The sequence below is a fragment of the Oncorhynchus mykiss genome, chromosome Y (genome assembly GCF_013265735.2).
Source record: "Oncorhynchus mykiss isolate Arlee chromosome Y, USDA_OmykA_1.1, whole genome shotgun sequence".
NCBI lineage: Eukaryota > Metazoa > Chordata > Actinopteri > Salmoniformes > Salmonidae > Oncorhynchus > Oncorhynchus mykiss.
In genome coordinates, this window is record NC_048593.1 from 18,955,339 (window position 1) to 19,099,517 (window position 144,179).

At 43.9% G+C, this 144,179-nt stretch overlaps 2 protein-coding genes and 1 pseudogene across 8 annotated transcripts; 2 read left to right on the forward strand and 1 right to left on the reverse strand.

Annotated features, from left to right (window-relative positions):
- Positions 1-6,750: 6,750 nt before the first annotated feature.
- On the forward strand, positions 6,751-110,582 carry LOC110509751 (ankyrin-1). Of its 7 annotated transcripts, XM_036967316.1 has the most exons (43): positions 6,751-7,106; positions 65,269-65,370; positions 67,366-67,464; positions 74,624-74,722; positions 77,611-77,709; positions 78,127-78,312; positions 78,693-78,791; positions 78,946-79,044; positions 79,387-79,485; positions 79,818-80,015; positions 80,286-80,384; positions 80,566-80,664; positions 80,962-81,060; positions 81,667-81,864; positions 82,092-82,193; positions 82,483-82,584; positions 82,750-82,947; positions 83,435-83,533; positions 83,834-83,932; positions 84,440-84,538; positions 84,726-84,818; positions 84,973-85,045; positions 85,235-85,255; positions 86,393-86,516; positions 86,655-86,718; positions 86,820-86,932; positions 87,361-87,585; positions 87,827-87,981; positions 88,173-88,384; positions 89,250-89,454; positions 90,419-90,515; positions 90,800-91,028; positions 91,181-91,309; positions 92,531-92,650; positions 97,805-97,889; positions 99,193-99,267; positions 101,043-101,174; positions 101,290-101,445; positions 104,845-105,496; positions 105,728-105,884; positions 106,245-106,331; positions 106,490-106,581; positions 107,005-110,582. In XM_036967316.1, exons 1-42 carry the CDS (start codon positions 6,981-6,983, stop codon positions 106,556-106,558), a joined length of 5,673 nt encoding a protein of 1,890 aa, XP_036823211.1. In that variant the 5' UTR covers positions 6,751-6,980; the 3' UTR covers positions 106,559-106,581; positions 107,005-110,582. The 7 variants fall into 7 exon arrangements, 1 of the variants encoding a protein (XP_036823211.1); XR_005040348.1 differs by having other exon boundaries at positions 105,728-106,331; XR_005040353.1 differs by having other exon boundaries at positions 105,424-105,496; positions 105,728-106,331.
- Positions 110,583-110,798: 216 nt separating this feature from the next.
- Positions 110,799-112,619, forward strand: LOC118945267 (annotated as a pseudogene).
- Positions 112,620-113,077: 458 nt separating this feature from the next.
- Positions 113,078-115,011, reverse strand: LOC110509752 (nodal homolog 2-A-like). Its single transcript, XM_021590836.2, has 2 exons — positions 114,094-115,011; positions 113,078-113,953 (listed from the first exon to the last, which is right to left on the reverse strand). The coding sequence occupies exons 1-2, from the start codon at positions 114,919-114,921 to the stop codon at positions 113,801-113,803; spliced, it is 981 nt and encodes a 326-aa protein (XP_021446511.2). The 5' UTR covers positions 114,922-115,011; the 3' UTR covers positions 113,078-113,800.
- Between the last annotated feature and the right edge of the window lie 29,168 nt (positions 115,012-144,179).

The following is a 144,179-nucleotide window of genomic DNA, read 5'->3' on the forward strand; positions in this document are numbered from 1 at the left end:
TTTCACTCAGTCAGACCTACTATAGTTTTTGTCACGGAGATCTGTAAACATGTTCTTTGTCTGCAGTCTGCGCTAATGAAGTAGCTTGAAAATTCAGTAGTCTTATTGTCTTCGATTAAAATGCATCATGTCATCATCAAAAACAATTGATATAGCATTCACCAACATTTCAGTAGGTGGCAGTATTATACATAACGTATTTTAGAAAACCAGGTACAGTATTTGCAAATATATTATATATTCACATAGTGGTATTGACATGTTTAACACATGGGGGGAAACAACATTAATTGTAACCTGTCCAATCAGTAACAATGGAATATTGTCTACATAGGTCTATGTGCTTTGTTTGTAAATTCCCATTTATGCCATTTAGTAGACACTTTTAATTTATACAATCCAGTCCCCCCCAGTGGGATTCAAACCCACAGCCCTTGACATTGCAAATGCAATGCTCCACAGACTGAGCCCACAGGACTTGGCATTTGAAATAAACATGGAATAATGCCCATATATTCCTGGGGCGATCGAAACCATATTGAAGGATGGACTATTTTTTGTGTGTTTAATGCCTCCAGTTGAAGAGGGACCATTACCATCAGTCAAAACAAAGCTGTCAATCACACCAAAGCAATTTCCCTTCCCTATTCAGTGCCAGTAGTGGCAGGTGGAGTTGGTACTGTTTTGATTGACACATGAAGAAGTGATACGCATACACTCCCTTACGTATTGATTTGGACAGTGAAGCTACATTTTTTTTATTTGGCTCTATACTCCAGCATTTTGGATCTGACAGCCAAAATCAGGTGACAGTATGAGGCGACAGTATATAATGTCACCTTTTATTTGAGGGTTTTTTCATACATATGTGTTTTACTGTTTAGAAATTAAAGCACTTTATGTATCTAGTCCCCCAATTTCAAGTCAAATCAAATTGAATTGGCCACATACACGTGGTTAGCAGATGTTAATGCAAGTGTAGCAAAATGCTTGTGCTTCTAGTTCCGACCGTGCAGTAAAATCACACAAGTGTAAATGAATGAATAAGAATATGTACATATAAATATATGGATGAGCGATGGCCGTGTGGCATAGGCAAGATGCAGTAGATGGTACAGAGTACAGTATATACATATGAGATGAGTAATGTAGGGTATGTAAACATTATATAAAGTGGCATTGTTTAAAGTGACTAGTGATACATTTATTATATCCACATTTGAATTATTAAAGAGGCTAGAAATTTGAGTCAGTATGTTGGCAGCAGCCACTCAATGTTAGTGATGGCTGTTTAACAGTCTGATGGCCTTGAGATAGAAGCTGTTTTTCAATCTCTCGGTACTAGCTTTGATGCACCTGTACTGACCTCACCTTCTGGATGATAGCGGGGTGAACAGGTAGTGGTTCGGGTGGTTGTTGTCCTTGATGATCTTTTTGGCCTTCCTGTGACATCGGGTGGAGTAGGTGTCCTGCAGGGCAGGTAGTTTGCCCCCGGGGATGCGTTGTGCAGACCTCACTACCCTGTGGAGAGCCTTGCGGTTGTGGGCGGAGCATTTGCCGTACCAGGCGGTGGGTGATACAGCCCGACAGGATGCTCTCGATTGTGCATCTGTAAAGGTTTGTGAGTTTTTTCGGTGACGAGCCAAATTGGCGCTGTTGCGCCTTCTTCACCATCTGTGTGGGTGGACCTTTTTAGTTTGTCCGTGATGTGTTTGAAGGTGTCATGAGTATTTGAACAAATTCACTTGTGTATTTAAGTATTTTTCTTTGTCACATGTGCCGAATACAACAGATGTAGGCCGTGAAATGTTTACTTACAAGCCCTTTACCAACAACATAATTCCTAGCATGCAATGACTACATAAATCTTGTGCCTCTAAAAAAACTGTTTGCAGTTTGTTTTGGTTGTGTTTCAGATGATGTTTTTCCCAATAGAAATGAATGGTAAATAATGTATTGTCATTATGGAGTCACTTTTATTGCAAGTAAGAATAGAACATGCTGAATCCTAGCGCCTCTGAACACTACATTAATGTGGATGCTCCTATGTGTCACGCCCTGGTCTTAGTATTCTGTGTTTTCTTTATTATTTTGGTTAGGCCAGGGTGTGACATGGGTTTATTATGTGGTGTGTTTTGTCTTGGGGTTTTTCGTAGGTTTTGGGATTGTGGCTTAGTGGGGTTTTCTAGCATAGTCTATGGCTGTCTGGAGTGGTTCTCAATCAGGCAGGTGTTTATCGTTGTCTCTGATTGGGAACCATATTTAGGCAGCCATATTCTTTGAGTGTTTCGTGGGTGATTGTTCCTGTCTCTGTGTTTGTTTTGCACCAGTATAGGCTGTTAGGTTTTCGTGTTACGTTTCTTGTTTTTGTATTGTTCGTTTTTTCATCATTATTAAACATGTATGAAAATTACCACGCTGCATTTTGGTCCGACTCTCCTTCACCGCAAGAAAACCCTAACAGACAAACAAAGATCATACCCTGTTAAGGGAATTTTTATCAATGATGACTAATTATGTATACATTGCAATCAGGACTGACTAATCAGAATACTATAATGTTACTGTATATGTACTAATCCAAATACTATTATGTTACTGTATATGTATGAGTTTTCTTTCTTGATCCCAGTACTGAATATAATGTGTGTGAATGTGGTCAAGAGTTAGAACAATGACTGTCTGTTCCTTGTTAGAAATGAATGAACGATATCTTCAGACTGGCTAGAATGCTTATTTACACGAGAAGACCTTGGCTCGTAAATTATATTAAATTGGTAGGGAGACGGATGTGGGAAGGCTTGAGATACAGCCTTTGTACTGGAACGGAGATGGCACGGGTTGGTGCTGAAACTAATGACGTCATTTTCAGTTTATAACCTGTGGTAAACTGTATCGTATTCAGTACTCTCGTGAATAAACTCTGCTGATTGACTTTAAGACAGGGCTCTGTCCATTATCATAGAATAAGGGTCTTACAAATCCTTATAAATTGACAGAGTGTTTAATTTTAATTGGGTTTTAAAACATACCCCCAATGTTACACACTGTTAAAGTTACAGAGGGGAATGATATTGCATTTGGAAAGTATTCAGACCCCTTGACTTTTTCCATATTTTGTTACGTTACAGCCCATTTCTAAAATTGATTAAATCGTTTTTTCCCCCTTATCAATCTACACACAATACTCCATAATGGCAAAGCAAAAACAGTTTTTTTTTAAATTTTGGCAAATGTATTCAAACTAAAAATCTTAAATATCAATTTACCTAAGTATTCAGACCCTTTACTCAGTACTTTGTTGAAGCACCTTTGCCAGTGATTACAGCCTCGGGTCTTCTTGGGTATGATGCTAAAAGCTAGGCACACCTGTATTTGGGGAGTTTCTACCATGCTTCTCTGCAGATCCTCTCAAGCTCTGTCCGATTGGATGGGGAGCGTCGCTGCACAGCTATTCTCAGGTCTCTCCAGCGATGTTTGATCGGGTTCAAGTCCGGGCTCTGGCTGGGCCACTGAAGGACATTCAGAGACCTGTCCCGATGCCACTAATGGTTTATCTTGGCTGTGTGCTTAGGGTAATTGTCCTGTTGGAAGGTGAACCTTCGCCCAAGTCTGAGGTCCTGAGCGCTCTGGAGCAGGTTTTCATCAATGATCTCTCTGTACTTTCTTCTGTTCATCTTTGCCTCGATCCTGACTAGTCCCCCAGTCCCTGCCGCTGAAGAACATCCCCACAGCAATATGCTACCAATATGCTACCACCACCGTGCCAGGTTTCCTCCAGACGTGATGCTTGGAATTCAGGCCAAAGAGTTCAATCTGGGTTTAATCAGATCAAATAATATTTTTTTCTCATGGTCTGAGAGTCTTTAGGTGCCTTTCGGGCAGACTCTAAGCGAACTGTCATGTGCCTTTTACTGAGGAGTGGCTTCCGTCTGGCCAGTCAGCAATAAAGGTCTGATTGGTGGAGTGCTGCAGAGATGGTTGTCCTTCTGGAAGGTTCTCCCATCTCCACAGAGCATCTCTGGAGTTCTGTCAGAGTGACCATCGGGTTCTTGGTCACCTCCCTGATGCCCTTCTCCCCCGATTGCTCAGTTTGACTGGGCGGCCAGCTCTAGGAAGAGTCTTTGGTTGTTCCAAACTTCTTACTTTTAAGAATGATGGCCACTGTGTTTTTAGGGACCTTCAAAGCTGCATAACTTTTTCGGAAGCCTTCCCCAGATTTGTGCCTTGAAACAATCCTGTCTCGGAGCTCTATGGACTATTCCTTCGACTTCATGACTTGGTTTTTGATCTGACATGCATTGTCAACTGTGGGACTTTATATAGACAGGTATGTGCCTTTCCAAATCACGTCCAATCAATTTAATTTACCACAGGTGGACTCCAATCAAGTTGTAGAAACATCTCAAGGATGGTCAATGGAAACAGGATGTACCTGAGCTCAATTTCGAGTCTCATAGCAAAGGGTCTGAATACTTATGTAAATTAGGTATCTCTTTTTTTATTTTTAACACATTTGCTAAATTTTCTAACCTGTTTTTGCTTTGTCATTATGGGGTATTGTGTGGAGAGTGATGAGGAAAAATATGTATTTAATATGTTTTAGAATAAGGCTGTAATGTAACAAAATGTAGAAAAAGTCAAGGGGTCTGAATGCTTTCCGGATGCACTGTCTTGGCTCATGGCAACCGTAAATAAATATGACTGATGCGTTTCTAGTCACGTGGCTGCTGTCTTAAGGCTACATACCTTGCACTACAAAATCACATTTCTGTAGGAATGGTAGAGAGACACACCTATCATTATGTCAGTGTAATTCCTTCCTCTATGTCTCTGACATTGAGAAGGATCCCACTTATATGGCTGAGATGAAGTGACTAAAATAGAATTTAATGGAGCGACTAGAATACTCCTGTCATATCCATTTTTGCCCTTCCTCTCTTTTCCCTCGATGCTTGTGTGTGGATCTTATATGTTTTGGAGTGATTCAGCATTTGTTCTACAGTGAAAAGGAGCGGGAGAAGACAGGGAGGCATGATAGGAGGTAGATCTAACAGGATATCTCCTTTGTCATTTGCGGAGGGAATGAGAGAATGAGAGACAGAAAGATACACTACATGAACATCTCATTCCAAAATCATGCCCACTAAAATGGAGTTGGTCCGCCCTTTGCTGCTGTAACAGCCTCCACTATTCTATGATGGCTTTCCATTAGATGTTGGAAGATTGCTGAGGGGACTTGCTTCCATTTAGCCACAAGAGCATTAGTGAGGTTGGGCACTGATGTTGGGCGATTGGGCCTGGCTCGAAGTCGGTGTTCCAATACATCCCGAAGGTGTTCAATAGAGTTGAAGTCAGGGCTCTGTGCCATTTCTGTAAAGCCCGGGGGTATTGTCATGGTGAAACAGGAAAGGAACTTCCCTAAACTGCTGCCACAAATTTGAAAGCACAGAATCATCTTGAATGTCATTGTATGCTGTAGTGCTAAGGGGCCTAGCTAGAACCATGAAAAGCAGCCCCAGACCATTCATCCTCCTCCACCAAACATTACGGTTGGCACTATGCATTGGGACAGGTAGTGTTCTCCTTTCATCCGCCAAACCCAGATTTGTCTGTCAGACTGCCAGATGGTGAAGCGTGATTCATCACTCCAGAGAACGTGTTTCCACTGCTCCAGAATCCAATGATGGCGAGCTTTCCACCACTCCAGCCGACGGTTGGCATTGCGCACGATGATCTTAGGCTTGTGTGCGGCTGCTCGGCCATGGAAACCCATTTCATGAAGCTACAGTTCTTGTGCTGACGTTGCAACCGAGGTCAGGCGATTTTTACGCACTACTAGCTTCAGCAGTCGGCGATCCCGTTCAGTGAGCTTGTGTGGCCTACCACTTCACGGCTGAACCGTAGTTGCTCCTAGACATTTCCACTTCACAATAACAACACTTGCAGTTGACCGGAGCAGCTCTAGCAGGGCAGAAATTTTATGAACTGACTTGTTGGAAAGGTGACATCCTGTGACGGTGCCACGTTGAAAGTCACTGAGCTCTTCAGTAAGGCCATTCTACGGCCAATGTTTTCTATTGAGATTTCATGGCTGTGTGCTCGATGTTATACACCCGTCAGCAACGGGTGTGGCTGAAGAAGCCAAATCCACTAATTTGAAGGGGTGTCCACATACCTTTGGCCGTGTAGTGTAGAAGGGAGAGACACCTATTGCAGTGAGCAGGTGTGGTTGGTTGCTTGTTTCTTTTTCTCTCTGTCTCTCTCTCTCTCGCTCTTTCTCACTCTCCTCCTTTCTCATGCTCTGTTGCTTTTAGATCTACTGGGAAAGATGGAGGGAATCATGCATGTTTTTGATGCATTTCAGTCTTGTCTGTTGCTGACTGTAAAAAAATTATAGAGCCAGATGATTTATCTATGGTGAATACAGCCTCATCTCACTGCTTGTGTACTAGTTAATGTCAATAAATCACTGAGAGAAATGCAGAGAAAAGATTGTCATCATATTGAATACTCCAAGATATATATATATACATATAGAATAGCCTAAAGAGCAATACAAATCTGTACATACAGTATATGTAGAATTACTCAATGTCTGCTCTATAGCAGACATGCTGTCCTTTGCCTTTGAGGGAATTGTGGAATCGTGGAAGTGGCAAAAAGAAGCAAGATGTGACAAAGAATAATTTGAAGGAATCTGCAGCTTGTGCGGGGGGAGGGGAGGCAGCTCAGTGCAACACAGCCTGACTGGATGAGTAGCAACAGCAGCAGCAGCAATAGCACTAGCAGCATCTCCTTTGTGGCTTTCTGGGGGGCTCGGTCACTAGAGCACCGCGCTCCCGCTCACAGACACACAGGCGCTCCCAGCGCCACCGTCACACACACGTAGTGGCAGTGGCAGTCGTCGTCAGAGCCGGGGCAGGGACAGGGACTGCTACCTTGACGACTGGAGCTACGGCGACAGCAGCTGCGGCACCATGGCGCAAGCCGCCAAGCAGCTCCGTAAGAACAAGGACCTAGCGGAGCTCGCCGCTCAGGAGCTGAAGGATAAGGAGGAGGAGAAGAACAAGAAGAGGAATCGATCGAGGGACCGCAGACGCAAGGTATGGCTGTTTGAGGATGGTGTCGATTTCTCTCCGTCCCTGTTTCTGTTGTCTCTGTCTCTCTATATCATTTTCTCATTCTCTGGACCTGTCTCCTTCCCTCCTTTGTGCAGGAATGGGTTTGGGATGCTTAACGCATGTACAATTACACACACAGTCACAGGCACAGCCGCCGCGTGTTAACCAGTTATGCACAGATGCTCATACACAGGTTGTGTTCGTTCAGTCAGACAATTAGCTGTGGGGGATGGAGGGTGGTATTGCTGGTCGTGTAGATGAGTGTGGGGGTGGTTGGGGGTCTGGTCTAAAAGGAGCCACTGATTAACCTGCCCTGCCCGCTTCTCCTGGGGAGAGTGTTATGCTCTTTACTCTGGTCTTTTCCCCATTTCTCTTAATAAGAGGAGGGAGTCACAGAGTGGCGGGGGCAGTTTGGGGAGGCAGGCAGTCAGGCATCCTCTCCTCCATCTCCCTCCACCCCTCCCTTCTCCTAATCTCCTGTCTGTGTCGTTAAGTGTCCGGCTGCTGCTGGCTGGGTTTAATCGGCTGCCCTTTCAGGCTCTATTGTTTTCCCTTCCTGTGGACCTGCTGTAGTACGTGCCACACATCTCTGAGAGGCTGGCTTTTGCAGTCACTCTACTAGATGAGTGTGGGAGACAGTGTTCATCAATCATCTGCTGCAAGGGAGTTAGTGATCTCTGCTCTCCTTCCCCTATGGGCTAAACTCAATATTCCTGCTATAGAGAACAGCCTGTTTTAATGTTAGCCTCTCAGCTCTACCTGTGGGATTGAGGGTTAAAGGAATGTTCTCCAGTAGGGTGCAGTGCAGCTGCCTGTATCTCTTGAGTGTTCTGTGCTGTAGGCTACAGTGGTATTTCCACCTGCTCCTTGCATTTCCATGGCTCATTCGGTTCATTTCCTTGGGTAATGAAGGTGACATGACACCTCCCTGTCGATGGCTTGTGTCTATCATAAGACAACGTGTGGGTCCATGTGTAGAGTGGTGGTGGTGGTGGGGGGGGGGGGGGGGGGGGGGGGGGGGATCTTGGTGCAGTCAGAGGACGGTGAGAGAATGAGACGGAACAGAGAGAGAGAAATGGAGGAAGGGAGAGATGGCATAAGGAGAGGAGAGAGCCCCGTAGCTCCATGTGACTGTTGTTATCACCGTGGCAAACAGGCTCAGTAATGTCAGGGGTGGCCATGGCGTCTCACGGGAAGGATATCCTGTTCACAACATCTGTCATATGCCAGCTTTTTATCTCTGACCTCCGTATCAACACCATCGGAATGAGAGACAGAGAGAGAGGGAGAGAGTGTGAGACAGAGAATGAGGATGCATCTGCAATACCAATTAACAGCAACTGTTGGCTGCTCTCATTTCAATGCCACACACACATTTGAAAACATCATGTTGCTTGCTGTATGCCAAGGTTGGCATTGGAATAAGGTTGAGACAGCGGCGTAATGAATGAATGATTGTCCTTCCATATTGTGATGAACTCCCCTGTCAGTAGTTGGTATGTGTAAAGAAAAGGTATCTGCGCTACAATATCTTCATGCATATCTTTCTAATCACAATTTAGTGCTTTATAAATGTGAGTGAGGGTTTGAGCTTGGCTCAGAATAGTGGTGAAGATATGATCAAGTACTGTTTCATCGATGATAATGGGCCAGATGCATTTCCATAAGTTGCGTCAAGCAACTGCTTTTCTGCTCCAGCGCTTCTTAGACATATTACACTGTCTCTTCTCTCCCATTCCGTTGGACTGAGGCTTTCCATGCCATTGTGTGAAGCCTGCTATCAAGAGGGAGAGAGGGCCATAATGTTCCTTAAATGTTTATTGGTTTCATTGGATATAAATCATGCCCAGCTGCCCAGCGTGTCCTTACTCCCCTCGTGTCCTAAGAAAAAGGTCACGTACTACACTATATTTGGTTTTATTTTTAAAAACTAGCATCAATCCTGTAACATACGCCTACTATATTTGTAATGATCTTTGATATGATTTTATACTGTCCATAAACATGAATGAATTTGATATATCCTATAAAATTGCATGATACAGAAAAATGATAATCTATGTTTTTATACTAGGGATGCTGTGTGTGTGTGTGTGTGTGTGTGTGTGTGTGTGTGTGTGTCCGTACATGAAATTATATGGCTTCAGGGTATCTCGTTCCTCTTTTGTGTAACCTCCTAGTTGCAGACCTCTAATGATAAAACCATTACAATGTGAGCTCAGAGGCATTCACTTTCTCTAGTATTGCCTTGAGGATGAGCTCTTCTGTCATAGGTGGAGGCACGAATACAAATGACCAAATGAATGATTCAGTGGTCAGGGATGTGCATATATGTCTTAGACTTGTGAGTGGGATTCCAAACATCATTTTTAGAAGCCTCGCTGAAACTGCTATGAACTGCTTGCATTCGACTGTGCTATATCTGCGTGTACCAATTAGCCTTTGGGCTGTAGCATGGGGCGCTGATAAAAGAAGTGTATCACTCACTACAGAGCTGGTAGTTGTAATCCACAAGGCTCACTTACTAATAACCACGCATTGGGCTATTTAACCTAGACCGGTTGGTACTGCAGAGGCTGTGTGTAAAAACGCTGCCCTAGATTCGGTCTTCCTGCTGAGATGAGGTATTGAAAGAGTGGCAACGTATGTACGTGAGTATGTTTACTTGCGCCTACGTATGTGTGGGGCGCAAACAGAAGTGTCCCAGATTCCGAGGGACCTGTATGTGCATGTGTTTGCTTGCGTGCGTGTTGTGCGCTCGCGCATGCGTGTCCGTGCGTCTCAGAGGAGCAGGCAGGAGGAGGCGAGGTCGGGCTGACGTGTAAGCACTCTCATCCCAGCCACCATTCTCTAAGCCATGAGTTTCACTGCACCAGAGCCATGCTGGAGGAACGTTCTGGAACAGGAACATGTACAGTCTGCTGTCGTTATGGCAGGTACCTGCTGTGTGAAGCAGATGCCACTAGAGGCAGCAGTCAGAGAGAGAGAGAGAGCTAGGGCTGAAATGAGAGTTCAGAGGGTTGTATGAAATATTACAACAAGAGGTTATTCTCAGTGCAGGCTTCTGATAGTAATATAACTAGTCTCATGACTCGTTTAGTACCAGCCAATGCATTGCCGAAAATTAAATTACGATCTTAAGTACCAGTTTGTTAAAAGGCATCTGGGCCTTAACATGGCCTAACATGTCACTGAACACAGACCATTGTTCTCAATGTGGCGTAAGGACCTATTCCATCTCATCTATCATACCTTTACCTGCAACCCTCATGGTAGAGGAAGATGATGTTTACTGGGATCTGGGGCCAAATCTATCAAACACAACAGATCTTGTTCTGCTGACAGAGGGCTAGGCTAATTTCCAGCTGCAGTCAGAATTATTTTTGCTCTAATTGTTGTTGTGAAGAGTGACATTTAAAGATATGAAAAAACATAGCTGACAAAAAAAAAAGATTCTAGATTGCACTACTGTTTTTGGGCCAATGTATGTGTATCGATGTGCATGGGTCTGTGTGACTGTGTGTTGTTGTGTACTGTATGTCCGTACTGCATGTGCGTGAGTTTGTACTTGCACACAAACAGTAGCTGGCCCAGAATCCCTGATGTCAGGCCTTGGATGTGGTTCCCCATGGCAACTGACGGTGGTGTTGTTTGCGATACCAGAATTTTGACTTCGATACCTACCGGATTTAATCGATGATCTGTAGATCGTCAGGCTGGATATATGCCTTCCCAAAACCAATTTTGTTGGGGGGGGGGGGGGTGTGTTACAGGCTGCCCAATCAGAAAGAATTCTATGAAGGTCTCGAAATTGTGTTGTCAAACTGTAATGATTCCTTGGTGAAGGAAATAATTTTCAATACTGATTTCTGCAAACCCACGTGCTCTGACGCCAAATGATTAAAGATCCCTCCTGGGTATGTGAAACAGTGCAAAATACGGTTGACTTAATATTGGTGTCTGATAAATCTATAATATCGCAAAGTGTAGTGATAGTCTCAGCGATCATTTTATTACATTTTGCACAAGGAGGGTTGTTAAATATATATTTAACCTTCAAAAAACTGTTAGAATCAGAGGACAAAAAAATACTTTGTAGAAATATTTAGGGAGCAAGTGGTTCAAATTGACTGGTCACCTGTGTTCAACAGTGTAGGGGTAGACAGTGCCTGGGAAGCCTTTCAATGTATATTCCATGATGTGGTGAATGTGATGGCTCCCATTAGAAGGGTCAGAGTAAAGCAGAGATCTAGCCCTTGGTTTAATCATGAGATTCTAGAATCTTCAGTATTAAAAACAAGGAATAAGGCCTTTAAGAAATGTTAAGAACTCTCAAGCGCAGCCTGATTTTCTCCTATATAAACGTCACAGAAATGAAGCACAGAGCAGGATGGATGAAGCTAAGAGTGGTTAATTTGCTGATAAAATCACTGAGAACAAAAATGACCCTAAAAAGCTTTGGAAATCATTTAAGGAAATAGGCTGGTTTTTGGAACAAAACTACTTCCATGAATTTGTTATGGTTACCTTTAGACTAGTCCCGTGACACTTGTGGGGATTGTAGAGCAAAACGGAGAACACCATCATGTCCGCGAGATTCTCCCCTTTCCATAGCAATCGACAATTTCGTGGGAAGACCGATTTTCTGCATATGTCATAGTCTGACAAACACCGCTATAGCTCGGTCAGCTTCCACCGCAAATGCGGAAGGCCGACATAGGCGGATGAGGTGGATTGGGACACAGCCCATATCTTTATCTTAAACTGACAGATTTTGATGGGGATTTTTTATTATGTTACTTAGATTGACACACGGTCAATAGACTCCAAGGATTATTAAGAAAGTAATGACATCATTCACAAGGCAGAACTTGGCTGTGTAATCGGACTTTGTGTGGCTATGGAATCTTGTTTAAACCAGACGGGAGGCGAGGAAGACAAAGAAGTGAATGAGTTTTTGGTGACGAGGGAGATGAAGTGAATTAAGAACATTTTTGGTGTCAGTCAAATCAAATCAAATTGATTTATATAGCTCTTCGTACATCAGCTGATATCTCAAAGTGCTGTACAGAAACCCAGCCTAAAACCCCAAACAGCAAGCAATGCAGGTGCAGAAGCACGGTGGCTAGGAAAAACTCCCTAGAAAGGCCAAATTCTAGGAAGAAACCTAGAGGAACCAGGCTATGAGGGGTGGCCAGTCCTCTTCTGGCTGTGCCGGGTGGAGATTATAACAGAACATGGCCAAGATGTTCAAATGTTCATAAATGACCAGCATGGTCAAATAATAATAATCACAGTAGTTGTTGCAGCAAGTCAGCACTTCAGGAGTAAATGTCAGTTGGCTTTTCATAGCCGATCATTAAGAGTATCTCTACCACTCCTGCTGTCTCTAGAGAGTTGAAAACAGCAGGTCTGGGACAGGTAGCACGTCCGGTGAACAGGTCAGGATTCCATAGCCGCAGGCAGAGCAGTTGTAACTGGAGCAGCAGCACGGCCAGGTGGACTGGGGACAGCAAGGAGTCATCAGGCCAGGTAGTCCTGAGGCATGGTCCTAGGGCTCAGGTCCTCCGAGAGAGAGAAAGAAAGAGAGAATTAGAGAGAGCATACTTAAATTCACACAGGACACCGGATAAGACGGGAGAAGTACTCCAGATATAACAAACTGACCCTAGCCCCCCGACACATAAACTACTGCAGCATAAATACTGGAGGTTGAGACAGGAGGGGTCAGGAGACACTGTGGCCCCATCCGATGATACCCCCGGACAGGGCCAAACAGGAAGGACATAACTCCACCCACTTTGCCAAAGCACAGCCCCCACACCATTAGAGGGATATCTTCAACCACCAACTTACCATCCTGAGACAAGGCCGAGTATAGCCCACAAAGATCTCCGCCACAGCACAACCCAAGGGGGGGCGCCAACCCAGACAAGAAGATCACATCAGTGATCCAACCCACTCAAGTGACGCACCCCTCCTAGGGACGGCATGAAAGAGCACCAGTAAGCCAGTGACTCAGCCCCTTTTTAATAGGGTTAGAGGCAGAGAATCCCAGTGGAAAGAGGGGAACCGGCCAGGCAGAGACAGCAAGGGCGGTTCGTTGCTCCAGAGCATTTACGTTCACCTTCACACTCCTGGGCCAGACTACACGCAATCATATGACCCACTGAAGAGATGAGTCTTCAGTAAAGACTTAAAGGTTGAGACAGAGTTTGCATCTCTCACGTGGGTAGGCAGACCATTCCATAAAAATTGAGCTCTGTATGAGAAAGCCCTGCCTCCAGCTGTTTGCTTAGAAATTCTAGGGACAATTAGGAGGCCTGCGTCTTGTGTACGTGTAGGTATGTACGTTAGGACCAAATCAGAGACATAGGTAGGAGCAAGCCCATGTAATGCTTTGTAGGTTAGCAGTAAAACCTTGAAATCACCCCTTGCCTTGACAGGAAGCCAGCGTAGGAAGGCTAGCACTGGAGTAATATAGTCAGGATTCTAGCAGCCGTATTTAGCACTAACTGAAGTTTATTTAGTGCTTTATCCGGGTAGCCGGAAAGTAGAGCATTGCAGTAGTCTAACCTAGAAGTAACAAAAGCATGGATGAATTTTTCTGCATCATTTTTGGACAGAAAGTTTCAGATTTTTTGCAATGTTACGTAGAAAAAGCTGTCCTTGAAATGGTCTTGATATGTTCGTCAAAAGAGAGATCTGGGCCCAGAGTAACATTGAGGTCCTACACAGTTTTATTTGAGACAACTGTACAACCCTTAAGATTAATTGTCAGATTCAACAGAAGATCTCTTTGTTTCTTGGGACCTAGAACAAGCATATCTGTTTTGTCCGAGTTTAAAAGTAGAACGTGCAACCATCCACTTCCTTATGTCTGAAACACAGGCTTCTAGCGAGGGCAATTTGGGGTCTTCACCATGTTTCATTGAAATGTACAGCTGTGTGTCATCCGCATAGCAGTGAAAGTTAACATTATGTTTTCGAATGACATCCCCAAGAGGTAAAATATATAGTGATGACAATAGTGGTCCTAAAACGGAACCTTGAGGAACACCGAAAATTACAGTTGATTTGTCAGAGGACGAACAATTCACAGAGACAAACTGATATCTTTCTGACAGCTAAGATCTAAACCAGGCAAGAACTTGTCCGTGTAGAACAATTTGGGTTTCCAATCTCTCCAAAAGAATGTGGTGATCGATGGTATCAAAATTAGCACTAAGAGTCATCTAGGAAGACGAGGACAGATGCAGAGCCTCGGTCTGATGCCATTAAAAGGTCATTTACCACCTTCACAAGTGCAGTCTCAGTGCTATGATGGGGTCTAAAACCAGACTGAAGCATTTCGTATACATTGTTTGTCTTCAGGGCGGCAGTGAGTTGCTGCGCAACAGCCTTTTCTAAATTTTTTGAGAGGAATGGAAGATTCGATATAGGCCAATAGTTTTTTATATTTTCTGGGTCAAGGTTTGGCTTTTTCAAGAGAGGCTTTATTACTGCCACTTTTAGTGAGTTTAGTACACATCCGGTGGATAGAGAGCCGTTTATTATGTTCAACATAGGAGGGCCAAGCACAGGAAGCAGCTCTTTCAGTAGTTTAGTTGGAATAGGGTCCAGTATGCAGCTTGACGGTTTAGAGGCCATGATTATTTTCATCATTGTGTCAAGAGATAAGTGTTTTAGTACTATGAGTGTCTCTCTTGATCCTTGGTCCTGGCAGAGTTGTGCAGACTCAGGAAAACTGAGCTTTGAAGGAATAAGACGATTTAAAAAGGAGTCCGTAATTTGCTTTCTAATAAATTTGATATTTTCCTTAAAGTAGTTCATGACTTTATTATTGCTGAAGTGTAAGCCATCCTCACTTGGGGAATGCTGCTTTTTAGTTAGCTTTGCGACAGTATCAAAAATACATTTTGGATTGTTGTTATTTTCCTCAATTAAGTTGGAAAAATAGGATGATCGAGCAGCAGTGAGGGCTCTTCGATACTGCACGGTACTGTCTTTCCAAGCTAGTCGGAGGACTTCCAGTTTGGTGTGGCGCCATTTCCGTTCCAATTTTCTGGAAGCTTGCTTCAGAGCTCGGGTATTTTCCGTATACCAGGGTATTGCGCAAGGTTAAATTGAGTTCCTCAGTTAGGTGGTTAACTGAGTTTTGTCCTCTGACGTCCTTGGGTAGGCAGAGGGAGTCTGGAAGGGCATCAAGGAATCTTTGTGTTGTCTGTGAATTTATAGCACGACTTTTGATGCTCCTTGGATGGGGTCTGAGCAGATTATTTGTTGCAATTGCAAACATAATAAAATGGTGGTCCGATAGTCCAGGATTATGAGGAAAAACATTAAGATCCACAACATTTATTCCATGGGACAAAACTAGGTCCAGAGTATGACTGTGACAGTGAGTAGGTCCAGAGACATGTTGGACAAAACCCACTGAGTCGAGGATGTCTCTGGAAGCCTTTTGGAGTGGGTCTGTGGACTTTTCCATGCGAATATTAAAGTCACCAAAAATTAGAACATTATCTGCTATGACTACAAGGTCCGATAGGAATTCAGGGAATTCAATGAGGAACACTGTATATGGCACAGGAGGCCTGTAAACAGTAGCTATAAAAAGTGATTGAGTAGGCTGCATAGATTTCATGACTAGAAGCTCAAAAGACGAAAACGTCTTTTTTTTTTTGTAAATTGAAATTTGCTCTCGTAAATGTTAGCAACACCTCCTCCGCCTTTGTGGGATGCACGGGGGAGATGGTCTTTTTGAAATCAGAATATTTTTATTTAAGCTTAGCATATTATCACAAACAAAGTGCTAAGGTAATGAATTTGAAATTTGCTTCAGTTGTAAGCTGTATGCCGGTAGCTTCCAGTTTGAATTCCAGCAATTCAAACTGGATGCTACCAGCATCATCTTGCATTGTAACAGTGTTCTAGCCTGTATTGACATTGTTTTTCATTTCAATATTTCTACATGCCGTTTTGCATTATTCAAGTGTGTTAACTTCTGTGCAGCATGAGTGGGGAGCTAACAATGCAGCCCAGACAGCTGTACCAATGATTGAGTAAGTGGAGCATGCAATTTGCTCTTTCCACTATAAAGGGGCTGCGCTGATAGACAGACTTCATCTTCTCAATCTCATGAGACACATTTGACAGAAGTATCGAACGTAAAAAAAAAAAATGTTTATCGAAAAATCACCAAAGTTTCAGTTTTGGGTATTCCGTGCAACTGTGTTATTGACTTGTTTATTGTTTACTCCATGTGTAATTCTGTGTTGTTGTCTGTGTCACACTGCTATGCTTTATCTTATCAGGTCGCAGTTGTAAATGAGAACTTGTTCTCAACTAGCCTACCTGGTTAAATGAAGGTGAAATAAAATAAAAATAAAATAAAAAACACTAACTGAAGGTGTGAAGGGCAGATAGAAACAGAGGATTGATCTGCCAAGTCTTGCTGGGCAGGTTGTAGCGCTACTGAATTATTTTGAACTTAACAACATTATTTGGGGTATTAAAAGTGCTATAGAGAAAATTTTACAGAACAAGGCTGTGTCAGGAACAAACTGTTGACAGAAATGCACCTAGTCCCAAGCTCACGATGTGTATAAATTAATCGAATGGAATATAAACTACTGGTCTGGTAGCAGATCAATTAGCAAGTTAGCTAAATTCTCTGTTGTGTTCGTTGTCATGGTAAATATTATGTACGGCTTGACAACGTGTAAAAATGATTGGCTAAAGCACATACAGATCTGCAAACAGATCTGCTAATAAACTATTGCATGTCAAATTAACGGATAGTACAATGTTAATTTTTACAAAATACATTTACATTTGATGCACCGTAAAGTCAGTATTTTTGGTGTTTTCCTGCCACATACGGTAGAAGTGGGTGGGCTAAAGGATGACATCTTTTACATCTCCTTAGGTATACAGTTACCATAACACTTCAACTGGAGAGCCATGATTATGAGGTCTTAGAGGGTCCTCTTTACCTTCAGGAAGTGCCAAGAGCTTAACTGGCTGGATTAGTAATAAAGTAAAGGAGGGGGGGCCCTTTATGAAAGAGCACTTTTAAGAAGCTGAAAACTGAAGCTGTACTTCTGATCACGGCACTGTGACTCAGCTGAAAAAGTAGGTTGTCTTGATTGTGCTATATCTGTGCTGTCCTCTGAAAGGCATACTCAACATACTGTATGTGGCGTAGGTAAGAATTCATGTGATCCCGAAATATACTGATTTACACAAGTTACTGTGGAGAGGGAGACGTAGAGAGGGAGAAAGGGGGATGGTGGGGGGAGTGGTGTGGAGGGCAGATGAGAGGTGAGAAGGGTGGATGCCCAGCCTAGGGACCTCTTCCACATGTTTTCATCTTCAGCTGGACTCACAGCTGTCGCAACCCCAGGGTTCTCACTGCATAGAGTGTGCGTGTGTGTGTGTGAATCTCAAAACATGTCTGTCTACATGATGTGTGTCTGTTTGTAGTGACATAACATTGTGTTTTTGCGCGTATTGTCTGGAATGGTTCCTATGTGTCTGGGACCAGTCCTGTTTTGGATAGACGTCATGTCTCTGACTTGTCTCAGTGCAGGGTAATTGGATGAAGTGACGAAAGGAGATCCACTGCAGCTCCTAAATAAAGACCAAAGCACTCTGTATTGGCTCATCAAAAATCAATAGCTTCATTAGAACTTCAGGAACTTTGTCTGAGCAAATGTTATACCTCAGCCCAAAGTGTGGCCCGCTGCCAGCAGACACACTGCCAACCCGAGGCCCAGATGTAAGGGGGTGAGGCTGGGGAAGGGGGGCTGGTGTCCTCCACAGCATCTGTTTGTCTCTAAGGTTTCCTCTCCCCACTCACCTCCACCTCACTGTAGTATTTTAGGGACTATTGGCTTCTCTGTGGCCATCTCTCCAGCCCACTGGTCTGAAAGGGACTGGATGGAGTGAGAGCACTGGGATGGGAAATATGTACCTGTAGGACGGACGGAGAGGAGAATACCAGGGACGTGGGCCCTAGCTCTTGTGTTTTCCATGTGTGAAATCAGGGAGCCAATCTGCCAATGTCACTCAGATAAATATTTTCCTGTCGGATAACCCACCAATCAAACAGCTCTTCTATCAGCCCGCCCGTTAATCAGAACATCGCCTCTCTAGAGGAACAAGCCAATCAGAGCCACTCTAGTGCAGGGGAGGAGTAATGGCAGTAAATTTTATCTGCACATTCTATTTTGACCTTGGGTCAAGAGGCAGGCATCTGAAGTGACTTATGTGCTCTCACCCGCCTGACATATCGGGGTGGGGAGGGGGTGATGAAGACACATGATGACATAACATGTGACACATCAAGACACAAATGCTACGCACCAACCATGCAGAGATTGGGTGCAGACAGTTTGCACAAAAACACACAGCGGCTACAACTGGTGACAGCGGCTACAACTGGTGACAGCGGCTCCATAGTCTTTTAATTGACTTTAATTTCTTCTAACATACTGCTACTACAAGATAAATGAGCTCCTCACAGATTGGGGTTGTTTTCATCTGATCACACACAGTGTTTGTCTCAATTACCATTCCCCCAGTCTGCTGCAGGAGCTGGCCATTAGACCTAAGGCTGGAAATGTACCAGGGACCTCACGATACCATATTATCACGATACTTTGGTCCCGATATGATATGTATTGCCATTCTCACAATCCTATATGTATTGTGATTCGATGCTGTGATTTTATTTCGATTCAATGTTCCAAATGTCATGATTTTAGCCTGAGGGGGAGGTTTGTGACCCCCATACATATCTTTCCCCTTTTTCCTCTCTCTACTCTACCGATGTGACTATTGAAAATCCCTTTGTTAACATTGAGAGAGAGTCTGGTGACATCAAAAGATGAGAAACGGAACCATATTTCGGTAATCCAACCAGTTGAAAATATGCTTTGGTACACATGAATATGAGTATGATCTCAGATCAGTTGTTGTCTGAGACATTATTACTAATGACAGGTTGACACAAACTGTAGCTTGGAAAGTCGACACATTCTAATCAGATTCACTTGGAATTGTTGTGCAATTTAAATGTTTAAATATTAAACTATTTGTGAAAAAATTAAATGTAATTTTAGCTTCTTAAATGAGAGAATGGTTTGTCATAGAGAAACTCTGCTCACTCAGAGGCCCCGTCCAAGTGAACAGATGTTGGTTGTAAAACTATGAAACGCCCTTCTTTCACCACTATATAAACTCGTTGTCGAAAATGTAACTTCCTGTTCCAAGGACGTGAGGACTTACCATCCCCACGTTGAAAGGACAAAAACCACCTACAGAACTAAGCCAACCTCAGCAAGAACCTAACGAAATTGGCATCGAATTTCAATGTGAAGGTGACGACCTACACTCCGGAAGGATGAATTTCGACTATACCAGCCAGAATATAGCATGAGCTTAAAGTATGGCAACTTGGTATGAACTTTGAACTCTTATTCATTCCAGAAGAGATACCTCCTAGCCTTTGAGTTAGCAGCAGTCGCTGTAAACGTGGGCTAGGAAAGGACGGACAACGTATACAGTCTAACACACACAACGATACTACAAAGTATCCGTCCTACCACCAGACATTCTTCAAAGGACAACCCGACCTCCCATCTACGACCAACCGATCGAAGCGCAGCTCAGAGTAAATATTTATTGCATTTCCCCTAACCCTTCCCAAATAGTCGGTTATTTAGAATGCATAATACTCTGTATTTACGATATAGTAGCTGCCTGCGGCCCGATAGAGACATAGCTTCTCCCTTTGTTCCTCAGTCTTCCTGCTCTTTCATTCAAAACCCCACCCACTTTCCTTGTGTAACCAGTTGTCATATCTGTTCCGTCCGCTAGGGACGTTTTCCTTTGACATAATTTGTAATCAATGTATAATACATTCTGTGTATATGTAATTCTGTGTGATTATTTAGGTATTTAGTAAATAAATAATTCAACCACATTTTGTATCGCTGATTCAACTTGTTAGACAGAGTTCGTGAAGATACCCAAGAATTTACAACTTTCAGATGAGACTGAGAATAAAGTGACGATTAAATATGGACTGCTATTGATGTAAAAGATGACGAGGTCTTTAAGAGTTTATTCGGAAGATAACAGCTCTATAAACATTATTTCGTGGTGCCCTGACTTTCTAGTTAGTTACATTTGCCTGATTAGGTTAATCAGGTAATGTTATTTACAGAGAAATTATTTTATAGAATAGCATGTCATATCACTTAATCCGGCATAGCCCAAGACACAACACAAACATATTGCTCTCCATATGTCTGCTGCAGAGGGACAAGAGAGAGGCATGCGAAAAATGAGTTATCAGTCATAGAATCAAAAGTTATCCAAAAAAATGGTCTCCCTATTTAAAAAGAAGACGGAGAACAACCTATGACAGAAAAATACTGGACTTTTGGTGCCAGTACAGCCAACTAGTGCAAAAATAATATTGCAATATTGTCAAAACGATATGTTACAATATATCGTCAAAAAGAGTTGGGAACTATTGCCCTTGGGAGGAGGATTCAATTGGTATCCTTAGAAAGGGCCTATACATTGGGGAAGATCGTTGAGAGGAGATGGCTGCTCTAGCAGGAAATATTGTTGAGGGGCAAAACATACTGTAGCAAAGGCATATGGGAGATGGTTTAGGCTGATACACTGTAGCAATGTTGAAGTGGAGATAATAGCTGAGGGATAGAGGTGTGTGTATACAGTAATGTCCTTGCAGTGGTAGTAGAGGGTATGTGTGCAGTGCACTTTAAGTGATCATGTCTGCATCGCTGTGCTGCTCTGTAGTGTTGCTGCTGTGTTATTGATTGATGTGTTTGATCAGGGTGAGGCAGATCCATCAGCTGGCTCCGTGTTAGAGCAGGGCCCAGGGACGAGTTTTACAAGCACGTGCCCACACCTGCACACAACTCTCTGTCGGTCCTTGTCTCCCATCTGTCACTCGCTCCTTTCATTCCCTGCCCTCCTCATCCTTATTGCCCAACCCTCTAACATCCCTCTCTTCCCTTACCCTCTTCTGCCAACCAACTCTCCATCCCTCTCTTCCCTTACCCTCTTCTGCCAACCAACTCTCCATCCCTCTCTTCCCTTACCCTCTTCTGCCAACCAACTCTCCATCCCTCTCTTCCCTTACCCTCTTCTGCCAACCAACTCTCCATCCCTCTCTTCCCTTACCGTCTTCTGCCAACCAACTCTCCATCCTTCTCTTCCCTTACCCTCTTCTGCCAACCAACTCTCCATCCCTCTCTCCTTCCTCCTTCCGCATCATTCCCTCTTCAATTTCTCACATGAATTTCCTCTCCTCGCTTCTCCCTCAACCTCTTCTCCTCTCCAGCCTCTTTTCCTCAATCCCCTCTCTCCCATTCCTCTCTCCTCCCCATGACCCTAGCTCTGCACTCTGGCTAAGAGTACTGTGATTAGGGCCCTATAAAATCAGTGTTCACTCCAATGATGTTAAGTATTTGGTTGTAATATCATCACCTCTTGAAGAGCATAGTCAGAACTACACATTTCAGATTATTCCATGCAAAATAATTGTCAAATTTACCTCTATCATCAGAGTTATACAACAAGTAACAGCTTTCATGATCAGTAAACGTCTACTGATCATGTCATTTGAGATATGTGAGGGTAGCCTGACGATATCTCTCAATATTGGCCACCATTAATTGGACATTTGATCTATCCTCTAATGGAGTTACAGGGACTCCTGCAGGCACCTCTCTTGCACACCTAGCAACACACACACACACACACACACACACACACACACACACAGCTGCCTGGCACCTCTGGTAAATACAGAAAAGCCCCATCTGTGTGTTCCAGTCTTTTGCAATCAAAGTAGGTCAGTGTCAATACCATTCAAATGAACTGCAATTAAGCACAGGGATATAAACAGGCATATGAACATACATTATGGTAATCAATGACCTAATGGTGGAGTCAACAACAACACAATAAGCATTTATAGCGATAGTCAAGCTAAAGTATCAAATGTTATCCCTCACTCCTCCACGTCCATCAGCGAGAGTGAGAGAGAAAAATGGAGGATAATGGAGAAAGGGGTGAGAGGATAATGGAGAAAGGGGTGAGAGGATAATGGAGAAAGGGGTGAAAGGATGATGGAAGCACAGCCCCTCGGTCTGCTTTTCGTTTTTCCCTTCCCTTCCACTGTTTCAAATTCAATTAGGGATGAAGTATTTATATGGGTGCAGGGTGCATTTTTCAGTCCTCTAAACAGCTGAGAGAGAGAGAGAGACAGAGAGGAAGAGGGAATGAGAGAGGAAGAGGGAACGAGAGAGAGAGAGAGACAGAGAGGAAGAGGGAATGAGAGAGGAAGAGGGAACGAGAGAGGAAGAGGGAACGAGAGAGAGAGAGGGAACGAGAGAGAGAGCAGGGGTTGACAGTGACATATCTGGGATGTAGAACAGTTGGTTGCTCTCTTTTCATTCTTTGTTTATGTGCTACAGGCACAATAACACACAAGCGCACAGATTGGAAACACTCATAGGCACAGAGAAAAAGAGAGGGAGAGAAACAAAAGAGGGGAAGGAAGTGAGAAATGAGTGAGACTATGGATAGACTGATAGGCGGGTCTGTCTCCCCAGCAGCGTACCTTTGCCATTCCAGTTCAGGTACCTGTGGGGAATGCTGATTAACACTCTACCGTGCCAGCCAACGGGATGTGAGATGATAACTATGTAACAATTGCCATGCTTGGTTGGAACTAAACTCAACAAAAAAAGAAATGTCCTCTCACTGTCAACCGTTTATTTTTCAGCAAACTTAACATGTGTAAATATTTGTATGAACATAACTAGATTCAACAGCTGAGACATAAACTGAACCAGTTCCACAGACATGTGACTAACACAAATTGAATAATGTGTCCCTGAACAACGGGGGGAGTCAAAATCAAAAGTAACATTCTGCAAGTTCCCAGACATTTCACATGGAGGAAAATGGCCCTAGCCCTCACCCTCTGATCCAACAGGTCCCAGACGTGCTCAATTGGATTAAGATCCGGGCTCTTCGATGGCCATGGCAGAACACTGACATTCCTGTCTTGCAAGAAATCGCGCACAGAACGAGCAGTATGGCTGGTGGCATTGTCATGCTGGAGGGTCATGTCAGGATGAGCCTGCAGGAAGGGTACCACATGAGGGAGGAGGATGTCTTCCCTGTAACACACACTGCAATGACAACAAGCTCAGTCCGTTGATGCTGTGACACACCGCCTCAGACCATGATGGACCCTCCACCTCCAAATCGATCCCGCTCCAGAGTACAGGCCTCAGTGTAACGCTCATTCCTTCGACGATAAACGCAAATCCGACCATCACCCCTGGTGAGACAAAACCACAACTCGTCAGTGAAGAGCACTTTTACCAGTCATGTCTGGTCCAGCGACAGTGGGTTTGTGCCCATAGGCGGCGTTGTTGCCGGTGGTGGTTGGTGAGGATATCTGCCTTACAACAGGCCTACAAACCCTCAGTCCAGCCTCTCTCAGCCTATTGCGGACAGTCTGAGCACTGATGAAGGGATTGTGCCTTCCTGGTGTAACTCGGGCAGTTGTTGTTGCCATCCTGTACCTGTCCCGCAGGTGTGATGTTCGGATGTACCGATCCTGTGCAGGTGTTGTTACACGTGGTCTGCCACTGCGAGAACGATCAGCTGTCCGTCCTGTCTCCCTGTAGCGCTGTCTTAGGCGACTCACAGTACGGACATTGCAATTTGTTGCCCTGGCCACATCTGCAGTCCTCATGCCTCCTTGCAGCATGCCTAAGGCACATTCACGCAGATGAGCAGAGACTTTGGGCATCTTCCTTTTGGTGTTTTTCAGAGTCCATAGAAAGGCCTCTTTAGTGTCCTAAGGTGACTGTGACCTAATTGCTTAAGCTGTTAGTGTCTTAATGATCGTTCCACAAGTGAATGTTCATCAATTGTTTATGGTTCATTGAACAAGCATGGGAAACAGTGTTTAAACCCTTTACAATGAAGATCTGTGGAGTTATTTGTATTTTTACGAATTATCTTTGAAAGAGTTTATATGCTGAGTTTATATGTAAATCAAGTTGGCACTCCTCTGGCAGGAAGCTGGGTCTTCTCCACCATTTGCTTGGCTTGACCCAAAAATATTTTTATCTCGGATTGTTCTAAAATGAATTAAACTGTCATCAATCTACACACAATACCCCATAATGACAAAGCAAAACAGGTTTTTTGAAATGATTGCAAATGTACAAAAACATAACTTTTACATAAGTATTTAGACCCTTTACTCAGTACTTTGTTCAAGCACCTTTGGCAGCGAGTACATCCTTGAGCCTTCTTGGGTATGACGCTAAAAGCTTGGCACACCTGTATTTGCGGAGTTTATCACATGATTCTCTGCAGATCCTCTCAAGCTCTGTCAGGTTAGATGGGGAGTGTCGCTGCACAGCTATTTTAGGTCTTTCCAGAGATGTCCGATCGGGTTCATGTCCGGAATCTGTCTGGGCCTCTCAAGGACATTCGGAGACTTGTTCCGAAGCCACTCCTGCATTATCTTGGCTGTGTGCTTAGGGTTGTTGTCCTGTGGAAAGGTGAACCTTCGCCCCAGTCTGAGGTCCTGAGTGCTCTGGAGCGGGTTTTTATCAAGGAGCTCTCTGTACTTTGCTCCGTTCATCTTTCCCTCGATCCTGACTAGTCTCCCAGTCCCTGCCATTGAAAAACATCTCCACAGCATGATGCTGCTACCACCATGCTTTACCGTAGGGATGGTGCCTGGTTTCCTCCAGACCTGACGCTTGACATTCAGGCCAAAGAGTTCAATCTTGGTTTCATCAGACCAGAGAATTTTGCACCTTTAGGTGCCCTTTGGAAAATGCCAAGCGGGCTGTCAGGTGCCTTTTAATGAGGAGTGGCTTACATCTGGATACTCTACCATAAAGGCCTGATTGGTAGAGTGCTGCAGAGATGGTTGTCCTTCTGGAAGGTTCTCCAATCTCCACAGAGGAACTCTGGAGCTCTGTCAGAGTGACCATCGAGTTCTTGGTCACCTCACTGACCAAGGCACTTCTCCCCCGATTGCTCAGTTTTGCCGGGTGGCTAGCTCTAGGAAGAGTCTTAGTTGTTCCTGTCACGATCGTTGGAATGAATGAATCGCCGGGGACTCCGGACCGTAGATTGTCGCAGAAGGCTCCGGACTGGGAACCCCCCCTGGAGGCTCCGGACTGGGAACCCTCACAAGAGGCCCTGGACTAGGGGTCGTCGCAGGAAGCCTGGTACGTGGGGCCGGCACTGGTGGTACCGGACTGGTGACACGCACTTCAGGGCGAGTGCGAGGAGCTAGCACAGGACGTACTGGGCTGTGGAGGCGTACATCAGGGCGAGTGCGGGGAGCAGGCACAGGACGTACCGGACTGGGGACACGTACTTCAGGGCAAGTACGAGGAGGAGACACAGGACGTACCGGACTGGGGAGGCGCACTGGAAGCCTGATGTGTGGGACAGGCACAGATTGCACCGGACTGGTAACACGCTCCTCCAAACGCCTATGTTGCCGCATACTCCTCACCATCTCCATTCTCCGGTATCCCCCCTCGCACTGTTCTATTGACTCCCATGCGGGCTCTGGCACTCTCTCTGGGTCAACCGACCACCTCTCTACCTCCTCCCAGGTTGTCTCTGGTTCACACCTCGGCACCGCCGACCACCCCGTGTGCCACCCCCCAAAAAAATATTGGGGCTGTCATTGTGGCCGCGAACCCCGGCGTCGTCGCTGTTGCTCCTTCGCTGCTTCCACCAGCTTCCATGGCAGGCTTCTGTCTCCTGCTATGATTTCGTCCCACGTTCAGTGTGTCCTCCACTCCTGGCTTTCCTCCCAGTCCCAGGATCCCTGCTCCTCCTGGGCACGCTGCTTGGTCCGTGGGTGGTGGGATCTTCTGTCACGATCGTCGATGGAAGGATCGGACCAAGGCGCAGCGCACTTAGAGTTCCACATGTTTAATAAATATGCAACTCACCAAAAACAATACAGAAGAAAACGAAACGTGACGTCCTGGGCTGCTCACAGGCAGCTACACAAAAACAAGATCCCACAAACAACAGGTGGAAAAAGGCTGCCTAAGTATGATCCCCAATCAGATACAACGATAGACAGCTGTCTTTGATTGGGAACCATACCCGACCAACAAAGAAATAGGAAACATAGATTACCCACCCTAGTCACACCGTGACCTAATCAAATAGAGAATTAAAAGGATCTTTAAGGTCAGGGCGTGACAGTTCCAAACCTCTTCCATTTAAGAATGATGGCGGCCACTGTGTTCTTGGGGACCTTCAATGTTGCAGAAATGTTTTTTTACACTTCCCCAGATCTGTGCCTCGACACAATCCTGTCTCGAAGCTCTATGGACAATCACTTCGACCTCATGGCTTGGTTTTTGCTCTGACATGCACTGTGAACTGTCAGACCTTTTATAGACAGGTGTGTACCTTTCCAAATCATGTCCAATTAATTGAATTTACCACAGGTTGACTCCAATCAAGTTGTAGAAACATCTCAAGGATGATAAATGGAAATAGGCTGCAACTGAGCTCAATTTCGAGTCTCATAGCAAAGAATCTGAATACTTATGTAAATAAGGTACTTCTGTTTTTATATTTGATACATTTGCAAAAATTTCTTAACCTGTTTTCGCTTTGTCATTATGGGGTATTATGTGTAGATTGAAGAGGATTTTTTTGTATTTAATTAATGTTAGTATAAGGCTGTATCCTAACAAAATGTGGAAAAAGTAAAGGGGTCTTAATACTTTCCGTATGCACTGTATAGGTCTAAAAAGGGCCTAAATTGGCCACTTTCAACATGGTTTAAAAAAATGGTTTGCCATACAAATGTAAAAAGCATGTAAAACATCCTTCCTCCCAATAAAGTTTGAGCGATTCCCAATGCAAATGTAGGAAGACAGTCTGACCATGGATGTCGATATTGCCAGGGGGTTGCTGTGTGTGTGTGTGTGTGTAGGCTATTGTAATTGTGTGTGACTCTGAGGTTGTGCCAATGTGTTGTTATCAACTGGTTAAGTTGTACGCGTGCACTGCACTGTACCAAATGTTAATGTCAGCGTGGTGTGCACATTCTGCATCATTAACTGATCTGGACATGTTTCTCAGTGGAAAGGCTAAGTATGCTACCTCTACCCTCCCCTGCCTCTGCTCCTGCATTTGATAATGACATCGACTGTCGTCCAAGGTTATCGTTTACCTCATTTGCTGGTCATTCTCAGGACCATCATCTTTTGAACGAGGTGTATCTGATTTGAACCAAAGGGACTTGACGCTAGTGAGTCAAGCGACCTTCCCATGCACCGTGAGTGTATCCCCATTCATCAGTCTTTCCTTGCACATGCCCATGCCTATCTGCTGTCTGAGAGAGACACAGCAGCTGGTGAGGGAGAATGGGAGAGGCAGAGGGAAAGAGAGGGCTGGGTTTTGTATAGGGTAAAGATGATAAGAAGTGAGATGGATCCTTTTTTGAGTCACATTAACAGTAGTGTCTGGATCTCTGAGGGGATAGTAAAAACGAGTGAGTCAGCGGGCTAGAGGGGGTTGAATTTAGGGGTGGTAGAAATGCAAAATCTGAAAACTTGGTAGTGTGAAGTGTAGGGGAGGTTGGGTCAGGGAAGAGACCGTGTGAAGGAGGAGAGGGGAAGGTACTGGGGGTTTCGGAGGTGGAGGGGTTGTATATCACAGGCTGTCAGTGTTGATGTGCCATCCCTTCCCACTAAGGTGAACGTCTCCTCTTTCATGTGACTCTGTGATTTCAACCATCTCAGTTCCTCACCATCTCCCTCCCTCTGTATCTCGCTTTCTCTGCCTCTCTCTCCTCCCCCGCCCTCGGCATCTCCATCTCATTCTTCTCTCTCCCTGTCTCACTGCTGTGTGTATTAATCATTGTTAATGTGTGTGGCAGACTCTGTCATGCAGTGTGACTAACAGTGGGAACACACTCCCTGTCCCAGCTGCCCCAGCCCTCTCTCAGCTCTCATCTCCCTCAGCGGGCTGTTTACTGATGGGACCTGGGTTAGCCACCCTGCTCCAGGCCACAGAGGACCAACAGTCCCCACACCATAGAGTCCCCACACCATAGAGTCCCCACATCTTAGAGTCCTCATACAGCCCAGACGGCTCATAGGGCAGCATCTCATGACAACTATCTGCCTCAGCTCCCCCTCTCTCTATGTTAACATCACGCTCGCGTAGCCCAAGAAGGACCTTGCCTGGGAACTCGTCTCGTTACAGGCATTATGACAAACAACTGGAAGATTCTGGCTCTTGCTCAATTTCAATGTTTTTCCCACAAACACATGTGGACGCACATTAATTGAATTTCGTAGATGGACACATACTGTAATAGTGAATCATGGTATCTGACTCAGTTGGTTTGGGTCAGTGACAGGGCAGTGCTGGCCTGGCACCAGTAGCCCTTGTGGAGGTGGGAGCAAGGTGAGGTCCTTTCCCAACATGACACCACACCTGTCCATTGACTAGCAGTGACCGCCGGCTAGCAGTGCATGAGAGCAAACGAACTGACAGGAAAGATATGATTCTACACGTTTTAAGTGTAGTTTCAGCATCTGCAAATCACAAAAATATGTTTAATTCTGTACAGGATATCAGATCAGTATCAGTAGCTGGTTGATGTATTCAATGATTTATGGTGACTGAATGAGAAGGATACATTTTGCGGCATGATATGTCAGCTTGTCTATCTGGCCTATATTCTTTGGACTGTGTATCCAGTTTGTTACAGCATTTTATTTATCTGTTATTTTACCAGGTAAGTTGACTGAGAACACATTCTCATTTGCAGCAACGACCTGGGGAATAGTTAAAGGGGATGAATGAGCCAATTATAAACTGGGGATTATTAGATGACCGTGATGGTTTGAGGGCCAGATTGGGAATTTAACCAGGACACCGGGGTTAACACCGCTACTCTTACGATAAGTGCCATGGGATCTTTAATGACCTCAGAGAGTCAGGACACCAATTTAACGTCCCGTCCGAAAGACGGCACCCTACACAGGGCAGTGTCCCCAATCACTGGCCTGGGGCATTGGGATATTTTTTAGACCAGAGGAAAGAGTGCCTCCTACTGGCCCTCCAACAGCATCTGGTCTCCCATCCAGGAACTGACCAGGACCAACCCTGCTTAGAAGCAAGCCAGCAGTGGAATGCCGGGTGGTATGCTGCTAACATATGCAGCATGTGTCATGGAGGGTGGGGGTGCTGAGCTCTCAACATGTCATCAAATGATACTTTTTATGTCACAATGCTGTTGCTCTTGTTAAATGAGTTGCATGATTTTTGTCATGCACAAATATTACCGATGTCTTGGCTGTGATTCTGTGTTTGCTATACTGCAGTCTACAGCGAGAGACGAGCTGGATTACCATAAACATTTTTGTCTGGATTATAATAATCTGCGTGTCACTGTGATTGTCTCAGTGGCTGGTTAGGCCTGGGGGTGTTTGGCTGCTTTAAACACTAGTTTAATGAGTTTAGATCAAACCCCTTATTTAGTATTCCACAGTGCCTCTCTGACTCACTGCTGCTAGGCCACGTTTATGGAAATTACCCCATTCAGCCCCAGAGAAAGGCCACTAGTGATATTTTACGGCAGTTTAGAAAAGCGACGCAGAGTATATGAATTACCCTTTGGGCCTTGAGGCTCATCGCTGACCCTGTCATCAGCAATCTATCTGATGGATGTGACCATAAACACCCCCCCCCCCCCCCCCCCCCCCCCCCCATACCTGACAATAATGCTGACTCAGAGCAGCTATCAGAGTGGCAGGGTAGCCTAGTGGTTAGAGCGTTGGACTAGTAACCGGAAGGTTGCGAGTTCAAACCCCCGAGCTGACAAGGTACAAATCTGTCATTCTGCCCCTGAACAGGCAGTTAACCCACTGTTCCCAGGCCGTCATTGAAAATAAGAATTTGTTCTTAACTGACTTGCCTGGTTAAATAAAGGTAAAATATATATTTTTTTCTAAAAATCGACGGGCACGGGCAACTTATTGAAAGTCTGCTGGAATCCACACAAAGCAGGAGGGATTTGGACTGTAGATAAGACATCATTCTACGTGGAAAGTGACATGGTCTACTTACTGGTTTGTGTGCTCTTTTGTAGTGTCATTTGGGAGGGGGTTGCAGATTGTGGGGGTGGGGTGGAGGTTGGCTTGCTGCACTGATCTTGTCCTCTGCCCCACCTTGCGGTCTCCCCCGGTCTCCCCACTCCTTCACCCTAACCCCTACCTCCCCTTTCCCTCTTTCAGCATGACCGTGAGCTGTAAGACGACACCCACTGAGTGATTAGCAATGACTGCTGTCACAAACACAGACAGATGTAGTGTGTTACACACACACACACACACACAAGCCACAGGCATATTCCCAGGAGGGCTCCAGTCTCTTGCTGTCATATGTGATCAAAGCTTTCAGAGCCTTGGTCTCAGTGAGTGAATATTCACTGTGCAGGGTTCTCATTCCACATCTGCCACTCCCTAGCTCCTTCTCTCCCTCTCACCCTCTTCTCATTCCACCCCCTGGCTCTTATTCCTCTCTTTAATATGACACTGTGTTTCTCTCTATACCCAGCAGGTTGGCCAACTCATTGCCCTGCACTTCTTTTCCTCTCCTCTGTCTTTTCCACACTCCCTCACTCCTCCTGCTCTGCCCCCATTTGTGCTCCATCGATCACGCCTCCCTGCGATCCCTTCTTCCACCTGGTTTGTGAAGGCGTTAACAAGGCTATTCCTCCTCCTGGGCCCTGCAGCAAGAGCAGGGCTGCAAAGGCTTCAGGAAGATGGGGGTTAAGGGAGGGGGAAAGACTATGTGTGTAGAGGAAGGGAGGATGGGTAGTGTGTACTTTGTGTGCGTGATGCGCCTATAAGCGATTGTGTGAGCGATTTGTTGTATGTGGTATATGTGTATTGCGTTGTATAGGTCTAGTGTTGGTGGTGGGATGACACGTGTGTGCAGGTGTGTGATTGGAAGTCTGTATTTCCTGCAGTGAAGAACATGTGTCATGTCTTGGGAGTGCCTGGTGGCAACAGGGCTAAGATGGTGTGTGTGTGTGTGTGTGTATTTTGTGGGTGTGTGTGTGTCTGTCAGCCTTAGAGCACTCTGCAGTCTTGACTTCTGACTGGGATGATTTGGTACTCAGTCAGTCAACGTCAGAACAGGACAGTACAGAAGCGCGTGCCCCACTGTTCTGCCTCTTTCCCCTCGACTTGTACCGAAATGACATATGACATGTAACATCCCACAGTGACCTTACCAAACAAAGTACAGTATTTCAAACACCTTGACTTTTTCCACATTTTGTTATTTTACAGCCTTATTGTAAAATGGATAAAAAATATAAAAACTCCTCATTAATCTACACACAATACCCCCATAATCACAAAGCGAAAAGTTTTTTTGAATTTTTTGCAAATGTATTTAAAAAAACAACTGATACCTTATTTACATAGGTATTCAGACCCTTTGATATGAGACACGGATTTGAGCTCAGGTGCATCCTGTTTCCATTTCTCTTCCTTGAGATGTTTGTACAACTTGATTGGAGTCCGCCTCTGTTAAATTCAATTGATTGGACATGATTTGAAAAGGCACACACCTGTCTGTATAAGGTCCCAGAGTTGACAATGCATGTCAGAGGAAAAACCAAGCCATGAGGTTGAAGGAATTGTCTGTAGAGCTCTGAGACAGGATTGTGTTGAGTCACAGATCTGGGGAAGTGTACCAAAAAATGTCTGCTGCATTGATGGTCCCCAAGAACACAATGGCCTCCATCATTCTTAAATGGAAGAGGTTTGGAACCACCAAGACTCTTCCTAGAGCTGGACGCCCAGCCAAACTGAGCAATTAAGGGAGAAGGGCCTTGGTCAGGGAGGTGACCAAGAACCCAATGGTCACTCTGACAGAGATCTAGAGTTCCTCTGTGGAGATTGGAGAACCTTCCAGAAGGACAACCATCTCTGCAGTACTCCACCAATCAGGCCTGTATGTAGAGTGGCCAGACTGAAGTCACTCCTCAGTAAAAGGCACCTGACAGCCCGCTTGGAGTTTGCCAAAAGCACCTAAAAGACTTCCAGGCGAAGGTTCACTTTCCAACAAGACAACGACCCTAAGCATACAGCCAAGACGTGTGGCTTCGGGCCAAGTCTCTGAATGTCCTTGAGTGGCCCAGTATTGGTGACTGAACAAAATGTTCTCATGGTATTTCACAGAAAACTTAGATTTTGCATGGATGACTGAACTCATTTACAGCAACAACCTGGGGAATAGTTACAAGAAAGATGAATGAGCCAATTGTATGTTGGGGATGGTATGAGGGCCTGATTGGGGAATTAGCCAGAATTAACACCCCTCTTACAATAAGTGCCATGAGATTGTTAGTGACCACAGAGAGTCAGGACACCCGTTTAACATCCCATCTGAAAGACAGCACCCTACACAGGGCAATGTCCCCAATCAATGCCCTGGGATTGGGGACACCACTTCAAATAGCATCTGGTCTCCCATCCAGGGACCAACCCTGCTTAGCTTCAGAAGAAAGCCAACAGTGGGATGAGGGTGGTATGCTACAGATAGAGGAGGGGATGATGACCTAACACCTGAAAAGAGTAGTGTGACAGAATTGTCTGTGGGGAGACCGGCGCAGAACTGCTGCAGACGTGTGTGTTTGTGAGTGTGTGTGAAGGGAATAGACTCGAGAGAATGGGGGGGGAGCACATATGTTACCATGACCTCTTCATTATTAATGACCTTATGTCAGGCAAAGTGCTGTTAATGCCTCCTCACCAGCCCAAACTGGCAGAGATAAGTGAGTGTAGTTGTTCCCACTCCCAATGATGGCAAAGAAAGAAACCTTATTATAACTTGTCCCAATTTCATTTATATAAGCGAAGTCACAATTGGCCCTGGCTGTCCTCTTTAGTTTGTGTTTAAGAAATGACCTTGAGTCCTCTGCCCCTTTCATCTACACATCAAAAGTTCCTCTCTCTACATTTTAGCCATTTAGCAAACACTCTTTTAGAAGCCTAAGTGGTATTGTTTAATAGTTTACTCAAATTGGGGGATGGGTGGTAGGATTTGCTGGGAATAGTAAAGGTATATTCTAAAAAAAGTATGTATGTATGTATGTATGTATGTATGTATGTGAATGTTTATGTATGCAAATGCATATGTGTGGGTATGTATGTATGTATGTATGTGAATGTTTATGTATGCATATGCATATGTGTGGGTATGTATGTATATGGATATATATATTATCCCAAAAAAGAAATGGGGGATTGGGAATGATGCCGACAATTACATTGATGGAAGCAACAATCTTTCTGCAATATTAAACTGACCCAACCCTAAAAACAAATGATGAAATAAAACACTCTAACCAGAGCGATTTACGGGAGCAATTGGGGTTAAGTGCCTTGCTCAAGAGCACAACAAACTTCTCACCTGGTTGGCTTGGGGATTCCAGCCAGCGGCCTTTCAGTTACTGGCCCAATACTCTTAACCGCTAGGCTACCTTCCATCTATTTATTTTCTTTCTGCCCTCTTCCTCTCCTATTGTCCTCTCCTTTAGTTTCCTCTTCTGTCATTAGCTATTGCACCTAACCTCTACCTCTCTCTTTCCCATTCTCCACCATCTCCAACTGCATAACTCCCCCTTCTTCATATATTTTCTCTTTACCTCCCTCTCTCACTCTCTCTACCGCCTGTCATGGTGATGATGTGTTGACCCTGTGGGAGCTGGTGGAGTCATTGACCGTGTGGTGCTGAGTGCTCTGTAGGACCTGCTGCCACGCGACTCTCAGACACACAGACTCCATCTCCTCTACTCCTAGCACCTGCTCCAGCACAGGTTAACCAGTCTTACTTTAGAGCCGACACAGACTCCATCTCCTCTACTCCTAGCACCTGTTCCAGCACAGGTTAACCAGTCTTACTTTAGAGCCGACACAGACTCCATCTCCTCTACTCCTAGCACCTGCTCCAGCACAGGTTAACCAGTCTTACTTTAGAGCCGACACAGACTCCATCTCCTCTACTCCTAGAACCTGCTCCAGCACAGGTTAACCATTCTTACTTTAGAGCCGACACAGACTCCATCTCCTCTACTCCTAGCACCTGCTCCAGCACAGGTTAACCAGTCTTACTATAGAGCCGACACAGACTACATGCACATTACATTTTAGTGTTTTTTTAGTACAGTGCGCCAGAGTTTATACACAGCTGCACACAATATAATTTTTTTTTATGGCCTCATGTTATTTTACCTTTGCCTATAAACAGAAGATTCTAAGATATTTGTTGAATTGCCAGAATTTCACATGTAGCCATTATAAAGGAGACAAAGCCCAGGGTTTGTGTAGTATCTGTCAGCGAAGATAAGCTATGTACTGAAATGCTGGATCATGCCCTGCACTAATCGCCAGAGAGGTGAGGGAGCCAAGCATCGACATAGAGTGATGTCATAAAGAGACTCAAAGGAGCTCTACCCAGCATGCTCAGCGACCGAAGCTCCTGCAGTACTCATGAATATTGAAAGGAAATGGAGAGAGAGAGAGAGAGCGGGGAGATAGGGGAAGAGAGAGAGATATGGAGAGCAAGGGAGATGGGTAGGGTCAGAAAGAGTCAGGGAGGGGGAGAAACGGGGGGTGGGGTAGAGGAGAATAGGAGGGGGAAAGGAAAAATGGGGAGAGAGAAGAAGGAAATATAGAGAGTGAAAGGGAGAGAGACAGGGAGTGGCATATACTGAGGTAGAGGGAGAGAAGGGGGCACAAAAAAATATGAATGTTGATGTGGAACTCAGACTGCTGTAATTGAATTTTAAAATCCCTTTTATTTGATCAACACCCTATACTGCAGTACCAGTGTTTTCCACAAGAACATAGAGTAGCCAGCCAAATAGAAAAGTAGCCAGCCAGGCGCTGAAGGAGCTCTATTTTGGTGGCCTCTAGTACATTCGATAATAAGAAGAGACTTACTTGGGCCAAGAAACACGAGCAATGGACATTAGACCGATGGAAATCTGTCCTTTGGTCTGATGAGTCCATCTGGTTCCATCTGAAATACATAGCGAAATGATTAAATACTTGATTGAGTTTACCTCCCAGAATGGATTTTTTTTTGTGCTATTGTGTAGAAAGACATGACTTTACCATTTAAATGAATGATAATGTATGACAGTGTATTGTTACTTGTTTTGGATAACCTCTAGTTCCAGGGATATATTATCAGGACTATTTTCTAAGTAAGAGAACTTAAAAACCTTTTGAACATTTAACCTGTCTTCTCTTGAGATTAATCTTATTTACAGTTTTACTGCAAGGTATCAATTGTCACAATTTATATATTTTATTAAAACAGAACATTTAACTAAATGACCTACATTATCTTGAAAGATAAGTTAGTCTTAAGTATTATATCGTTCTGATTTTAATTTTTTGAAATCATTAGGTATGGCCCTATAAAATACATAACGTTTTTTGTCTGATTCTGATTTGTTCTTTCCCAAATTCTGTTTTGTCAAATTTGTTTTTGAAGGTTTCGGTTTATCCTTTTTTTTCAGGTTTTTACTTTAAAAATCCCTCTTTTTTTAATAGAAAAACAACTCAATTGGAAGTCCACAACAATGCTTTAACCACATAAGGAGACCACTTTTGAGATCTTGGGAAAAATCGGAGAAATTTGAAACCCTTTAATTCACGTGTGCACCTACAGTTGCACCATGCTCAAAGGGATCAGTGTCTGCTTTTTTCAATTAAATATATACAGTACCAGTCAAAAGTTTGGACACACCTACTCATTCAAGGGTTTTTCTTTATATTTACTATTTTCTTCATTGTAGAAAAATAGTGAAGACATAAAAACTATGAAATAACACATGTAGCAACCAAAAAAGTGTTAAACAAATCAAAATATATTTGAGATTCTTCAAAGTTGCCACCCTTTGCCTTGATGACAGCTTTGCACACTCTTGGCATTCTCTCAGCCAGCTTCATGAGTTAGTCACCTGGAATGCATTTCAATTAACAGGTGTGCCTAGTTAAAAGTTATTTTGTGGAATTTCTTTCCTTCTCAATGTTTTTAGCCAATCAGTTGTGTTGTGACAAGGTAGGGGAGGTATATAGAAGATAGCCCTATTTGGTAAAAGACCAAGTCCATATTATGGCAAGAACAGCTCAAATAAGCAAAGAGAAATGACAGTCCATCATTACATGAAGGTCTTTGACCTTTTTTTGTGCAGTTGCAAAAACCATCAAGCGCTATGAGAGAACTGGCTCTCATGAGGACCTCCACAGGAAAGGAAGACCTAGAGTTACCTCTGCTGCAGAGGATAAGTTCATGAGCGTTACCAGCCTCAGAAATTGCAGACCAAATAAATGCTTCAGAGAGTTCAAACAACAGACACATCTCAACATCAACTTTTCAGAGGAGACTGTGTGAATTAGGCCTTCTTGGTCAAATTGCTGCAAAGAAGACACTACTAAAGGACACCAATAATAAGAAGAGACTTGCTTGGGCTAAGAAACACGAGCAATGGACATTAGACCGATGGAAATCTGTCCTTTGGTCTGATGAGTCCAAATTTGAGATTTTTGGTCCCAACCGCTGTGTCTTTGTGAGACGCAGAGTAGGTGAACGGATGATCTCCGCGTGTGTGGTTCCCACCATGATGCATGGAGGAGGAGGTGTGATGGTGTGTGGGTGCTTTGCTGGTGACACTGTTCAAGGCACACTTAACCGGCATGACTATCACAGGATTCTGCAGCAATACGCCATCCCATCTGGTTTGAGCTTAGTGGGACTATCATTTGTTTTTCAACAGGACAATGACCCAACATACCTTCAGGCTGTGTAAGGGCTATTTGACCAATAAGGAGAGTGATGGAGTGCTGATGACCTGGCCTCCACAATCACCAATCTCAACCCAATTGAGATGGTTTGGGATGAGTTGGACCACAGAGTGAAGGAAAAGCAGCCAACAAGTGCTCAGCATATGTGGGAACAACTCCAAGACTGTTGGAAAAGCAATCCAGGCGAAGCTGGTTGAGAATGTCAAGAGTGTGCAAAGCTGTCATCGGGGCAAAGGATGGCTACTTTGAAGAATCTCAAATCTTAAATATATTTTGATTTGTTTTGCACTTTTTTTGGTTACTACATGATTCCATATGTGTTATTTAATAGTTTTAATGTCTTCGCCTTTATTACTACAATGGGAAAACCCCTTGAATGAGTAGTGGGTCCAAAGACAACTACTAATTGGTGCCGTTCTTTGAAAGGCATGGAAAAACCTCCCTGATCTTTGTGGTTATATCTGCTTGAAATTCACTACTCTATTGAGGGACCTTATTATACGTGTGTGTGTGTGTGTGTGTGTGTGTGTGTGTGTGTGTGTGTGTGTGTGTGTGTGTGTGTGTGTGTGTGTGTGTGTGTGTGTGTGTGTGTGTGTGTGTGTGTGTGTGTGTGTGTGTGTGTGTGTGTGTGTTATAGAGATGGGGTAGTTATTCAAAAATCATGTTAACCACTATTATTGAACACTGAATGAATCCATGCAACTTATTATGCAATTTTTGCCACATTTTTACTCCTGAAGTTATTTCTGCTTGCCGTAACAAAGTGGTTGAATACTTATTGACTCAAAACATTTCAACTTTAATTCATTTGTACCAGGAGGCGGGACAGAGGGCAGACTGCATTTCCCTGTCATCCCTCGCTTTGTCTTACATGCACCTATCCTATCAATGGATTGCTAGAAGATGCATATCGTTCATTCTAGAGGTAGAGGGCTTGACAGACTAGCAACTTGAAACTTTGAAATTTAAAAGTTACCTCGTTAATATGAAGTGGAAAAAGTAGCCGGCTGAAAATGAGTCTATAACCAGCTGATTAGCCAACGGTCGGCTCTAATGGAAAACACTGCAGGACATCACATCAACATTCAGCCCTCAGACGTCGAGCTCACGTGTTCCAGCCTTTAAGATAAACAAGGTTAAATGGGTTTAAAAGGAAAGCTCCAGAGCCCCCTCATCATTAACAGAGCACAACACTTTGCTATATATAGCCTAATGTTACCTAGCAAACATTGAACCTGGTTGGTTAGCTACCTGCAGATTCACGCAGGGTATTAACCTTTCTGATCTCCCCATCCCGGATCCGGGATCGTGAATACAGACTCAAGCTCATTACCATAACGCAACGTTAACTATTCATGAAAATCGCAAATGAAATGAAATAAATATGCTAGCTCTCAAGCTTAGCCTTTTGTTAACAACACTGTCATCTCAGATTTTCAAAATATGCTTCTCAACCATTGCAAAACAAGCATTTGTGTAACAGTATTGATGGCTAACGTAGCATTTAGCGTAGCATTTAGCATTAGCATTCAGCTGGCAACATTTACACAAAAAAACAGAAAAGCATTCAAATAAAATCATTTACCTTTGAAGAACTTCAGATGTTTTCAATGAGGAGACTCTCAGATAGCAAATGTTCAGTTTTTCCTGAAAGATTATTTGTTTAGGACAAATCGCTCCGTTTTCTGCGTCACGTTTAGCTATGAAAAAACCCCTGTATCCAGGATTGTGTAAATCTATCAGCAAGCTCATTAGCATAACACAACGTTAACTATTCATGAAAATCGCAAATGAAATAAATATGCCATCTCTCAAGCTTAGCCTTTTGTAAACAACACTGTCATCTCAGATTTTCAAAAGATGCTTCTCAACCATAGGAAAACAATCATTTGTGTAAAAGTAGCTAGCTAGCGTAGCATTTAGCGTTAGCATTTAGCGTTAGCATTAGCGTTAGCATCCAGCACGCAACATTTCAACAAAAACATAAAAGCCTTCAAATAAAATCATTTACCTTTGAAGAACTTCAGATGTTTTCAATGAGGAGACTCTCAGATAGCAGATGCTCAGTTTTTCCAAAAATATTCTTTGTGTATTAGAAATAGCTCCATTTTGTACATCACATTTGGCTACCAAAAAAAACTGAAAATTCAGTCCTCAAAACGCGAACTTTTTTCCAAATTAACTCCATAATATCGACTGAAAATATGGCAAACGTTGTTTAGAATCAATCCTCAAGGTGTTTTTCACATATCTCTTCGATGATATATTGTTCGTGGAAGTGTGCTTTCTCTCCTGAATCCCAGGAGAAAATGCCTGCACCTGAAGATTACGCACAAATTTAGACAAAGGACACCGGGCGGACCCCTGGAAAATGTAGTCTCTTATGGCCAATCTTCCAATGATATGCCTACAAATACGTCACAATGCTGCCGAAATATTGGGGAAACGGCAGAAGGTCTAAGCTTATTCCTGTCGCATTCACAGCCATATAAGGAGACATTAGAAAACAGAGCTTCAGAAATTCTGCTTCCTGTTTGATGTATCATCTTGGTTTCGCCTGTAGAATGAGTTCTGGGACACTTACAGACAAAATCTTTGCAGATTCTGAAACTTCAGAGTGTTTTCTTTCCAAAAATATGCATAGTCGATCATCTTTTCGTGACAAAATATTGCGCTTAAAACGGGAACGTTTTTTATCCAAAAATGAAATAGCGCCCCTAGAGATGCAACTGGTTAATGTCATGAGTTTGGATTATGGTTAATTATTTACCTAGCTACTGTTAGCAAGCTACATGTCTCAACAAAAGACTCCACTATGCAAGTAACCATTTCAATAGAATGTCACTGCGAAAACTGTTGATAGCCAGAGCAAATTTACCAGCTACGTCGATCTACTCCAATTTCAGAGCACTCTCGTCTGAGTGTACCGGAGCGCAGAATAACTGACGAATCTACGAACGCTCAATATGGCCGGTGTCAGTAAACGTTGCCAAAAAAGCGTAAATTGTTGCCAGCAGCATAGTTGCAGTAACCGTCGCTCAGGATAACATAAAAACAATGGTCAGTGAGCTGTTCTCTCATTTGTGTCTGGAAGTAGCTAGCAAGCTAGCCAACGTTAGCTTGGGTGCTTAACTGCTGTTGTTAGGACAGAACGCTCGGATCAACCCTTAAAGAGATGGATGGGGCTAAAGCTTAAGAGGGTGTGAACGATGCTGAATGGGTGTAGACGAAGAAGAGCTCTCCAGTAGGTACTAAAACATTCAAAGGCCATTTTCTCAAAAGCGAGATTACAAGTTTATCAACTCTCAAAGCAGAATCATTACATTACATAGAACCATGACTACATAGAACTATATTCCACATCAGGTAACTGATGCAAGCAGTAGAATCCGATTTTAAAAACAGATAAAAATACACATTATGGAACAGCGGGGACTGTGAAGCAACACAAACATAGACACATGCATACACACACGATAACATACACACTATACACACACGTACACATGGATTTTGTGTTGTAGATATGTGGTAGTAGAGTAGGGGGCCTGAGGGCACACACTTAATGTGTTGTGAAAGCTGTTGTGAATGTCTTGTAATGTTTTACAAAAATTGTATAACCACCTTAATTTTGCTGGACCCCAGGAAGAGTAGATGCTGCCTTGGCAACAGCTAATAGGGATCCATAACAAATAGAAAGTACCAGGTCGCTATTACTGAAACTATATTTCGGCCCTAGAATGAAAAGCCTGGAAGAGAAACCCAACCCCAAGGCCAAAAACCAGCTGGTTGGTAGCGTAAACAGCCCTATCAGTCTTGGACATTGCATTAAGAGATGAGCTAGGACAATGCTAGGATCCAGGTGCACCAGATGCCTATTGGTGGCTATCGATCCGCCATTGGAGGTCAGCTGCCCGTTTTATCAATTGGCAGCTTGTACAGAGATCACCAGAAGTGGGAAGCACCTGGACCAAGCAACTCGGCCCACCTCGTTGACTTCGCCCCTTCCAGAGAGCCCACGTGCGACACCTAGACACATGCTGTGTACATCGCCTTCTTCCCAACTGTTATGAACTCCCCCAGTTCTAGGGTCTTGAATGACAGCTGCAGCCCCTCATAGAGAGAGGTGGTAAAGAGGAGAGAGAAGGAATGTGATCTGCAGGTTTCTTCCATGAAGCCATTAGGGGAATATGGGATGGTTAAAGAGGGAGAGGGAATCTGATACAGTCTGAGTGGAAGTTAGGGGAGCTGAGAGAATACAATGGTTTTGATTTATACAGTGCACAGTGACTAGACATGGGTACAGATGTAGGATCTTAATTTGAGCCAGTTTGCTGCAGCAGGATAATAATCCTGCATCAACGGGAAATGTGAATTATTATGTGTATTATAATTAATGTAGGGGTCGATCAATTAATTTGTACATTTTAAAATGTCAGATTTGAATATCCCTCACTAAAAATATATCAACCCCTACAAACATTTTCATTAATTATAATTCACATAACAATTCACATTTCCTCTAATAATTCACATTTCCTGTAGCTGCTGTGAGAAATGTGTGTGTATTTGTGTGTATCTATTGGCATTATTCATCTGTATATATGTCTTATAGGCATCGTGATATGTGAACAGTAGTACACACTACGTGCATGCGTTTGAGTATGTTTAAGACAGAGAGAGAAATAGTGAGAGATAAAAAAAGTAACTATGCTTTGATTGTAATGGAGTGCAGAGGCAGTGGCCTGACAGACACTATAAATATTTCAGGGCCTCCGTTTTAGCACGAGGGAGAAGAGACAACAGGAAGCTCCTTATTTGGATGTGGCTCATTATTTATTCATGAGAAGGGAGTGATTTTGTGGCTTTTTGGCATGCTCCTCTTCATGTTCAAATAGTTGGAATACAGAGAGGGAACATATGGAAGTCTGTGTGTGTACAGCATGTGAGTGTGTCCGTCCGTGTAAGTGCATATGTATGACCGTGTGTGTCTGTGTGTTCAAGTGCCTCATTCCAACACATGTACGTGACCTCTGATACTCTTGCTGTCTATCAATATTTGATCAACTCCCACTCTTGAGCGCCTCCTGGGCTAGTTATTGATTTCTCATTCTCTAGGCCATGACTCCATCTTGCCAGTCATGCAGATGGGATGCAATGCTTTCAGGAACATTTTCTCCCAAAACAAAAATGTGGGAAGTAACAAATCAGAGGTTAATCTATCTCTACACACCATTTGCAGAAAATACTCATCTCAATGCCAGGTTTACCAGCATAGGGATGGAGAGAGATGCAGAGAGGAAACTATTACCTCCTAGGGGATGTTTTTCAATTAGAAGTCTCACGATGAAAGGAAATAGAAATGTGCTGAATGGAAGGAGTGAAGAATGACTGGAGGAACCAGACCAGAGATGATAAGAATAGTGCTGATAATTATAGATGGGAGTCTAGTGTATTTATAACGGCGCACAATGACCTTCCAGATCCAGCAATTGTTTTAGCAGAGTGTATCTCTGTTTCCTCCTTCTATTGCTGAGCTCCAATTGGCTACTGTGCTGTAGCTAACCCTGACTGTCCAGGGACCTGTGAGACTGCTACCACTCAAAACCCCATCGCCCAGTCTACTGCTAACTGAGCCTCATCATTGTGTGTGTGTGTGTGTGTGTGTGTGTGTGTGTGTGTGTGTGTGTGTGTGTGTGTGTGTGTGTGTGTGTGTGTGTGACGTAGAAGTGGGTCTTTGAGTAAACCCAGGAGGGTTCATTACTGTGATCCATCTCTCTCTGATCCTACTGGTGCTTACGTTAAAACCCGCATGACCTCTGTGTGGCTATTTTTAGTGTTTTTATGTGTGCCTGTGTTGGTGTACAGTAGGTGTCTTCAGGGGAAGGTATTTGTGTGTGAATGTGTGCATGCATGTTACTAGATGTCAGAACATTCACAGCTTTCACAGTTTCTGCCAAATGTGCCAGACCTGGGTTGGAGCAGGGACAACATACTACTATTATACATCAATCATAGACTGTAACAAATCCCAGTCAATAACAGCACAGTACCTCCAGATACAAGCCCCTCATCCTTAAATCATTATGGGTTTGGTTGATTCTCTAATTGGCTTGCCCTCTCCACTCTGCTCTTTTCTGTGGAGATGTAGGTGCAGTGGCATCTGCCCTACATGCTTTGTCTGTCTGCCTGCCTGTCCCACTCTCTCTGCTGTGTAAGTGGAACTGAGCTGAGAGAAGCTGAAGTATGTCCATCTATTCAACGTTACCGAATTCTTGACCTGATAACCAGGCATCTACCTCTGTGTTACTCCATTCCAAAGACATGTTCACTGCTGTCTGTAATCTTCTCTAAACCATGTGATCCTAGAAGGCTGCTCTCAGTTTCAGGCTTTTTCTCCAGTTGAAGATTTGCTGACAACAGGTCAGCTGTGATAGAAATACATACAAAAGATCTGTCTGAGATCCTGAAAGTCAATCTATTTATCTCATACCTTTTCTTAACTAATTCTACACTCTCAGAAATAAATGTATAGAATTGTACTTAGAGGTACAAGCGTTTATCACGCTTGCCCTGTAAGGCACGTCCATTGTACCATTTGTTATAGGCATATAATTGTACCCTTGCATTTTGAGCCAAAATGTACAAATTTGCCTTTTTAGGGTACTACCACATTGACAAAGCAGTTTTTTCCATTTATGTGGCAAAAATGTACCTATTCTCTATACCAAGTCCCTCGTGTACATGCCTCTCTACCCCCAATCCGGGGGTAGCCCCGACCAGGACTGGGACCTGGACCCAAGCTAACAGCTTAACCATTACGCCAAGAGGTCCGTACCTCTTGACAAGGTCACTTAGGTTTGGGTTAAGGACGCTACAATATTAATTACAGCACTTTATGGTCACATGCTCTTATGTCAGCTTTTATAAAGACTTCAGAACAGCGTAAATGCTCAAACTTGAACAATAATAACCATAGACCACTTAAACTGGTATAGAACTAACCCGGAAGCCACACCCCCGCTGAGCTACGCCTCCAATGATTGTACCTTTCAAAATATTGGGTACCAAAATGTACCATTATAGTAAATGATTTGCACATGTACCCTAAAAGGTACCGAACTATACCATGTGAAATCATGTGTACCTCTCAAGGTACATTATAAGTATTTCCATATGTTAGTACCCCAGGGAACAATACTGTGCCTTAACTGCACCCTTTGTTCTGAGAGTGTACAGTTGAAGTTTAAATATAAAGTGGAGCTCTAAGTTGTATTGAGGAAGTATTTCTAAGTGATGTGAGGACACTGAATCTAAATCCCCAGTGACGGGGGCTGTCACTACAGTAACGACTTCTGACCACTCTTCTGTCAAAGGCTTTTGTCATCCCAGACCGAGACAGTGTTTCACGCTATCAAATTGCTGAACTTTTCCTATAATCTTGACTGTTATGATTAGTGGGCTAAGCTAGCTGAACGGATAGTTTTGACTCCCCCAGGGGATCTTGTATAGCAGTGGGGACGCTCCACACTGGACCGGCTCCAACGACTGGCCAAGGAAACGCATGACTCTCACTTTTAGAAAAATAAAGAATGACTCTTACGTTATAGAAACAGCTACGATTACCAACTATATTTACAGTATACAAAATCGCATTCCGGTTTCTGTATCATCTCATTTTCCATCCTCTCCACTTCTTCAGTTACCCACCTGTGATTATGTGTCATGGAGCTTGTTCCTCCTAATGTCTATCTTTACGTCTTGTGGAATATTTTGTCTTTGAATGTAATGTGTTTATTAGTAAGTGTGGAATTGCAGTTGTCTTTTTTTGTCGTTGCCATGGTGTGTTTTGCGGAAGGCGTACTTTCTGTTGATTTATTGCAGCATAGCTTTTATTTGGATATAGCACTTTGTTTTTGTATTCGTGTGTTTTGGCTCAAATGTGGCTGTGTGTGTTTTAGTCTTTAGTCTTTTAGTTGAAATGAGTGTTAGCGTGCAGTCTCCCTGTGTGTTTGGCTCTGTTTTCACTGGGTTGACTGTGGCTTAGGAGAGCAGAGCTCCGGTCTTCCTGGGCTGTGGTCGCCCGCCTGTCTTTGTCGCGTTAGACATGGCTCCATGTTGGAGCTGGAGCTCTAGATTGACCCTGATGGTGTGTGTCATACGTGTGTGCTGTTGTAGTCCTTGTAGTCCTAGTCCTAGTCCATTGGATATGCCGCATCGGGGGTATCCCAGTGTCTGCTTATTTTCATACTCATCTTAGGCTACATGCCTTTTGTGTACATGAAGTTCCTTCTAAAGCCACCCTTTGTGTGGCTGCAAATTGTATGTAGGACTGTGTGTTCATGATTATTTGCGCATGTTTTTCGGCTGTGCGTTTTCTTTGCCAAGGTGGATGGGTTTCTTTTCTTTGCCAAGGTGGATGGGTTTCTTTTCTTTGCCAAGGTGGATGGGTTACATTAGCAGGCTCTGTGTCTTGTTCTAGGGAGTCTTCCAAGCTTATGAATTGTGTATACCTGTCTTTATTGTGTTTGTGTTACGTAACAGGTGGTCTTGTTCTAGGATTGTGTGTGTGTACTGTACACTGTATTTGGAAGCGTCTGCTTTTTGTATCCACACAGTTTGAGTACAAAGAGAATGCACTTTCATCCTTTAGATTTAGATGCACAAGGATGTACAGTGGGGCAAAAAAGTATTTAGTCAGCCACCAATTGTGCAAGTTCTCCCACTTAAAAAGATGAGAGAGGCCTGTAATTTTCATCATAGGTACACTTCAACCATGACAGACAAATTTAGAAAAATAATCCAGAAAATCACATTGTAGGATTTTTAATGAATTTATTTGCAAATTATGGTGGAAAATAAGTATTTGGTCAATAACAATAGTTTATCTCAATACTTTGTTATATACCCTTTGTTGGCAATGACAGAGGTCAAACGTTTTCTGTAAGTCTTCACAAGGTTTTCACACACTGTTGCTGGTATTTTGGCCCATTCCTCCATGCAAATCTCCTCTAGAGCAGTGACGTCATTTCCGGTCACGACTTGCAGACTTGTTTTTGAGTTGCTGTGCGTTTCTTGCCAACCTGTTTTGCTACCTGACAAATTTACGGTTTTTACTTTTTAATTACCGTTTATATTTTTGTTTTTTCCTACTCAACTTTTTCACTCCGGACGCTTTATCTGGACACGGTTCGTCAGGACCTCCAACAGCCGAAGCTAAGTAGTAACATTAACATGATGCCTTCTAATTGCAGTCGCTGTACTCGCCTTACGGCGAGGATAGCTGTGCTACAAGCCCAGCTTCAGACGCAATCGCTAGGCAAGGGTAATTTCAGTGTAGGAAAGGATGAAACAGCGTCTGTGCCACCAGTAAGTACAGATAGTAGTATAAATCCCCTGGCACAGTCCCCGCAGCCGGACAACTTTCTCCCGGTTTCTGGAAGGAAATGCTGTAGGAACGCTCAACCGGTGTCGCTCATTCAGCCGACAGAAACTTTCAACCGGTTTTCCCCATTAAGCAGCGGGTCGGAGTCAGAGGCCGAGTCTTCTCTGGTCTCTACTCCTCCCGTTACGGGGTCTGAGACGCCGAAGCTTCCCACCATTAGCTCTGACAAATTGAAAACTCTAGTCATTGGCGACTCCATTACCCACAGTATTAGACTTGAGAATCATCCAGCGATCATACACTGTTTACCGGGGGGCAGGGCTACCGACGTTAAGGCTAATCTGAAGATGGTGCTGGCTAAAGCTAAAACTGGCGAGTGTAGAGAGTATAGAGATATTGTTATCCACGTCGGCACCAACGATGTTAGGATGAAACAGTCAGAGATCACCAAGCGCAACATAGCTTCTGCGTGTAAATCAGCTAGAAAGATGTGTCGGCATCGAGTAATTGTCTCTGGCCCCCTCCCAGTTAGGGGGAGTGATGAGCTCTACAGCAGAGTCTCACAACTCAATCGCTGGTTGAAAACTGTTTTCTGCCCCTCCCAAAAGATAGAATTTGTAGATAATTGGCCCTCTTTCTGGGACTCACCCACAAACAGGACCAAGCCTGACCTGCTGAGGAGTGACGGACTCCATCCTAGCTGGAGGGGTGCTCTCATTTTATCTACCAACATAGACAGGGCTCTAACTCCTCTAGCTCCACAATGAAATAGGGTGCAGGCCAGGCAGCAGGCTGTTAGCCAGCCTGCCAGCATAGTGGAGTCTGCCACTAGCACAGTCAGTGTAGTCAGCTCAGCTATCACCATTGAGACCGTGTCTGTGCCTCGACCTAGGTTGGGCAAAACTAAACATGGCGGTGTTCGCCTTAGCAATCTCACTAGGATAAAGACCACCTCCATTCCTGTCATTATTGAAAGAGATCATGATACCTCACATCTCAAAATAGGGCTACTTAATGTTAGATCCCTTACTTCAAAGGCAATTATAGTCAATGAACTAATCACTGATCATAATCTTGATGTGATTGGCCTGACTGAAACATGGCTTAAGCCTGATGAATTTACTGTGTTAAATGAGGCCTCACCTCCTGGCTACACTAGTGACCATATCCCCCGTGCATCCCGCAAAGGCGGAGGTGTTGCTAACATTTACGATAGCAAATTTCAATTTACAAAAAAAAAAATGACGTTTTCGTCTTTTGAGCTTCTAGTCATGAAATCTATGCAGCCTACTCAATCACTTTTTATAGCTACTGTTTACAGGCCTCCTGGGCCATATACAGCGTTCCTCACTGAGTTCCCTGAATTCCTATCGGACCTTGTAGTCATAGCGGATAATATTCTAATCTTTGGTGATTTTAATATTCACATGGAAAAGTCCACAGACCCACTCCAAAAGGCTTTCGGAGCCATCATCGACTCAGTGGGTTTTGTCCAACATGTCTCTGGACCCACTCACTGTCACAGTCATACGCTGGACCTAGTTTTGTCCCATGGAATAAATGTTGTGGATCTTAATGTTTTTCCTCATAATCCTGGACTATCGGACCACCATTTTATTACGTTTGCAATTGCAACAAATAATCTGCTCAGACCCCAACCAAGGATCATCAAAAGTCGTGCTATAAATTCACAGACAACACAAAGATTCCTTGATGTCCTTCCAGATTCCCTCTGTCTACCCAAGGACGCCAGAGGACAAAAATCAGTTAACCACCTAACTGAGGAACTCAACTTAACCTTGCGCAATACCCTAGATGCAGTTGCACCCCTAAAAACTAAAAACATTTCTCATAAGAAACTAGCTCCCTGGTACACAGAAAATACCCGAGCTCTGAAGCAAGCTTCCAGAAAATTGGAATGGAAATGGCGCCACACCAAACTGGAAGTCTTCCGACTAGCTTGGAAAGACAGTACTGTGCAGTACCGAAGAGCCCTTACTGCTGCTCGATCATCCTATTTTTCTAACTTAATTGAGGAAAATAAGAACAATCCGAAATTCCTTTTTGATACTGTCGCAAAGCTAACTAAAAAGCAGCATTCCCCAAGAGAGGATGACTTTCACTTTAGCAGTGATAAATTCATGAACTTCTTTGAGGAAAAGATTATGATTATTAGAAAGCAAATTACGGACTCTTCCTTAAATCTGCGTATTCCTTCAAAGCTCAGTTGTCCTGAGTCTGCACAACTCTGCCAGGACCTAGGATCAAGAGAGACACTCAAGTGTTTTAGAAAAGGCTGTTGCGCAACAACTCACTGCCTTCCTGAAGACAAACAATGTATACGAAATGCTTCAGTCTGGTTTTAGACCCCATCATAGCACTGAGACGGCACTTGTGAAGGTGGTAAATGACATTTTAATGGCATCGGACCGAGGCTCTGCATCTGTCCTCGTGCTCCTAGACCTTAGTGCTGCTTTTGATACCATCGATCACCACATTCTTTTGGAGAGATTGGAAACCCAAATTGGTCTACACGGACAAGTTCTGGCCTGGTTTAGATCTTATCTGTCGGAAAGATATCAGTTTGTCTCTGTGAATGGTCTGTCCTCTGACAAATCAACTGTAAATTTCGGTGTTCCTCAAGGTTCCGTTTTAGGACCACTATTGTTTTCACTATATATTTTACCTCTTGGGGATGTTATTCGAAAACATAATGTTAACTTTCACTGCTATGCGGATGACACACAGCTGTACATTTCAATTAAACATGGTGAAGCCCCAAAATTGCCCTTGCTAGAAGAATGTGTTTCAGACATAAGGAAGTGGATGGCTGCAAACTTTCTACTTTTAAACTCGGACAAAACAGAGATGCTTGTTCTAGGTCCCAAGAAACAAAGAGATCTTCTGTTGAATCTGACAATTAATCTTAATGGTTGTACAGTCGTCTCAAATAAAACTGTGAAGGACCTCGGCGTTACTCTGGACCCTGATCTCTCTTTTGAAGAACATATCAAGACCATTTCAAGGACAGTTTTTTTCCATCTACGTAACATTGCAAAAATCAGGAACTTTCTGTCCAAAAATGATGCAGAAAAATTAATCCATGCTTTTGTCACTTCCAGGTTAGACTACTGCAATGCTCTACTTTCCGGCTACCCGGATAAAGCACTAAATAAACTTCAGTTAGTGCTAAATACGGCTGCTAGAATCCTGACTAGAACCAAAAAATTTGATCATATTACTCCAGTGCTAGCCTCTCTACACTGGCTTCCTGTCAAAGCAAGGGCTGATTTCAAGGTTTTACTGCTAACCTACAAAGCATTACATGGGCTTGCTCCTATCTATCTCTCTGATTTGGTCCTGCCGTACATACCTACACGTACGCTACGGTCACAAGACGCAGGCCTCCTAATTGTCCCTAGAATTTTTAAGCAAACAGCTGGAGGCAGGGCTTTCTCCTATAGAGCTCCATTTTTATGGAACGGTCTGCCTACCCATGTCAGAGACGCAAACTCGGTCTCAACCTTTAAGTCTCTACTGAAGACTCATCTCTTCAGTGGGTCATATGATTGAGTGTAGTCTGGCCCAGGAGTGGGAGGGTGAACGGAAAGGCTCTGGAGCAACGAACCACACTTGCTGTCTCTGCCTGGCCGGTTCCCCTCTTTCCACTGGGATTCTCTGCCTCTAACCCTATTACAGGGGCTGAGTCACTGGCTTTACTGGGGCTCTCTCATGCCGTCCCTGGAGGGGGTGCGTCACCTGAGTGGGTTGAGTCACTGATGTGGTCATCCTGTCTGGGTTGGCGCCCCCCCCCCCCCTTAAGTTGTGCCGTGGCGGAGGTCTTTGTGGGCTATACTCAGCCTTGTCTCAGGATGGTAAGTTGGTGGTTGAAGATATCCCTCTAGTGGTGTGGGGGCTGTGCTTTGGCAAAGTGGGTGGGGTTATATCCTTCCTGTTTGGCCCTGTCCGGGGGTGTCCTCGGAGTGGGCCACAGTGTCTCCTGACCCCTCCTGTCTCAGCCTCCAGTATTTATGCTGCAGTAGTTTATGTGTCGGGGGGCTAGGGTCAGTTTGTTATATCTGGAGTACTTCTCCTGTCCTATTCGGTGTCCTGTGTGAATCTAAGTGTGCGTTCTCTAATTCTCTCCTCTCTTTCTCTCTCTCGGAGGACCTGAGCCCTAGGACCATGCCCCAGGACTACCTGACATGATGACTCCTTGCTGTCCCCAGTCCACCTGGCTGTGCTGCTGCTCCAGTTTCAACTGTTCTGCCTTATTATTATTCGACCATGCTGATCATTTATGAACATTTGAACATCTTGGCCATGTTCTGTTATAATCTCCACCCGGCACAGCCAGAAGAGGACTGGCCACCCCACATAGCCTGGTTCCTCTCTAGGTTTCTTCCTAGGTTTTGGCCTTTCTAGGGAGTTTTTCCTAGCCACCGTGCTTCTTCACCTGCATTGCTTGCTGTTTGGGGTTTTAGGCTGGGTTTCTGTACAGCACTTTGAGATATCAGCTGATGTACGAAGGGCTATATAAAATAAATTTGATTGATTGATTGATTGATATTTTGGGGCTGTTGCTGGGCAACACGGACTTTCAACTCCCTCCAAATATTTTTTATTGGGTTGAGATCTGGAGACTGGCTAGGCCACTCCAGGACCTTGAAATGCTTCTTACGAAGCCACTCCTTCGTTGCCCAGGTGGTGTGTTCGGGATCATTGTCATGCTGAAAGACCCAGCCATGTTTCATCTTCAATGCCCTTGCTGATGGAAGGAGGTTTTCACTCAAAATCTCACGATACATGGCCCCATTCATTCTTTCCTTTACACGGATCAGTCGTCCTGGTCCCTTTGCAGAAAAACAGCCTCTAAGCATGATGTTTCCACCCCCATGCTTCACAGTCGGTATGGTGTTCTTTGGATGCAACTCAGCATTCTCATCCAAACATGACGAGTTGAGTTTTTACCAAAAAGTTATATTTTGGTTTCATCTGACCATATGACATTCTCCCAATCTTCTTCTGGATCATCCAAATGCTCTCTAGCAAACTTCAGACGGGCCTGGACATGTACTGGCTTAAGCAGGGGGACACGTCTGGCACTGCAGGATTTGAGTCCCTGGCGGCGTAGTGTGTTACTGATGGTAGGCTTTGTTACTTTGGTCCCAGCTCTCTGCAGGTCATTCACTAGCTCCCCCCGTGTGGTTCTGGGATTTTTGCTCACCGTCCTTGTGATCATTTTGACCCCACGGGGTGAGATATTGCGTGGAACCCCAGATCGAGGGAGATTATCAGTGGTCTTGTATGTCTTCCATTTCCTAATAATTGCTCCCACAGTTGATTTCTTCAAACCAAGCTGCTTATCTATTGCAGATTCAGTCTTCCCAGCCTGGTGCAGGTCTACAATTTTGTTTCTGGTGTCCTTTGACAGCTCTTTGGTCTTGGCCATAGTGGAGTTTGGAGTGTGACTGTTTGAGGTTGTGGACAGGTGTCTTTTATACTGATAACAAGTTCAAACAGGTGCCATTAATACAGGTAACGAGTGGAGGACAGAGGAGCCCTTAAAGAAGAAGTTACAGGTCTGTGAGAGCCAGAAATCTTGCTTGTTTGTAGGTGACCAAATACTTATATTCCACCATAATTTGCAAATAAATTCATTAAAAATCGTAGAATGTGATTTTCTGGATTTTTTTTCTCATTTTGTCTATCGTAGTTGAAGTGTACCTATGATGAACTTGCACAATTGGTGGCTGACTAAATACTTTTTTGCCCCACTGTATGTGTGTATTTATTTATCTTTCCATACACCCTTCATCTATATGTGCTCAGACTCCCTTGTGTCGGCCGGTATGGTGCATTTGTACTTTAAACTTGGGTTTATGGGTGTGTTAGTTCTTATGCTCGTGTGTTTCTGTTTGTCAGTAAATCACATTACAGTAACAGGCTTTGACTTCGTCTACTGACTTCAAGACTAATATGTAGTCTGCCGTGCGGTCTGCATGTGTGCATCTGCATACCGTATCTGTGTCACATTAACAGGCCTTGTCTTCGTGTTGATGTGTCTTCTAGGCTCATGTGGTTCAGCGCCGGCTTGGTCATCAGGACAGTAGTGTGAGCTCTGAGAGGTCGACCAGTCGAGCCCGGGGAATATGGTACTATGACTACAGAGTAAATATCATCTGAAACACACGCCGTGTACTTCAACACTTTCTCTCTACATGTCTCTATGGCAGCTCTATGTAGCCGTGGTTTATGTCCTTGCATCTCCTTGGGGATCTTCCCCTCATGGCTTCTTGAGCTCTCTGTACGACTTCTGTGCTGTCGTCGTTGTGATGTGGCAAGTCAGTGCAGTCAGGTTTGGTGGTGTTTTGCAATACCGTGTATCTATCTTCACCGCTTTCCTCTCTTTACCGACTTGTATGTAGTACTTGTTTGTCTTTGTGTGTTTGGTGGACAATATTTGTGACTGTGAGTTTGCAAGAGTAACGTGGCGTCTTTATTGGTGCACATGTGTGCATTCTTCACCGTGCGTGGCAACTCTGGATGTCTGTTTATGAACTGTTTATGAGCTGTTTATGAACTGTTTATGAGCGTGTGTGCTGTCCCGTCTACCACTCTGTGTTTTTATGTCCGTCTATAATATGTATGAGTCTGTTTGAGTCAAAGAGAAGAATGTATCAATATCTGACATTGACTGGTCCTTTTAGGGTAAGATATCTGTATTTCTTTTAAGAACCCCACTCACTGCAGTGTACACATCTTTCCATCCACTCACCTTGAATCACATCATTTTTCCCCCTTCCAAATGGACGTAATCCATTACAATCCAGTAGAGGCCTGTACATGCACATTCCCTCTGGAAACAAATGTAGCTTTTAGAAGAAATGGCCTTGGGAGAGCAGACAGGTTTTATGTACTGCACGTGTATAGCCTACACATGCACACACACAGCCTCAGCCATACACTACAGAGCACTGTGATAGCGCTGAGTGCGCCTGTCCTCTGGGAGTTTAGTCATCTGGAGAGAAGCAAGCCGGAAAACACAGCGATATGATACAGTATTAGATTCCTCCACAGATATGAGATTAAAGGCTTTAATTTCTCAACCCTCCTCTCTTCCACTGGCCGTGTCAATGGAGGAATGCTTGTGACACATGTACGTCACGCCATACTGCAGCATGCCATGATGACACAGCATCACATCAATATGACACGAGAGGGACAGATACACACACTGATATGAGGGAAGGAAGGGGGAGAAGGAGGGAGGGAAGAGCGAGATGAACACGCACCAGACGGAGGGTGTGAGAGAATGAGGCGGGGAGCCTGCCTTGCAAGGGACGAAGAGGGGATCTGGAGAGGGAGGAACAGAGAGTGCAAGAAGGATAATGAGATAAAGAGAGAGAGGGCGGGGGGAACGTGAGTGATGGGAAGGGGGCATGCTGAGTGTAAATCACCATGTTTGGCTTGAGGATCTGATTACTGGATACAATTGACGCATTGACTTCACATGGCGATTACAAATGAATAGACAGGGCTGGGATGGATTGCTTTAAATTGACCACATATTACAGACAGAGGGATGGAGAGGGGGATGGAGAGAGAGGGAGGAGAAGGAAAATAAATTGTGCCTCGTAGCGAGTCAGCACAATCTAACATAAAATGTAATTTCAAAGATATTCTGCAGTCATTTCCATCTCTACACACACACACACACACACACACACACACACACACACACACACACACACACACACACACACAATCAAGAATGTTGATCGACTGCCTCTACCCTCAGACAATCAAGTTAAGAAACACACATTGAAGATCATAGATGCACTCATCAATCCATTTCAGAGACTGACTGAGGGGAGGTGGCGGCTGGAGACGTTATTCTCACCATTCTGCTCACATATGGCCCACTATATCCAACATGTCAACAAAGCTGTGAAATCCTAGAACAAAATGGCCAAAGGCCACAGAACGAAAATAGGAGCATAAACATGCTCAACACTCGCTGACAAGTCGGTGCGGGAACTCAGAGCTGCAGCAAGAGGCTTTGCATGTGAAAACATCCTACAAGTAGTATAATATTGGTTTCTTACAGGGGACTCAATGGCACCAGTCTTCCAATTGTCCGCCGTCAACTCACAGCAAAGAGGGTGGGGTCTAAGATGCGAAGGCAACTGAGACAGACAAAGTGAAAAATACATAGATCATATACCTCTCAGGATATCCCTTAGTTACTGCAGGTCAGAATGAAATAATATAGAAATATTTCAGTGATCCCTACAAAGGTGGAACTGGTACTGTTCATGTGTATCAGATATGAATCCAATATATATTTATACTTCCTGTTTGACATGAATCAGAGATTTCTTTCAGCACTCGTGTGTGCTTAATGCATAGTTTTTGTGTGATTAATGCATAGCTTATGTGTGAGGGAGAGGAATGATCTCGGTATTAACAGCTTATCTAACACATTGCCTGAGACTGAATACAAATACACACACACTGTTAGCATAAGGCTGGCGAAACCTCAGCCTGGACACATCAGCCATACATCGCTGAGGGAGAGAGTGAGTGGGGAAAAAGAGCAGCTTTACACCCCTTCCCACTGGGATCACACACAGGAGGAGATCAAAGGAGAGAGGGAGAGAAATAGAGAGTTAAGACCGCAAGGTAAGAGAGAGGTAAAGAAAGAGAGAGGCACAGTTGAATTCAGAAGTTTACATACACTTAGGTTGGAGTCATTAAAACTTGTTTTTCAACCACTCCACAAATTTCTTGTTAGCAAACTATAGTTTTGGCAAGTCGGTTAGGACATCTACTGTGTGCATGACACAAGTCATTTTTACAACAAACCGTTTACAGACCAATTATTTCACTTATAATTCACTGTATCACAATTCCAGTGGGTCAGAAGTTTACATACACTATGTTGACTGTGCCTTTAAACAGCTTGAAATTCCAGAAAATTATGTCATGGGTTTAGAAGCTTCTGATAGGCTAATTGACAACATTTGAGTCAATTGGAGTGTAATGTACCTGTCAATGTACCTGTAGATGTATTTCAAGGCCTCCCTAACCATGGTTACACATCAATTAAAAACACAACACCAAATCTTCCTCCACATGAACTAAACACAACAGCCTATGAATACCCCATATACTCATAAACAGATCAATGTTGTTAACCATTTTGTAATAGGCAAACTCAACCCTCAGTCTCGCTGCAAACATCCCCTCCATCCCCACACAAAATGAAGCAAAGAACAACACCCCTTCGACTGAACCTGTACTTCGGCCCAAATATAAATTGTTGGGAAGAGAAAACCTCTCCCAGAGCTGAGAACCAGGTAGTGATCAGGTCAGTCATCCCAACCAACCTGGGACACTGTAAAAACAGATGTGCCAGAGTTTCAGACTCAGCACAGAAAGGACACCCTTCCCCAGCAGTAGGATCCAGGTGTACCAGATACATATTGGTGGCTATAGCTCCAGCTGTCCTCTTTTCATTATGCAGCGTGTATACAGACCGCCAACAGCCTTTTGGGAAGGTCCCTGGACCAAACACACCCACCCACCTCTGCGATTTGTCCTCTTCCAGGGAAGAAGCACGGGACACTTTTACACAGATTTTGTACATGGCCTTCTTTCCCACCGCCTTGAACTCCCCCATCTCCGGGGATTCGAAGAAAAGCAGCACCCCCACGTCCTCCTCTAATGCCCCCGCCACAGCACTAACATTCAGCGCAGGGAACACATAATCCAGACCCTCCGTCCACAGATCAGAATTGGAAGTGTCAGTCACGTACTGGCAAGGAATTACAGACCTCAGCTACAACCTTCCTCAGTAGGCGAGATGATCGGATCCCCGCTCTTTCTCCCAGCTCCTCCAACGATCTGCTCCTACTGCACATCAGATGACCCAGCTTGGTAGACCCCACACATGAACGTAGGCTGGCTGAGCCCATAGCACGGGACTGGATGGCACATTGTTGTAAAAAAGAGTCTCTTCAAAAAAGCCCCATCACTGGTGGTGTGCCGGCCTTACTGGACTTGACAAAAACTCTCCAAGCCTGCATAACAGACTCATAAAATGGAGTCAAGCCAGACAAATCACCCCCCTCCAGCTTTAAGAGGAAAATATGCTTGTCTAAGCCCAAACAGCCCGCTCTCATCATCAATGCATAGGCTTTGTCGACCCATCTAGAACCGTCACAGTACAACAGTCTCTGGGCTGCTTGAAGCCGGAAAGCCATGATCCTGGAAGAAATGTCCACCAAACCTTGCCCACCCTCGTGCAGTGGCAGGTACAGGGCCAAAGCTTTAATCCAATGTTGTCCAGACCAAAATAAATTGACATGGGTCCTCTGAAGCTCTTGCATCAGACCCCCCTGTGGCTGTAAAATCATTAGGCAGTGACACAGGGTAGAGGCAGCTAGATTATTGGCTACCAACACCCTTCCCCTATAAGACAGCTGGGGTAGCAACCATTTCCAGCTTGACAATCTGGCACACATTTTCTCCACTACAACCTCCGAGTTCTTTTTCTGAAAGACATTGGGACCTAGAAAACCCCACAAAATTCTTCATTCCATCTCTGCCCCACTGAATCCCCCTGGTAACCGTGGAGCAGACCCCTTCTGAAGCTGACCTGCCCACAGCGATTCACTCTTTTTCCAATTGAATCTAGCTGAGGAGGCCCCCCCATATACCGTTAAAGCATTTGAGAGAACCTTAATATCCTCACCCCTGTAATAAAACAGTCACCTCATCTGCATATGCAGACAGTGCTATCGTGGGACCCTTCATTAACCGTGGCACAGAGAAACCAGTAAGCCTCGCTCTTAAAAAACAAAGCATTGGTTCAATTTCAAGACAATATAACTGCCCTGGAATTGGGCATCCCTGCCTGATAGCCCTCTGGATGGAGATGGGGCAACTCATAACTGAGTGATGTGGACAGCTCCTGCACAGTACCAAGCAACTCTCTGCTCAAGGCCCAATTGAGGAAATCCATGTAGCAACTGTTCAGCACCCAGAGAATCACAATCCTGCGGCAGAGTAGAACTCCACGGCATGTTGGCGCATTTCACTGTCATCCGTGGTCACCTTCCCATCAGGGAGACGAAGGCAGACCATCTGTTTGTGTTGCAATATCGATTACCTAGGTTTTTTAAGAAGAACTCTAGGAGCATCCATATCCTTGAGGGTAGAAAAGCGAGACCTAATCATGGCACCATTAAGTCTTTCATGTAGAAACAACCTCAGTTCATGTCTCTTGTCCTGTAAGTTCATGACTTGTCCAGGGCCATTCTGAGTGAACAACTTCAATTCAACTGATTTGATGTCCTGTTCAAGGGCCCTGATAGTCTCTTTAACTTCAATATGAGACAGAGCAGTATACTGTTAACAAAACAATCGTTTTTGGGCCTTCCCAACCTCCCACCATTGTCTCAAGGACTCAAAATTCTATTTTGTAACCCTCCATTTTCCCAAAACAACAAAAATCTTTCACAAAACATGACATCATGTAACAATTTAACATTAAAATACCAATAAGGTGAAGACCTTCATGGACAGGACAAGTGAATATCAACAGACACATGATGGTGATCAGAAAAACCCACAGGAGTAATGTCACACCTTCCAACCCTACTACAGTATTGCTCAGATACATACAACCTGTCTAACCTTCCAACCCTACTACAGTATTTCTCAGATACATACAACCTGTCTAACCTTGCAGCACTGACACAACCTTCCTTAACTTTTAACCATGTGTACTGCCTAACTTTTACATTCCTTACTCTCCACACATCAGAAAGCTCAAACTCAGTTAATAGACCAGACAGGCAAGTAGCTGACCGCAGGTGAGGTTCTTCAGCAGTGCGGTCAACAATAAAATCTATTGTACAATTCCTGTCCCCCCCCCTAAAACCATACATCGCTCTTGGTCGTACTGTCTTAAGATTTATTCGTTTATTTGATTAAATACAGCAATATGCTCATTAGGAGCATAAACATGAGAATTAAAAACACAACATCCGCTTGACCAATAAAACCTGACCCTTGACAATCTCTGTTGTAGACACCACAGTCACACCTAAGCCTGAGGAAAACAAAATTGCCACCCCAGCACTGAAATTAGTACCATGACTGAGTATAGGCTGCCCCTCCCACCACATACCCCAGTCAACCTCATTAGCCTCATCACTATGTGTCTCCTGTAGAAAAACTTCATTAAGCCTTTTCTGTTTTATTACTTCTAATACCCAAGCCCTCTTATTCCTGTCCCTTCCCCTATTAGTATTGAGAGATCCTACCCTTAGTACCTCCATGTAGAAAAGAGAAAGGAAAAGCAGAAGAAAGAAACCAGACAAAGAGAAAAAAACGCCCTACGAGGCATGATCATCATCGTTTTAATTTTCTCTTAACCTTACCACGTTTCCCACTACCCTTTGCTGCTGTGACAGCAGTAACAATTTTCCTCAAGCGAAAACGCTTCTTCTCACTGAACTGGTCTAACCCCAACGTCTTCTGGAACATCACAGTGGACCTCACAAACTTATCAACGTCAAAATAATTTGCCAATTTTACAGATTTCCCGGAAGTCTGATCCACGAACCCATTTACCTCCTCTAGATTGTAAATTGAGTCGTCGACCAGCTGCTATAATATCAAGAGATATCCATATCCTTCTCCTGATCCTCCTCAACTGAGGCCACAGACCCCTGACTCCCCTTAGCCACATCCCTCTCAACACTCCCCACTTTCACCCCATCACTCGTAGTGGGCATCTCCTCCAATACCTGGGAGACTAGCCCCACCTGAATCCCCTCCTGTTCCCCGTTACTCGTAGTGGGCATCTCCTCCACTACCTGGGAGACTAACTCCACATGAACCCCCTCCTGTACCCCATTACTTGTAGTGGGCATCTCCTCCACTACCTGGGAGACTAACTCCACATGAACCCCCTCCTGTACCCCGTTACTCGTAGTGGGCATCTCCACTACTACAGTGCCTTGCAAAAGTATTCGGCCCCCTTGAACTTTGCGACCTTTTGCCACATTTCAGGCTTCAAACATAAAGATATAAAACTGTATTTTTTTGTGAAGAATCAACAACAAGTGGGACACAATCATGAAGTGGAACGACATTTATTGGATATTTCAAACTTTTTTAACAAATCAAAAACTTAAAAATTGGGCGTGCAAAATTATTCAGCCCCCTTAAGTTAATACTTTGTAGCGCCACCTTTTGCTGCGATTACAGCTGTAAGTCGCTTGGGGTATGTCTCTATCAGTTTTGCACATCGAGAGACTGAATTTTTTCCCATTCCTCCTTGCAAAACAGCTCGAGCTCAGTGAGGTTGGATGGAGAGCATTTGTGAACAGCAGTTTTCAGTTCTTTCCACAGATTCTCGATTGGATTCAGGTCTGGACTTTGACTTGGCCATTCTAACACCTGGATATGTTTATTTTTGAACCATTCCATTGTAGATTTTGCTTTATGTTTTGGATCATTGTCTTGTTGGAAGACAAATCTCCATCCCAGTCTCAGGTCTTTTGCAGACTCCATCAGGTTTTCTTCCAGAATGGTCCTGTATTTGGCTCCATCCATCTTCCCATCAATTTTAACCATCTTCCCTGTCCCTGCTGAAGAAAAGCAGGCCCAAACCATGATGCTGCCACCACCATGTTTGACAGTGGGGATGGTGTGTTCAGCTGTGTTGCTTTTACGCCAAACATAACGTTTTGCATTGTTGCCAAAAGGTTCAATTTTGGTTTCATCTGACCAGAGCACCTTCTTCCACATGTTTGGTGTGTCTCCCAGGTGGCTTGTGGCAAACTTTAAACAACACTTTTTATGGATATCTTTAAGAAATGGCTTTCTTCTTGCCACTCTTCCATAAAGGCCAGATTTGTGCAATATACGATTGTTGTCCTATGGACAGAGTCTCCCACCTCAGCTGTAGATCTCTGCAGTTCATCCAGAGTGATCATGGGCCTCTTGGCTGCATCTCTGATTAGTCTTCTCCTTGTATGAGCTGAAAGTTTAGAGGGACGGCCAGGTCTTGGTAGATTTGCAGTGGTCTGATACTCCTTCCATTTCAATATTATCGCTTGCACAGTGCTCCTTGGGATGTTTAAAGCTTGGGAAATCTTTTTGTATCCAAATCCGGCTTTAAACTTCTTCACAACAGTATCTCGGATCTGCCTGGTGTGTTCCTTGTTCTTCATGATGCTCTCTGCGCTTTTAACGGACCTCTGAGACTATCACAGTGCAGGTGCATTTATACGGAGACTTGATTACACACAGGTGGATTGTATTTATCATCATTAGTCATTTAGGTCAACATTGGATCATTCAGAGATCCTCACTGAACTTCTGGAGAGAGTTTGCTGCACTGAAAGTAAAGGGGCTGAATCATTTTGCACGCCCAATTTTTCAGTTTTTGATTTGTTAAAAAAGTTTGAAATATCCAATAAATGTCGTTCCACTTCATGATTGTGTCCCACTTGTTGTTGATTCTTCACAAAAAAATACAGTTTTATATCTTTATGTTTGAAGCCTGAAATGTGGCAAAAGGTCGCAAAGTTCAAGGGGGCCGAATACTTTCGCAAGGCACTGTACCTGGGAGACTAACTCCACATGAACCCCCTCCTGTACCCCATCACTCATTCTGGGCATGTCCTCACCAGTCTGAGGAAATTGCTCCCCAGATCCGTCCTTACCACCTACAACAATATTTTTCTGCTGCATAGTACAACTTGCCACTCCGTACAAGTTGCAACTCCAACACGGACAACGTGTTCCTCAGCAACAGGTGCTTGTGGCTGCTCTACCACTGTCGGCCCACCTACAACAGTTGGCCCAGGCGTTACGAGGACCACCTGCGCCCCTCCCTCGGCCTTCTCCCCTTTCGGGCAAGAATGTCACTTTTGGCCAACATCCCTACACTTAAAACACTGCTGACTACCCGTACTAGCATAAGCCATACAGTCTGTTGTCATACTTTACTTTAAACGATAACCCCAAAGTCTGCTCTGGTGAGCCAAAAAACATACACACCTGTCGCCGAAACGACTTAACCTGTTTCAAAGCCGGGTGTTTGCAACCCAACGGGACAATCTTACTTGAACTTGCAAACTTCCCAAACCGCAATAACTCGCTGTAGCAGCTCATGTACAGCTCATTGGGCTGTACATTCGAAATCGTTACCTTTGTTGGCGTACAAAAAAGCGGCGTAACCTGGATAAACATTCCTTTAAGAAGTACACCATGCTCAACCATCCAATCAACAAGACGCTCTTTTCTAAGAAAAACCACCACGGCTTTATTCATCCATGACGCATAAGCAACATTCTCATATCCTACCTTCTCTCCTACGGTGACCAGAAACTCCTCCACAGTGACAGTAGCTTCAGTAACACGCCTAAAGCCGTGCCAAAGTGACAGAGACGGTGTCCCCATGTGGGTCGCCATCCCCGCCAAAGCCTGGTCAATTTCAACAAGAAAAACGTTATACTTAATTCTACCACAACAAATAAAAAAATAAAAAATCACGCATAGAAAAAGGAAAACCACCAAGAAAAGCAAAAGAAGAAGGAAAAAACAGACGCTCTATAATTCCCAGCATGCACCACACACAGAGAGCGAGAGAGAGAGAGAGAGACTGTCCAGTTTACAGTAGATATTACAGTGAAAAAAGACCATGCTATTGTTTGAGGAGAGTGCACAACAACAAAACAATTTTATCACGGCTGCTGGTTTGATACATTCAAGTCTGAAGGTAAGTAATGTACATACATTCAGTAATTTTGCTCTGATTTGTCATCTTGAGGGTCCCAGAGATAAAAGGTAGCATAGTTTTGTTTGATAAAATAAATGTTTATATTCAAATGTAGGAACTGGGTTCTACAGTTTGAACCCCTGCTGTCTCTGGCCCCCCACCCATCCTGCCCAGCCGTCTAGATGTGTGAAGGTTAGTGTCTTTTCTGTAGGGACGCTAAAATATCCATCATGTATGACATTGCTGGGAGTGTGTAAACAAAAAAAAATATGTGGAAAAACTCCTGGCAGACTTGATGCAAAATATAGTGTATTATCTTTTAGCAGATCTAATGTGTTATATTTTCCTACATTAATTTCACATTTCCACAAACTTAAGTGTTTCTTTCCAAATGGTATCAATAATATGCAAGAGGGAGAGAGATGGATAGGGAGAGAGTAATAGGGAAAGAGGTATAGAAAGGGAGTGTACAGTTGAAGTCAAAAGTTTACATACTCAGGTTGGAGTCATTAAAACTTGTTTTTCAACCACTCCACAAATGTCTTGTTAACAAACTATAGTTTTGGCAAGTCGGTTAGGGCATCTACTTTGTCCATGACACAAGTAATTTTTCCAACAATTGTTTACAGACAAATGATTTAACTTATAATTCACTGTATCACAATTCCAGTGGGTCAGACGTTTATACACACTGAGCTGACTGTGACTTTAAACAGCTTGAACATTTCCAGAAGATGATGTCATGGCATTAGAAGCTTCTGAGAGGCTAAGTGACATCATTTGAGTCAATTGGAGGTTTACCTGTGGATGTGTTTCAAGGCCTCCCTTCAAACTCAGTGGCTCTTTGCAAGACATCATGGGAAAATCAAAAGAAATCAGCCAAAAATTGTAGACCTCCACAAGTCTGGTTCATCCTTGGGAGCAATTTCCAAATGCCTGAAGGTGCCATGTTCATCTGTACAAACAATAGTACGCAGGTATAAACACCATGGGACCACGCAGCCGTCACATCGCTCAGGAAGGAGACACGTTCTGTCTCCTAGAGATGAATGTACTTTGGTGCAAAAAGCGCAAATCAATCCCAGAACAACAGCAAAGGACCTTGTGAAGATGCTGGAGGAAACAAGTACAAATGTATCTATATCCACAGTAAAATGAGTCCTATATCGACATAACCTGAGAGGCCTCTCAGCAAGGAAGAAGCCACTGCTCCAAAACCGCCATAAAAAAGCCAGACTACGGTTTGCAACTGCAAATGGGGACAAAGATCGTACTTTTTGTCCTCTGGTCTGATGAATCAATAACTGTTTGGTCATATCGACCATCGTTATGTTTGGAGGAAAAAGGGGGAGGCTTGCAAGCCAAAGAACACCATCCCAACCGTGAAGCACGGGGGTGGCAGCATTATGTTGTGGGGGTGCTTTGCTTTAGGAGGGACTGGTGCACTTCACAAAATAGATGGCATCATGAGGTAGGAAAATGATGTGGACATATTGAAGCAACATCTCAAGACATCATCAGTCGCAAATGGGTCAACAAAGGACAACAAAGTCAAGGTATTGGAGTGGCCATTACAAAGCCCTGACCTCAATCCTATACAAAATTTGTGGGCAGAACTGAAAAAGTGTGTGCGAGCAAGGATGCCTACAAACCTGACTCAGTTACACCAGCTCTGTCAGGAGGAATGGGCCAAAATTCACCCAACTTATTATGGGAAGCTTGTGGAAGGCTACCCGAAACGTTTGACCCAAGTTAAACAATTTAAAGGCAATGCTACCAAATACTAATTGAGTGTATGTAAACTTCTGACCCACTGGGAATGTGATGAAAGAAACAAAAGCTGAAATAAACAATTCTCTCTACTATCATTCTGACATTTCACATTCTAAAATAAAGTGGTGATCCTAACTGACCTAAAACAGAGAATTTTTACTAGGATTAAATTTCAGGAATTGTGAAAAACTGAGTTTAAATGGCTAAGGTGACTAAGGTGTACGTAAACTTCCAAATTCAACTGTTTATATAGACAGAGATGTAAATAGAAAGATGTAGAAAGATATAAAGAGAGGGGGGAGTGGTAGAGAGAGATGTATATAGAGAGATGTAAAGAGGTAGAGAGAGCAAAAGAGAGAGAGAGGGGAGAGTGGTATAGAGGTAGAGAAATGGGGTATGCAAAGGGCATAGTACATTTAGGCCCTTGGGGAATATTGATTGGAAAGAGAAGTAGAGAGCAGAGGAAAATGTATTCTATGTGGGAAGCAAATATAAGAGTTATAGGCCTGTCTGATCAAATCTGAGGGACATTGATTTGTGAGAATACACCATACAAATAGGAAATGGGAGAAGATAAACCCGCAGGTCTGTCGAGTCTAAATTGTACAAGACATCCCGTACTGTAAGAAAAAGGACATACTGTATCAGTTTAATATAGCAATCTTACTTGAGAATTCACCTCCTACATAATATGTATCATTGCATATGACTAGTGTGTGGGTGGAGGTGAGTAGGCATACTGTATGGAATTGTCATAATATTTGTTCTCAAGGCAGAGATTGCATGCTGGACTACAGTACTAGGCAGCCATGTTACAATCTCCCTTTCTGTCTGATCATGGTGGCAGAGGTGAACACATCGCTTTTACAGAGGCCTCAGAAGTCAGTCAGCATGCAGGGATGGAGTCAGCGTGTGCTCGGCTATGTATAGCTACCAAACTCCTAGTGAGGGGGAGGCTCACCAGTTTGTGCTGTCAGACATTTTTTGACTATCAGACAGTGGGATTGTGAGCAGTTTAGTAGAGTATGCTGATTTTGAAGAATGACAACCAGACTGTAATAGACATTTCAGTGGGATCTATTCTAACTGAAGAAAAAAAAAACATTTCTGTCCCTCTCGCTTCTCTCTCTCTATCTCTCTCTTTCTCTTACTGTTTGTCTTTGTCTCTATCTCTGTCTCTGTCTGTGCTCTTCTTCCCTCCAGGCGGATGCTGTCACCAGTTTCCTCCGTGCAGCCCGTTCAGGGAACCTTGACAAGGCTCTTGACCACATCAAGAATGGAATAGACATCAACACATCAAATCAGGTACGTCAGAGAGTCCTCAAGGTCACAGTCTGGTACACTACCTCTGGACCACAGAGTTTGTCTCGTAAAACATTTATTATTTCAGACTTTATTAAGATTAAATTATAGATGTATTTTTTATAGATGGCATTATTTGGTTTCGGCCAATCAGATCTATTAACAGTCAAGTCTAGCCTAGATAAACTGTTGTTTCAAGGATCAGAGAGAGTGTGTGTGTGTGTGTGTGTGTGTGTGTGTGTGTGGATGCATAACCATGTTCCCACATTGTCCCCTGTGTCCTGCCACTCTAGCTGTGTTTACTGCGCACTAATGCCAGTCATTCACAACCTTAATGAGAAAATATGAATAATTAGCCATACAGCCAGACCCTCTCTCGATTCCTCCCTGCTCCTCTCCTATCCTACCCTTTATCTGTTCCATTGCACCTTGTTGCATCATGACAGAAGTACAACGCTTAAAGGTGTACTATGCAGAAATCACTTTGCCATTTCCTGGTTGCTAAAATTCTAATAGTTTGCCTAATTTCTGTTTATGTGACAAAACAAGCAAGTATAGTACAGAGAATCATTATACCATCTAAACAGCTGTAAAATATACTTTCCTTAACCAAAACACATGCATTTTCAGCTGTTTGAAGCTGGTGTACATAACCGAAAGTAAAATACACAAAAATGAAACGGATGGGAAGCATAGAAATAGTGCAAAGGGAATAGATCTACCGCTTCCTAGACTTGCTTTCAATGAGAATGACAGATCTATAACAAAAAGCTCTATGTCAATTTGGTCAGGTGGCTGAACAAGTTACATATTGTAGTTTTAAATAACGTCAAATTCACATGCAAAGAATGGCTGAGGTGCATGCATTTTTTGTTTCTGACTCATCTCAAGTGGCAAGTTTTGTAACACATACATGTATGCCAGCCTATTTATGAGTGGACGCTTAAGTGGAAGGGACTCAGTTGTTGTATTTTTCATTAGTAGTTTGGTGAAAGGAAGGTAGTTCAGTTTGTACACAAGCACTGGCAGAGAGCCCATGCTCTGGACAGCTCGGGGAATGCACACCCACTCTGTAAGCCTACAATCTGCTACTGCAACCCCTCAGCACCATTCACAGAAACAACCATGGCACCAAGCTGTCAATGTTTTGAAACTAATACCACTATCTCTACACCAAGTAATACTACCACTATAATAATTCTACTACTGGCTAAGGATCAGAGGTAGAGCTATGATACAAATGAGGATGCATGCTTTAGTGTGCCTTCAATGCACATGCTGCATGTGTCTATATGTGGGGATGTGACGTTGTAAAACATGTTTTCTATATGTGTTCAAGTTCGGATTGGGGTTGAAGTAGAGCAAAGAGCTATGATAATTGTTGGAGCTACTGCTGTTCTACAAAATACTATGAGTCAGGGTTTTATATATGAAGTCAGTCTGTCAACCAGTCTTGACAAACCAGCAAACTCCTGCCAGCTCACACATACACATTTGTGTGTATGTGCGTGTGCATGCACGCGTGTGTTGCCCCCGTGTGTGTGTGTCTCCCCTCAGTGTGTGCATGCACTGCAGATGTAGTACGTTATTCATGTGATTGGGTGACACTGCAGTATGAGGGCGGGACCAGTGTGGTTTACAGAGTCGCCCTGTGGCCAGTCACGGTACTGCAGGCTGGCAGAGCAGACACAGGCCCTGACTTTACTCTTAGTCCGTCTGATTCTGCAGCTGTATGCCCTGACAGCCTGAGACAAATCCATGTCTGCTTCCTTTGAGACCCGATTGTTTCAGTCTTAAGGTTGTTTATCTTCAGAAATCTTTTTGTTCTGCTTGTTATTTTTTCTCTGCTTGTTATTTTTAGTGTGTCTACTGTTTAGGAATCCATGTGATGAATGGACTAAAAGGCAGACAGATTCTATTGGGGCTTGTTCTGATGGCTGACGATTTTGTCTGATGGTTCTGTGTGGTCAATACTAATCTTCACTGCGGTCTCTGCAGAATGGGCTCAACGGTTTGCATCTGGCCTCGAAAGAAGGCCACGTCAAGATGGTCCTGGGGCTACTACACGCAGGCATTGTCTTGGAGACCACCACTAAGGTACTACTCACACGCTACTCACTGCTTACCATGACTCTACTCACATACAACAGATGCATAAGACCTACCTCTGCCTTATGCTTGAGATATTCACCAGCTATAACAGACTGTTTACAGACAGAATCCACTATATACAGTGCCTTCAAAAAGTATTAATTCCCCTTGACTTTTTCCTCATTTTGTTGTGTTACAGCCTGAATTTAAAATCGATTCATTTTAGATTTTTGTTCGCTGTCCTACACACAATGTGGAATTATGTTTACATCTTTTTTTTAACAAACTCATGAAAAAGTATTCAACCCCCTTTGTTAAGGCAAGTCTAAATAAGTTCAGGAATAAATCTGTGCTTAGCAAGTCACATAATAAGTTGCATGGACTTACTCTGTGTGCATTAATAGTGTTTAACATGTTTTTTGAATGACTACCTCTACTCTGTACCCCACACATACAAGAATCTGTAAGGTCCCTGAGTCGAGTAGATTCAACCACAATCCACAAACCACAAACCACTTTTTTTAAAGCAGACATTGAATATCCCTTTGCGCATTGTGAAGTTATTAATTACACTTTGGATGATATATCAATACACCCAGTCACTACAAAGATACAGGCGTCCTTCCTAACTCATTTCCCGGAGAGGAAGGAAACCGGTCAGGGATTTCACCATGAGGCCAATGGTGACTTTAAAACAAGTTACAGAGTTTATTGGGCGTGATAGGAGAAAACTGAGGATGGATAAACAACATTGTAGTTACTCCACAATACTAACTGAATTGACTGAGTGAAAAGAAGTAAGCCTGTACAGAATACAAATATTCCAAAACATGCATCCTGTTTGCAACAAGGCACTAAAGAAATACTGCAAAAAAATGTGGCAAAGCAATTCACTTTTTGTTCTGTATACAAAGTGTTGTGTTGGGGGAAAATCCAACACATTACTAACTACCACTCCATATTTTCAAGCATAGTGGTGGCTGCATCATGTTATGGGTATTGCTTGTAATCGTTAAAGGACTGGAGAGTTTTTCAGGATAAAAATTAAACGGAATGGAGCTAAGCACAGGCAAAATCCTAGAGGGAAACCTGGTTCAGTCTGTTTTCCACCAGACACTGGGAGATTAATTCACCTTTCTACAGGACAATAACCCAAAACACAAGGCCAAGAGTTGCTTACCAAATGTTCCAGAGTGGCCGAGTTACAGTTTTGACTTACATCTGCTTGACAATCTATGGCAAAACCTGAAAATGGTTGTCTAGCAATGATCAGCAACCAATTTGACAGAGCTAATAGAATTTTTTAAAGAATACAGGTGAAATGGTGCACAATCCAGGTTTGGAAGCTCTTAGAGACTCACCCAGAAAGACTCACAGCTGTAATCACTACTAAATGTGATTGAATCAGGGGGTTTATTTTCATTAATTTTTTACAGATGTTAGCATTTTTCTTCCTCTTTAGATATTACAGAGTATTTTGTGTAGGTTTGTCATGTATTGTCATGTTGTGTCTTTCTGTCCTTTCCTTTCACCCTGTCTCCCTCTGCTGGTCGTATTAGGTTACCTTTTCTCCCCCGCTTTCCCCCAGCTGTTCCTTGTCTCCTCTTGACTACCTCGTCACCCCTTCTCCCACCTGTTCCCCTTTTCCCTCTGATTAGTCCCCTATATCTCTCTCTGTTTTTGTTCCTGTCCTTGTCGGATTCTTGTTTGTTGTGTTTCATGCCTGAGCCAGACTATCGTCATGTTTGCTGTAACCTTGTCCTGTCCTGTCGGAATCTGCCGGTCTATCTGAGCCTACCTATGTTTGGTTATTAAAGAAGCTCTGTTTAAGTTAGTTCGCTTTTGGGTCCTCATTCACTCACCGTAACAGAAGAATCCGACCAAGAATGGACCCAGCGACTTCGGATCCTCTCCACTCAGCCGTCGGGATCCAGGGAGCGATGCTAGGCAGACACGAGCAGGAATTGTCTGCTGCTCGACATGCCGTTGAGACCCTGGCCACCCAAGTCTCCAACCTCACAGAACAGGTTCACCATCTCCGCCTCGATCCACCGGCCACTTCCAGGGCTTTCGAATCTCCGGAGCCCAGAATCAATAACCCGCCGTGTTACTCTGGGGAGCCCACTGAATGCCGCTCGTTCCTCACCCAGTGTGATATTGTGTTTTCTCTCCAGCCCAACACTTACGCCAGGAGCACTGCTCGTGTCGCCTACGTCATATCTCTCCTTACTAGACGGGCTCGTGAGTGGGGCACGGCAATCTGGGAGGCAAGGGCTGAGTGTACTAACCAGTATCAGGACTTTAAGGAGGAGATGATACGGGTTTTTGATCGATCTGTTTTTGGGGAGGAGGCTTCCAGGGCCCTGTCTTCCCTATGTCAAGGCAATCGATCCATAACAGACTACTCTATTGAGTTTCGCACTCTTGCTGTCTCCAGTGGCTGGAACGAGCCGGCCTTGCTCGCTCGTCTTCTGGAGGGTCTCCGCGCAGAGGTAAAGGATGAGATTCTCTCCCGGGAGGTTCCTTCCAGCGTGGATTCCTTGATTGAACTCGCTATTCGCATTGAGCGACGGGTTGATCTTCGTCACCGAGCTCGTGGAAAGGAGCTCGCGCTCTCCGTCGCCCCCCTCTCCGCATCACTACCATCTTCCTCTGCCGGCTCGGGAGCTGAGCCTATGCAGCTGGGAGGTATCCGCATCTCGACTAAGGAGAGGGAACGGAGAATCACCAACCGCCTCTGTCTCTATTGCGGTTCTGCTGGTCATTTTGTCACTTCATGTCCAGTAAAAGCCAGAGCTCATCAGTAAGCGGAGGGCTACTGGTGAGCGCTACTACTCCTGTCTCTCCTTCAAGATCCTGCACTACCTTGTCGGTCCATCTACGCTGGACCGGTTCGTCAGCTTCCTGCAGTGCCTTAATAGACTCTGGGGCGGAGGGCTGTTTTATGGACGAGACCTGGGCTCGGGAACATGACATTCCTCTCAGACAGTTAAGGGAGTCCACGGCCTTGTTCGCCCTGGATGGTAGTCCTCTCCCCAGGATTCAGCGTGAGACGCTACCTTTAACCCTCACTGTTTCTGGTAATCATAGCGAAACCATTTCTTTTTTGATTTTTCGTTCACCTTTTACACCTGTTGTTTTGGGCCATCCCTGGCTAGTTTGTCATAATCCTTCCATTAATTGGTCTAGTAATTCTATCCTCTCCTGGAACGTCTCTTGTCATGTGAAATGTTTAATGTCTGCTATCCCTCCTGTTTCCTCTGTCTCTTCTTCACAGGAGGAGCCTGGTGATTTGACAGGGGTGCCGGAGGAATATCACGATCTGCGCACGGTGTTCAGTCGGTCCAGGGCCACCTCTCTTCCTCCACACCGGTCGTATGATTGTAGTATTGATCTCCTTCCGGGAACCACTCCCCCCCGGGGTAGACTATACTCTCTGTCGGCTCCCGAACGTAAGGCTCTCGAGGATTATTTGTCTGTAGCTCTTGACGCCGGTACCATAGTCCCCTCCTCCTCTCCCGCCGGAGCGGGGTTTTTTTTTTGTCAAGAAGAAGGACGGGTCTCTGCGCCCCTGCATAGATTATCGAGGGCTGAATGACATAACAGTTAAGAATCGTTATCCGCTTCCTCTTATGTCTTCAGCCTTCGAGATCCTGCAGGGAGCCAGGTTTTTCACTAAGTTGGACCTTCGTAACGCTTACCATCTCGTGCGCATCAGGGAGGGGGACGAGTGGAAGACGGCGTTTAACACTCCGTTAGGGCACTTTGAATACCGGGTTCTTCCTTTCGGCCTCGCTAACGCTCCAGCTGTCTTTCAGGCATTAGTCAATGATGTCCTGAGAGACATGCTGAACATCTTTGTTTTCGTTTACCTTGACGATATCCTGATTTTTTCACCGTCACTCCAGATTCATCTTCAGCACGTTCGACGTGTCCTCCAGCGCCTTTTAGAGAATTGTCTTTTTGTGAAGGCTGAGAAGTGCACTTTTCATGCCTCCTCCGTCACATTTCTCGGTTCTGTTATTTCCGCTGAAGGCATTAAGATGGATCCCGCTAAGGTCCAAGCTGTCATTGATTGGCCCGCCCCTAAGTCACGCGTCGAGCTGCAGCGCTTTCTCGGCTTCGCGAACTTCTATCGTCGTTTCATCCGTAATTTCGGTCAGGTGGCAGCTCCTCTCACAGCCCTTACTTCTGTCAAGACGTGCTTTAAGTGGTCCGTTTCCGCCCAGGGAGCTTTTGATCTCCTCAAGAATCGTTTTACATCCGCTCCTATCCTTGTTACACCTGACGTCTCTAGACAGTTCGTTGTCGAGGTTGACGCGTCAGAGGTGGGCGTGGGAGCCATTCTTTCTCAGCGCTCCCTCTCTGACGACAAGGTCCACCCATGCGCGTATTTTTCTCATCGCCTGTCGCCGTCGGAACGTAACTATGATGTGGGAAACCGCGAACTGCTCGCCATCCGGTTAGCCCTAGGCGAATGGCGACAGTGGTTGGAGGGGGCGACCGTTCCTTTTGTCGTTTGGACTGACCATAGGAACCTTGAGTACATCCGTTCTGCCAAACGACTTAATGCGCGTCAGGCGCGTTGGGCGCTGTTTTTCGCTCGTTTCGAGTTCGTGATTTCTTATCGTCCGGGCTCTAAGAACACCAAGCCTGATGCTTTATCTCGTCTCTTCAGTTCTTCAGTAGCCTCCACTGACCCCGAGGGGATTCTCCCTGAGGGGCGTGTTGTCGGGTTGACTGTCTGGGGAATTGAGAGGCAGGTAAAGCAAGCGCTCACTCACACTCCGTCGCCGCGCGCTTGTCCTAGGAACCTTCTTTTCGTTCCCGTTCCTACTCGTCTGGCCGTTCTTCAGTGGGCTCACTCTGACAAGTTAGCCGGCCACCCTGGCGTTCGGGGTACGCTTGCTTCCATTCGCCAGCGTTTTTGGTGGCCCACCCGGGAGCATGACACGCGTCGTTTCGTGGCTGCTTGTTCGGTCTGCGCGCAGACTAAATCCGGTAACTCCCCTCCTGCCGGCCGTCTCAGGCCGCTTCCCATTCCCTCTCGACCGTGGTCTCACATCGCCTTAGATTTTGTCACCGGACTGCCTTCGTCAGCGGGGAAGACTGTTATTCTTACGGTTGTCGATAGGTTCTCTAAGGCGGCTCATTTCATTCCCCTTGCTAAGCTTCCTTCTGCTAAAGAGACGGCACAAATCATCATCGAGAATGTTTTCAGAATTCATGGCCTTCCGTCAGACGTCGTTTCGGACAGAGGTCCGCAATTCACGTCTCAATTTTGGAGGGAGTTTTGCCGTTTGATTGGGGCTTCCGTCAGTCTCTCTTCCGGCTTTCACCCCCAGTCTAACGGTCAAGCAGAACGGGCCAATCAGACTATTGGTCGCATCTTACGCAGTCTTTCTTTTCGCAACCCTGCGTCTTGGTCAGAACAGCTCCCCTGGGCAGAATACGCCCACAACTCGCTTCCTTCGTCTGCGACCGGGCTATCTCCTTTTCAGAGTAGCCTCGGGTACCAGCCTCCGCTGTTCTCATCTCAGTTCGCCGAGTCCAGCGTCCCCTCCGCTCAGGCTTTTGTCCAACGTTGCGAGCGCACCTGGAAGAGGGTCAGGTCCGCACTTTGCCGTTATAGGACGCAGACTGTGAGGGCTGCTAATAAGCGTAGAACTAAGAGTCCTAGATATTGTCGCGGTCAGAGAGTTTGGCTCTCCACTCAGAACCTTCCCCTTAAGACGGCTTCTCGCAAGTTGACCCCGCGGTTCATTGGTCCGTTCCGTATTTCTCGGGTCATTAATCCTGTCGCAGTTCGACTTCTTCTTCCGCGATACCTTCGTCGCGTCCACCCGGTCTTCCATGTCTCCTGTATTAAGCCCGTTCTTCGCGCCCCCGCTCGTCTTCCCCCCCCCCCCCCCATCCTTGTCGAGGGCGCACCCATCTACAGGGTCCGCAGGATTTTGGACATGCGTCCTCGGGGCCGTGGTCACCAGTACCTCGTTGATTGGGAGGGGTACGGTCCTGAGGAGAGGAGTTGGGTTCCCTCTCGGGACGTGCTGGACCGTGCGCTGATCGAGGATTTCCTCCGTTGCCGCCAGGTTTCCTCCTCGAGTGCGCCAGGAGGCGCTCGGTGAGTGGGGGGGTACTGTCATGTATTGTCATGTTGTGTCTTTCTGTCCTTTCCTTTCACCCTGTCTCCCTCTGCTGGTCGTATTAGGTTACCTTTTCTCCCCCGCTTTCCCCCAGCTGTTCCTTGTCTCCTCTTGACTACCTCGTCACCCCTTCTCCCACCTGTTCCCCTTTTCCCTCTGATTAGTCCCCTATATCTCTCTCTGTTTTTGTTCCTGTCCTTGTCGGATTCTTGTTTGTTGTGTTTCATGCCTGAGCCAGACTATCGTCATGTTTGCTGTAACCTTGTCCTGTCCTGTCGGAATCTGCCGGTCTATCTGAGCCTACCTATGTTTGGTTATTAAAGAAGCTCTGTTTAAGTTAGTTCGCTTTTGGGTCCTCATTCACTCACCGTAACAAGGTTATTGACATTAAAGGACAAATCAATCAATTTTTTAAAATGTAGGTAAATCAAGTGGTGTGAATACTTATTCATCTCATTTGATAGGCCTACAAACGGATGTATCTAATTTAATCTATTCAATATCAATCTATTAAGTCATAAGTCAGTCCCTCCAGAATTCAGCGATTCTGCGATCCCAATTTTCTTTGCAAAATCAACAATTCTCTGCATATTATGCGAGGGCTTGCAAATTTGACAAATTACCACACTTTTTCCACATAAAACAGTAAAATCATTGCAATATTATCGAATAAAACTGACCCATCACCGCAGTACAAAAAGAGGGCTTGCAACTTCAACTAATCACCACAGATTTACCGCATAATATGGTTGAATCAATCGACACGTCAACAAACTTTTTCCTTTGTCAGCGGATTTTCACAACAAAATGTCAGAATTGCCGCAGCAAAATCAAGCCTTTTGCCCGCAAATATAATAAAAAAATCCCCACAAAATCCTTAAGGGACTGATAAGTCATAACTCATTATTTCTTAGCACTGTATCCTTATCAAAGCTTTTTAAGTAGAGATTTGGGTCATAAGGCTGAACTCAGACTGCTCTCTGCCTCTCTCTCTGTGTGTGTTTGTGTGTCACCTCCAGAAAGGGAACACTGCCCTCCATATCGCTGCGTTGGCAGGCCAGGAGAAAGTGGTGGCTGAGCTCGTCAACTATGGAGCCAACGTCAATTCCCAGTCCCAGGTGAGTCATCAGTGACATTATACTGCTTCTTACTGTTATTCAGGAGGTTGGGGGGGGGGGGGGGTGAGTGTAGTGTGTGTGTGTGTGTGTGCGCGCGCGCGTGTGTGTTGATGGTAGCTAGGGCTGTTACGGGGACCATATTACCGCCACACCGGCAGTCACGAGTCATGACCACTGCGAATTCCACGACCGTTTAGTCATGGTAGTTAGTCTTCTTCAAGCTCTGATGCTGCTGATGGTCATTAGTAGCCTACCAAACTTCATAACTTCCTGGTACTCAGCACTCTATTGTCCCTCCGATCACTCTGACATTAATGCAGATGTATCGAAAATCTAATGAAACACTTCATGAGAGCTCATGTTGCGCAACATTTCTGTAGGCTATGCAATTGCGTGAGAACACAGTTTTGATGGCCTCTATTAAAAAGAGGAGGGTCCCATCAGCTTTCTATAGACTAGGACTACTATATTTCATTCTCAACTTTCCAAATATTAAGCACATTGCTTCGCTTTACAACAGGAGTATATCCTACCTGGCTGGCATAAAAATGGGAAAAGTGGGAAAAGTGTCCTCCATTTGCTACTAATGACATGTATTTTTTTCCCCCTGTTCCAAGACAGGTGCATGATAATGGTCGATTCTAAATCAAAACTAATTTCACACATATGATTTAGTATATGTAAATACAAGGTTACATAGGCTAATATTGTCACCCATCAGACTACTATCACTTGTGAATTCTGTATTATTATTTGTGAATGATGCCCAGCGTGTGCAGTAAGAAAAGAAACAGCGCATGCCTTTTTTGTGTGTGCAACTTTTTCAAATCGTAGGCACACATCTCATGTAGCTTAGCCCATAGGCCTATATGTTTTTGATAAGGTTTGTATCACAACTAAAGTAGCCAAATAACTTCTTAAAATGAAGCACATGCATTATTTTTTACAACCGATGTAGAGCCTAACTGGCATGCATAGGCGGCGAGTGAGTTTCAAGTTTGGAGAATATCATTTTCACCATAAAAATTGCACCTTTATAACAAAGCATTACTTGCATAATCTCATTTGCAGTCCTTTTTGACAGTCGTCTTTTCCCGCTAACTGATTGCTTGCATTTTGCAAAATTGTGCGCATTTCTGCGCTTAGAATGTGAAGAAATAGACTAATAGTTTATTAACATTTTAAGCTAAAGTTTGTGATCTGTTGCATCAACCTCATTGCTATTGAAAGGTTTTTTGATGCGAGTATGTTTGAATATCATTTTCTCGCACAGAAAGACAAGTTCACCAATAGAATAGATCAACTTTTGTACTATGGGGGATAGTAGATTGACATAGGCTAGTGCTTTTGCTGTTTGTTAGGCCTTACTCATCTACTCATGTTGGTTGATGAAAAGCACGTGGACAGTTCCTCTAACATCTTCACTATGCGTCTCAGAATTCACTAAGAGGGACGCGAGCAGTTGCGTCCCCGATGTGTCTGTCTTCACTTGTAGCCTACTTCGGAGTTGAGATGCCTGTGAGAAGAACCCGATCACATAAGGGGCATTGGCTAATAAGAATTGAGATATCTGAGAGAGCCATGCGAGTGAAAGGTGCAGAGCACGCCGATTGGTAGCCGGGAGAAGGGAAATATAATTATTACATTCAGCCCAAAGGCACAGGGGCCATTTTGGCCGCAAAAGGCGTAGATTTTTTAGGGGGAATTACGGCTACCGGGAAATTTGAGGCCTGATGAGAATATTATGAAGTGCTTGTCAAATTGTGAATGAGAGCCTGTCGAAGTGTGTGTGCAGCCTGCACAACAAACAAAGCAGAGCTCATGCCTTTCATGCAACTTTTTAAAAATCATCATTAGAGTCGCATCATGCAGCCATAAAATATAGCCCAACGTTTGTATCACAACTAAAGTTGCATCAATAATTCTAAATGAAGCATATAGGACGACCGGTTTCTTTGTTGACCACTCAGCACAGAGTAGCTGCATGTGCAGCTTTCTATGTAATCCAGCTATGTTCAATTGTATTCTTCATACTATAAAATAATGCCACGGATTTCTAAGCTTATCTTGTCTGCTAATTGAACTAGTGTAGCCCACAGCCATTTGGCATAGCCAGATCAGGACCTACCATAAGGACAACTCAGAGTATGCTATTCTGTTCTTCTGAAATAGACTACATTTTCTTCATAACATGTTCCTTTAGACCTGTCTATAATAAATAGTGGATTTATTTTACTTCACTACATTCCTAAGGAAAATAGTGTACTTTTTACTCCATACATTTTGACTGATACCCAAAAGTACTCGTTACATTTTGAATGCATAGCAGAGCAGGAAAATTGTCTAATTCACACACTTATCAAGAGAACATCCCTGGTCACCCCTACTACCTCTGATCTGGCGAACTCACTAAGCCCAAGCTTTGTTTGTAAATTATGTCTAAGTGTTGGAGTGTATCCCTGGCTATCAGTAAATAAAAAATACAAAACATTTGCCGTCTGGTTTGCTTCATATAAGGAATTCAAAATGATTTATACTTTTACTTTTACTTGTGATACTTAAGTATATTTTAGCAATTCAATTTACTTTTGATACTTAAGTATATTTGAAACCAAATACTTTTATACTTTTACTCAAGTAGTATTTTACTGGGTGACTTTCACTTTCGATTAAGGTATCTATACTTTTATGACAATTGGGTACTTTTTCCACCACAAGTGGCTTGTAGGATATGCATGGAAGCCAGGAGATGCTAAACTTGTTTATGTTAATTAACGGTCAATTACTGTGAGACTGGCAATTATTTTCTTGACAATCGCCGGCAGACAAAATTTCATGACCTCCAAAGCCCTACTGGTAACCATGCATCATGTACCTCTTCTTTACAGAAAGGCTTCAGCCCCCTCTACATGGCTGCACAAGAGAACCACTTAGAGGTCGTTAAGTTCCTGTTAGAGAATGGAGCCAATCAGAGCCTTCCAACAGAGGTGAGTAAAGGCCTACAGTCATGCCTTCTCAGATTGCATTAGTCCACTAGACAAATGTTACATTAACTTTCTCTCCTCTTTCCATTACAGTAATCTCAATTTACAATGTATCACATTTTCCTTTCCTCTTGTCCTCTGCCCCTATCTTCATTTTCTTCTGCTCTCTCTTCCTCTCCCTCTACTTACCCTTCTCTCAACCCTTGCATTATCACTTGGCTTGTCTCCCTTTTTCTCCCACTCCCTTGCACCCTATCGTTGACATTCCTTACCTCCTTCTCCCTCCTCTCCTCTTCTTTCTCCCTCGCTACCTCTCCCTCTGTCCTTCCCTCTCCTCCTTTCTCCCTTCTGACCTTACTCCCTGGCCACCCCTCCCTCTCTCCAACATTCTACCTCCATCTCTCTTCCCCTGTCTGTCAGGATGGGTTCACGCCGCTGGCGGTGGCTCTCCAGCAGGGTCATGAGAACGTGGTGGCCCTGCTCATCAACTACGGCACCAAGGGCAAGGTCCGTCTTCCCGCTTTGCACATTGCTGCACGCAACGACGACACACGCACTGCCGCAGTACTGTTGCAGAATGACCCTAACCCCGACGTCCTCAGCAAGGTAGTGTGTGTGTGTGTGTGTGTGTGTGTGTGTGTGTGTGTGAATGATGACTTATTAAGCCTTAATATGCTGGTGTCATTAGCTGATGTCATCAGTCAAAACACTGTTGTGCTGACTTGCAGAAAAGCAATAGCATCAAAGGTGATTATCTGCATTGCTTGCTGTTTGGTGTTTTAGGCTGGGTTTCTGTATAGCACTTTGTGACATCTGATGATGTAAAAAGGGCTCTATAAATACATTTGATTAAACAAAAAAGCTTCAAATAAACAAAAAAGCTTTCAACAAAGGCCACCTGCAACCATGGATGATGAAAATAAGATGTTACTATTTTCTCTCTCTCTCACAACTCTCTCTCGCTCTCTCTCTCGCTCTGTCTGTAGACTGGCTTCACTCCTCTCCACATCGCGGCTCACTATGAGAACCTGAGTGTGGCCCAACTGCTAATTAACAGAGGAGCCAATGTCAACTATACTCCCAAGGTCAGTCCATTAAACCTCACCTATACTGTACCTACTGTATCTGCCTTAATCGTGACATAGATATTGTAGATATCATAGTCCCTCAAAGACCCCATTTCCTAACAGAAGAGTCTTTGATTCAATTGATTTAGAAATTGTTCTTCCCCTCTCTCAGAATGGTATCACCCCCGTGCACATAGCTTCTAGGAGGGGTAATGCGATCATGGTTCGGCTTTTGCTGGACAGAGGGGCCCAGATAGACGCCATGACCAAGGTACTGTAACCCACCCTTTCTCCTCTTCCTCTTCCTCCTCCTCATCCACCCCTTTCTGCCATTTGACTTGAAAACTGTTTAACCCTACCTGGCTTCTTCACTCTCTTTAGGATGAGCTGACCCCCTTGAAAACTGTTTAACCCTACCTGGCTTCTTCACTCTCTTTAGGATGAGCTGACCCCCTTGAAAACTGTTTAACCCTACCTGGCTTCTTCACTCTCTTTAGGATGAGCTGACCCCTTTGAAAACTGTTTAACCCTACCTGGCTTCTTCACTCTCTTTAGGATGAGCTGACCCCCTTGAAAACTGTTTAACCCTACCTGGCTTCTTCACTCTCTTTAGGATGAGCTGACCCCTTTGCACTGTGCGGCCAGGAACGGTCACGTGAGGATCATCGATCTACTGCTGGACCAGGGGGCTCCCATCCAGGCCAAGACCAAGGTCAGCCACGGGCCTCTTGGAGTCCACTATGGGGAAAATAAAGGGCCATACTTTACGTCCACTTTGGCACAATATCACACCATTAACACCACTTTGGCACAATATCACACCATTAACACCACTTTGGCACAATATCACACCATTAACACCACTTTGGCACAATATCACACACACTTGCATTTTCAGCAGTAACCAATGCCAAATGATTCTCTGCCAGCAGCACAGAGGCGTGACTTATTTCAGTATTATTAATTTATCAATTTTTCCCTACTCAAAGGTCTTACACTGCTCTTCTCCTTTCTATCTCCCGGTCCTCCCTCTCTCCCCTCCAGAATGGCCTGTCCCCCATCCACATGGCGGCCCAGGGTGACCACATGGATTGTGTGAGGCAGCTCCTTCAGTACAACGCTGAGATCGATGACATCACGCTGGACCACCTGACCCCTCTACACGTGGCGGCCCACTGTGGTCACCACCGCATGGCCAAAGTACTGCTGGACAAGGGGGCCAAGGCCAACGCACGCGCACTGGTCAGCAGCTCTTAAGTGTCCTTCTATTTCTCTATACTGGTGTTAAGGGTGAGGTGTACTGTAGCTGTCCATTGGTCAGGTATACTGAGCTTTTATAACTGGGTCACGTTCAGTAGGCACAAACAGTAGAAAACATTATGAAATATGAATGATGGTTGTTATTGGACAAGTTCAGGCAGGACCGTCTCCATTTCTAAATGCTTTCTCCCATTTTGTGCGTACCGAACATAACTCTACGCTGAATTAGTCAAATGTTGTGACTTTGTTCAGAATGGGTTCACTCCCCTCCACATTGCCTGTAAGAAGAACCACATGCGCTCCATGGACCTGCTTCTGAAACACTCTGCCTCCCTGGAGGCCGTCACAGAGGTGAGATAACACTCTTTTGAAGAGCAATGGATTTGGTGCACTACTGTTTCTAATTGTTGTAATAGTTTGCTGCCAGTTATGCCATTACAAAAGGTCTGAAAGTGAGAATGTAGGCTTAATCGAGGTGGATTTATATAACACCTTCTCTCTCTTCATGTGCCCCCCCCCTCCCCTTACATAGTCTGGTCTGACCCCCCTGCATGTAGCAGCCTTCATGGGCCACCTGAACATTGTGAAGAACCTGCTCCACAGAGGTGCTTCTCCCAATGCCTCCAATGTGGTGAGAGGCCACCCCTTTATAACCTTTATTATTGACACGGGGGTGAAATATCCAGCGCTCTCTGATGGACTTATCTTATTCTTATGTTGAAATGAACACCAGCAAAAGGTTATGATGGACAGGTATCTGGTCCATGCATTCATATGGATTGGATGACTAAAGCCTGTTCTCTGTGTGTATAATGTGATATTTTAGTTGATGTGTGTGTGTTATTGATGTTGCATGGCCTAGTCCTGTGTTTAATGTCAGAGTGGTTGTGACAGGCTATGTGACCTCTGACCTGTGTTTGTGTAACAGAAAGTGGAGACGCCCCTCCACATGGCTTCCAGGGCAGGCCACTGTGAGGTGGCTCAGTTCCTGCTGCAGAACACAGCCCAGGTGGATGCCAAGGCTAAGGTACGGTACGCACTCTCAAATACACATCTATGAGCATTCAGCATGTTTTACTACAAACTCTGTCCTGGTTGGAATACACATTCAAAACCACCAGCACATGGTACATGTCAGGGGAGCATATTTGGTTTTAGAAGTGTGTGGGGGGGGGACATAATTATAAGTTGGATAAACACTCCAAGCAGCCTTCCCAACTGGTCGGAGGTGTCCACATGGGGGGGACATAATATAAGTTGGATAAACACTCCAAGTAGCCTTCCCAACTGGTCGGAGGTGTCCACATGGGGGGGGACAAAAATGCAATTTCAGAATGTGGGTGGGACATGTCCCCCCCTCCCCAGTGAAAGTGTATGCTGTTGTTACTGTTACATGCTGTTACTGTTGCATGCTGTTACTGTTACATTTATGCTGTTGTTGTAAAGATAGTAACTGAAGAGAAGAATATATATACATATATTTAAATTCTTCAGTTACTATCTTTACAACAGCATACACTGCACAAATACCTTAATGTTACTGCTAGCTAAATACAATTGGCTACACGTATTTCATTCCAATCTCTGTTTTTCCTCACTCTCTCTCTCTCTCTCTCTCTCTCTCTCTCTCTAGGATGACCAGACCCCTCTGCACTGTGCGGCCCGTATGGGACATAAGGAGCTGGTCAAACTGCTCCTGGAGCACAAGGCCAATCCTGACTCGGCTACCACCGCTGGCCACACCCCCTTACACATCGCCGCCCGTGAGGGACACGCCCACACCACCCGGATTCTCCTGGACGGGGCGGCCCAACAAACCAAGATGACAAAGGTTCTCCTTTGATTTACCGACTTTTCTTTCTCTCGCTCTCTCTCTCTCGCTCTCTCTCGCTCTCTCTCTCTCTCTCTCTCTTTTCCTCACCCTCTCTCTCTTTCTATCTCTATCTCTCTCTAACCCAATTTTTCTCTGAAGTTCGTTCCTCTCACTCCTAATCCCTTCACACCTCACCTCTTTTAGTTATCCTGCTCATGCTGCATCTGTGTGTTTGTGTGTCCAAGCAGAAAGGCTTCACTCCTCTCCATGTGGCCTGTAAGTACGGCAAGGTGGACGTGGTCGAGCTGCTGCTGGAGAGAGGAGCCAACCCCAACGCGGCTGGAAAGGTAGAAAAACACACTGCAACACAACACGGACTGTCATGTGCTTTTTTATCTGTGCTAGGCATACTTCTCAGTACTGTGACCCACCTAAAAACTATGGAACTCTCCTGTGGCCCGACTAACAAATAAACCTTGTATTCTAAGTACTGACCGGCATTTATCACAGCCCAAAAGGAATCAGCATGTCCCACCATTTTAGACATCATTTTTCATTTTAAACATGCGCCCACAAAGGCAGACAGATATTCTGTGGTTTAGATAGCTAGTGACAGTAAGTGTGTGTGTGTCCAAGCAGAACGGCCTGACTCCTCTACACGTGGCCGTCCATCACAACAACCTGGACGTGGTCAAGCTGCTGGTCAGCAAGGGAGGCAACGCACACAGCACTGCCCGGGTAAGAGGAACGATGTGACACACACGCCGCTCACACATAGCGGTACTAGTATATCCCCCTTCCAGGTTCATTGGTAGCTAGTGTAAACTATGATGAATACGACCCACCAATTGATGATCCAGTGTATTACCCCCAACCCTGCTGACTCCCTGTGTCTGTCTCTAGAACGGCTACACTCCTCTGCACATTGCAGCCAAGCAGAACCAGATGGAGGCGGCCGGATGCCTGCTGCAGTATGGAGCCTCTGCCAACGCGGAGTCCCTCCAGGGGGTCACACCCCTCCATCTGGCCTCACAGGAGGGCCAGCCAGACATGGTGGCCCTGCTCATCTCCAAACAGGCCAACGTCAACCTGGGGAACAAGGTAGTGGACTGGAGAGAGGAACAATACATCTCAGGAGGGTTTGAGGCGTTCAGGGATAGCTAGCTGAGTTGTACAGGGTTTGAGGCAAGCTTTCAGGGATAGCTAGCTGAGTTGTACAGGGTTTGAGGCAAGCTTTCAGGGATAGCTAGCTGAGTTGTACAGGGTTTGAGGCGTTCAGGGATATCTAGCTGAGTTGTACAGGGTTTGAGGCGTTCAGGGATAGCTAGCTGAGTTGTACAGGGTTTGAGGCAAGCTTTCAGGGATAGCTAGCTAAGTTGTACAGGTTTTGATAGACCCATGGTAAGATAAAGTGTTGAGGGCTACAGGGCAAGATGTTTCAATCACTGGGTCAAACCGGTAACCGAAATTACCTACTAGTATGCGTGTTTTGACGGTGCACTGTGACTTAGACTGACTCAGAGCTGGTTAGTGAACAGACTGACCAGCAGCCTACTGTATTCCTCCTGTTCCCTCCCGTGTCTCTCAGAATGGACTGACCCCTCTGCACCTGGTGGCCCAGGAAGGTCACGTAGGGATAGCAGACACCCTGGTCAAACAGGGGGCATCAGTCTACGCAGCCTCACGGGTAAGACATGCTGCATGATGTCAACCACAAACCTCAGAATACAGTGTAGAAAACAGAAACGTGTAATGTACACTTTCCTGTTATATTCAGTGCGGTTCAGTATAAGCAGTACGATGCACCACATGCTATGACGACATGCCATTTCCAATACTTTCATACAGCATCCACACTCTCTCAAATTTCAATAATATTTTACTGGCAGGACTGTTCAAGGTACAACAGAGCCACCAAGCTGTTTATAATGAGGCCACTGAAACACAGCCAACCCCCCCCCCCCCCCCCTCTCCATCTCTCTTTCAGATGGGCTACACAGCGCTTCATGTGGCCTGTCACTATGGCAACATCAAGATGGTGAAGTTTCTCCTGCAGCAGCAGGCTCATGTGAACAGCAAGACCAGAGTGAGAAGCTGCCGCTGCTACTCTCCTCCCTACACGTGGCCTCTATTAGTGTGGCTCTGCCCTGTTTCACGTCACCGCCGCCTTCAGGCTGCTGTCACATCACTCCCATTACATTAGTTTGGACATGGAATTTCTATTGAATAATGGCATGTCAATGTCAGCAGTCTTGGTAAGAGGGTTGCATTTACCTGAACACCTTTTTCCCGTCTCTCTCTGTCTCTCTCACTCTGTCTCTCTCACTCTGTCTCTGTCTCTCTGTCTCTCTCTGTCTCTCTCACTCTGTCTCTCTCTCGCTCTCGCTCTCACTCTCTCTCTCTGTCTCTCTCTGTCTCTCTCTGTCTCTCTCTGTCTCTCTCTGTCTCTGTCTCTCTCTGTCTCTCTCTGTCTCTCTCTGTCTCTCTCTGTCTCTCTCTGTCCCTGTCTCTCTCTCTCTCTCTCTCTCTCTCTCTCTCTCTCTCTCTCTCTCTCTCTCTCTCTCTCTCTCTCTCTCTCCACCCCACTCTCTAGGTGGGTTACACTCCCCTGCACCAGGCCGCCCAGCAGGGTCATACTGACATAGTCACCCTGCTGCTCAAACACGGAGCCCAGCCCAACGAGATCACCACTGTAAGCACATCCTTCCAGTACACACTTCTCCTCTAGTTCTGCTCTTCCCTTACTCTCTTCTCTTCTCTTCACCTGTTCTTTATCTGTTTGCTTTCCTCGACTCATTTCTTCCCTCACGCTTACATCTAAAGCCTTCGTCTGGCGTCTGATCTGTGTATCTCCTGTCTGTCTCTGTTCTCTGTGGTAGAATGGGACCTCTCCTCTGGGCATTGCCAAACGACTTGGTTACATCTCTGTCATTGATGTGCTAAAGTTGGTCACCGAGGAGGCCGTTTCCGTGGTGAGCAGCACTTCTGGTTCACATGGTTATGAGTATCTGTGTGTGGTGTGAAACTCTGAGCTACAGCACAGTATCATGTTGACTGGAATGACATATTTGAGCATGTCAGTTGATATCACTCATTTCTCTCTCCTTCTCTTGACGTTTTTCACAGATCACCACAGAGAAACATCGGATGAGTTTCCCTGAGACAGTAGATGAGATATTGGATGTTTCAGAGGATGAGGGTAGGTTGGGGCACTCAAGACACGTTCATTTTTAGCGTTTAAGTCTTTCTGTAAAAAATAGTACTACTGCCTGTCCTGTGTTTTGGTTGTGATAGTCAGCCCAGGTCCAGTGTCATGGAAGAGGACTGAAGTCTCTGTTTGAACCTAGATGACGAGCCTAAACAATGCCTTTTCCATTTGTTTTTGTAGGTGTCGCAGCGCTAACGTTAGGTAGGACTGTGTCTTTACCTCTGCTTTGTCCGGTCGTTCGGTGGCTCGTAAAATTGCGCCTCCATTGCAAGGACTTTCTCATTCTCTAATCCCCTTTACAACCGTCTCTCTCACTCAATAATGTTTCCTGCTATCCTCTTCTCTACATCCACCCAGTAGCTCTCTCTCTCTCTCTCTCTCTCTCTCTCTCTCTCTCTCTCTCTCTCTCTGTCTGTCTGTCTCTCTGTCTCTCTGTCTCTCTCTGTCTGCTCAATGTGAACGACCATGTCAGTGTTTCATTGGCATGTGATGTGGTCATGACATTTTTCTTTACCAGTGTTAACAACATCTGTCCATGGACTCATCATTGACAGGACTACATCAGAATTTAGAAAGTAGAAATACTGTAGAGCAAGAGAAAAATAGAACAGGAAAAAAAATGTTCTGCCACTGAGGGATCCAGTCCTGCGGTGCTTAATTGATCAACAGACTAATTACACAGATACAACTCCAGCTGAGAAGCACTCAAGGATCAGCGCAAACACAGTGACTGTGTACACCCATATGTAACTGCTTGTAGTTATAATAACCTTTTCCAGTAACCAAGGCAATTCTCTCCCATACGGAACTCTCTAACGGGCATGCTCACTATGCTGTGACCAGGTGCCATGCTATGTACCATGCAGTGTGTGTTCTATTCTGTGTTGTCAATCGTACTGTTTTTTCCATTGGTCTCCATTGGTTGTTGTCAGTTTGACTCCATTCCGATCCGAAACTGCTTGGGGATGTGACTATATATGGTAATGGTAGGTGGAAAATGAAACAGTCTAGACCACATGTGTCAAACTCATTCTACGGAGGGCTGATTGTCTGCGGGTTTTCACTCGTCCCTTGGACTCGATTGAGGAATTAAGGTCACTGATTGGTGGGGAAGTCTCCTCACATGGTTGTCTGGGTCTTAACTGAAAGGAAAAGCCAAAAACCAGCCGCCACTAGCCCCTCCATGGAATGAGTTTGACATCCCTGGTCTAGACCTATCAAGTCATTTTTCTCTTTTCTCTTTCTCTCTCCTTTCTGCGCCTTTGTTTTTTGTTCTCTCTCTCTCTCTCTCTCTCTCTCTCTCTCTCCATTCCTCTGTCGTCTCTCTGTGCTCTGCAGGTGATGAGTTGCTGGGGATGGATGGTGCTCGCTACCTGAAGCTTGACGACCTCAAGGACCAGGATGATGATTTCCTGTCCCCTAAGAAGACCCTGAGAGACTTTGAGGGCGGCCTGGGCACCACGTAAGTGACAGCGCCAGGGTCGAACTGAACACTTTGTGTGTCAGAGTCCAGTCATCTGAGGATAATGTGAGGGAAATGATTTTCCACCACATTACTCTTTGGCCCTCTCACTTTTTTCTCTTTCTTTTTGTGGCGCAGGCCCTACTCTCCTGCAATTCCCAGAATCCCATGCGTGTCCCCTGAAACTGTCCTGCTTGAGGGGGTAAGGTTCAAGGATTTATTCATTTATCTCATCAAATGCAATTGTCAATGCTGATGATTAGATTGTGCTCTCTCTTTCTTCCTCTCCCTCTCCCTCCACAGCACACCCCTGTCCCCTTGCCTAAGGAGTATGATGAGGACTCTCTGATCCCCAGCAGTCCTGCTACAGAGACCTCCGACAATGTTAGCCCAGTGGCCAGCCCCATACACACAGGGTCAGTTTACTACCTCCACAACCCTGTTCCTGGAGAGCTACCCTCCTGTAGGTTTGTCGCTCCAACCCCAGTTGTAACTAACCTGGTTCAGCTTATCAACCAGCTAATTATTACAATCAGGTGAGCTGGATTAGGATTGGAGTGAAAACCTACAGGACGGTAGCTCTCCAGGAACAGGGTTGGAGAGCCCTGCTCTACAATGCTTACGCACTGCAATACCTACACACCCTATTATACACAATGCCAACACATTACATAATGAATCGGCAGCTTATTTCCTATTTCTTCCATTCAGTGTGATTACAGTTCTTTAATGAGGTCACTATGACCGTTTGTGATTGAATTTGACCAGGATGAACTTGAGTTGAGCACGGTTGGATAGTTATTCTCTCAATAATTAATGGTGGTTCTCATTGGTTGCCGGTCAGGTTCCTGGTCAGTTTCATGGTGGATGCCCGGGGGGGCTCCATGCGTGGCAGCAGACACCACGGGCTGCGTGTCATCATCCCCCCTCGGACCTGTGCTGCCCCCACCCGCATCACCTGTCGTCTGGTCAAACCCCAGAAACTCAACACCCCACCCCCGCTGGTAGAGGGAGAGGGCCTGGCCAGCCGTATCATCTCTCTGGGGCCCTCCAGTATGCAGTTCCTAGGGTGAGTACGGGCGTGTGCCCGCTTGCGTGCGTGCTTGCATGTGTGTCTGTATCTCTGTATGTCTGCTTGTTTGTCAACCTGTATTTGATTGGGCAGTGAGGACCTTGCATTTCTCTTATTACCCAGTGGCAGTGATAGTGGTGATTGTAACAGTGTAGGAGCAATCGTACAGTAATCGTAATAGATTCCAATAGTAACAGCATGTATAGCATTCTGATATAGAGTGGTAATATCTCTATAGGCCAGTGATAGTGGAGATTCCCCACTTCGCTTCTCTGGGTCGAGGGGACCGGGAGCTGGTGGTTCTGCGCAGTGAGAACGGCTCTGTCTGGAAGGAGCATCGCAATCGCTATGGCGACGAGGTGCTGGAGACCATTTTGAATGGCATGGATGAAGGTCAGTGTAACGATGATAAATGTCACCCCTCTACAGTAGAGCCGTGTTTATGTACTGTTATGTCTAAGGCCTCGTATGTAAGCGACAGTATATCATTTTACTGTAACAACGATGTTATACACACAAAAATATATGTAACTCATTAACATAATCCTTACCCCTTTCTCTCTGCCGCCCCTCTCCTTCCTCAGACCTGGAGAGTCATGAGGACTTGGAGAAGAAGAGAATCCGCCGCATCATCTCCACGGACTTCCCCCTCTACTTCGCTGTGGTGTCCCGCGTCCAGCAGGAGAGCGACCTGATTGGCCCAGAGGGCGGTCAGCTGGCCAGCATGCTGGTCCCTCATGTCCAAGCCATCTTCCCTGAGACAGCGGTCACCAAGAAAGTTCGACTGGGGCTGCAGGTGAGGAAGAGGAGAAGGACGAGGACGAGAGGGGGAGATGCCTGCAGAGCGATGCCTTACCTTACCTACTGGGTTATGTAAATAGAAAGGCAGTTTTTCATGTTGGCTCCCTAGGAGTGAATATGCTTTCTGCACTGCTCTTCCAAAGACCTAGGGCTGTATTCAATCAACTTTGATTGAATGGGACATTTTGTCAGGTAGCTGCTCTGTTCAGCTCACTCAATCAGTGCTGTCTGCCCTGCCAATCATGCAAGTTTGGCACCGCAGCAACAATGGAGCTGGCTAATGCATAACACTGACTACAGCATATAGTAACTGGCAGTCAGGAGTGCTGACTACCTCCATATATTTTTCCACGACCAAAGATTGTGTTGTTTTACTTCTTACTGCGTCCATTTGTCCCATATCTCCTCATTATAATTTTGAAATGTCTGTTGTCCTTTGATTTAGATGTTTTGTATGTATGAATGTGTTTGCTTTGTTTCACTATTGTCTTTTTAGTTTTCTCCCAACTTTCATCATACTTCAGTTCCCTGAGCTAAATTAACTGATATTCAAATGCGCATGTCACTTGGTTTGGTTTTACGTGCATGATTGTTTATCCATCTGTTAGAGGTATGTTCAGGTAGGCCTATGTATTATGTTGTAACAACATGTTTTTTTGTCTTAATAATAGTTTGTTGACTATGTTCCAGAGGGCGAGTAATGTGAGAAAAAGTTAAGGGTTTTCTGTTGTATTTTTACCTTACGTTATTGTTCTTATTTTTGTCTCCTCTTTTAATACATCACTTGTCCTTTCTTCTCTCTATCCCTTTCTCTTTTCTTTCACTCTTTCTCATCTCCCGTCTCTCCTCTCCCTCTTCAGGCTCAGCCTATCCCAGACGAGCTTCTGACTCGACAGCTTGGTAACCAAGCGACCTTCAGCCCAGTGGTCACGGTCGAGCCACGACGACGCAAGTTCCACCGGCCAATAGGATTACGCATCCCGCTGCCCCCGTCTTGGAGGGAGAGTTCACGTGACGCTGGGGAGGGGGACACCACCAGCCTGCGCCTCCTCTGCAGTGTCATTGGTACGGGCATGCATGGAGTTTACTTTATGTCCTTGACATCTGGTTCATGGCAAATAGCATTAATTGTCAACATAAGTGAGTGTTAGGACAGGGGTGAAGGGGACAGAACTAGTGCTGAAAGCTCCACACAGTAGTGGGTAAACCGGTAGTACAGAAGGGGGCTAATCACACACCCCTGGGGTGTTCAGGATCAGCGTTGCGGAGGTGTTGTTCCCAACCCTCACCGGCCTCGACCGGAGCATGGGGGGGTCTCAAGCAGTGAAATTATTACTAGTGTGATCATTTTTTAATTATGCCCAGATCATGAGGCCACTTGATGATGTGAGGCCTGAGGCAACTGCCTAATGGTAAGTCAGCCACTTTGTGTAATTTAGCCTATTAAACACAAAAAATATGTTTCAAGTGAGAATTAATGCCAAAAAATACAGGAAATTATTGCCTACACCCAAATGTTTTTGAGCAAAAAAGTAGTGTGTAGTTCCAGTTGGTAGCTACACCACTACATGGCTAAAAAGTAATTAACTACTGAAAACACTACTTAGATTTGAATTTAGTTTAACTACCACCAAGCTACTGCAAAATGTAGTTACATTTCTAGTTGAACTACATGTAGTTCACTATTCCCCAACACTGATTCTCACATAAGTATTCCTCTTGCCCAAGTGGGATACCACAGTGTGTAGTGTAATGGCTATTCATTGTCCGTGTATCTGTTGGGGCGGTATGTCAATTGTAGGAGGTCTACGGTGTCTGGTAAGGTGAAGGTGATATGGCACTGGACTAGCCTCTCAAAGCACTTCATGATGACTGAAGTGAGTGCTACGGGGACGATAGCATCACGTGCCAAGACAATCTTGAATGAAAGAGAGTTGGGAAAAGTAACAGGCCATTGAGGGGAAAGACAGAGATTGAGAAAGTGGAAGTGTATAAAAAAAGAGAGATGAAACAGCCCCTTGTCTCCCAGGTGGAACAGCACCAGCCCAGTGGGAGGACATCACTGGCACCACCAAGCTGATGTACACCAACAACTGCGCCAACTTCACCACCAACGTCTCTGCAAGGTGAGTCCTAATTCACACCCTCCTTTAGATGTTATACAAAATGTATGAGGAAGAACACCAGTATACTAATTTACCCTGTGCATAATAACCATTTGCAACCTCATCCTGTGCCAAACCATATTGAGTTCCATCCGCTTACACTATGCTACAGTCTTTAATCCATTAACTGTACACTTCGACAGATAAAACAGATGCACACACACAAACAGCCACCATCTCTATCAACTATCCCTCAACCTTCTCTGTGCGTCATCTCTCCCCCTCTCCTCTCCTCCTCTCCCCAGGTTCTGGCTGGCAGACTGCCCACGCACAGCTGAGGTGGTGACCTTCGCCAACCTGCTGTACCGGGAGCTGATGGCCGTGCCCTACATGGCCAAGTTTGTAATATTTGCCAAAATGAACGAGGCACGCGAGGGCCGCCTACGCTGCTACTGCATGACCGACGACAAGATGGACAAAACCCTGGAGCTGCACGAGAACTTCAGCGAGGTGGCCCGGAGCAGGGATATAGAGGTCAGCAGGGGTCAGGGGGCGAGGGGTTTAGTGTGTGTTTCAGTAGGTTCTACTGTCTTTAAATATGTTCACATAACTCAGACATTTGTGTGAATAATCCATGGAAGTCAATGGAGGATTTTTTTCTCTCGTGACTCTGTCGCCCCCCTCAGGTGATGGAGGGCATGCCTCTGCACCTGGAGTGCTCTGGGAACCTGGTGCCTGTGAGGAAGGCCACTCAGCAGGCACGCAGCTTCAGCTTCCAAGCCTTCAGAGATAACAGACTGCCCGTCTCTGTCAAGGTCTGTCTCCCTCTCATTGTCTATCTCTATTTTTGCACTGAATTGTGATTCAGTCGATTTAATTGAAGTGTCAGTCTGTCAAGCTGTCTGTTGGTGTATTTGACATGTTATTCAGGCAGGTTTTGCGTTGAATCGACCGTCGGTCAGTCGACAGTCGGTTGGTCTTTTCGATCCGGTCTACATGTCTGTGTGTCTGACTGACTATCGGTGTTTCTGATATGTCGGTGTGTGTCTGTCATTTTCTTTCAGACATGTTTGTGTGTTCATCTATCTGTCCGTCTATCTCTTTAACTTTATATATGCTCATTACAATTGTTGTGTTCCTTCTCCCATCTCTATCACTCCCATCTCTCCATCTGTTTCAAATCTTGTCCTTTTTTTGTAGATCTGTTCAGCCTATCTTTCTATCTTCCTTTACCTGTGTGTGCATACCTGAGTTGCAGACAACACTTCTCTTTCACAGACCACCTGTCTATCTGTCTGTGTGTGTGTCTGTACGTGTCTGTCTATACATCTTGTCTGCCTAACCATATGTATGTCTGTTTGTCTACCCATATCTGTCTGTGTTTTCTGTCTGTCTGTGTGGCTTTTGAGTGTGTGTGACGTGCGCTTCCATCTTAGTCAGTCTCAGACGAGTGCCTTGTGAAGTATTCTCCATCGTGGTGTACCTGCCGACTCTACCTAGCTGTAACTGTGTGCACGTCCTTTAGCTCTTTCACCTTCTTGCCTGCCTGCCAATCTTGTGGCCTGCCTGTCTGTATGTCTGTCTCACTGTCTCTCTTTCTCTCTCTCACGGTCACTCTGTTACTGTCTGATCTGACAGACGCCCAGGTAATTGTGCAGGTAAATCTCTCTCTCTCTCTCGCCTGCCTATGGACTGCTTCCATCTCTTCCCTCTGTGTTTCTGCTCGACAGACCACCACTCTGCAGGTTATCTAATTCCCCCTTTTCTCTCTTCTTCTTCTTCTTCTTCCCTCTCTCTCTTTTTCATTACATTTCACCCTATCCTCTTTATCCTTCATATCTGTTCTGCTTACCTCTTCTTACCTTTGTCATTCTCTCGTGTCTCTCTTCCTCGAGTCCACCTCTTCTGGTCTTCCTGTTCCTCTTTTTCGGCTGTCTTTCTCTTTCTTTCCCTTGTATCTCCTCTCTCTCTCTCTCTCTCTCTCTCTCTCTCTCTCTCTCTCTCTCTCTCTCTCTCTCTCTCTCTGTGTCTATCAGGTCAGAGACAGCAATAAGGAAGCCTCTGGGTTCCTTTCTTTCCTGCGGAAGTCTACCAAGTATGAGGATGCACAGCACGTGCTGTGTAACCTCAACATCACCATGCCTCCCTGTGTCAAGGTACACACTCATGAATGCACACACACAAACACACACGCACACACACTCCAACTCACTCTCTCACGTTCCGAACTCCCACATAGTGAAACCATATTTTCACATGTATTAAATTTAGAGTTCACATGTTTACACCACCTTTTCACATGTGAGGAGAATAACATGTTTTCACCTCACATGTGAATTGCAATTTTACATGTGAAATTTGCTGTTTCACATGTTAAAACGTGTCACGTTCTGACCTTTTTTTCCCTTTATTTTGTCTTTATTTAGTGTGGTCAGGGCGTGAGTTGGGGTGGGCAGTCTGTGTGTTTTTCTATGTTGGGGTTTTGAGTTCAGCCTAGTATGGTTCTCAATCAGAGGCAAGTGTCGTTAGTTGTCTCTGATTGAGAATCATACTTAGGTAGCCTGGGTTTCACTTTTGAGTTGTGGGCGTTTGTTTCCATGTGAGTGTTTGTTGCCACACGGTACTGTTTTGGTTTAGTTCGTTTCACGTTTATTGTTTTGTAGTGTTCAGTTTATGTCTTTAAATAAACGTTATGGACACTTACAACGCTGCGCATTTGTCCTCCGATCCTTCTCGCTTCTCCTCCTCAGAAGAGGAGGAATGACGTTACAAAACGTTAATGTGAAAATCAGATATGCAGTTTCACAAAATATAACTTTTGGAATTTGCAGGTTCACATGTAATAAACCTGTGAAATTCTCACTTTCACATGTGGAATTGCATTTTCACTTGTGAAAAACATTCACCTGAAAATTACATTTGCGTTTCGCATGTAAGAAATGTTACATTCCCCAGCTAGAAAACCCAAAATGTCACTCAAACAGAAGGGGGAACTAACAAAGCGTCACTGACCAACAAAAACAAAACGGGTGCGGTTTTAGGAGAGGTTCTGACAGGCACAAGTCCACTGAAAGTTAACTAGCAACAACAACTGGAACCTAAAAGATACCCAGTGCAGTCACTAAATATGCTTCAAAGTAATACATTCTTCAAAGTATTTTTATTTAAGTCGTTTTTTGGGTTATCTGTACTTTATTATTTATATTTTGGACAACTTTTACTTTTTCTTCACTACATTCCTAAATATTTTTTCTTACTCAATACGTTTTCCCTATCACCCAAAAGTACTCGGGACAGGAAAATGGTCCAATTCACACACTTATCAAGAGAACATCCCTGGTCATCTCGTCTGCCTCTGATTTGTCGGACTCACTAAACACAAGGGATGCTCGTTTGTAAACTATGTTCGAGTGTTGGTGTGCCCCTGGCAAATTAAAAACCACTAAATTGGTGCCATCTGGTATGCTTAATTTAAGGAATTAGAAATTATTTTAACTTTTACTATTACAATTGATATTTAAGTATATTTTTGTAAATACATTTACTTTTTATAAAGTATGTTTAAAACCAAATACTTGTACTCAAGTAGTATTCAACTGGGTGACTTTCAATTTTGCTTGAGTCATTTTCTATTAAGGTATCTTTACTTTTACTCAAGTATGACAATTGGGTACTTTCTCCACCTCTGAAGAAGGAGCAAACAACAGGAAAACCCACACCAAACTCAAAGACAGAAGAAAACCAATAAGTGGATCCAAATGAAAGCAGGGAAGATCAGACAAAGGATTGCTTGTCTAGAACTCAAAATGGGGCACGCCAACTAAAGGTGTTAACTCTCTGTATCTATCAAGACCGCTGGAGCACTGGGCCAGCCACTCTTAAATATCACCTGGGCTAGCACAGGTGAAACACCTTCCCATTAACGAGATGGCAACCATCACAGGTGTAACACATACTGACTAACGAGGTGACACCAATCAGTGCGCCCCACATGCTAACGAGCTATACGTGCTAAAGTCCAACTCAAAGCATAAATGGAAAAACCAATACTCCACATTTAGTGATATCAAATTTGCCGTTTCACATGTAAGAAAACTCCACATTTACTCCAATGTATGTAAAAAAGGTAAATGTAAATAGACGCTGTATAGCCTAAAATGTCATTTTGATATCATGGATGGTCAGCCCTTGCATCCATAACATAGTACCGGTATATAGATTTGAGATTGGTTGCATTTCACCAGCCCATTCCCTCACCTTTTTACCAAAACTGTGGCTGGGAAAACACTGTGTTAATGATTCAGTTAAGGCAATGTTTCCCAAACTCAGGACCACAAGGGGTGCTCGTTTTGGTTTTTTTTGTCCTAACACTACACAGCTGATTCAAATAATCAAAGCTTGATGATTAGTTGATTATTTGAATCAGCTGTGTAGTGCTAGGGCAAAAACTCAAATGTACACCGAGTTTGGGAAACACGGAATTAACCATTTCCGCTTTACACACCTTTAATAGGGCAATAGTGTTATTATATGGTGAAATCCTCTAGTGAATGAGTTACTTTGGTGCCATTTATATGAAGCAAAACTTCTGAAGTTGAGAACAAAATTCTTACTATTGCAAACAAAAATAATGATATTGAAAGCAAAACATAAATACAAAAGTATTGATATGAAAAATAAATATTGCAAGGAAATAATTTATAAATGCGAGAGCAAATTGCAAATGGACGCATTTTTGTTTGGTTATGTTAGCCCGGCCTTTGCTTTCGCAGCCTTTTTTTTTTACAGTTGCTCATTTTGGCACATTCATTCCAGAAACAGAGCACCCTGCATCCCACTGCTGTTTTGCCTCTGAAGCTAAGCAAGGTTGGTCCTGGTTGTTTTGTATGGGTAGGACTACCAAGGTACAGAAAAATTACAAAATGAGACGACATAAACCAGTGGTTCTCAATCCTCTCCTCTGAGACCCCCAGCCGGTTCATGTATTTGATCTATTTCAGAACACCTGGTTCAACTTGTCAACTAAACATCAAGCCCTTGACTAGGTGAATCAGGTGAACTAGTTCAGGGCTAAAACAATATTGTGAAACGTCTGGGGGTCCCCAAGGAGAGGTTGGAGAACCACTGACCTAAACCGGAACAACCATCTCAGTAATGGGTGCAATAAGTCTGACTGCTAACAGATTGGATTTGTTTAGAAAAATGTATGTTATTTATCTTTGTGTAGCATAAAATCTACCTCCAAAAAGCATGCAGGAAAATATGATAATTTTTGGTTTTTGAGAGTGTGTGATTATTGTACCTTTTATATTCAGAATATTGGGTACAAAATTTTACCATTTATACTAGATTATCTGCACATGTACCCTAAAAGGTACCAAACAATACCATTTGAAATCATATGTGTACCTCTGAAGGTATTTTATATTTTTGTACCACTAGGAACAATGCAATATACCCTGACCATACCCCTTTTTCTAAGAGTATAAAGTCATTCATTTTATGGAAATTATGAATGGGGTGTTTTTATGCTTTAATGTTGCTATTGATTGATTGGTTCTCAGTCGACAAAGGGTGTTGCAATATCTCCTGGGAAGCTCTGTCTGCATCCTTCTCAGCTGATCCATGATCAGTTGAACTTCGAAGGCTTAAAAAAGACCAACATTAAATACAGACTGTAAAAGATACCGTATCTAAAAAGAGACTAGTCAGACTATTGATTGGCGGTTCAAAAGCAAAGATGAACTGAATATTTTTATGTCCCATTGCTAATTCAAGCAAAATAGTTGATCTCAAATACAGTTTTGTTTCCACTAAGACAGTACAATGTAATAGTCACAAAAGCAGCACAAGAAACCACATGCAAACATTTCCTTAGACAACCTTGGGAGAAATGCATGTACACTGAACAAAAATAAAAATGCAACATGCAACAATTTCTAAGATTTAACTGAGTTATAGTTTGCATAAGGAAATCAGTTAATTGAAATAAATTAACTAGGCCCTAATTTATGGATTTCACATGACTGGGGATACAGATGTGCATCTGTTGGTCATAATTCCTTTAAACAAAAAGGTAGGGGCGTGGATCAGAAAACCACTCAGTATCTGGTGTGACCACCATTTTCCGTATGCAGCACAACACATCTCCTTCACATAGAGTTGATTAGGCTGTTGATTGTGGCCTGTGGATTGTGGCCACTTCTCTTCAATGGCTATGCGAAGTTGCTGGATAATGGCGGGAACTGGAACACGCTGTCTTACACGTTGATCCAGAGCATCCCAAACATGCTCAATGGGTGACATGTCTGGTGAGTATGCAGGCCATGGAAGAACTGGGACATTTTCAGCTTCTAGGAATTGTGTACAGATCCTTGCAACATGGGGCCGTGTCTTATCATGCTGAAACATGAGGTGGCGAATGAATGGGACGACAATGGACCTCAGGATCTTGTCATGGTATCTCTGAATTCAAATTGCCATTGGGAAAAAAATGCAATTGTGTTCGTTGTCCGTAGCTTATACCTGCCCATACCATAACCCCACGGCCAACATGGGGTATAAAGCCGGACTACAGACAGATCAAGACCCTGGTGAGGACCACGAGCACGCAGATTATCTTCCCTGAGAAGGTTCCTGACAGTTTGTGCAGAAATTCTTTGGTTGTGCAAATCCACAGTTTCCTCAACTGTCCGGATGACTGGTCTTAGACATCCCGCAGGTGAAGCTGGATTGTGGCGGTCCAGGGCTGGTGTGGTTACATGTGATCTGTGGTTGTGAGGCTGGTTGGACATGCTGTCAAATTCTCTAAAACGACATTGGACGCAGCTTATGGTAGAGAAAGGAACATTCAATTCTCTGGCAACCGCTCTGGTGTACATTCCTGCAGTCAACATGCCAATTGCATGCTCTTTCAAAACTTGAGACATCTGTGGCATTGTGTGACAAAACTACACCTTTTAGAGTGGGCTTGTATTGTCCCCAGCACAAGGTGCACCTGTGTAATGATCATGCTGTTTAATCAGCTTCTTGGTATGCCACACCTGTCAGTTGGATTATCTTGTCAAAGGTGAAATGCTCAATACCAGAGATGTAAACAAATTTCAGCACAACATTTCTGAGAAATAAGCTTTTTGTGCGTATGGAAATTTTCTTGGATCTTTTATTTCAGCTCATGAAACATGGGACCAACACTGCATGTTGCGTTCACATTTCATATTTTTGTTCAGTATGTTTCATAGATAGCAGTACCCATATCTAGTCAGTGATGTGTTTTTTTTTTGTTACTGTGTCCATTGTGTGTGGTCCAGGTTGTTGGGAGTGAGGAACGGAGGCGAACTCTGACCCCGTTGGCCCTGAGGGAGCGCTACAACGCTCTGAACGAGCCCGGTCTGGGTAAGTCTTGTCATGCCTTTTCAGAAGCCCTCTCCCTAATATACAGAAGGAGACAGGGCTTGAATGTTTCACCCCTACTCCCCTGCTTCCCAATCTATTACGCATGAGCCTTGGATGCAACACAGTGCTCTACTGAGCCCCATAATACACAGCAGTGCGATGATGGCGCCATATTGGTTATGTGCCAAAGATTAGCTAATACCTACACATCCAAACAGCTCTATGGACTTAATCGCTTCCAGAGTCCTGGTAACATTAGTACTGAATTACCTGTTATGGTTTGCATGGCGCTGGTGCTGGTTGCTCCACTGCGAGTCCTGTTAGCATGGCGGATATTTAGCATTTAGCTTAGCGCTGGGAATGGGCAGGTCCTTGCAGTGGAGCCAGACAGAGGAGCCCTCTGATTGGCCCATGGTAGATGAGCCAAGATGGGAAGGAGTGCTCATTGGTTACATGGTGAAGATGAGAGCTGGGCCTTTTCTGTCTATCTGAGCACGGCGCTGCTACCTTGCACCTCAGTTCTCTATGGTTATGTTGTTCTAACAGAAGGGACTGGTGTCTGAATGAATTTCTTCTCTACCTACCTCTAACCTACCCTGCCTATAGTCTGCTAACACATAAGGATTGTATGTGCAAAAACACAATACTCTGGGTAATACATATTCCCTTCAACAGACCAGTGCTTTTTGTCAAGGTAAGTTTGCTATTATCTCTTTTAATAGCAACTGATTTTAGTGGGTTTGATATATTGGATAATGTCCTGTATTGAGTAACTTGAACAAATCTGTAAAAAACGAGACCTTTTTTGTGCCGTACTGTTTGCACCACTTACACAGTGTCAGTCGTGTAGTTGTGATTGAGTCCTACATTTAACCCTTACACAGTGTCAGTCGTGTAGTTATGATTGAGTCCTACATTTAAACCTTACACAGTGCTCAGTCGTGTAGTTGTGATTGAGTCCTACATTTAACCCTTACATAGTGCTCAGTCGTATAGTTGTGATTGAGTCCTACATTTAACCCTTACACAGTGCTCAGTCGTGTAGTTGTGAGTGAGTCCTACATTTAACCCTTACACAGTGCTCAGTTGTGTAGTTGTGATTGAGTCCTACATTTAACCCTTACACAGTACTCAGTCGTGTAGTTGTGATTGAGTCCTACATTTAACCCTTACACAGTACTCAGTCGTGTAGTTGTGAGTGAGTCCTACATTTAACCCTTACACAGTACTCAGTCGTGTAGTTGTGATTGAGTCCTACATTTAAAGTAGATTTAAAGTTCTGAAGTTATCTTTTTTTCCTCAGCTACAGTCAATGTCATGGAGAGGACCGAGCTCAAGATCTCCCTAATATCCGAACAGCTGGGATTGAGCTGGGCAGGTCAGTGCTCCTGTACAGGGCTGTTACTCCCATGTGGCTCAGTTGGTAGAGCATGCCGCTTCCAATGCCAGGGTTGAGGGTTTGATTCCCACAGGGGACCATTATGGAAAAGTATGAAAATGTATCCACTCACTACTATAAGTTGCTTTGGAAAAGAGCCTCGACTAAATTACTCAAATGTAATAATGTACAGTGGGGCAAAAGAGTATTTAGTCAGCCACCAATTGTGCAAGTTCTCCCACTTAAAAAGATGAGAAAAAAAATCCAGAAAATCACATTGTATGATTTTTAATGAATTTATTTGCAAATTATGGTGGAAAATAAGTATTTGGTCACCTACAAACAAGCAAGATTTCTGGCTCTCACAGACCTGTAACTTCTCCACTCGTTACCTGTATTAATGGCACCTGTTTGAATTTGTTATCAGTATAAAAGACACCTGTCCACAACCTCAAACAGTCACACTCCAAACTCCACTATGGCCAAGACCAAAAAGCTGTCAAAGGACACCAGAAACAAAATTGTAGACCTGCACCAGGCTGGGAAGACTGAATCTGCAATAGGTAAGCAGCTTTGTTTGAAGAAATCAACTGTGGGAGCAATTATTAGGCAATGGAAGACATACAAGACCACTGATAATCTCCCTCGATCTGGGGCTCCACGCAATATCTCACCCTGTGGGGTCAAAATTATCACAAGAACGTTGAGCAAAAATCCCAGAACCATACGGGGGAACCTAGTGAATGACCTGCAGAGAGCTGGGACCAAAGTAACAAAGCCTACCTTCAGTAAAACACTATGCCGCCAGGGACTCAAATCCTGCAGTGCCAGACGTGTCCCCCTGCTTAAGCCAGTACATGTCCAGGCCCGTCTGAAGTTTGCTAGAGAGCATTTGGATGATCCAGAAGAAGATTGGGAGAATGTCATATGGTCAGATGAAACCAAAATATAACTTTTTGGTAAAAACTCAACTCGTCGTGTTTGGAGGACAAAGAATGCTGAGTTGCATCCAAAGAACACCATATCTACTGTGAAGCAGGGGGGTGGAAACATCATGCTTTGGGGCTGTTTTTCTCCAAAGGGACCAGGACGACTGATCCGTGTAAAGGAAAGAATGAATGGGACCATGTATCGTGAGATTTTGAGTGAAAACCTCCTTCCATCAGCAAGGGCATTGAAGATGAAACGTGGCTGGGTCTTTCAGCATGACAATGATACCAAACACACTGCCGGGGCAACAAAGGAGTGGCTTTGTAAGAAGCATTTCAAGGTCCTGGAGTGGCCTAGCCAGTCTCCAGATCTCAACCCCATAGAAAATCTTTGGAGGGAGTTGAAAGGCCGTGTTGCCCAGCAACAGCCCCAAAACATCACTGCTCTAGAGGAGATCTGCATGGAGGAAGGGGCCAAAATACCAGCAACAGTGTGTGAAAACCTTGTGAAGACTTACAGAAAACGTTTGACCTCTGTCATTGCCAACAAAGGGTATTTAACAAAGTATTGAGATAAACTTTTGTTATTGACCAAATACTTATTTTCCACCATAATTTGCAAATAAATTCATTAAAAATCCTACAATGTGATTTTCTGGATTATTTTTCTAAATTTGTCTGTCATGGTTGAAGTGTACCTATGATGAAAATTACAGGCCTCTCTCATCTTTTTAAGTGGGAGAACTTGCACAATTGGTGGCTGACTAAATACTTTTTTGCCCCACTGTATGTATAGTCTACTTAGTTACGTATTTGATATACTGAATACCATTTTCTCTCTCTCAGAGTTGGCACGGGAGCTGCATTTTGGTGTGGATGACATTAACAGAATCAGGGTGGAGAATCCTAACTCCCTCCTGGACCAGAGTTCAGCCCTGCTCAATCTGTGGGTTGGCCGGGAGGGCAAGAGGGCCAAGAGTGAGTGTCTGTGTGTCTGTCTGTCTGTCTGTGTTACTACAGTCCCCCACCTCTTCATTCCTTAACTTATTTTCCGACCCCTCTCTCTCCTCTCCTTCCTCTTTCCTTCTGTCAGTGGAGAGTATATATGTAGCTTTGAAGAACATTGACCGTTCAGACATTGTGAGTTCCGTGGAGGGCCAGCCACAGGCAGGGGCCGGGGCCTCAGAGGAGGGGGCCTGCAGACTGGTTGACCACGACTCCACCCTGCTCTCCCCCAGTGTTATCAATGGTAAGAGACATACAGAGAGGTGTGCGTACACATATACACACACACACACACACACACACACAGGGGCGCAACTTTGGTTTTAGAAATAGGGGGTGGGACAATTTTTTTTTAATCCCACCAATCAATGGAATCAATAGTATGTATATACCACAATTGCCCCTGGTAATGAAAGGGGTTAAAACAAGATCAATGAAAAGACCATTACTCTTCCCAAGTGAATGGGTAACACAGACGGAACCATATCTCTGTTGCTCTACAAGAGATCACGGACACAGGTCATCCACAAGTTATTAGGCATCCAATTTTCAGAAGAGGTAAGTGGGCTGCATGGTTGATTGCTGCGGATGATTCTCAAGGGATTTTGATTAGGGTCTGAGAAATGATGCCATTTCCATCATAAACCAGTGATATGTCAGCATCTAAGCATTTCCTTACTGCATTTTGCTGACAGACATCGTTTCAGTTTTACTGTTCTGACACCTCATGCTTTAGACCTGAACATAATGGTCTCACATGACATTATACTTGAAGACATGTTTTTTGAATTTGCACAGTCCTATACATTGAGTTAATGAGGATAGGCTAAAATATACATCTTAACTGTGTTTGGGTTTAAGCCTGGTATATGGATGAGTTGGATATGCGTGGATGTGTGTGTGTGTGTGTGTGTGTGTCTGGGATGAACACTCCCCTCCTAAGTGTCACTAGTACACAGTTTGTGTGCTCTGAGCCTCCATACCTTGTTCCTTTGTTACTCCCCTCTTGTCTCTCCTAGATCTATCCCCCTCTTGCTCTTTCTCTCTGTGTCTGTGACATGTCATCTCTGCTGCCCAGCCGCCTTCCTCCTCACAGCTCTTCCTCTTCGACCTCTGACCACATATCGACCTCATGTTGACCTCCTGGGCCTCTCCTCTCTCCTGTCATCTTATTTTCCCGCGTTCCCGTGTTCAGTCCAGCGGGAGCCTCACCTCCTCTCTTGAAGTAGCTCTGTGTCAATGCATGTGCATGCTGCCTGCCTCGCTGTACCTCTATGTGGCTCGCATCAGGGAAAGTGTCTTTCTCTAGGTCTGGGAGGGTCAGTGTTGATGGCGGGTGGGGTGGAAGAGTATCAAAATAAAGGCATTGCTGTCCAAATAAAGGTTTGCTGTTTTGGTATAAGAACTGTGTATTTGCATGGCATGCTTTCTCTATGACTATTTCTCTATGTGTATTTTACTTTCTTTTCTTTCTCTGTTTTGTCAAACTTGTTTTAAATGCAGTATTAACACCTTCAATCTCAGTCGTTTTCTGTTAACTCTATGGTGTTGGTTGTATGCTAGGGTGAAACCCATGGTTGACTGCACAGCACATAATGTTCTCAAAATAATGTAGCCGGGACATGACAGCTTTGTCCTTAAGACAACGTTGTCATAATGTTACCGATACATTGTTAGAATGTTATGTGCTCGCTGGTGTGTTCTGCGGTGGTGGAGTGTGTGAGTCTGGGGGTGTGTGTGTGTTCCCATGTACAGTGACCCTGTGAACTGTGGGTGTGTTTTCATGTGTCTCAGTTTGTTTGCGTGTGTGTTGTACATAAGTGGATAGTGTGTGTGTGTGTGTGTGTGTGTGTGTCTTTGCAGATGTACAATCTATGTAGATTTGCTGTGCTTCACTATGTGTTTTGCCGCGTAAGTGTCTTTAAATTGGGAGGTACATTAAGGACTAACCAAGATAAACCATCATCACTCAGACTCAGTTCTCCATCATCCACCTCATTCAAAGTGCATCTCTACCCCTCGTTATCTTCACCTCTACCGTCTCTATACTGTACCATCTCTATACCATCCCAGAAACACACACACACAGACTGACACACTTTTACAGTTATACTATTGTCCGTAGGCATAAACACTGAAAGAAATGAAGCCACACTTCATTCAATATTCCATTGTCCGTGAACACTTGAGCTCCTTCACCGTATTACCACCTACAACACAGACAGGCTCTCAAAATAGAGATATACAAAGGTGAGACAGTGGAAGGCATTTTAAAGTGAGACTCAGTGAACTAACGTTGCCACGAGCAGCACCGCAGATAGTGAGATGAGTGAGATGCAAGGCTTGGCTCTCACACAGTCACACACAGTATCTGCGCATGTGCACGCTTCACTTCACTCTGTTACAGCGTGGGAGCCAGGGGACCAACACAGCCGAGAAGCTGAGCCTATGCCATATCGCTTAGTCTACCTTAAAGATAGACATAACAGAGAAAGACACACATGATGATGGGAGATGGACGGACAGACCGGTGGACAGACAGACAGTCAGGAACTTACAAGCAGATATGCAGGCTCTATTTACAGCTATGCCTAGAATTAGAAACGCACATAAAAGCATAGATCAATAGATCCAATTTCACAACATAAACCTGTTTTTGGTAGTAATATCGTGTGTGTGTGTGTGTGTGTGCGCGCGTGTGCGTTGAATTTGTGTGTCCTGTTTGAGTATGTAATGTGTGTGCGCTTGTGCATATGTTTGAGTTGAGTGCAAGTGCAAGCAACTTCCAATTTTCTCAGCAGAATTGGCAGCCTCCTGACCCCTCTCACTTGTGATCTGGTTTGGAACGATAATGGGATTTGTATCCTGATATCTCAATGATAATAGTATCACGATAATCCGTTTTTATCACGATAATAGACATTGAAAGGACACTTTATCAGACAATAAATCCTTTTTGAGGAAAGTGGATGGGTTTTTAATCTAAATGTTGTTGCCAACAGCCAATTTAGAGCAGTTGAAAATGATATTGCGATAACATGGACATAATGAAATTCAATATCGTAGGTATCGTTGAACACGTATATCATGGTAAATTGGTAGTATTGATTATCGTGCCAACCCAACTGACACCAAACACCCCACTCTCTTCCTATCTTGGATGACATTTTCAACCTTCTAACACTACCCCTTTCCCACAGACAATGGACAAGACTCCATTTCCAACCCCCTATTCCCTAACATAACACATGCTGCTCTTAGGGGAATGTTAAACTGCTTCATTTCCACACCTTCTCTCCAACAGAACCACTGATGGATCACCAATAGATCAGTGGTCATCAAAATCAGTGTTTTTCATGGAAAGTCAGACAATGCAAAACTAAACCCTGGGAGAGTGACTAGATGTTTTCACTACTACCGATTCCAAGGAGGTGCCAGTGAGTGTGTGTGCCTCCTTGGAACTGGAAGTAGTGAAAACAAATCCAGTCACTTTCTCTTTCGACACTGGATAGAGCCGCTCTGTTTCCTGCAGAGAAACAGTCCCACTACACCCACATCCCTGTCTAACCCTCCCCTAACTCCCCCACCCCTGCACCTGCGTGGTGTTAGTCTCCCTCTCTCTTTTATCTCGCTTCCTTCCCAGGTTACGGACTTGTGCAGGAAGAGCTGCTCTCCCCAGCCTCCATGCAGTACAGTCTGCCCTCTCCGCTGGGAGCTGAGCCCTACTGGCAGGAGGTCTCCAGCCTGGAGTGTGCCCCCATCGCCACCACCGAAGAAGACACCCTGATGGAGATGTCAGACGTGCAGGTGTGGCCCTCGGGGGTCAGCCCCTCCCTGGTCACAGTGGAGGACTCGTCCCTGGATGGCAGCAGTCGGGCTGACGACTCAGAGGGGGCCACCCTGTCCCTGCCCTTCAGCCTGAGGCGCCCCAGCAGTGGGGCCAGTGGCTCCATCATGGAGCTGGAGGAGGAGGAAGAGGAGGAGGAGGAGGAAGGGGAAGTAGAGGAGGAGGCGCGGCAGGAGCTGGCGGACAGGGACAGGGTGAGGGCCAGCGGCGCCGTGCCAAAGGTCAACCTGAATGGCCAGCTGGGAGGTCAGAGGTCGGAGGGCAGGAGGGTGGAGGTAGCAGCATCAGTGGTGGGCAGCAGTGTGACTGGAGGAGGAGCGAGGGGAGGAGGAGGACTAAGACAGAGTTCAGAGGAAGGGCTTTCTGTTGTTGCAGGGCAGCAGGTTTATGCCCAGCTGTGTGAGATGTCAGGACTGAGCCGAGCAATGGAGCACAATGGAGACAACAGGTAAGACTCGGTCAGGGGCTCAGACTGGTCTAGCCAGACAGACCTTATTCTCTGTATGTGTGTACAGAATCCATACTCAAACGCAATCCATTGTGGCATTCTCTTTTTGTGTCTTTTATCTGTCTGTCTTGTTCTCTTTCCTACTCGTACCTCTGTCTCTGTCGCTCTGTCTGTCTGCTCCTCTTTCTTCTTTGTCTCTTTGTCCCTGTCTCCCTCTCCCCTCTCTCTCAGGGTGGTTGGGGGCGGTGCTTTCCAGCCGTACCTCCCCAACAAGGACTCCCTGCGCGGCTGGGCAGGGTCGCAGGCGCCCAGGCTGCCCCGGCAGAGTGTGGAGACGCTGATGATGTCACCAAGGTCTCGTGTACCCCAAGAGGCTCTGCTGACACCGGTGTGTGACTTGGGGGCATTCGGAGGTGCTGTGCAGGCACCTGTTTGGGACACAGCCCTTCGACAAGGTGTTGGGCTTCTCACCAAGAGGCAGGGCTCCAGGTTGTCATGCCTACCGACCACCTGCCGCTTCCTGTGCCTGGAGCAGGGACTTCCTGTCCATGCCTGCGATAGATAGGGCAATCTTTTAATTTGGTTTCAATCATAAAAATTCCAACCATCAAAACCCAAATGTTGACGTTATGGCACGTCATTATCTGAAATTGGCTTAATGGGGCAAAGTTGTGTTGTGTGGTTTGTAAACCTGTGTACTAATGTCATGTGGTTATTGTATGTGTTTTATCCTGATATTTTGACACAGATTGATGCTGATAAAGAGGACTATGCTGTTGAGTTCCTGGCTGAGGAGCAGTTGGTGGACGAACATGGAAACGTTGTCACTAGGGAGGTTAGTTTGTCCTCTTCTGCACGACTATTTCTCCCCTAATATAGACTCACACACTCACAAATAGATACATGGATGCACACACGCGCGCTCACAAATGCACGTTGCGCAGATCAGTGTTAACTCCTCTGTGTATTTTCTCCCTCACTGCTGTACTGTAGGTGGGGGTGGATGTGAGGAAGGGTGCTCAGTCAGTGAAGCGCACCAGTCTGCGGAGAGTAAAACACTGAAACACACATACCCAGTCCTCAAGGTATGGGACACATAAGCACATATTGCAGTACTTGGATAGATGCTTTTAGAAGTATCTATCAGACCCCTCAGAACCAGAGAAGGTTGAAGTAAAACTGGCTATTGTAAAGGACAAACCCCTGCACACTACTCCACTTGCAATAATGTTATAAAAGTGAAAGATGAAAGAATCTTTGTTTGCCAGCTCTCATCAGAGCATGGATGGTGTACATTACATTTCGTCCCTTTTGAATGGGAATACATCTCTGGTTATCTTTAAGTGTTGTTCATTTTTTATGTAATCATCTGGGGGAAAAATGCTTTCATATATTGTTTCTTCCTCGTGTATGTATATACCTCTGTCCCTTTCTTTAAATGTGATGAGATTGTAATAGTTGAAAATAATTCCCTTTTTACTGAAATCATTTTTTTCTCTGTACCGTAGAACCGGACATCCACTGCCAAACCATCCTCCACAAACAAAACGCCAGGTGACAGAGGACAACAGGGAGGAGACTAGAGAAGACTGAAGGACTAAGATCAGCAAACAACAAATACAAACACAACATCATCTGCAGAATGACCCTGGATCGCCACAACAAGAAGAAACGAGAAGGAGATCTACTTGTAGTTTTGTAACATAAAACAAAGATACTTAACTAGAGTAGGGCATGATTTTTTTCTATAAAACGTCATAAAATCCAACCAGAAAAAAAAGCAACAAAAAAGTGCTTCCTGTCAACTGTAATTGCATGATTGACTGCTGGTGCATGACCATTGACCTTTGAACTGTCATTATCTACAAACTCAATTGGTACAAGTTATGGGGCCGACCCAGGACTGACTGGGTCAGGGACGAGTTTAAGGACCTCCCACCCCCCCGCCCAAAAGGATTGGTTGGTGTTAGCAAGTTGAGTCTGGTAACACTACTGCCAAAAAAGCTAATATTGTTTCCGTCTTCAGATTGCTATGATACAGTCAATCCAATGCTGAGCTTACCAATGCTCCTTTCACTTGGACCCTATTTCCTTGTTATTCTATGTGATATATGCACTATGCTCTGTGGATGTGTGTCTGTGTGTGTATGTGTGTGTATTTCTACCGCATGTGTTCTCTCGCTTCTGGCTTGGCACTGAGCCGTGTCCTGATTGGTCAGTGCTCCTGTGATGTCACGGTGTGCTCAATGTGGGAATGAGAAACTCACCGTGCTCCCCTACTCGGGAGCGTCTGTCTGTGTGTGACGTCTTTCCTTTGTGAACGCGCTTCTCGTGTTCCTTTAGCTCTGTTCACCCCAGTTCCACTTTGTCTGGCTTTGATAGGGACTAGCTTCCTCCCCCTGTTTTAGGAGGGTGTGCTTTATTCAGACAATGGGAATGTTTTTCCAGATGGGAACAAAAAAAAAGTTTGTCGCTTGATAGCATTGCGTGGCAGCCAGTGTATTCTAACATTAATGTCCAACAACACATCCCAGATTTACGGTAGCATGGGGTCCCCTTCCCCTCCTATCCCCCCTCTGCCATGTTGACACCACACTCCTCTCCATCAACTCCTGTAGCTCCAACTTAAATCTCTACCCAATCAGCTTCATCCACGCACTCTCTCATCTTCTCTCCGTTTGCTGTGGCTATAGCACCTCACGACATCTCCCTTTTGTGGTTCACATTCAATTGTGCTTTTGTTTTGAGGGGGTGAAGCAGACGGGATTAATGATCAGTGTGGATATTCATATTCATGGGAAAGAGATGGAGGTAAATGTGGAGGTTTAGATGGAATGCTAGAGACTAGCATAGCTAAGCAAGTAAGGACAGACTGACAGATAGCACTGTGATCGCCCAATTTAACACTGACCCATGAGCCCATGTACCCTGTACTGTGAACTTATAGACACACACACACACACCACATAAATGCATACACACACACAAACTCACACATATCCTTAATACACACATGCACACGCACATACAGTAATTCATTTATTGTGCCCTAGTTGTTATGAGAAGCCTGGTCGGACTCAGATTATGTACTTTGGTGTCTGCCACAGCAATAATATCAGACAAGAAGGGATATATATATATATATATATATATATATATATATGTGTGTGTGTGTACAGTGGGAGGGTGGGTGTTCTGTATCTGCACATTATGGTAGCATTTAAAGCATTTCTCTCTCTGAAATTGGTGCAGACAAATCAGAAGCATGCATGTATACAAAAGGTACAATCCAAGACGGTATACAAACAGTTTTCCCCTCACAAATGTGATCCTTTCAAAGCATTCACGATTGACATTTCGTAATGGTAGCTCCTCTGTTCCTCTGACCTTCATGTTGTTGTATTAGCATGGTGGCACTGCCACCTGGTGTTACAAAGAGGTATCACAGACTAGATAACTGGATTAGCGCAGCAGCAGCTGGGGGGCAATATAGTAAAGGTTTCGGGAAAGGATTTGGTCCAGCACTTAACGTAGCAGATATTACCCAGGATATGCTAACTTCATACATTGAATCTTAGGAATGGATCTCTCATGGTAGCATTTATTTACTATTTATGTATGTAGTGTGGTTGGAGTGAATGTGACTGAATGATTTAGTGAATAGATTAGTAACACGTCACCGACACGTATTCCCTGCCAATCAGTGCACATTAAAACCTCATCTGTTATGCCACATATATCACATATCACTTATCATTCACTCTTATTCCACTCAGGTTTCAGTTCTAGCAGGATCCAAGTTTTGCCCTGTTTTTGAGTTCAGAGCCCTCTGTAGAAAGAGAACCATGGGTGTCAACATGAGTGCTGCGGAATCAGTTTGGGTGTGTGTGTGTGTGTGTGTGTGAGAGAGAGAGAATGTGGTGGAGGGGTCATTGGTAACAGGTGAGGTGTAATTATAAAAGGGTAGCCTTTAGTTAGTATGTTGGTGGATTCGCTAGGTGAAAGGTCCGTGGTCTTTAAGCCTCACCTCTCCAGGTCACCTAATTTATCTTAAAACAGCAGTGTAGCTGATTGACTTATGTTGCTGCTTTGGGTCTGAATAGGCTAATGACGAAGAAAAGTGAGACTCTCAATCAGCAATTGATAAGTCAATCAACCTATCAATCAGGTTTTCCACAAGAACAAGACACTGATACCTGATATGGATGAGATATAGAGACCATAGTCCTGAAAGGTATATTCAAATGGATGTACAGCATGTTTGATTAATCTCAGATGAAGGGGATCTGTGTATGTGGGTTTAGAGGTTGACAAGATCAAACTGAAAGTTGAGCCGGTCCACAAGCCTTTGCACTGTGAGAACTGTAGACTCCGCCAGTATGTGTGTGCATGTGTGTGTGCTTGTGGTGTTCAGAAGGTTGAGGAGGAGAGATGGACATGGTTTTAAAACTTGGGACACAACATGAAGACATGGAAATGATCATGTATTTTAAAGAGTATTTTAAAATTACTGTTGCAAAGAATAGAGATCACCTATAATCCTTTAGAATGGAAACGTGACAATATTAACGCAATATGATATTACTCTATACTAAGGAATGCAACTGCACACATGCACAGAAAATGTTTTTATGAAAATATATGTATAAATATATGACAAAATATATTTCATTAGAATGCTATGCACCCTTATAGAGTTGTTATGGATGTTCTTTAAGCATATTAACTAGACTATAGTATAGGTAAACGGCCACATCGTGGGGAATGTAGAGGCTTTGTAGGTATTTCAAATTGTTTTCTTTTCTTTTTTTTTATTGTCATGGAGAGAGGAAAAACAAACGTGAATATGTATTCAAGCCTTTGTTTCAATCAGATTTGATTCTGACATGAAGATATGTATAGGTCATCTACTCTGTACACCAGCTCCAACCATTTACAGAAATGAATAAAGATGTGAACATACCTGATGTGTTCTCTTACACATTTTGATGTGTTTGAGAATCAAATGTAAATTGATGTACGTTTGTAAATGTAAATTGTAAATCTATATGTATGTGTATAAAGGTAAGTACATTGGTGCAAAACAGTTATCGGGCAGAGTGGTTCTTATCCTTTGTTTCAAAGACTTAGGCCTATGTATTAAGGCTATCCATGTACTCTCACAGGAATATTTAAAACCTTCTATATTTTTTAACAATCATAATTCTATCATTCAGTTTACATTAAGTTATTTAGGCTAAAACTACAACTCCCTGTGAACTCTCCCTTATTTGGTTTATGCAGGGTGACGTACTTTCAACGTTGTTTTGAGGAGCACTTACGCAAAATTATTTTGTATTGGAGGCACGTGGAGGGCAAGGTGATCCGAAAAGATGGAATGAGGAGAAAAACTGACCTTTAAATGTGAAATTTGCGCACTGTCTGTCATCTGCTATACGTTTGGTCTTGTTCAAAGGGCATGGTTTACAGCTGTTTGGTTTGTATTCGTAGTTTAAAGGATGTCTTCGGGGGTACTGGGAGTCAAACGACTAGTCAGGCTATCCCGACCACCCGCCCTGTCATCAACGATGTGGCCCTCGTGCCTCAAGATTATTCTACAACACCAGGAGGGACACTCTTCAGTATGACCCCTGGAGGTATGTGAAACTCAATCATAATAATAGCCTTATAGTAAATACAATAATATATTATTTTAATAATAGTCATCATCGTCGTAACAATGTAGCGAATGGCGGGACAGGGAAGTGAACCCTGATCAATGGCGTGAAAGACAAATACCCAATGCATCGCGTCAATAGGGTTTACTCACTTGTTGAAATGAAGCGGAAACAATGTTGATTCAACCAGTGTGGCTCATAATGGGAAGGCATGTCCCATGCTTCGACTACTCAGTGGTCTAATGGCCACACGGACGCCATCCCACTTCTGACACCAGTGTAGCGAACCCAGGTTGTTATCGTGAAAAGCAAACACCCTACACATCATGCCAATAATTAACTCACTTGTTGGACATTGTAACATAGCTCATATAGGGATGATCGCTACAATAATAATAGGCCTAATTTAACATGTTTATTCTTTATCATTATTATTATTAATATCTGGTGCTTATTTGCCTTCATCTACCCTGTTTGTAATCTCTCTTACTGCCAATCGACCTCCACCAAACCCACCCAGGCAACCGAATCATCTACGACAGGAAGTTCCTCCTTGAGTGTCGAACCGCCCCTCTGGAGCGCACCACTCCCTGCCGCCCTGATATCCCAGGGGTAACCAGCCCCCTCTCAAACAACACAACCACTGACACAGCCCACCCTAAACAGACCCCCCAACAACCTAATTCCACCACCAGACAAGAGTGCAGGTAAAGGTCTGGTGTGTGAGTGTGTGCGCATGCATACACGTGTTATATATTAGTGTCTATAATTTTTATGACTGTTTTCAATTTGGCTGCACTGTTTTCATCTTGTTTTTTTGCAGGGAAGGATGCTCAATTTGAAATGGACATTTAGCCATTTGATGGATCTGCTGGAGTATTGCAGCCTTGAGGATAACAAGGAACGTGTGTTTTACTGTGTGTTTTAAGCTGTCTCCTTCATTTAATGAACACTGCATTATAAAAGGGAAGAAGAGACTGCCTCCTAGTGCTGCATTATTTATCTGCAGGCATAAATCAAATCGCTCAGGAAAAGAAAACACGAACATGCAATATTTCCTCACTCCTTCGTCCATTGATTTAATGTTATTTACTCATTGTACTGTCTGAAGGATAAAGCCTTTGGATTATGTTTTAGTGTTCTCCAATAGAATGTTGTATCCCCCAATGGCATTCTCAGAATTTGTTGCGGTTAAGTATTGGTGCAGGCCAGGGGTGGTCAACTTTGATGGTGGAGGGGGCTACAAAAATCTGGACTCATCATGGGGGGGACACAGTGGCTCACGGGTCTGCATACCCACACATTCAGTTAGAGCTGGCCCTAGCAGAGTTTGTTGTATCCCTTCCAGCCTCCCCGTTTGTTTCAGTTCTAAAGCAAGTTAGCTGCAATTCTTCACATTTTGCCATGGGGCAGAGAGAAAAATGAGCAGTTTACAGCTAATTTCCTACAATTCTACACATTTTGCCATGGGGCAGAGAGAAAAATGAGCAGTTTTACAGCTAATTTCCTACAATTCTACACATTTTGCCATGGGGCAGAGAGAAAAATGAGCAGTTTTACAGCTAATTTCCTACAATTCTACACATTTTGCCATGGGGCAGAGAGAAAAATGAGCAGTTTACAGCTAATTTCCTACAATTCTACACATTTTGCCATGGGGCAGAGAGAAAAATGAGCAGTTTTACAGCTAATTTCCTACAATTCTACACATTTTGCCATGGGGCAGAGAGAAAAATGAGCAGTTTTACAGCTAATTTCCTTCAATTCTACACATTTTGCCATAGGGTGGAGACAAACGTTTACAGTTTTTAATATGATATCTGATGATCAATGGGAGCCCCCTGGTCGGTAATTCGATCATGATTACTACAAGTTTAGATCTACCATTCTAACTCTCAACCGTAAGTTGAGAACCTAAGTTAGTTCCTAAAAATGTATTCGTAGGCCTACAAAAGGGCCTGTTGCCCATCCCTGGTGTAGGCTAATGTGTTGATTGAAAAACTAGGGCTACATTCTGCTTCATATTTTTTCCAGAGGAACTGAAGCTGAGTAATAACATAAAAAAAAATCTTTGTCATCCATTTTTTTATTTCATCCTTGCGTGTTCTCTCTACTATTAAGTGTTGAGAGAATATACTGTACCATAGAAGCAGACTGCAATTAATTGAGGATTTATTAAACAAACATACTTCGGTCCTTTAAAAAAATACATTACTCTTATGAAATATTTACATTTTAAAATAATACTGTATCAACACTGGGTCATACAGAGGAATTAAAGCACTTAAGGGGTCTGCGTTGTCCTTGTATCGGCTTTTGTCTTAATCATTAGTCCTTATACATTATACATGTATACGGGTATTATAAGTCATTCTTTTTATCCTTTTTTGACGATTCTCTTGATCTTTTTCAGTGCTTGTGTTCAGTCTGCTTCAGTGTCCAGTACAACCATAGTGTAGCATGGCTGAAAGCAGTAGCTGCCTTTGTAGAAAAGCCTTGAGCTTTGAGACTACACTCACAGAGTAAGCCCACACCTTTGCACCTCAACTTTCTTCCTGAGGCACATTGAGAGCAGAAGCTGGGACAGAGTGGTGTTTACCTGGGATGGAAAGTGCCTATGGGGTGTCCATGTTGGCACACAGGCTGATTAGTGGCAACCACACTCCTCCACCACCATACCCTCAAAGTGCCGCGTCTCCACCTCACTGTTCTCATAGTACAGCATGGACAGAGGGGCCAGGCGGGTGGGCACACAGAACGGGCATGGGACCCTGTCTGGGTGGTGAAGTTTCAGCAGACTCTGGAGAGAAAAGAGAGAGATGTTAATGCAAGTGAAATCATAAACTAAGGGGAAAAGGCAATATTGTAATATGAAACAAATCAAAGGCTCTATTTCAAGCATTATTTTCAGCAGTGATCATGTAGTGTTGGCAGTTTTACCTGCATGTAAGCATGGTTGGTGGGGGTGAAGGTCTCGTCCACTGGGGTAGGGCAGCTGCCCTCACAGCGGTAGGCATTGTAGCGCTTGGGGTAAACAATCCACTCGTTCCAGCCAATCTGGTCAAAGTCCACCCACATGTCCACCTTCCTGCACAACGGGTCCTTCCTCTCCTCCATGGGGGCCACACCAGGGGCCACCCCAGCCACTCCTGCTCTCTGGTGGTACCCATGCCTTTTCCTTCGACTGGTTCCTTTTCCGCCCTCTACCTCTACGCTGGCAGCAGGGTCGGCCCCAGCTCTAGCTCGCTCCCAGTCCAGAGTGACGTACTTGGAGTGCTCAGCGGTGTGGATGAGGGTGGGTGCCCGCTTCTCTGCCTGGTGCTTGGAGAAGACCACCACCATGACCCGGTCGGCTGTGGGGTGCAGGACCCTCTCTTGTCCCTCCTCCTCCTCTCTCTCCACTGGCCTGCGCACTTCCTGGCCAGGTGCGGAGCCTCTCTGGTGCAGCCAGTAGTAGTGGAGCAGGGCGGTGACGTTGAACACCCTCCAGTTGGATGTGGAGGTCAGAGAGCTTGGCTCTGCCTTCAGGTGGCCCAGGAAGAGGCTCTCCTTTGGGCATGGCGGGCTGGAGTAGGAGCATCTCTGGGAGTGGTACATGTCCACAGTGACACGCTTAGAGGCAGAGAATGCAGGCAGGCGGATCCGCAGCTCGGAGCGCTGGACCTTGTCACTTGCAGAGATGGAGGACATGTCAAAGGTGACAGACCACCTCCCACCGATCTGGTGACAACCTGGGGAGATAACATAGAAAATCAGTTCGCAATGCATGATGCAGAGGGCAGACTAGGATTATGAAAGTGTGCAATCATCTCTCTTTCACCTCTGTGACTATCAGACTATGTCCCATTCATTACAATCACAGATGGTGTCACATGCCTTTTATTGTTGCCCACAGCCCACAGCGAGCAAGTAAAATGCGTGCCACAAGACAGCTTTCACACGTCCTCTTTTGACATGCGATGAGCAGTTGATCAAGTAGAATGTTGTTACTGTCACACTGTGTATTGCTCCGCGCCTGACACTGTTATAACAGACAGCCTGGGGCTAGTATACACACTTTTAAATAATACCCGCTGAAATTATGCATATGGAAGGCTCTTCACAATAAACATTGTATAAGGTGTCCAAGTGCTAAAATAATTACTATGTTTACTGAGGGTGAATTTAATTATGCAAACATAATAGTTCAAATATGACTTCACATTGAATTAGTGTGTCCAATTATGTTGCGTAAAAGTGCTTTCACACATCTCCAAAACATCTTATAATTAATTGTAAACAGAAAAAAATCCACGGTATAAACTAAGTGTTTTGTAAAATAAAAATACTCACTTTTGGCAACCAGACTGAGTACGTAGTCAGAGTCGTGAAGGCGGGGGTTGTCATCGTTGTTGGTCCGGGCGGCGCTAACAGTTGGCGTCCTGGCGGTGTCTCCCTCGAGTAGAGTCCGGTAGAGCTGCATCATGTAGAGTGGGAACCTGTTCGAGTGACGAACAGGGTGCCTGTGACCTCCGCTTGGCGGGGGAAACCTACGAATCCCGTGGAAGAAAGCCTCACGGTTCCCTGAGAAATTCTCTGCTCCAACCACACAGATCGAGTCCACCAGAAGCGCCAAGAAGAAAGCCAGAGTGAGTCCTTCCATAATTCCAAGTTATTTTAATGTATTATTTTCCTGTAAAATTGAAGCCAGTGAAGCTCTTGTTGTGAGAGACAGATAGATCGGGTAGAGCTCCTTCTCCCGTTGTGAATACCTCAGGTGAGATGCTGTCTGCTGGAGTGAGAACACTTATAACAACCCTGTGTCTTTCTTGAAGAGTTCTGTCGTGCCTCGGGCTTTTGAAGTGAATGTGTGATCCACGGGAGAACAGAGAGTTCAAAGGCCAAGGTCGTTGTGTAGGCAATCGAAACCAACGGCTCTTTGGAGTAGGCTAGGTGTTAACTTGAATACCACTGCACTGAATGTTATGTATCAGAGATCTCTTTGATAAGGAACCACGATAAAATTAGTTAAGCAGATTAGTAGCTGAACATTGCGCTTTGATGAATGGGAAGGAGGAATGAACAGCACACGATTTAATCACTCCAATGCCCTTTTTATTAGATGGGTCATAAGAAGAGGAAGTCATCTCTTTATCACCTAGGTAAGAAATCTAGAAAGCTGACCCAACTTCTCTTTACGAAAATGAAATGTCAGTGCTCAGATTGTATAGGCCTAAAATGTTTGATAATTCTTTATAACCACAGTATTTATAACTTATTTTATACCATCACGGATAACAAATAATTGTATGAGCCTTCTCGCAAGACAATGAAACAGTCTTATCAACCTTATAATCACACACATTACAGCTTTCTGTTTGTTCCTTTTACATTGCAATGACATGCTAGTGACGAAATGGAATTGGCCCATTTATTTTTAGAAGGCTTGTGCAGTCTCCTTGTGTTAAGCATCTCTTGGATATTATCTGTATAGGTGTAGGCTAGAGATTATTTGCTGTATGATAGATACTCTCTGAAGAGGGACTAGCTAGGCTACGGTTAAATAAATGTTTAAAGAAATATATATATTTTAAATACAGGGATTCATAGACTTCTAACTAGCCTACTTCTTTCTTAGAAGAATCTAAAGAAAGACACAGCAAAGTAGGTGTATGGGAACTATTTGATGACAAAAAGGTGTGAAAGAAGGCTTATGATGATGGTGCACGATATTTGGTGGAGCTTGCACTTTTAAATGCTTTGAAGAGTAATCTTCAAAAGATATTTGAACTCTACCATAAACAATACATTTATTATTTCCATAGAAAGTATTTTATTGGAACGAAAGTAAAGTAATTGCAACAACTCTGATTGGGAAAACAGAATCAGGCTTTAGGGTGTTTAGCTGCATATTTTATTTGTACCTAATATATTTGATATTGGAATTTTATGGAAATAAATGTAACCTTTTGGAAATTGTATTTTTTAAATTAATATCTGGCACATTGACCAGATAAAACATAAATTAACAATGTTTTAGCAATTGTATTCAATAGCTTACAATGTATTAGTACAATGTATTAGCTATTGACAATGTATTAACAATTAATACAATTAAGAAGGTATTAGCTATTGCATTCAATACAACTAACAATTAACAATTAATATATTTAACCATACATTAGCTATTAACATTATATTAGCTATTGTATTCAATAGCTTGTTAGGCTACAGATTTAATTTAATTTTATGGAAATGTTGTTCTTTATTAACATTTGGCATATAAACCAGATAACACATTAATTAAGATTACAAATGTATTTTGTATAGCTTGTCTTGTGTTGCACTATATCAAATCAATTATATTTCCGGGCAAAGAACAATCTGCAATAGTTGATAGGCTACTACTGTTCAGTGGACATTTCCAATTGAAGTGAAACAAATTATTCAACCACGGACAATAAAAAAAGATTTTAGGTCTAATTGTGATACAGGTATGGACTGAGCCAAGGCTACAATAAAATGATACAATTAGCTCAATAAATAATGTTTAGGCAGTTTTATGAGATCTACCGTGAGCCTATTGTTTCAACTTAGGCCCACCTCATGCACAGGCCGGCACATGTAGCCAACACCCTGATCTGGACAGGTTTGGCTTTGGATCCCTTTATTATCGGATCCATCCAGCAGGGGGAAATGTGTGTCTAAGAATCAACAATCTAATGAGCAGTCAGTCGCTAAACTGAAATAACTGTTCTTTTCATATTGGAATCTTAATGAGTTTTTACTAGGCATTATTAGTCCTCTCTGATGGCGTGAGTTAATTTATAGAGCGAGAGAAAGAGATCTGTGTGTGTGTTTATTGGAAGTAGTGAGGGGTTCAGGGGGATTATGAAAACTTCTACAGTGCTATAATGTGCGATGGTGAACTGACCAACGCTTATTTAAAATGGGTTCGATTGCCATCAACAGGACCAATTGTGTTCAGCATTAGTACTGTTGGTGAGTGTGCAGCAGTGTATAGGGGCCTCTAGGAGACCATTACCATCAGCTCCATGAAGGGCTCATATTGGACATGTAAAGGCAATGTGAGGCAGAGAGGGACACCTCATTCTGTGTCAGTGACTTGAGCTCCAGACTGATTGCCTAATTAATTGGCAGGGATGTTGATCGCTGTGAATTAGTTAGCAAAATAGATGAGCCCCAAGCAACAGCAATGAAACCCATATGGGGGTGTGGGAGTGTGTGTTGAGGGAGGGGGGAACAGGCCCAGACTCTTGTGCTTCTAAGGAGAAAAGAAGCGTGTGTGTCTGTGTTAGAGCCGGCTAGCAAACAAAGAGGCTGTCAAATATTAAAGGGCTTTCCAGTGGCCCCTGCGTCAATAGAATAATGGAGATAATTATCCCCGGTGCGTAGGAGAGCCGCCAATTGAAACAGGGCCCTTTGATAGGAACTTTAATTCAGTATTGCAGCTATTTGATTAAGATTCAGTTGGAATGGAGCGGTGTGTGAGTGTGTGTCCGCGTGCGTGCGTGTGCGTACGTGTGTGTGTGTGTGTCAGCCCCAGTCTTTAGGTCCTATTAAAATAATCCCGGCTACGTTACTGTTGCTCACCGTAATGCATTTAATAGACAGAATTATGCATCTTTTTAAATACAGAATGTCTATGATATTTATGGTTCACGTACTCTGGTCAATTGTCCAAGGTCAAGGGTCAATGTGTAGGCTAAATTCAAATTGCCCGTAGTTCATGTAATAGATTTACGTTGACACTGACATATAATATTCATTACTATCACTAATGGTTCCTCTAGTTATTAACTGAGCTACTATCACGGTGCCTCATGTCATGACTCTGTAGAGAGCTGAAATTCAAGAGCTGAGACACATGTCTGTCCTCAACCCCAGAGAACATAATGTCTTTCTTTGACTTAGAACCATTGAAAAGGCTACAGATTTCTCTATATGTAGTTTGCAAACAGGGTGCTGAAAGCTTTGCCCTTTACTTAGTGACTCAGATAGCACCCACTCTCCTCGATGCCCAGTGTGCCCATTCTCAGTCCTAACAGTCCTGCCAATCGCCCTCGCTTAATGACTCAACAACCTTTTACGGCATCAGACACAGTCTATAACTCCCATGTTTAATTGCTAAATCGTAATTATTTCACCACTATGGCCTATTTATTGCCTTACGTCCCTAATCTTACTTCAATTGCACACACTCTATATAGACTTTTACTATTGTGTTATTGACTGTACGTTTGTTTACTCCATGTGTAACTCTGTGTTGTTCTTTGTGTCGACACTGCTTTGCTTTATCTCGACCAGGTCGCAGTTGTAAATGAGAACTTGTTCTCAACTGGCCTACGTGGTTAAATAAAGGTGAAATAAAAAAAAAATATAACCCATAATCTATAGCCCCCAGAATGCACAATTTACTTGTATAGGACTGGGAGGAATATGATGATTGTAGCAGTACAACAGCTGATAGTGTCTGCAGTCTGGCCAAAGGCTGATATGTGGTGTTTAGAGTGTCTGGTGCTTCTTTCAGACTCTGGTCGGAATCAAAACGTGTTACTCACTACTCTATCTGTTTGGAGGGCTTTAGAGCAACCACCCTCAGCCGTGTGGTTAGTGTAGCTCTTTCTAGACAGGCTAACAGTGTTCTGAACAAACTAGTCTGGAATAACTTGACTCATGTCAATCTTATTTATGCTTACTTTAGTCATACCCAGGCCACCAGATGTTAAATGGTATGACATTATGACTGCATATCTGTGACCTCACAGACTCTTTGTCCACAAGACAGAGTTGTTGTCAATACCATCTCCAGTCATGAAGGACATTTGAATTAATTATGAAGTGAGTAAGATGAAATAATGGTGATAATATACACTGAGTGTACAAAACATTAAGGACACCTGCTCTTTCCATGACATAGACTGACCAGGAGAATCCAGGTGAAAGCTACGATCCCTTATTGATGTAATTTGTTGAATCCACTTTAATCATTTTAGTTGAAGGAGAGGGGACAGGTAGAATGATTTTTAAGCCTTGAGACAATTGAGACATGGATTGTGTGTGTGCCATTCAGAGGGTGAATGGACAATACATAATATTTATGTGCTTTTGAACAGGGTATGGTAGTAGGTGTCAGGCCCAACGTTTTGTGTCAAGAACTGCAACACTGCTGGGTTTTTCATGCTCAACAGTTTCCCGTGTGTATCAAGAATGGTCCAACACCCAAAGGACATGTAGCCAACTTTACACAACTGTGGGAAGCATTGGAGTTAACCTGTGCCAGCATCCCTGTGGAAAACTTTTGTCACTTTGTAGAGTACTTGCCTGACAAATTGAGGCTGTTCTGAGGGCAAAGTCACACATTTGATGACTTGAAACTCGACTTGATAGAAAATAAAATAACTTGAGACTTGACTTGGACTTAGAGCCTCAAAACTCGGTATTCGACTTTGACTTAAGACTGATGACTTTAAATTATGTTTTGTAACATTATGTAACATTATGTCACTTATTTTGTGGCACAGTCTGTGGATCAATGTCCGCGAAGGCCGAGACCTTAGCCACAACATCGCCCGTGCAAAAAATAAAACGTGCAATAGATTGGCTAGTGAAGTGCACAGTTTGCTGATTGGACCAGCAAACTGTCAATCAACACAGATCAGATGAGTTTTGGAACAGATTGCTGATTCTTTTGGAGAGCTATAGAATCGTAAGCATAAATTGTAGGGAGAGATGATTGCCAGAATTAATAAATATGCAGCTCCAAAAATGTTTGATGTTCAAGAATATGAACTGTTTACGTTGCTCACCAGCTCACCAGCAATGAGGCATCAAGCAACAATTACGAGCACAGGCCTACTGGTCTTTTAGGAGGCCTATGTCAAAATTGCTTGAAATTGATCATTATTTATGAAGTTTGCATTTGGAATATGTTGTTTAAATGATTTATTACTGTGGGCGTCTCCACTTGCTCTCCAAACGTCAGCCAATGGAGAGCGATATGTTCTCTTGTTTAAATGCGTGTTGTTGCTTTCTTTCACACGTTTAAATGCATTGGCTACATGGTAAATATATACTGTATACCATCTAATCCTAATTGCTAGCAGTCAATCATTACATCCACGTAACGTTTATTCCAACACTTAGACATTTCTGTTTCATGTTCGATACAATGGATCACCAAGACCATTACATAAATCAACACTGAGCACATCAACCTGCCTTGCATTCTGCTGATGTCACGCACTTGCACCTGCTACAAGGACCCTATTTTACAATTACATCATCAATTACATTTTGTAGACAAAATAATGAAAGGGGTTGTCTGGTAGCCTCAATAAATAGACAAAAATGTGTAGTTGAACAAGTCATTGCATGTATAGATATTTGTTTTTACTTGACTTGTGACTTAACTTGAGAACTTGTGACCAAACTTGACTTGCTCTTAGAATGTACAACTTGGACTCGACCCATTCTACTTGGGACTCGATTTGAGACTCGTATCCTGTGACTTGAGACTTGCTTGTGACTTGAATAATAGTAACTTGGTCCCACTTCTGTTACATTTATAATTGTCTAGGGGTGGATCGGACATTATACATTTTTTCCATTATGTTCCATAGAGAACAGAGAACACGGTTCTGAGAAAACACAGCAGGAATGCGACAATCTTAGGGAGGAAATTGCAGGAAAATAATAGGTGTGAGAAATAGGTGTTCTTCTCCTACAGTACATCCAGAATCCTATGGACCATAATTATGGGTAATTACAAGTATTGACAGATGGTATTGTAAGGCAGTGGTATTATTATCTTTGTACTCTTTTAATTTATTTAAAATACAACGTTGATGAAAATGTCATGCTGCTCTCCAAACTTGTCACGCCCTGACCTTAGAGATCCTTTTTATGTCTCTATTTGGTTTGGTCGGGGTGGGTATTCTATGTTCTATTATTTTTATTTCTATGTTTTGGCCGGGTAGGGTTCTCAATCAGGGACAGCTGTCTGTCATTGTCTCTGATTGAGAACCATACTTAGGTAGCCCTTTTCCCACCTGTCTTTGTGGGAAGTTGACTTTGTTTATGGCACATAGCCTTTAGCGTCACGGTTTGTTTTTGTAGTGTTTATTGTTTTTTTTGGGCATCTTTTCTAAATAAAATAATAAAAGAACCGCTGCACCTTGGTCCAGTTCTTTCAACGACCATGACAAAACTACTGCTGGTTAGAAGTTGATCATAGCAGATCTATGCATTTTCAACCTGGACTCAAGGGTAGACACAACATAGTAAATGTAAATCCGGGACTCTCCAATTAGTATCATATGTTATGTTTCTTATGTTATGTATTCATTTGTGGGTGTCCATTACCCATTTCGTATGATATGTTGCGAATTACAATTCATATGATATGCTAGAAATTGCAATTTGTTTTGACATATGTTGGCTAGGTGGCTAATGCAAACATTAGCTAGGTAGCTTAAGTTAACTAGGCTCGGGGTCAGGGTTAAGGTTATGGTTTGGACTTCAAATCAAAGGTTATTTGTCACTGAATACAACACCTTACCGTGAAATGCTTACTTACAAGCCCTTAACCAACAATGCAGTTCAAGAAATAGAGTTAAGAAAATATTTACTAAATAAACTAAAGTTAAAAAAATCTAATCAATCAAATAGTAATACAATAAATGTTCATAACAATAACGAGGCTATATACAGGTCAATGTGCGGGGTACAGGTTAGCCGAGGTAAATTGTAAAGTGACTATGCATAGATAATAAACAGCGAGTAGCAGCAGTGTAAAAACAAAGGGGGGGAGTCAATGTAAATAGTCCAGGTGGCCATTTCATTAGTTGAGTTGTTCAGCAGTCTTATGGCTAAATAAGTAGAAGCTGTTAAGGAGCCTTTTGTTCCTAGATTTGGCGCTTCGGTACCGCTTGCCGTGGGCTAGCAGAGAGAACAGTCTATGACTTGTGTGACTGGAGTCTTTGAAGATTTTTTGGGCCTTACTCTGACACCGCCGAGTATATAGGTCCTGGATGTCAGGAAGCTTGGCCCCAGTGATGTACTAGGCCACACGCACTACTCTCTGTAGCGCCTTCTGGTCAGATGCCGAGCAGTTGCCATACCAGGCGGTAATGTAACCAGTCCGTATGCTCTCGAATGGTGCAGCTGTAGAATTTTTTGAGGATCTGGGGACCAATGCCAAATCTTTTCAGTCTCCTGAGGGGGAAAGGTGTTTTCATGCCCTCTTCACAACTGTCTTGGTGTGTTTGGACCATGATAGTTTGTTGGTGATGTGGACAACAAGGAACTTGAAACACTCAACCCACTCCACTTCAGTCCCGTCGATGTTAATGGGGGCCTCATGGCTACCAATGTGAGTGCTACGGGGCAGAAGTCATTTAGGCAGGTTACCTTCTCTGTCTTTGGCACAGGGACTATGGTGGTATTCTTGAAGCATGTAGGTATTATAGACTTGGTCAGGGATGTTGAAGATGTCAGTGAAGACACTTGCCAGTTGGTCCTGGTAATCTGTATGGCCCCACAGCCTTGTGAATGTTGACCTGTTCACTGCTCCCAAGTGGCGCAGTGAACTAAGGCACTGCATATCAGTGCAAGAGGTGTAACTACAGTCCCTGGTTCAAATCCAGGCTGTTTCACATCTGGCTGTGTTTGGGAGTACCATAGGGTGGTGCACAATTGGCCCAGCGTCATCTGGGTTTGGCCCGGGGTAGGCTGTCATTGTAAGTAAGAATTTGTTCTTAACTGAAATTAAAATAAAAACATTGGCTACAGAGAGTGTGATCACGCAGTTGTCTGGAACAGCTGGTGCTCTCATGTATGCTTCAGTGTTGCTTGCCTCAAAGCGAGTATAAAATGCATTTAGCTCGTCTGGTAGGCTCGCGTCACTGTGCAGCTCGCGGCTTGATTTCCCTTTGTAGTCCATAATAGTTTGCAAGCCCTGCCACATCCGACGTATGTCAGAGCCAGTGTATTGACGCTTTGCATGTTTGATGGTTCGTTGGAATGCAAAGCGTCCGGATTAGTGTCCTGCTCCTTGAAAGCGGCAGATCTAGCCATTAGCTCGGTCACTTAGGTTAGGAGAAGGGGAAGGGTTAGCTAACATGCTAAGTAGTTGCAAAGTACACTACATGACCCAAAGTATCTGGATACCTGCTCGTCAAACATCTCATTCCAAAATCATGGGCATTAATATGGAGTTGGTCCCCCCTTTGCTGCTCTAATAGCCTCCACTTTTTTGGAAACGCTTTCCACTAGATGTTGGAACATTGCTGCGGGGACTTGCTTCCATTCAGCCACGAGCGCTGAGGTCGGGCACTGATGTTGGGCGATTAGGCCTGGCTCAAAGGGGTTCAATGAGGTTGTGGTTAGGGCTCTGTGCAGGCCACTCAAGTTCTTCCACACCGATCTTGATAAATAATTTCTGTATGGACCTCGCTTTGTGCACAGGGGCATTGTCATGCTGAAACAGGAAAGGGCCTTCCCTAAACTGTTGCCACAAAGTTGGAAGCACAGAATCGTCTAGAATGTCATGCTGTAGCGTTAAGATTTCCCTTCACTGGAACTAAGGAGCCCTGAAAAACATCCCCAGACCATTATTCCTCCTCCATCAAACTTTACAGTTGGCACTATGCATTGGGGCAGGTAGCGTTCTCCTGCCATCCACCAAACCCGGATTTGTCTGTCGGACTGCCAGATGACGAAACATGATTCGTCAATCCAGAGAAAGCTTTTCCGCTACTCCAGAGTCTAATGGTTGCAAGCTTTACACCACTCCAGCCGACCCTTGGCATAGCGCATGGTGATCATAGGCTTGTGTGAGACTACTCAACCATGGAAACCCATGTCATGAAGCTTCCGATGAACAGTTATTGTGCTGACGTTGCTTCCAGAGGCAGTTTGGAACTCGGTAGTGAGTGTTGCAACTGAGGACAGATGATTTTTACTCGCTACACGCTTCAGCACTCTGTGGTCCCATTCTGTGATCTTGTGTAGCCTACCACTTTGCTGCTGAGCCGTTGTTGCTCCTAGACATTTCCATTTTACAATAACAGCTCTTAGAGTTGTCCAGGGCAGCTCTAGCAGGGCAGAAATTTCATGAACTGACTTGTTGGAAAGGTGGCATCCTATGACGGTGCCACATTGAAAGTCACTGAGCTCTTCATTAAGGCCATTCTACTGCCAATGTTTCTCTATGGAGATTGTATGGCTGTGTGCTCGATGTTATACACCTGTCAGCAACAGGTGTGGATGGAATAGGCGAATCCTATAATTCGAAGGGGTGTCCACATACTTTCGGACATATTGTTTATCTAAAAAGTAGTAAGTAGTTGCAAAGTTGCTACTTAGCTAAAGTTGTGAGATACAAACATGGAACCTTTGGGTTGCTAGACATTCGCATTATACACCGACCCATCCAGCCCGACCAACCAACCTACTTTCGTTTTTGACATGAAACAGGCAGCTCAACTGGGCTGCTGCTAATTTTGACAAGCAATTTGAAATAAATTAAACATATGGATTTTGTTTGGCATATTCTAACATCTCAACTAATGCCATTTACTAAAATGATCATGTGGTTTTCATTATCACACTTTTTTAAACAAATATTCAAGGCTGGTTGAAAACCACGAGGTGAACATAAGCAAAACCGAACCTCATTAATCACATTTTCACTACTAATTGTGTATAAAATGGGAAATTACGAGAATTTAAATGTTGTTGACCTCTAAAACATCATTTTGTAATGACGAAATCAATCAAAGGTTACATTATAATTTTAGGGACTCTTGAAAAATATATGGCAGTTAAGTTGCCCCATTATAGGAATGCAATTCAGCCAAAGCTAGTTATAATGGACAATGGAGAAATATTATAATAGATTTTTTTGTCTGTGCAGATTGAAAAATATTTTCATGTACATATCAGTATTTATTGTCTGCCTGTTATCTTCAATATGTTTCATAATATTATTCAGTGTCATTCTACAGGTATTATGAGCATATAAACAGTAAACACATTATTTACATACAGTTGAAGTCAAAAGTTGATATACACTAAGGTTGGAGTGATTAAAACTTGCTTTTCAACCACTCCATGAATTTCTTGTTAACAAACTATAGTTTTGGCAAGTCAGTTAGGACATCTACTTTGCGCATGACACAAGTCATTTTCCAACAATTACAGACAGCTTATTCCACTTCTAATTCACTGTATCACAATTCCAGTGGGTCAGAAATTTACATACACTAAGTTGACTGTTCCTTTAAACAGCCTGGAAAATTCCAGAAATTATGTCATGGCTTTTGAAGCTTCTGATAGGCTAATTTACATAATTTGAGTCAATTGGAGATGTACCTGTGAATGTATTTCAAGGCCTACCTTCAAACACAGTGCCTCTTTGCTTGACATCATGGGAAACTCAAAAGAAATCAGCTAAGACCTCCAGAATTTGGGACCACGCAGCCGTCATACAACTCAGGAAGGAGACGTGTTCTTTCTCCTAGAGATGAACGTACTTTGGTGTGAAAAGTGCAAATCAATCCCAGAACAACAGCAAAGGACCTTGTGAAGATGCTGGAGGAAATGGGTACAAAAGTATCTATATCCACAGTAAAACAAGTCCTATATCGACATAACCTGAAAGGCTGCTCAGCAAGGAAGAAGCCACTGCTCCAAAACCACCATAAAAAAGCCAGACTACGGTTTGCAACTGCACATGGGGACAAATATCGTACTTTTTGTAGAAATGTCCACTGGTCTGATGAAACAAAAATGGAACTGTTTGAACATAATGACCATTGTTATGTTTGGAGGAAAAAGCTTGCAAGCCGAAGAACACCATCCCAACCATGAAGCACGAGGGTGGCAGCATCATGTTGTGGGGATGGCAGCATCATGTTGTGGGGGTGCTTTGCTGAAAGAGTGTCTGGTGCACTTCGCAAAATAGATGTCATCATTAGGCAGGAAAATTATGTGGATATATTGAAGCAACATCTCAAGACATCAGTCAGGAGGTTAAAGCTTGGTCGCAAATGGGTCTTCCAAATGGAAAATGACCCCAAGCATAGTTCCAAAGTTGTGTAAAAAAGGCTTAAGGACAACAAAGTCAAGGTATTGGAGTGGCCATCACAAAGCCCTGACCTCCATCCCATAGAAAATGTGTGGGCAGAACTGAAAAAGTGAGTAAGAGCAAGGAGGCCTACAAATCTGACTCAGTTACACCAGCTCTGTCAGGAGGAATGGGCCAAAATTCACCCAACTTATTGTGGGAAGCTTGTGGAAGGCTACCCAAAACGTTTGACCCAAGTTAAACAATTTAAAGGCAATGCTACCAAATACTAATTGAGTGTATGTAAACTTCTGACTCACTGGGAATGTGATGAAATATATAAAAGCTGAAGTAAATAATTCTCTCTACAATTATTCTGACATTTCACATTCTTAAAATTATGTGGTGATCCTAACTGACCTAAGACAGGGAATTTTTACTATGATTAAATGTCAGGAATTGTGAAAAACTGAGTTTAAATGTAGTTGGCTAAGGTGTATGTAAACTTCCGACTTCAACTGTGTATTTTAATATTCATATTTTGACACGCAAATATATTGTATTTTATTCATTTTTATAGTCAGTCCTCATTTAACTAGGCTAGTCTTCAATTATAAGTAACTGACATAATGTTAATTAATGTTTCATTTTTTTGGATGATTTAAAAAGTCTATGCAAATTCCAATAGAAAATGAGTTTACCCTAATTGGGCAACTCAACCGCCTGGTTGAGATGTTTGCAATGCGTTATCTAGAACTTTCTATGTCATGTAAACTGTGTTAAGTAACCTTCTGTTTTATGTAACCATACCACACGTAAACATATCATTCTAATTTGAGTGTAATGGATTTACTATCTAAACGTCTAGTCTGAGATCCGGCTGGCATTTTCGATAAAGCAGCCTCATTTGTGCAGAGAATTACTCATCTCCCTGGCACTGTCAGTCAATGTCATCACATAGATCATTAATACCTGCATTAAACAATGTTCTGATGTGGAGCCACGGGTTCCAGGAGGATGGAGGACCACTACAGCCAGCAAGCCTGGCCACTCCTCTCCTATGACCACAGCTGCCCATCCCTCCAGCCCCACTACAGCCAGCACGCCTGGCCCCTCCTCTCCTATGACCACAGCTGCCCATCCCTCCAGCCCCATTACAGCCAGCAAGCCTGGACCCTCCTCTCTTCTGACCACAGCTGCCTATCCCTCCAGCCCCACTACAGCCAGCACGCCTGGCCCCTCCTCTCCTCTGACCACAGCTGCCCATCCCTTCAGCCCCACTACAGCCAGCATGCCTGGCCCCTCCTCTCCTCTGACCACAGCTGCCCATCCCTCCAGCCCCACTACAGCCAGCACGCCTGGCCCCTCCTCTCCTATGACCACAGCTGCCCATCCCTCCAGCCCCACTACAGCCAGCACGCCTGGCCCCTCCTCTCCTATGACCACAGCTGCCCATCCCTCCAGCCCCACTACAGCCAGCAAGCCTGGCCCCTCCTCTCCTCTGACCACAGCTGCCCATCCCTCCAGCCCCACTACAACCAGCACGCCTGGCCCCTCCTCTCCTATGACCACAGTTGCCCATCCCTCCAGCCCCACTACAGCCAGCAAGCCTGGCCCCTCCTCTCCTATGACCACAGCTGCCCATCCCTCCAGCCCCACTACAGCCAGCAAGCCTGGACCCTCCTCTCTTCTGACCACAGCTGCCCATCCCTCCAGCCCCACTACAGCCTCTCTATGCAGTGATGGATGGATGTCCCTAAACACACACACTTTCAGCAACCGAGCAAACATGACAACTGCATCAGGCCACTTAACCCAGGACAATCACACAGCCATGATGGTTTAGCTCACCATCCTCTAGAGCCCTTGAGGTTTATTTTCAACATGAAATATAGCTACATCTTCCATTTCCATTAATTGTACATGTTGAAATGCTTCTGTTTCCCATCTAGCCAGAGTTTAGGCTGTCTCTTAGGAGAGAGTAGTGCATAGTAGTGTTCAGTACATTTGGAGCTTATGGCCCCTTTCTCTCTTATGCAAGCTGTCACATCTTTCTTTCCTCTTCATAATGATATCTCTCTCTCGCTCTCACTATCTCTCTTCTCTCTTCTCTTTTCTCTCTTCTCTCCTCTTTCTGTGAGTGACACCTGTCGCAAAAAATCTAACCAAGTGAGGGAGAAGAGACTTTCAATTTCTTCAATCATCCTTTAATATCGATTAATTATTGCATTAGTGGAGCTGGTCAACCACCCGTAGGTGAACGTTGAGAGCCCAAATAATACAGAAATGCAAGGGTTTTATATAGAAACCCCAAAACTGCATAGTCATGGTTGGTTCCACCCCTCCCCGGCAGATCGGGGCATCATAAGCTACCTTGTTTTCTTCTTGTGGCTATTGTATTGGGCGTGTGAGGTCACAGCGCACAAACAAGGGATAATGGCAGTTCGATTACTCCTTTAATAATTGTTAACTATTAATATTAAACAAAACAGGTAAATACGTTATTTTTCTCTCACACACCATTCCCCCTTTTTACAAGCCAGTACAGTCTCTTGTAGTATGGGGGTGATTGACAGAATGAGAGTGTTTCTCATGTGTCTGTGTTTTCTGCTTCTTTTTTACAAGCAGTTGGCCTCCTTGACAGCACAGTGTATAGTCACTGGTAAACAAGCACCCACACTCCCTGGGGATCCCTCTTTGAATCTCTCTGAGCTGACTTTCTAGTTATAAGAGCTCCCATGTGAGTCCTATCTGATTCCTGATTCAGATGACTCTCGTTGAACCAGGAATCACTTGAGCAGTTTGCCAATCGCTGTGTACTGTTCGCGGTGTCGTATGGACCAATGAGTCATCGTGATTTTCGGAGGATCTTAGTTCTTTGTTTCATCTTTTTCCACACCGTGAAGAACTTTGCTGAACTCCTCAAGGTGTCTTTCCTGTTAAAATATGTGATGTAGAACTCTGTTCACGTAACTGATAGAACTGGCTGACAGTGATACAGGCCTTTTTTCCCGAGACATCGCCAAGTGGGCGACAGATGAGCATGAATAAAAAATGTCAGCACTATGACATTTGCGATGATGAGGATGGAGGATCTTGCCACCTCCACTCGTCTATTTTTCAGTCGTTCAAAAAGGCAAATAGGTATGTGATCTCCAGGCAAGGAACTCCGCACACCGCGGTTGAAGAAGATTGTTTGCTGGTGGGTATGTCTGGAAGTGTTGCCGAAAGTTTTTCTCCGTATGTCAGTCTTGGTTATGTCTCAAGACAAGGCTGTTACACAATCTTTTTAGGTTAGACAAGGATGACTACAACACGTTCAGTGCATTTAAAGTGTAGACAAATGCATGGTGTACTTTTCAGAAACACAACATATATGCTAGATAAGACTAAGTCCACTACTGCATGAGTGGACTCTGTAGTGAGAGGGATAGGTGCAACATCTAGAGAGCCAGGTGTTTGTTGGGTTTCTCCTTTGTTCAGATGAATCATCACTTCCCACCTGATGTCAAAGGTGTTTGTATCTGAAGAGTGCCATTTGATGTGTTGATGGGGCAAACATATACTACTAAAGTTCTACCTTCCTCCAAGCTTCCAAAGATGAAAGGACCCAGCCTATTTCAAGATCAAAGATATCTGCCTTTTATTCCAACACTTCCCATCCCAAAATGGAGAAACTTCCGTCTGAGAAAAAAAAAACTGTCCCTTTTGAACATTTTCAATACATATCAGCAAACGTGTGTGTGTGTGTGTGCCAAATCAAATGTTATTTGTCACATGCTTCGTAAACAACAGGTGTAGACTAACAGTGAAATGATTATTTACGGGCCCTTCCGAACAATGCAGAGAGAAAACAAGAGAAATAATAGAAAAATAATAGCACGTGGAATAAATGCACAATGAGTAACGATAACTTGGCAATATACATGGGGTACTAGTATGAAGTCGACGTGCAGGGGTACGAGGTAATGGAGGTAGATTACATGTAAAGGGAAAGAGAAAGGGGGATACCTAGTCAGTTGTCCAACTAGATGTATTCCACTGAAATGTGTCTTCCATATAGGTAGGGATAAAGTGGCTAGTCAACCGGATAGATACTTCACAGTAACAGCAGCGTAGAGTCAATCAAATGTATTTATAAAGCCCTTCTTTATAAAGCCCTTCAGCTGATGTCACAAAGTGCTGTAGAGAAACCCAGCCTAAAACCCCAAACAGCAAGCAATGCAGGTGTAGAAGCACGGTGGCTAGGAAAAACTCCCTAGAAAGGCCGGAACCTAGGAAGAAACCTAGAGAGTAACCAGGCAATGAGGGGTGGCCAGTCCTCTTCTGGCTGTGCCGGGTGAAGATTATAACAGAACATGGCCAAGATGTTCAAATGTTCATAGATGACCAGCAGGGTCAGATAATAATAATCACAGTGGGGGTCAATGCAGATAGTTAAATAGTTAACCAATAGCTACCTGGACTAACTATTTAGCAGTCTTATGGCCTGGAGGTAGAAGCTGTTCAGGGTCCTATTTGTTCCAGACTTGGTGCATCGGTACCGCTTGCTGTATGGTAGGAGAAATAACAGTCTATGACTTGGGTGGCTGGAGTATTGACACTTTTTAGGGCCTTCCTCTGACACCGCCTGGTATAGTGGTCCTGGATGGCACAGAGCTCAGCCCCAGTGATGTACTGCGCCATGCCCATTACCCTCTGTAGGGTCTTGCGGTCGGTTGCCATACCAAGTGGAGATGCAGCCAGTCCGAATGCTCTTAATAGTGCAGCTGTAGAACATTTTGAGGATCTGAGGGCTCATGAGAGAGAAGAGGCGTTGTTGTGCCCTCTTCACTGTGTCACTGTGTTGTGTTCACTGTGTTGGTATGTGTGGACCATGATAATTCTGAGGAACTTGAAGCTCTCAACCTGCTCCACTACAACCCTGTTGTTGTGTGGGTGTGGGTGTGTGCGTGAGTCCATGTGTCCATGCATGTGTGTGTGACAGAGAGATCCCCATAGAGCTTTGTTCCTCAATACAATGACCAGCCGCTGTGTCAGCACATCATGACACAATTCCAATATAAATATTATTTTCATTCGATTTTTGTTTGTCATCTCATTGTTTGTATCATCTCATGGGTTTCTTATCTAATTGATTCCAAGTCTGACAGTAATTACTTAAAACATGCAGTTAAAAAGAGGCAGGTACTGTGGGGATACAGACCTAGAGGCTGTTGTGTGGGCAATGAGCACACACATAAATTGTGTATTTTTCAGTGTTTTAAATGCATTATTATCTCCACAGACCTGTAAAACGTTTTAGGATTGCTAGTGAGTGTATAAAATTCCTCGAACACCCCTTAATTTCCATATCCCAAGCAGAGGAGAACTGTCAAGTGACTTGGGTGACTTTGAAAGGGAAGCGTGGAGAAAATGTCCTGTCCAAATGTATCTGGAGTACCCCCAAAAATCTGAATTAGACACACTGAATGTAAAAAGTACTAGATTCAAAGAAAGTTGGCCATTGTCCCTCATCCTAGCAGTTGCCTGTCAGACAGACTCTGTCTACCACTGACCTTGGGTTTGGTTGACGCTTGACTGTACAGTTCCCAATGTCCCCATTCACTCTGCCTTGAGCCTGCTATATCTCTCTTTGTGTATCTCCATTCACTGAGTTAAGTGATTGTCTGTACTCTTTTCCTATCCTCATAGGCTGTATTAATTGCTTACATATCGAATGCGACTCAAATCCATTTGCAGTAATTAGTTAGGATATCACTATTGTTAAGTGCTCCATGATTGCTGACATATTTCAAGAAGGCAATTTCAACAGTATCTGCAGTATTCAACAGTATCAATACAACCCATTTGTGAGAGATTTCATTAGACTTTTAATATGGTCAATATTAGGAGCTGATGTTTCAAGGTGTCTGTCAGTCCAAGTCAAGGTGATCGACAATCTGCCTGGTGAGAACATTGGTCTGGGTGTTTGAACAGGTTCAGTCTGTTTTGACCACTACCACTGGGAAAGGAATATGAAAAGATAATGCATTGTTTATAGATGTGTATACCTGAGTATGATTAAGCAATGAGGCACAGGGGGGTGTGGTATATATACCACAAATCCCAGAGGTGCCTTATTGCTATAATAAACTGGTTACCAACATAATTAGAGCAGTAAAAATACTTTTTTTGTCATACCCGTGGTATGGTCATTTTATACCATGGCTGTCAGCCAATCAGCATCCAGGGCTCGAACCACCCAGTTCATAACAACAAACATTAGGAACACCTTCCTAATATTGAATGGTAACCCCTTTGCCGTCAGAATAGCCTCAGTTCGTCGGGACATGGACTCTACAATGTGTCAAAGGCGTTCCACAGGGATACTGGCCCATGTTGACTCCAGTGCATCCCACAGTTGTGTCAAGTTGGCTGGATGTCCTTTGGTTGGTGGACCATTCTTGATACACACGGGAAACTGTTTGAGAGTGAAAAACCCACCAGTGTTGCAGTTCTTGACACAAACAGCTGTGCCTGGAACCTGCTACCATACCCCGTTCAAACACACAATATTTGGTCTTGCCCATTTACTCTCTCAATGGCACACATACACAATCCATGTCTCAATTGTCTCAAGGCTTAAAAAAACTTATTTAACCTGTATCCTCCCCTTCATCTACAGATTGAAGTGCATTTAACAAGTGAAATCAATAAGGGATCATAGCTTTCACCTGGATTCACCTGGTCAGTCTGTCATGGAAAGAGCAGGTGTTCTTAATGTTTTGTACACTCAGTGTATACTGTATATACCGATAGTTGCTTAGCAAAGCCACATTTTATTTTTTTATTTTAGTTTTCATTATGCACTCTGCTAATGATTGTAATATAATGCCGATCAAGTCTCTTCACATGTCAGATGAATATTTAACAGTGTCGAAGCTTTGCTAGTGCTTATGATCTTCTCCATGTTGACACCTCCTGATGCCAGAGACGTTTCTCACAATCTGCTCCGCTGCCAAGGGCATGTCACAACTTGTGTACACCATGATCCACTTTCAGTCAGCAGGCAAAGAGAATATTTTCCCAGCTCTACAGTGCCTTTCTAAAATAGAACAATGAGTCTGCATGCTTCCCCGTCTCTCTGTCTCTCACTTTCACAGAGATGAGAGTGGTGTGGACAAATAAAAACTCATTATTGGGTGAAAATGGAGCATGATGTTTTACACACTGATTTAATTGAGCTGACAGATTGGGGGTGTTATGTCCATTTACTCAATGATGAAGCTGTGAGGGATTGTTTTAAAATTTTATGAGTTTACAAAGCACACTCCCACCCCCCACCCCCCACCACTTTCTCTTACTCTTACACACACACACACTCACACACATTATCTCAGAACACTATCATTTCAGTATCTTCCAAGTAGACTCAATCAGTGTTGGCGAGCAGTAAATGGCCATAGCCAACACAACAATCAGTCTCTTCAGTCTCCTCTTCCTCCTTCTCCTGATTACAGCTATCATGCTGTGTGGTGTGTGGGTGAGCTCCCCGACTCTTATCTCCCAAATGAGCATTTACCTGGGTTTATCTGCTAAACGGAAACAGCTTTGCTCCTGTGTTTTGTTATAACATATCTGAAGATAAAAGTAATGAGAACAAGAATTAGACTGAACTTGTCCAAGTTTATGGTAGTAAAGTGTACAGAAAAGATAGTTGTCTGGAGAAGTCAGCGCTGGTTCAGTAGGGTTTTCAGGAGGGTTTTCAGTAGGGTTTTGAAGATGATGGCTGGCATGTGTCAGTGAGATGGACAGCCTGGGGGTGAGAGTTTAGTCTGAGGACAAAGGTGCTTTTGACAGTATCTCTTTGGTGGAGGAAGAGGAGGAAGAGTATACGGTGGAAGTGTGTGTGTTACAAGTGAACGCCTGCAGCTGCCAGCTGTGTTTTTGCAAAGTCACTGTGACTGTATACTACTGGGATATGTAGTGTTCATCATTTTAGAGAGATTAATAAAAGGCACAGCCTGATTCATGCAAATTTTTGAGGTGTGTGTGTGTGTGTGTGTAGATACAGGCGTTATGATTGTCAGTCTCAGATCAGTGACAGGAGCTGTCGGTTGTGATGGCAGCCTAATTATCAGGCAGTGTAATGATAAGAGTAGGTGAGTGCCTGTGGATGTTCCACCAGAAAAGCACTGCAATCAGATTCACGAGAATCACCAGTGGTCACTGTCCATTGTGGCTATCGCAGTCAACTGGCAGCCATTGCAGTCTGGCAGAGCTCACTGAAGCTTCAACAATTTGTATTACACCACAGTGAACGAGATATAAGTCATCATTCTCTTGTTGCTTTCTAAACTCAGCGAAAATGAGTTTCCCTTTCCTCACCAGGACACAGACAGCCTTTCACAATGATATCACTTTGTCTTTTTCAGCCACTTACAGAATATCACTCACTCAAAGTCATTCATGTTTTATTGTTTTTCTTTGGTCTGGGACATTTTCAGGTAGCTTATGGTAGTTAGGGGCATTTTGAAGTAGTTTGTGGTATTCTGTAGTGTTTTAGGGTATTTTTGGGGGTGTTTGGACTAATATCAAAAATTACCCCCATACTTGAGCTTGGAGTGTTAATTATACCAGCGCTAGAGGTGGTGAGATGGTATATCTCTGTCTTTCAGAAACATCTGCTGAATCTTCCCAGTCAAGACAAAGGAACAAAATGTTCCACCCTGTCATCTCCCAACATTAAGAAATATTATCTAGAAAACCACAAAATACACATGAGCCTCTGAATCCTGACTTTCAATGGAAAGTCTCTGTGGTATTACCAGGTATATACCAGTTTCAGTTAACATTTTCGTTGTACACTCTCCTTCCTCTATCATTTACAAAGAAAGATAGATCAATTGACAATATGGGGCCATACATTTTTGTTGTGCTGTCAATCCATCCTATAACAACGTGTTGATTTCATTGTATTGTTTTACGGAGTACTTTATGCTTTGCTCTGTGCTCTCCATAGCAATCGTTCTTCTGTCCTGATGATGAGACATTCATCTAGCCTTTCTTAATAAGGTGTCAAACCACCCTCTTGATTCCTCATAATCAACCTTCCTTTTTTATTTATTGAATTCATTTTTTTACCATCGTAATTTGCCTGTCTGTCGATTTGAAGGGTTCCAACAATTGATATGGTTTGAAGATAGTTTCAAACAAAACTACAGAGACTTGAATCCAAGTTCAGAATATTTTAAGGTCCAATGGAGCCATTTAACTCAACATCAAATCATTTCTGGGTAACAATTAAGTACCTTACTGTGATTGTTTTCAATTAAAATTGTTAAAAATAAACAAAAATTGCACCTTAGCAAAGAACGGTTTCTCAAAAAAAAAATTCTAAGGACTGTCTGGTAGTGGACTGAGTGTGGAGTGGAAAACACTGCACTCAGAGGTTTGGAACTCTCGTTCGTATTGGTTTATTAGGCAGGCCAAAACTCCATCCCTCCAAAACAGGCTGAAATTCCAGGTTGCCTTTTCAAACAGCTCTTACACTAAAAGGGCGTTATCATCATTTTCCCAATTTCCCAGTTTTACTCCAACCTCCATAGTGTGGGAATATATATACGTTGTTGACTGGGCCTTTAATAATGACCTGTCGTGGAAAAGAGCATTTACAAGCACAAGTTCAACTAGCCTTTGTCAGTACATTGTCTTAATATTTGTAGGATAGGCTCTCCCTCTTTGTCTAAACAGGAGCATAAATCACCCCAATATATACATTTACCAGACATTCCTTGTCTTATGTGTGGGGGGGGGGGTATTGGACTAACAGGCTCCAATGGCAAAAAGGCCCCTCGCTTCCAGCGGGCCGACTGGAGTGCTTCCAAAAAACTGGACAACGCACAAGGACAGAAAGGCACAGAGGGTGCAATCTATATGGTAGACTATATGGTTAACATTCTACAGGGTTAAAACATACTATTTGCTTATAGCCCTACACAATGCATACTGATTTTCCTCTCTCCTTGCAGCCCAATATTCACGAGGAAAGCTAACTGAGGTCGTTAGATGAACGTACTACACTGAGAGATGTATAGTACAATGTGAGTGCTGTCTGTGGTGCTGAAGATTTACAGGTTAATTTGTAGGTTCTCTCCGTTACTCTCCTCATGGTTCACTAATTTACAGTGATCATTAACTGTGTGAATATTCTCCTGGTTGTCAGTAAATGTATGTCATCTAGTCTGCTCCAAGCCCACAGTGAATGCTGTGGGGCAGGATCCATCTTCCATCTCTAGGGGTTTTTCCAGCTGTTGCTCTTTACATCGCAGGGCACAATTGAATGCATCACACTCACTTGCACCGGATCCTTTTCTCCAGTGCTCTTGCTTCTCATAGTCTCCTTTCCATGTGAGACCACGGTACTTTACCTTGTTGTCACGGTAGCTATGGTAGCTCAGTACTGTGTTTATGTCTTCAGGCTGACTGTCTGGTCTTTTCATATTCATAACCACCTACAGCCCATCCTACGGTTAAATGCTCTTAAATGGCCTAATGACATTTCCAACATACTAGGGCGTTGGGGCCACCATGAGCCAGAACAGCTTCAATGCATCTTGGCATAGATTCTACAAGTGTCTGGATCTCTATTGGAGGGATGCAACACCATTCTTCCACGAGAAATTCCATCAATTGGTGTTTTGTTGATAGTGTTGGATAACGCTCACAGGCGCCACTGCAGAAACTGCCATAAGTGCTCAATTGGGTTGAGATCTGGTGACTGAGAAGGCCATGGCGTATGGTTTACATTGTGTTCTTGCTCATCAAACCATTCAGTGACCACTCGTGCCCTGTGGATGAGAGAATTGTCATCCTATGGGGGATAGCCATGGTAGCCAAAATAATGGCCTGCCCAGCATTTTATACATTTCCCTAAGCATGATGGGATGGTAATTGCTTAATTAACTCAGAAAGCACACCTGTGTGAAAGCACCTGCTTTCAATACACTTTGCATCCCTCATTTCCTCAAGTGTTTCCATTATTTTGTCAGTTACCTGTATGTTTACTTAGAACTACATATTACATGTAATCTCATCCCAGTATTACTCTCTTCTCTCCCACTTAGCCTAGATTCTGAACGTTGCTTTTCATGTCTTTTAAGGACACATGTACCCTCCCTCCATTGTTTCCATGGTTACTCAAAGCCTATTTCACCCTGTCAGAAAATGTTCTGAATTTGCATGTCCAGGTTCTCACAGGGATGTGGCGGTGTTTAAGAATGAAAAGGATGTCAGGATGCAAATGTTAACGCTTCATTACCTGGGGTTTAAAGGCTAATCTGTTCCACTGAATACTGAGTACTAGCACTGCCAGGAGTTTTCCCATGTTGTGTGGGAAAGAGGGATCTGTCTTTATGAAATATGTAGTAATAATAATAATAATACATGGGACTTACTGAATATAGTGCTTTTCAAGGACCCAAAGGGGGTTAATAGCTGGTATCAGGTAAATAGTGCTGAGCTGTTAGTGCTTTTTGAGGTAGGTTCGGTTTCAGTTAGATTATTTAAAAAATGCCATTTCGGTTTCGCAAAACAAATAAACAATTGAATGCACTATGCATTATGTGGGTTGAATGCTGTAACAACACATAATACAACCATTTAAAATGTCCCATGAAGGTATTGACTGCCATTACTGCTTCTCACTTATTAACCATAATTTATTCACATTATTCACAATAAATATTTCAGTTGTGTATATTACATTTGTTTTATTTGATGACTTTATTATTTCATTCCAAGTCATCATCTCATCTCTAAAGAGCTGCTGCCTATGCTGTCTGACAAAATCACTATTTTAGTAGTTCTTCAAAGTAAATAAGATATACTTTTATGACTGATGAATACCAACTATGAATCACTTAGATCATGTATTTTCAGGTAGAGATACCTCACGAAGCAACTGCTCTCTATCCCTCTCGCCCGCACATTCGGCTCTCTTTTACGTAGCAAGCGTAAAAGAAACACAGACCGGATGTGTAGGCACGCAATGGATTATGGTCATTGTAGTTAATTACCACGTTTTCTGTGCTCAACTATATAGAGTATTGACCTGTTGGAAACTACAACTCTAGTACATTGTACAGTTCGGGATTGATCTGATCTATCTCTTGAGAGAAACTGTGCAATGTGTGTATTGAGCTCAAAAAAAAAAATACATTTCAGTTAATCACTCAGCACTACAGGTAAGTTATGTATATAACTTCATGCTCACTTGCTGTTTACAGAAGGCTACATAATAACGTTCAATTATCTAAGCATTTTCCTGCCACCCACCTCATTAGATATGGAAAAGATGAAATCCATACAGACAAACCTGCTCTAGCTGAATGAACCGGTTGTTTATCATTTGCAGCAATCCTCTGACAGACTAATAGGGTAAACTGGCATGTAAGCATGGATAATCTGGATAGCTCTTGCGTCTCCCGGGTATACTAGCGAGAGTTTGATCTTTTTAAGTTCTTGTTGGAATAGTCATGAGACTCGTGAATGTGGTGCTTCAAGGTCTGTTGCATGATTGTGTATGTGAAGTTAACAGCTGTTGACTATGACAGTGAGTACTGTATGTCATGGATCAGCTTAACGGTGATACCCTATAGAGAAGCATATGGACCAAACTGGCTGAACAGTTTCCTTCTGTTTTGGCTCGTCAGTAGATTGCCTGTCTCTCGTACTCCACACAGTCACTATGTCCAGATTTAGAGTTGCATGAATAGCTGCTGCTCATCTCTGCTACACTTCCTCACAGAGCCAGAGTTAAGCCATGAGGGGTGGTGACACATCCAATTTTACAGCCCGCCATTCTCCCAAATGCCGTTTTAAATCCATTCACCTTGTCAACTTAGAGAAGATCTTTCCCTGCTGCACAGATGCAGGTCTCTGTAAGCCATAAGATTAGTGTGTTCTGTGGCTGAAGCAGCCAGAAACCACTTTGTAAGGTAAAAGATGAGAGGTGTGTGTGGAAATGCTGTATTGTCTGGGAGATTTTCACAGAATAGCATGTGGTGAATTGATATCTTTGTTCCTCGTGTTGAAAATGTGGGTTGAGCTCCAGATGAATGTTTCACACCTGTCAACAGCTTCAGCCTCAGCCAATACCTCTCCCTGCAGAGGATGCCGTCACATCTTAGTCCATGAGTCAAATGTGGATAGAAGCTTGTGTTTTTTTCTCTTGAGCCAAAATGGCATCCAGGTTATGGAATGCACAATTAGCTTGTGTCCTTGAGGGATCATGTCTGTCAACTGCTTAGACTGCAAACATTGTTTGGCTTGACAGACAGACAGAAAACCTATAATACACAGCACACAACACAGACATGATATCTGAATACAAAAATAAACGGTGAGTTAATATAAAAATATAAGTGAAATAACAAATAATGAGTTATTCGTCATATGGTAGTGGTTGCATTGAGATAGAGGGCTATATTTTCAGCTGGCGGTAAGGAAGTGCTAGTGTCAAATGCACATTAGTTTGCATTTTCTTCATGTAAAAACTGGGGTACTGGCATTTTCAAGCCATAACGGCAGGTTCGGCAATGTACCTGATGAGGTAGAGGTGGCAATATTTGAATACAAGCACAAACGTCACAATTTTGTGCAGCACAACTAGGGATATTTAAAGATGCCTTTAGTACATACAAAATAGGAACCAGTTTTGGTTCAAGAGTGCATCTTTAAGATGGACCAAAAGCAGGCCTTAGTGGTAATACAGTGGTTCTGGCAAATTGACAAACCATTTTCACAGGCTACCTGCATTTATTGGCTTCTTAGATCATGATAAAGATCTAGCCAATGCCTATTTTGATCTTGCATGTAGGATGACTAGTCTATGGAGGTATGATTTCACTCTGCCTGCTGAACCATAATTAGGCGCTTGCTGTAACGAGTTAATTAACTCAGAATTTTAAGGTCAGCTGGAGGAGGGGTGTCAGCAACATTCCTTGCGACAGCCTGCTGACCCACAGATCCATGAACTAAAGCAGGTAAGCTGTGATGCTCCTCTTCATAAGTGATTAATTTTCTTTATTAGCCTACTCTAGGCCTGTACTGTTTTTCAAATAAATAATTAAATTGACTAAAAAGTACACCCTTACCTCTACAGCACAATGGAGTATGTGGAGACTGTGTTATACCCTCTGTCCTCTCTGAAGGGGTTAGTGTGGGGACTCTAGCCTGCTGCTTCCGATGCTGCTCCCTCTGATGAATAACGTCCCAAAAAACAGGACTCACACATTTTGAATGTGTGTGTCAGTTGTTTTATATTGCCCTACTCATAATACTGATTAAAGTGTGTTTTTTTTGCGAGCGATAAGAGTGTGTTGACTGTTCTATGAAGTTGATGTGTTCTCAGATGTTTGATTTAATCTTGTTCCCAGACACTTCCGCCCAATGTGAGGAGGCTGGTTGGGCCAACGCTTCAAACTGTGATCAGAAGGAGCTGGGGTTTCAGACGGCTGATGGCAGACTGTGAGAGTGGAAGTGGTGGAGGTGTTTGGGGGTCAGAGGACAGTTGACTCCGTGGAGGACATCCCAGACACTTGGCAGTGCTGGCACTGCTACTTCCTACCTGACGTGTAAAGTGGACATCACTTATACAATCATTCAATCAAGCAAAATTATATATGGCCTTTTTTTTTTTTTTTTACATCAGCAGTTGTCACAAAGTGCTTTTACGGTAACCCGGCCTAGACCAGGGGAACCCGGGACATACAGGGGACCACTGCTCCTGCCATCTTTCTCCCTGTGTGATGTCATATTGTCACGGCCTGACCTTAGAGAGCCTTTTTATGTCTCTATTTGGTTTGGTCAGGGTGTGATTTGGGGTGGGCATTCAATTTTCTGTTTTCTAGGTTTGTGTATTTCTATGTTTTGGCCGGGTATGGTTCTCAATCAGGGACAGCTGTCTATTGTTGTCTCTGATTGGGAATCATACTTAGGCAGCCTTTTTTCCCTTGTATCATTGTGGGTAGTTGCCTTTGTTTGGGGTACTATAGCCCTTGTAAGCTTCACGGTCGTTTTTGTTATTTATTGTTTTGTTGGCGACATTTTACAAAATAAAAGAAAATCTCTCACCACGGTGCACCTTGGTTTTCCTTTAATGACGGCCTTGACACATCCTGTTTTGTGATAGTTTTTACTGTTTTATTTGTTTGAGATGCACTGAAACAAATTCCAATCAACTCCTTTGATATGGAAATCACAAGAGTTACATTGATGCCAGTAGGTGTGAATAAAATCTATTTCATGTATTATATATTTTCCATGCTTTTTTTGTGAAGAACTTTATCCCCGAGTGTGAAAGTCCTCGCGAAGACGTCACTCGGCTTTCGTAGTAACTCTCACAAAAAAACAACTTTTATGAGTAGGGCAGACTAAAACAACTGACACACACACACACAGGTTAGCGCCTTCAGATACATTTCAGCGTCATCCGTGTTAGGGTTTGGTAGGCCGTCATTGTATATAATAATTTGTTCTTAACTGACTTGCCAAGTAAAATAAAGGTTAAATAAATAAATTCTAACAGGGAAACACTCACTCTGCCTCCTTACCCCTTATACATACCACACAGACACATGCACAAATAGAGTGTAGTTTAAGGGCTATAGTACTGTACATACAAAGCCACTTGAACAATCCATCTTAAGTTCTTTCATCTCTCACATTATTAGGTGGAGGGAATGACCACTTATAGCTAGCTACCTACACCATGTAGACAATTGTTGATAATAAATGCATACTCACCTTATGGCAGAGAGAAGTTGATGGTCAAAACTTAGTACGTCAAGCCGTGTTAGCTGGGGCTGGACAGTCTTGAACAATCCTTTTACAGTGTACAGACAGACACACACACATCTGTTTGGGATGATTGCTAGCTAGCTTTAGCCGTACTAAGTTTTGACCATCAACTTCTCTCTGCCATAAGGTGAGTATGCATTTATTATCAACAATTGTCTACATGGTGTAGGTAGCTAGCTATAGGTGGTCATTCTCTCCACCTAATAATGTGAGAGATTAAAGAAATTAAGATGGATTGTTCAATTGTTCAATCAGTAAATTATTCTCAGTGACAATTGGTGAGTATAGGTGAGTATATCTGTAGAGAAATAGGTGGGAATACTGAGTATGTCTGTGTATGGCCATCACTACACCTGCATCACTGGGTGAGATTGAAGCTGGCAGTGTTGACAGTGGTACTACACTTCTGCCATTTCCTGCCTTACATGGTATGGCTTTGTATGTACAATACTATAGCCCTTAAACTACACTCTAGACCTCAAAGCCAGTTCCTCTGCATTTCTTCCTTGTTCCCATCTAATCAGGGACTCATTTAGGTGGGTGCAATTCATTTCCAGCAGGCTCCAGACCTAGTAGGGTAGGAGTTCAATACCCCTGTACTAGTGTATAATGACATAATTCTCTCTGTTTTTCTACAGGGACGGGGACCGTGTTTAATGTGCAATTAACTAAATTGACTTTATATTTGACTCTGTGTGTATACTCTTCATTCTCCATAGAGACACTGGATGCAGACTTACAGTCCTTACAATCCCTCACATCCTACAGAAAATCCATAGACATGGAGCTTCTGCAGCAGCTAGAACACTTCCTACATGTTACACACACACACAGGAATGGATGAGCACACACAGACACACTCATCATTTCTGTCATGTATTGTCATGTTGTGTCTTTCTGTCCTTTCCTTTCACCCTGTCTCCCTCTGCTGGTCGTATTAGGTTACCTTTTCTCCCCCGCTTTCCCCCAGCTGTTCCTTGTCTCCTCCTAACTACCCATTCACCCCGTTTCCCACCTGTTCCCTTTTTCCCTCTGATTAGGTCCCTATATCTCTCTCTGTTTTTGTTCCTGTCCTTGTCGGATTCTTGTTTGTTGTGTTTCATGCCTGAACCAG

What these genes read in the sequence shown, in the direction of transcription:
- LOC110509751 (XM_036967316.1), top strand. Translation starts at nt 6,981, where the DNA reads ATGGCGCAAGCCGCCAAGCAGCTCCGTAAGAACAAGGACCTAGCGGAG. An exon ending in AAACTGTCCTGCTTGAGGGG is followed by an intron (nt 86,719 to 86,819) that starts GTAAGGTTCAAG and finishes CTCCCTCCACAG; the next exon opens with CACACCCCTGTCCCCTTGCC. An exon ending in GACTGCCCGTCTCTGTCAAG is followed by an intron (nt 91,310 to 92,530) that starts GTCTGTCTCCCT and finishes TGTGTCTATCAG; the next exon opens with GTCAGAGACAGCAATAAGGA.
- LOC110509752 (XM_021590836.2), bottom strand. Translation starts at nt 114,921, where the DNA reads ATGCATTGCGAACTGATTTTCTATGTTATCTCCCCAGGTTGTCACCAG. An exon ending in CCAACCATGCTTACATGCAG is followed by an intron (nt 113,954 to 114,093) that starts GTAAAACTGCCA and finishes TTTTCTCTCCAG; the next exon opens with AGTCTGCTGAAACTTCACCA.